Source organism: Lissotriton vulgaris, chromosome 5 (genome assembly GCF_964263255.1).
Source record: "Lissotriton vulgaris chromosome 5, aLisVul1.2, whole genome shotgun sequence".
NCBI lineage: Eukaryota > Metazoa > Chordata > Amphibia > Caudata > Salamandridae > Lissotriton > Lissotriton vulgaris.
The window spans coordinates 1,911,970,841-1,912,115,019 of NC_141693.1; the positions used below are offsets into that span (position 1 = coordinate 1,911,970,841).

Consider the following 144,179-nt stretch of genomic DNA (forward strand, 5'->3'; position numbering starts at 1 on the left):
CAGCAGGCAAACTACAATGCGAACTGTATACCAAACCAATGGCTAGAAACTCCCTTTTACTGTTTAACAGCCATCATCCTAGGTCCTAACGGGCCAACTTACCAGTGGGCCAGTTTCTTCGCCTTAGAAGAAACTGCTTATCTCTTGAGCTGTTTTCATAAGCATGCCACCAAATTATCCCATCAACTACAGGATAGACATTATCTTAAAGACTTGGTCAGGAAGGCATGGAAACGTGCTTCTAACAACAATCGTGAAGCACTATTGGACAAACGACCTGCAAAGCCGCCATTGGACAAACTTACTTTTGTTAGCACCTTCAGTTCACAGTCCAACAACTTGCAAAGAATAATACGAAAACACTGAAGTATTCCTAACATCACTAATCATAACATCCCTTTACCTCTTTTTTCTTTCAAAAGAGTGCCCAGATTGCGCGACAGTTTGATACACACGAGGCCAAGAACTCATGAGAAGGACGGACCAGCGACACTGTGGGTGCTCCCACCGGTACAGGGTCACTACCTATGTGGCTCATGTAGCGTTTGCCCACAAACGTCTAAAACTGACAAAGTGGACTTAGGAACTGGTAAGATATGGTTGCTAAAATAACACACAAATTGCAACACAGAAAAGGTCATTTATATGATAACATGCCTCTGCTCCCTAAGGTATATAGGGTACACGACCAGGAAAATCAAACTAAGGATTGGGGAACATAAAAGTACGATCCGTTGCCGAAAGCAATCCACGAGACTGACCGACCACTTCTTAACACAGAAACACTCTGCAGAAGATCTTAGGTGGGTCATCTTATAGCAACCTTTCATGACGTCCCATATTAGCGATGTATCCAGGTTTCTTTTTATTAAGGAACAGAAATTGATTTTTTCGCTCAAAAGTGACAGCAGGGGATTGAATGATGACATAGCATGTACATCTTTATGAAAAGCACTACAAAGGGGCATGGCAGGAGAGGTGCTAACGGTGACCCAAGAAATAGAGAGGGCAACAATGAGGGCTGCCAACCAGATTTGAACTGAATTATAAATAGGGCTCCCGGTTTTCCGTTTTTACGGATTTATACATGTAAATACAGACGGAAAACAATATTTCCTTTGTCTATATTTACATTTAAAAACGGCAAAATACTAGCAAATTTTGCCGTGCTCCAGTGCTCCAGTGCACAAGACCGTGTACATCACACATGACGCCATAAACTGAGCATGAGCGCAATGCTGCAATACCGGTCTTTCACAGAGCGCCGCTAGTGCCCAGCCCAGCAGCGCACCAGATCTCACACCAGCCTGTCAGAGAGCTACAGGCTCTGCGAACATTGACGCCGCAGCTGAGTGCTCTGCGCTGAAAGTAATAATAAAAGTAGATGTTGGACCGGCACCAAAGCTGCTCATCTGACTGGACCCAAAACGAGTTAATGCGGCAGACTAATGCGCTTGTCAATGAACACTCCAGTGAGGTCAGCACAGACGGACTCTGACTGCAATGTGAGGTTGCAGAATTCAGCTGTTAAACAGGGCACGCACAGGCAGCTGAAGATAAATGATCATCATGACCGCAGGACACTGAAAAAGCTATTTCTTTGAGAAGCAGTGAATACTTCACTCCAACAGGCACTTACTCTTTGCGAGACGAGTGGCAATTCGGTACAGACTGCCACGTGGCCTCAATCACCTGCGGCAATGCTTGGAGTGATTCTGAGGGCGGCTCAGCTGCAGAGTGGACCAGGGTGTGTTGTGGGCTGCTGAGTGAGGAACAACTTCGGCAGTCTGTGCACTCAGCTGCTGGCCCACAGTGGGGTTATGTGTCAGGTCCGGTCACATGATCATTTAAAATGATTACCAACCCACGGTGCGAGCAGGGCTGAGCTGCGCTGCCACTGCCAGCAGCCAAAACTAACTTTATTGAACTGCCGCCCGCTTGGCTAGTGCTGTGGGCGGCAGGAGATCCCAATAATTAAAGTGTGCATCACAAAAGTCAGCTCTTTACGTGTTAGTGATTAGGCCACTGAGCACAGGGAGGCCTGTAGACACTGCCCGTAGTCTGGTAAGAAGAGGGGAAAAAAACTAACAAATACTCGTCAACAAGTGAATGGCCTTTTTTAAAGACATGTTAAGTACTCGTCAGGTGCGGCTGGCAGCTCAAAAACTGTATGTGTGTTCCCAGGAAGGTGTCTCCGCCTGGGCTGACACACAGGACGGATGGAGGGGGAAGGGGGGGCTTTGAGCCCACTGGGTGTTGCGCGCCTGGTGGGAGAGATGGCCCCAGTGTGCAACCGGGGAACCTGTACAATCCAAGATATGATTTCTGATCACTTGGAAACTAGTCAGCCTAATTTGAGAGCTTGGCATGGATGTTTTCACTGGTTTGTGAAACAATGCAGGGGAGACCGCTACCTACAGAATCAAGCAATTGATTGAAATTCCTCAAAATGGATATCCTCATCCTTGCAAGCAGTACCCTCACATAACCAAGTGCATATGTGCATTGTCAATTAATATAATAAATGTGGAAAAATACTAGCTGTAGCTTCGTCTTTGGCTTGTGGCAAAAATAAATGTGGATAAATACAGAAAAAATGCCCAAAAAATAAATATGGATAAATACAGATGGAAATGGCAAAAAAATAAATACCATAAAACCGGGAGCCCTAATTATAAACTGGAAAGCGAAGGCAGCTATTTGGCTAAAGTCCAGAAGTCTTGAATATGAATCTCCCCCCAATGGTGAAAATTGCAAAAACAAGTTGATGGACAAAATGTAGAACAATGTCATACATTCACCCCAGCACAAGGATCTGGGCCTAAATCCATCGTTTTTTTGCACTCCACACCACCCTGGGTTAGACACTGCCCCCAATGGTGTAACAAATGCCCCCCGCAGCCCCCACGATGCGGGGCTCCCCAAGCTCCTGTGTGGACAGAGAGGGCCTCCTCCAGACGCAACGTAACTCCGCCTGATGAACCTCCGCGTTGCTGGGGGAAATCCTCATTGCTGTGACCAATCCGAGCGCGGCTTGGAAATGACGATCCCGGGCCGGTGGTGGTGAATACTGGCAGGGTGTTTTCAAGGCTCCTTCTCAGAGCGGGGAACACGGCCTCGGGCGCACAACGCAGCCCGAGGGGTGGCGGTGGAGTCAATGCCCACACAGCGCTCGGGGGCAAAGCAGGCACTACAAAGTTCCTCAGCGGTGCTTTAATCCGCACACACAGAGCGCGAGGGACTCGATCCTGGGGCAGATCATGTTTGAGGCAGAGCAGGCCTCATGACCTTACGCCCCAGCTGTGTGCCGATGAGCACACCGAGACAGATTTTCTCAGGGGGGCAGCGCTACAAAGGCACAGCCCAGAGACCCACACAGCAGCTGAAAGGGTGGGTGCTGGAGAACTTTTGTATCCCTGACTTCCCAGCTCTTCTTAGGCCCTTGGAGACAGGAAGGCTTCAGAGGGGCAAAGCACACAGCACAGCTCCTCTTCAAGTTAGGGAGACACAGCAGACAGTCCCTCCCTCAGCAATCACAGCCAGCAACTGTAGGTAAACATGTCACACAGCATTCCCCATGTTCTCCTATGGACAAAATAGCCTTTCAATAGTGAAAAAACGAAATTGGCATTATTTCACTATCCAGACATATTACCCACACTAGTAACACCAAACAAAAACCGGGACGTCTGCTCACCCTATCTTTGACCTTTGAGGCCCGAAAAGAGCCCCCTAGAGCCCCCTTTCGAGGCCCCACAAAAAAAACTGGGGCGGGCTCAGCCCCCACCCCCCACTTAAAGCCCTGGTCTTAGAGTATTTCCATTCGTATCCCTATGTAGAGATAACTCTAATCACTAGTATATGCAGTAGACCTTTGTACTCTCTACCATTCCTATGTGACTCTTAGAGTATATCCATTCGTATCCCTCCCTTAGGTATTTAGAGATTACTACTTGTACATTTGCAATTTTTCTTTCTGTTTGTTTCTCTTACTTGTGTGACTTTACATCTTGTACATTTGCAATTTTTTTCTGCTTGTACCTTTTATGTAACACATGTAATCCTAAATCCTTATGTTTCGCAACTGGTTCTTATGTAAAGCGCTCTGACACCTTCGGGTAAAGTTCGCGCTATATAAAATCGCATTAAATAAAATAAATTTTAAAAAAACACAGGACGGAGGGTGCTGATGCCCTTTGAGCCCAATGGGCGTTTCGCGCCTGCCCACAGTGCATATAGCCCAGGCCCCTCTGACAGCGAGGGGAACTCACGTAAAGCGCTCCAGTGCCCAATAGGCTAGAATGATCGATCTACATAAATCTCACGAATAAAGAGAAATTTCATCCGGTGCGTTCTGGGCTGGAACCCGTACGTAGATCACATATATTGTTATTATAATTACAGCATGATGAGCACTAGAATACAGATACAAAGAAACGGATGACTTCTAATCAGGACTCGAAATTACACCTCCTCCGGTTTTGAATTGCAGGGAAGTAGAAACTCCGCCCCTGTTCCCGGGGACATCAGCAAAACTCAAGAGCTGGAACTAACCACGGGGCGTGTCTCAGCCAAACCAGGCAGACACTAATTAACGAGAGGCCCAGCTCAACTAGGGCAACGCCCACTCACACCTAGGGCCACGCCCACTCACCTGGAGCCACGCCTTTGCAGCTGTACACACTCCCATTTACAGATGTTCACACGCCATACTGTCTTGCTGCAGGCTCGCCCAGTTACACATGTGGACACGCCCCTTTACAGAAACCACGCCCAGTTTGACTGCAGACACTCCCACCTCTGTTGGATCCAGCCCTGAGACGCCCGAAGAACAGGAAAAAGACGCGCCCATTTCACAGGCTGCGAGAAACGAAACTTACTTTTATATAGGAAAATGGCTGCAAACAAACAGGTGAAGGAGGAGGCCACCTGCTCCATATGCCTGGAATATTTCACAGACCCCGTGTCTGTGGAGTGTGGACATGTCTTCTGTCTGTCCTGTATCACTCGGTGCTGGGAGGGGCTGCAGACAGACTTCCCCTGCCCTCAGTGCAGAGAAACCTCTAAGAACAAAATATTACGGCCCATCAGACAGCTGGGAAACATAGTGGAGCTGCTGAAACATCTTCACACCCCGAGTGCAACCGCCCAGGGGGAGAATCTGTGCAGAGAACATGATGAGAAACTGAAACTGTTCTGTGAAGATGACCAGGAGCCCATCTGTCTGGTCTGTCGAGAGGCCGAGGATCACAAGCAGCACACGGTGCGCCCCATTCGAGAGGCTGCCCAGAAGTACAAGGTGAGTAAAATACAGGTGTGTGATATGGGTGGTGCACTCACCAAACTCATCGAATTGCAAAGTTTGCCCAGGATTACAGGGTGTGTATGCCACAGATTTGGCCTTGCATAGGTTCTGATTTTGAAGCCTTTTTATTTCATTTTTGCACTATATAGTCATGGGTTCCTAATATTCCTGATTTTTTTTCTTTGCATTCTGGGACTTGTAGTTTTATTTTTCAATTATAAAAGCAGTATCACACTTCCCAAAATGGTAAGGGAAAATCTGGACTCCCACCATGGTAGAAGCCTGTGCCTCTGTCGAAGCTCACTCTTCCGCTGAAAGACAGTTGCACAACCCTGTGATGTTTGTAAGTAGGTGAAAGTAAGCAGTAGCTTTATGTGGGTCAAAACTGAAGGAGGGGGTGGTATACGCAGCATCGTGTGGAGAGAGCCAGGGGGAGATTTCCACATATTTTTTTACACAACTCATTTCCGGACCGGCCGCCAACTTTGGGGGTTAGCGATCCAGTCTTTCTCTTACTCCCAGCCAATAAATGACTGGGAGGGACGCGCGCAGCGGCGTCGTGCCAAAGGCAAGCCCATCTGCGCCCGTCCACGCCTGGATAGCGCCAGGACCCCATCTCCTATGGCCAGATATTCAGGGAGAGAACTTATGGACTTCACCAGAATGGAAAAAAACAGCCACTGTCACGCTCATGACTGGTGCTTTAGCGCACACAGGTACAGGTGTTGAATGTGTAATTTTACCCCCAAGAAAGTCAGTTGTTTGGAGCCTGCTGTCTCTTCAACCTCCACCGGTGTGGGAACAAACAGGCAAATGGCCTTGAATGTGCACTCCTGTATGCTGCTCAAGTCACGGTCTCTTATTAAAAACAAATATGAATTTGCAGACCTTATGGCCCAATATGATCCAGACATTACTTTTCTCACTGAGACCTGGGCAGATAGTTCCTCTGACATTAAGATCGCCGTGCAGAACGACTTTCATATTGAAAGGCTAGATAGAACAGGCAAGAGAGTTGGGGGGTTAGCGATTGTCTATCGCAACTCAATTGAGGCCAGCTTTACACCATTATTTCATCTAGACTGTGAAGTGCTTGGCTTTAGTATTAAAATGAACAAATCATACACATTTCAAGGAATATTAATTTATCGTCCACCTGGCCCAAAAGCCAGTTTTATTCATACAATTCAATCCTTTATGGAATCTTGCACAAACTATTCGAGCTTTACGATTGTTGGAGACTTCAATTTTCATCTTGAGGTGTCTTCCAATGTGGCTACAGATCATCTAGTGGATACTCTTAAGTGTTTTAACCTACACCAACTAATTAAAGTACCCACTCATGTGGCTAATCATACGTTGGATGGAGTTTTTACAAACAATTCATATTTGGAAATAGATACAATCCTGCCACTTCCATGGTCAAATCACAAGGCAATCTTTTTCTCAATCACAACTCCCTGTAACAGAGCAGCACTGAATAGGACAGTTAGAACTATCAAATATAGGCCATGGAAAAACATTAATGTGGAGGTTCTGCAGGACACTTTCTAAATCAGTTCCCGCTCCCGACAATAATGTCAATAATGCAGCAATTAGCTACACTCGCTGGTTAGACGTGGCATGTCACGAAGTGGTACCGGAACAAACATTGAAGAGCTACAGGAAAAATCCATCAGTCCCATTGTTCTTGCAGGAACTAAAAGCTGCACAACTGAAGGGCAGACTTCAGGAGTGCAAGTGGAGGAAAGATTTTTATCCAGACGAAAAAATCTAATATAAAAAATTACTCTGAGTATAAAGAGTTAATCAAAGCAGAAAAGACTAAATATTTCTCTGGGAAAATTAGACTAGCTACAAACTCTACCAGGGAACTTTTTAAAACAGTCAAAGACCTGTCCAAATGGAATAACAACAGTACCTTTATTCCTGATGAATCCTTTTGCAATCAGCTGGCTGATTTTTTTCTAATTCAAAGTCAATTCTATTTTTCAAGCGTTCTCGTTGAATACAGCCAGTATTGATGCAACTTCAAATCAGGAAGAGGTCCTGAACTTCGGATCAGCCTCTGGGCCTTGCAAAACACCCATTTTCAAGAGGTTCTCAACTCTTACATGGAGGAAAAACAATCAGGGTCATTTGCTCTGTTAAATCCGGGCCCCCCTTGGTCCCTTGTCCATCACTGGTCCTCAATCTTGCAGCCAGCAAGTTGGTCAGTCCACTAGGGATCTATTAAATAAGACACTTCACTCTGGGCAATACTCAACCATTTGGAAAAAAGCTTCTATTCTCTCTTTAGTGAAAAAACCTTCCCTGGATCCTAGGCAGGTGGGAAGTTACATACCCATCTCCTGTCTTCAGTTTCCTGCCAAGATTTTAGAGAAGGCAATGAATGAAGAAATTCTAACCTTTCTGGACACCAATCAGTTGCTTGACTCTTCTCAATGCGGTTTTAGAGCAAACCATTGTACTGAATCAGCACTGATGGCTGCATCTGAGGAAAGAAAAGGAGTAGTGGACAAGGGCGTAAGAGCTGCATTAATCCTATTGGAACTCTCCTCCGCCTTTGATACGGTTCTTCACGTACTTCTTATTAAACAACTTCATTCACCTGGTTTTAGGAACACTGCATTAACATTGCTGATCTTGTTTGTTGATGGTAGACAGCAGTGGGTAGCACTGGGAGATGCAAGGTCTAGACCTTCCCTGTGTGGTACCCCGGGCCTCTGCGCTTAGCCCCACCCTATTCAATGTGTACATCACCCCTCTAGTCAATCTTATTCATAGTTTTGGCCTGTCCATATTCGCCTATGCCGATGACACACAGATAGTGGTATCTATTTTGTCACAGGTGGAAAAAGATGCAAACAATTTATTCCTGCAGATGCATGACCCAGGTTGCAGGCTGGAAGAAAAGACATTTTCTCTAGCTAAACTTGGACAAAACAGAGGTTCTGCTTTTTGGAAAGGAGACCTCCTTTTGGGATGCATCCTGGTGGCCCTCGGAGCTGGGCGCTCTATTAAAGTCAATGCAGAAGGCAAGAAACGTAAGTAATTTTCGACACCAAATTATTTTCTTTGCCCGAATTAATGCAGTGACCTCAGCAGATTTTTTTATACTGAGGGTTCTCAAATTCTTCCGTTCATTCAGTTTGAGGTACACAAAACAGTGATGATGGCGCTCATCTTCTCGAAGATGGACTACTGAAATGCCCTCTACTTAGGTACCTCCAAACACTTTATATAAACACTACATTCCCTGCAGAACGCTGTAGCAAGAACTCTACTGAAGGTCCCCAAGTTAAAAGCAATCTCTCATTTAATGTATGGCCTTCATTGGTTGTCGGTGAAGAAGAGGATCTCCTTAAAGGCTCTGTGTGTAATCCACAAAGCCCTATATAGAGAGGCGGTCCATTTTATTTCAGGATCGGTTCTCCTGGTACATTCCCAGCAGGAACCTCAGATCGAGCTCCGCACGAATGGTCATGGTCCCAAGAATTAGCAGAGCAAAATGTGGCGGAAGAACGCTCGTGTACTGTGGAGGGAAGCTATGGAATTCCCTGCCTCTTGCACTTAGCTCATAATTCATCTTGCAGCAATTAAAACTCCATCAAACAGTTGAACACCCGACTATTTTCACAAAAAGTCACTGAGCGATGCCAAAGGTATCCCCTTAGGTTGATGGCTGTCTTGGTTTTGATCCGTCTAGCGCTAAGATACCTCCGGGGATTGTACGCTCTATAAAATTATTTCATTCATTCATTCATGCTGGGGTAGGGGCTGGTAAAGGGGGAATGTGCCTGGCACAATATTTGTTCATAATTTGTCACTATTCATGGGCCATCTTCAGCTCCTCCTGTACCATCTGTATTCACCCTGGGTTTGTATTCAGGAACTGGGGACTTTGTGGTCGTAGGTGGCTTAATGTTCAGAGCATCTGACTTTGGAACTAGTGAACCACGCTCTCCTCAACCTCGTTCCACTCAATGTGGTACAGCAGGTCACACAACCAACACCCTCCAAACGTCAACACTCTTCTAAACCTCACCAACAATCTAGGACTATCCACTCATACCCCTGGATTGGCCCAATCACTTAGCCAACCCTATCCCCTTGCCCAGCATCCTACCACAAACCAAGGTCAAAGACTTCTCCTTAGACAACTTAATGATTTAACCCATCTTTCACCCCGTCAACTCCACATCTGACACCATATACCCTTCTAAACAGTTTTAACACATTTTTGGAAACTTGTAAAAATCCACACCCCAAATAAAACATGCAAGTGCAAGCCAAAGCCTTCAGCACCCTGGTACTCTAAAGTCCTTGCTGACAGTAAATGATACATCCACAGATAGGAAAGATAATGGAAGGAAAATAGAACTCCTGATGACCTCATGACACTGAAGACCCTCCACATCACACTTAAAACACCTCATCACATCAGTCAAAGCAAAGTATTTTACCAACACGACCAATAAACCCACTAACTGAAGCAGAACAATTTTCAAGACAGTGAAGCACTGCACCAACCTCCTGCTGAATCAGCCTATTCCTCACTCCAGGTAAAAGTGCAACCTTTTCTTCAGTGGAAAAATGCAAAAGATCCAAGCAACCATTAAAAAAACATGCTTGCTTCATCTCTGAAGCCCAGCCCTTCCTTTACAATCCTAAAATGGTTATCCTTCAAAGCTCATCTCTTTCAGATCTCACCAACATACTCAACTTGCATTAGTCTGTTCTCACGAAGAATATTCTTTACCCTGGCCCTTCACCAAAGCTCTCTAGGGACGTTTTCTCACCCCAACTCTCGATTGTCAATCCCTCCCTCATTCGAGGCATCTTCACAGAAGCTCCCAAGACCGGCCAGATCCTCCCACCCTTAATGAAGCTTATATTAGACCCTGATGACCACGCCAACTACTTGCCCATCATTCGCCTACCATTCATTGGTAACATCAATGTGAAAAAGTCAGGATCACATTAATGCTAATCATCTCCTGCATAAATCCCTTTCTGGCTTCAGGTGACACTGCAGCACGGACACCGCTACCTAGCACATCGTAGATGTTGCCCTCCTGACCATGGATGAAGGTGAGCCCACAGTTTAATATTGCTGGACCTTTCAGCTGCCTTCGACACAGTTGACCTTTCTATCCTCATGTGAACCCTGGACCTCCGAATCTGATGTACTGCCAGTGTCCTCCAATGGTTCTCCTCCCACCTTTCCAACACTTGTTTGTTCACATGGGCACCCCCAGGTCCGAAAAGATCATTGTCACATGCAGAGTACCCCATGGTTCCATGATGTCCCGTAATGTTCAACCTCTTCATGGAGCTGTTTGGTCCTTTATTCACAGATAACCGCATCACGATTCACCAATATGCTGATGATACACAGCTGTAGTTGAAAGACTCCTCTGCTTCAGACACCCAACTCCTCAGACACCGCCTGCCATTCATCCAGTTACAGATATCCAGTTCCTCCATGAAGCTCCCCTAGTCAAGACTGACTTCTTTTTGTTCACCAAAAACCACAAATAAGAAACATTACAAACCTTGCTTGATTCCTTGAACTACCTCTGAACCCCAACTTTCACTGTGACTATCAATGCCAACCTCACCCTCAAGAAAAACATTTTAAAAAACAAAGGAGGCCTGGTACCAGCTATCTCTTCTAAATAAAATTAGGCCATTTACTCCAGAAAACAACTTCAGAAGTGCTCTCCAAGCCTTTGTACTCGTGCGCCGGGATGTTAGTAATGCCCTACTCCATGACCTCACAGCCTTCACACTGGCACCAATTGAGGGCACCCTACACGCTGTAACACATGCTTGAAGTAACATGATCACATCACCCCCACTGTGATGAAATTCCATTGGCTCCTCTTACTGGCCCGCACGATCTTCAGAACCATTTGCAACAATTACAAAGCCTCCCTTCTCATCTTGCAGACAAGCTCACCATCTCCGGTGGTCCATTGCACTCTTGCAGCCAGGATACCATCAAACTAAGAAGTTTAAAAAAGGAAAAAAATACAAGGCCACAGGCCTTTATCATTTATGCTCTCAGTATTGGGAACTCTACCCCAATATCTATCACTACCTCTTCCATGTTGCTCCAATTCAGAAAAAATTTGAAACAACACTTCTTTAAAGGACACTACAAATTAGTGCATCAACCATCCACTACCCAGTTTCATCTCCTATCACTCGCTGACTTTATGCTTGTCTGTGATCCTGTAGAGCTCTCTGCTAGGTTTGTGCTATTGAAATATCACATACATACATACCTACACAGATATATACAGGCATGCATACATACCTGCAAACATACATAAGAAAATGGCATTGCACTACCCAGAAGCAAATGGAAGAGTGAACAATGTGGTAAAAGGATTTTAATTGGCAAAAGGCAATGGGACAAATTGGGTAGAGTTACAGAAGAGAATGGATGCAAATAGAGATCCTTGCATACTGTCCTGGGAAGAATACATTTTGGGCTATTCAAAGGGAGGAAACTAAACTCATTTGTGAGTCCAGAGTGGGTGAAGAAAAGAATGTTGAAAAATGCCACCAAAGTTGAAAAGTGGGTAAAGAGAAAGTAAGATTTGATAATGAAAGGAACATTTTTACTAGAAGAAATCAAAAGGGATTACAAAAAATAAGTGTGAGGGGTGTAATGAAGATATGCATTGGTGCAAAATGAGAAAAGGTCTAAGTTCTGTAACCCATTAAAGCGATAAAGTTGGTCTCTTAATGCAGTTACAATAAAGGATTCACATGTATACATTTTGAGTGGAGTTGTTAAAGCGAGTGACAAAGTTATGGAGAATCAGAGACTATGTAAAGAGATAGGTTAAGGAATAACAAAAGAACTGAGAAAGAGGACAGAGAGAAACCTAAGAAGCATGCAGGCCGTGTGATGAATTAAATGTACAAGGAAGACGCAGGAGACAAATGTTCATTGTTATCTGTAAATAGGAATGTTTTTGGCCTTCTAGAATATGTTTTGGAAAATAATAGGCTCCTATTTCGCTTCTTGGAAAAGTTTATACTTGCCCAAACCTGTAAAATCCTCAAAGATGGAAGTGTGTGGTATCCTTGAAGCTGTAATTAATGTAGCTGAACATTCCATAGGATGTGGAGATACAGGATAAGGTGCGTATCCAGAGAGTGAGTGAGCAGTTAAGGAGCAACCTGATGGATGAGTTTCGTACTGAAGTATACCGTGTGGGAATAAAGGCATGGCCTCCTTTATCAATCTATCTGTTAATTTTTTTAAATATAAATCCTCTTCAATTTAATTAATATTTTTGGTGAGTATGTTTCTTGAGTGCTTCTTGGTGTATCTGGTAGTTGTACAGCAGAAACAGAGCTAAAAGCACAATGTACAGTGTGAAAAGCGTAGATGCCTTCAACTTGATTGGAGCGGTAGCTGGTGTCTTGCTACTGCATCTGGGTGCAGAGTTAATGAAGGGTGGTTGCTTATTTATTTATTTTAGCATTTTCTTCATCTTCATTCTGATAATGTCATGACCGAGGTTGTGCTGAGAGTTGCTGAGCTTGCCAGCCAGATATGCAATGCCTAGTGATGTGGTCATATTTTTTCATGCCCTTCATAATATGTATTGTTGTATTTTGGATACCTTTAAGGTGGATCCAGTGTGGATCTGGAAGACCGTGTATTAGGACATTGTCACTGCCCAGATGAGCAAATGAGAGGGCTTGAAGAGCAGTTATGAAGTCCCTGTCTAGGAGGGATGGTTTCACTTTATTCAGTAGAGACATGGTATCAGACGGTCTTTTCGTGGTGATGTGTTCCTTGAGGATGCGATCAGTGCTAAGTGCGCATCTGAGTGGCTTGCCATTGGGTGAAATGTTTGGGTTCTAATCCTTGCAGGTCTGTGTCATTGAGCCGGGTTTGTACTGGTTCTTGCTTGCTGCTCTCGGCATATAACAGGATCTCTGTCTTGGTGGGGTTGAGCTTCTGGTAGCTGCTGGTCATCAGGTCTGGATGAGCTGCAGGCAGTGTTTGAGGCGTTGCATGTCTGCCGCAGATGAGACTTTTGTATGTATTGAGGAAGATTTCCAAGAAGGACAAACAGAAAAGAACTTGTGGAGAGGTAGGAGAATACGAAGTGTCTATGTGGCGTCACATTCATATAACGGCGATGTGCACCTTTGAAGCCTAAAGAAGTGTGTGTCTAAGCAGAAACTTGAAATAATGACCTACACGTACAGTGTGGACTGTATACTACAAAAGCAGTCTGTGGCATAATAGGGCAGCTGCAAAGATGAAATATTCATGCTTGCTTGGAGTAATTTAGCTAAATATTGATATGCAGAATAGATGTTGGATAAGATTAACACATGGACTGTTTTTCAGAAAACACTTCATGGCCACGTGGAACGACTGAAAAAGGAGCTGGAGAGCCTGCAGATCTGGGCAGCCGAAGAAAGCAGGACCGCATCCAAGGTGGAGGTGAGAGGTTTCCTGACTGTATTTGTAGATAGATGTGGGGGCTCTGATTTAAATGAAGCTGAGCGACAAGGCAGTACTTCTGACAGTCAGAATTGGAGATAAGAGATATGGTGGGAAATCATGACCGGCCTTGTGAAAGGAGAGAGAAGTGCTCACCAGACAGGGACAGAGAAAGACCTGAAAATATAGAAGGAGCAGGGAAACCTACCATTCCATTTGGATGGTAATCCAAGGCTGATGGTGTGGTGTAGTTCCCACTAATCTGTAGGATCTGCACGTTTGTGGACAACATAAACTTTGGGTGAGGTACCTAGACTGATTCCAGGCAGCCCGCAGTATAGGTTGGCATAGAGACCAGCTAGCTCACAGTGGCACCATAAGCCCCCCTAACCCAAACAGGGAGTGAATGGTTTCTCGCAACCACTGAACAGGACAACCCTGATCCTCCAGGTAACAGATCTAGAACCCTTTCGCTCAGGCGCTCGTGCTCTCTTGTTCTCAGAGAAATATACAAATAATACACAAGGGGACGTTCTTCTATATATTTATTGAACTAGCGTTATTCTTGTATAGAATACATGTGCTGCGATAACCCATAGACAGAAACATAGAAAGGTGATTACAGCACCAGAATAGTAAATAGCTGATATAGTTCCACCGTGGTGCTAAGAACAGTGTCTATATGCAGGCATATAAAACAAGGTAGTAATAAGGCGTACTCCTACTAAGCAATCTCTACTCTATGTATGTCTAGAGTGTATGTTAGTGTATAGCCAAGAATCCCCCCCCCACAGGATGATCAAACCCCATTAACAAGCGGGGAAGAATGAAGGACCCTGTCTTGGTCACAAACTGGAAACCCTTTACGGAGATGTTGGGCAGCTGCTTGGTGAAGCCTCAGCAGGCAGGGACCCCTCGATGTCAGCAGAAGTGTCTCCTCTGGCTAACCCCCGGAAATGGTACTTTATTTAGATTAAAAAACATCCTTTTGATGTATATGCAAATTAGCATTTATGTGGATATGCTGATAGTTCTGCCGCCCGTGGTTGAAGATGGAACACCATTTGTACAGCATGCATAAAGGCCTTGTGCTTACTGCTCAGGGCATCATGATAATGTTGTGTAAAGCCAGATGTATAAGAAAACAGTTTCAGAGGAACTAATACAACATTGTCACACAAGCAAATTTGTGCAAAAGGTTACTGTAACTGTTATTGTGCAGAGAGAAGACAATGTAAGAAACATTTGCGGTATTGCTACTTGGGCCTAACTTGAGCACTCAAACAATGGAAATGACCATTTCTGCTGCATGGAGAAGACCATCACTTTGTTGGTCAGTGCCACAATTCTACCAATCTGGTTTATGTAACTGACGTTCAACTAGTCAATTGCCTGGCAGTAAAACAAGTCTCATAGGGCAGCCACCAGAACCGCTAAGTCGGTCCAAGAGGAGGGACCACAGACTGTAGAAGTAAACAAGTATTTGCAAAACCAATCGATCGTATCTATATGAGAGCTATTGGCGTTGCCAATGTCTTTTAGCTTCTTTGTACAGATGTGTGACTGCTTTTCTGCATGGCTAAAAGTTAGTGGTGTGACATAGAGAAGAGTGGCATAGAGCAGAGTGAAGTAGAGTAGTGTGGCGTGGAATTGCGTAGAATGGAGAGGAGTTAATGGAGTGGCGTAGGATGGAGTGGTGGACGACAAAGTGTATTAGAGTTGAGTGGTGTAATTTGGGGTTGAGTGGCGTTGAGAAAAGTAGAGAGGCATAGAGTGTGGTAGCGTAGTGTGGAGTGGCATGAAGTAGAATGGCATAGAGTATAGCGGCATGGAGTGGATTGGGTGGAGAAGACTGGCATAGAGTAGAGTGATGTAGAGCAGAGTAGTCTAGATTAGAGGGGAGTACAGTGGCGTAGAGTAGTGTGGCACAGACAAGTGGGAATCTGAAATCAATCGCAACACTACAATGTAATGGCACCAGAGCACAGTGCTTATTGCCAGCACTTGCTTCTCATCCAGTTGTACAAGTGTTATTGTTCTTTTATGTGTCCCTCTTTGACCAGCTGCATGTTATATAAAGCCTTTGGTTGCAATTAACTGTGGTGACCAAAGCCAGAAACATTCAGCTCTAAGGTGTCTTTGTTGTCAAAGGGGCAATAACTGGGAAAGCAGAAACATTGGCCTGGGGAACAGGGAGGCCTTCCATTAAAGGCAATTGCTACAAATAAAACTGTACATGAGGAGTTTATATACAACAAAGAGCCACGAGTGGCAAGTTTCTCTAGTCTGATAATTCATAGCAACTTGACATCATTTTGTCATCCACATACCATCTTAACGGTCTGTAGTGTTCAACATTGCTGAGCACTGAAAGGCCCTGACTCAAAACTACTAAAAAGACAAGCGTACGAGTAAGCACCGAAGAGAAAAACAGGCATTGGTTTCGACAATGCAAAATGTATTGGCTTTGCCAATTGTTCTTTTTTTTGTTTGTATTTTTTGTTGTTGCCTGGTGCCTAGCAGCATGCTGCTGTGCAACAGGGCTTGCAGTTTTAAAGCAAACACAAGGAGATGATGGCCGGAGCGCTGAAACTTTTCAGACACTCACCCCCAGTCACAGCGCCTTTTTCCCGTTAAGAAAAGACCAGGATGCAGAATAAAAGTCGATACAGCAGACACAAGGCAAGCAGGAGGTGGAGATAAATGGCTAAATGGGTGTATGGAGGACACCAGTGGAATAATAAACAGAAAGCATGAGCATAAGCCAGATTGCAATGAAGCATATAATTAAAATAATTTGGGAAGACTTAGGGGTGGGGAAGGAAGGAGGCAGATTGCTGTTCAGTGTTGCAGAGGAAAAGAGTTGCAGCAAAACGGGAACAGAGGAAGTTATGCCTGATTTTTGGGGGTGAGGGCGAGTAAGAAAGAAACGTCCAATGGTTGTAGAGTAATCGGAGATGTGGAGAACGGATAGGTTAAGTGCATTAGAGAACAAGGAGAATGTTTAAACAAAGAGGCAGAATTACAAGCAAGAATATGGCAGAAATGTGGGGTGGAACATGCAGGATCATGGTGGAGAAATGGGGTCTAAAACATTTAAACCAAAGGGGGAGTAACACGAGATAGGGGGTCACAGAAAGGCAAAAGTCGAGGGATCAAATGTTACATCTAATGGTGGGACTTGAAGGACTGGGTTCTTTAAGACCCAGCGGTGCCAGGGGACAACACCTGAAACCTTTGTGGGTAACCTGCTCTGGCGTACGAATGACAGAGACACGGGACACTTCCTTCGGCGTCAAAGATTCAAGGTTTATTTACTGCAGGGAACACAGAAGTCACAACAAGTACAACACATGCAACTTGGGGAGACTGCTTCGAATTGGTTCTGTGGATCGCTCCTTTTATACACAATTCTCCCATAGGTTTACATGGTACACAAAGGTTTACGACTTGGTTCCCATCATTATCCCCGAGAGGGGTCGTTTTTGGTCACTTTGATACATTCAAGGTCCGGGGCATAAGTGCGGAAACATTTGGCGGTTCCCAACTGTAAAAACCCATCTTCCCACCATTAGTACATTCCAATCAGTAGTAAAACAGATCGAAGAAGGAACAAGAACAGGTGTAGAGGAAGATGGAGACAGTGGGGAGATTGGAAAGGGTGTAAAGGGGGAGGTATCGGGAAGCACGAGCTACAGGCATCAAAGGGACGTGCCTAATGAGATGCACGGCTGAGACAATAAACCAGCACGGCAAGATGAGCCTCGAGCGGGCCATCTGCCTTACAGTATCATCCCCCTCGTCATAAAGACACTTGCAAAGAACATGTGTCTTCCGCAAGAGTCTTGGGAATCCCAGGGTCGCGAAACGGACAACGTCCGTTCGCTGGCTACTTGAGGGCAAGAAACAAAATGGATGCCGTATCTAAGATGGAACCCGTGGGTACAGATGAAAAACCCACGTAACAAACGAACGGTTTAAGTTAGCACAGCGAAACTGCGCACACTTACTAAACTCGTCATTTGCGGTTCATAGATACCAGACTCGACCATATTCGTGCTAGTTGAAAACACCACTTACAATTGTCACGGAACCTCAGACTAAGCAGTAGTTGCCGAAAAGGGAGCATGGCCCCAAAAGCACTCTTTGGGCTGGGCGGGCAAATGGTTCACAGGCAAAATGGAAGGCAAAGTATGTCACTGAATAGTTAAGAGCCTCCTGTATGTGTGTGTAATTGTATAGACTTAAGTTTGCCTTTTCTAGCTTTCTATTTTGCAAATGTTTTATTTTTTAAGTAAATCCACTACTGATGGAATCAGTTCTAAACTTTGTGCTGGGAGGTGGATCAAATAATGAGTGATAGAGAGTTGAATTGTTTGCGAGTTGTTGCTCAAGTTTATTGTATATGTCTTTGACTGTGTTCTGCTTCACAAAGAAATGGTTAGGTATATAATTCTATGTGTATGTTTGTGGTAAGCACCCACCACTGTTTGCGTCAGATGCAGACAGTGTGATTACAGTTGGGTGTGGCATACAGATACAAAAATTATATGCTTTGTTTTGTTGTGTTTAATGAAGGGAAACTTCAAGGGCCAGGTGGAGGAGATCCGTAGTACATTTGAGCTTCTGAAAAAGTTTCTGGACAAGGAAGAGCAGCAACTTATGAGTAAACTGGAAAACGAGCATAAAGAAAATATGAAGAACATTCAAGAGAAGTTGTGTGAACTGGAGAAGCAGCAATCCACCCACCGGGACCTGATCACAGAGATAGAGGGGAAGTGTCAGCAGCAGGATGTGGAGCTACTGAAGGTGAGAGTTAAACATCTAAGGAAGTAGAAGAGTAGAGTTCTGTTGATAGAGAAGTGTCAGCAGAAGAACCTAAGCTGCTGAAGGTGAGAGTTAACTATCTATAGAACTAGAGGGAACTACTGAAATATTTTATTGAAACTTACATTTTGTTTTTTTGTGCATCACTCAGTATTGCTTGAGATTCACATAAAATTGTATCGGGAGGGGAAGAGTTACTCAAATTAAACAGAATGCAATTCACTACCCAGGAGCCTGTTTCTAGCAGTAGTGGACGAGTTGAGTGAAGTTATTCTATGTCAGGACCGGAGGCTTCAGATTATGCTATATCTTCCTTCGCTTTATTAACATAAAGAACCCACAGCAGCTTAGGAAAAGATATGATAAGAACAAAAAAATGCTTTAAACATAAAGCATTGACGTAATGTTCAACAAAAAATCAACAACAACTCCCAAGAGTCTCTTTGTTATAATCATAGTCCACAGTCCTTTGTCACTGTTCATCATCCCTATATAACCGGACTTCCCATCATCTTCCTCCTCTTTCTTCGCTGCTCCCGCAGCCAGATAAGTGCTTTTCTATTTGTCTTCTTGTATTGTGCTTGTGTCTTGCGGTCTTTGGGGACTCCTTGCATGGTTTATTTCCTTTCAGAGTCCCCTAGTTGCGGGAACGTTCTGCCGTTCCTACGCGACTTTTTTCCCACTTGTGTGCGGTGTGTACATAGACCGCAAGGGGGCGGCCTGTCGCCTCGCCGACCCTCCGGCGCGCCTCCGCGGTGCGAGGAGCCGCGCCGTGGGGTCTGCTTGCGCAGGGGCCGACCCTCGCGTACCCCTCTGACACCTGGTGCTCCGGGTCTGTACTTCACAAATTGACGCCCTTTGGGGTCTGTATGGCGGTTTGACCGCGTGAATCGCCTTCGGGCGTGATCTGTGCACCTCTTTATTCGTGTGTGGCCTAGCGCGCTTGAGGGGTACGTAGACCCGGTCCCGGCGAGGAGGGCCTGCGCGCTTGGGGGTTGGTGCAGCCCACCTGCCACGTCAGCTGGCCCAAAACGTGATCGCAGCCGCTGGGCCTGCCCACATTCGAGAACTTTCTCGGTTGCCGCCCTCTTGGGTGCCCCGCATTTGCCCTTGGTTCCGACATGGAGGGGGAGTATGATGAGGAGGCCTGCCCCTATCTGCAGGATGATGAGTTTTATCAGGCGGTGGACAGCTCCATCTATCGTTGTGTGACGGAGGTGGTAGGGCCCATGGAGGACCGCCTTTCGGCCCGCATCGTAGAGGAGTGTGCCAAGCTGGCAGCGGCGCAGGTGCCGCCGTCCCCCGAGCTCCCGGGGACGTCCGGCGGGTTGCCGCCCGCTCCGAAGAGACCCCGGGGTGAGGGGCCTTCATCGGAGGCCCAAGGCGTGGATAAGGGCGCCTTCGAGCGTCTTCGTGACGCCTTCCTGGCCAAGGCGACGGCGGTGCCTCCGACGCCCTTGGTGGACCCTGGCACTTCGGGCGGTCTGTCAACGGCGCCCGCTTCCCCGATCTACGACTCTCCGGACACGGATGACGACGGGGAGTCGACCCGGTCTTGGCTCCCGGCGCCTTCGGGAAAGGAGATGCCCCGAGATGAGTCGGGCATGCTGGACCCGGACGAGATCGTCCACCCCCGATCCGCGGCCTGGGCCCCGGGGGAGACGGTGGCGAAGTTTGTCGCGGGCCGGCTGCGCAAGCCCCTGGAGAAGGAGGCGAGGGGTTGCCTGCGCGGGGAATGCCCTCGGCCTACTTTGGAGGGGAAGGTGGCTATGACCCCAGAATTGGACCCCAAGATGGCCACCTTCCTGGCGAAATTCATGAAGGACCCCAGGAAGGGGATCGATCGGTCCTGGCGGGCCTGCCAGGACAAGCTGTTGGATGCGGTCGGGCCCGCCACGAAGATCCTCGATATGGCGGAGGAGGCTCGAGCGAATGGCACCGCCATTTCACCGGAGGTGCTCTCCAACTGGGCCCAGAGGGTGATCGTCTTCTTGGGCAACGCCAACTGTGCCCTGTCCACGGAGCGGCGGCGGTCGCTCCCTATTAAGCTGGACCCGAAGCTGGGGGACCTGGCCTCGTCGGAGGCAGGTGCAGTGGCCCAGGGCGGCCTCTTCGGTGAACCTTTCATCCACGAGCTTGGAAAGTTCGTGAACACGTTCACGTCGCTGGACAAGGCCCAGTCCAGCATCAAGAGGGTGTTTCACCAGCGTTTTTCTGGAGGGGCCGGTCGCGGCAGGGGCCGCGCGATCGGCCGTGGTCAGCAGACCAACAACCGTGGACAAGGCTCCGGAAGAGGTCAGTACCAGACCTCGGCCAACTACACCAATTTCTACCCCACGAGGGGACAACGCTATGGTGGAATAGGATTCCAAAAGAAGTCCGGACAAGGACATGCCCCCGGTAAGTGTACTTTGCTTGGATCAAGTTCCGATTGGGGGGCGGCTGGCAAGCTTTTACGGGGAGTGGGAGTTGCTCACTGCCGATGCTTGGGTTTTGCAAACTGTGAGAGGTTTCCATATAGAGTTTCACGACCAGCCAACTCAGGTGAGGCCCCCGCGCCCAATGGTTTTCTCAGATTCCGACGCGCGATTGATAGACGGGGAGGTCTCGGACTTGCTGCGCAAGGGAGCCATCCGCCTATCAACGCGCCACCCGCATGGGTTCCTCAGCAACGTCTTCTTGGTAGACAAGACGGATGGGGGCAAGAGGCCTGTGATCAATCTCAAGGAATTCAATGGGTGGTTGGTCTACCGTCACTTCAAGATGGAGGGGATCCACCTCCTTCGGGACGTGCTCCTCCCTCGGGATTGGATGGTACGACTGGATCTCAAGGATGCCTACTTGGTCGTTCCCATCCACCCCCCTCATCGTCGTTTCCTACAATTCCTGTGGGACGGCCAGGTGTTCGAATTCACCGCCCTGCCGTTCGGCCTTTCTTCGGCCCCGTGGTGCTTCACGAAGGTCCTTCACCCGGTAGTGGAGTTTCTCAGAAGCCAGGGGGTCCGTATGATAGTTTACTTAGACGACATCCTCCTCATGGGGCAGTGCCCGGAGGTGCTGGCAGGACAACTGCGTCAAGCGGTCGGCCTGCTTCAGAGACTGGGGTTCGTCGTCAACGGCTCCAAGTCGGTCTTGGTTCCCACTCAGCAGATCACCTTTTTAGGTTTCGTGGTGGACTCGGTGCAGGCGGTCTTGAGCCTTCCGAGCCGGAAGGTCGCAAAGATACGGCACCTGCTTCGGCAGACGATCGCGAGGGATCGGACGTCACTGCGCCATGTCGCCAAGGTGGTGGGTCTTCTGTCGTCCTCCATCCAGGCGATTTTCCCAGGGCCGCTGCACTACAGGGCTCTTCAGCGCCTGAAAGCGCAGCATTTGCGCCGTGGGATGTGTTACGATCAGTGGGTTCCCCTCACGGACGAAGTGAAGGAGGAGATGTCATGGTGGCTGTCTCACATGGAGGCATGGAATGGGCGAGCGATCTTCGGGTCGGCTCCGGACTTAATAATAGAGTCCGACGCCAGCAGGTCGGGCTGGGGCGCCCGGTGCGGGGATTTTTCCACCGGCGGCGCCTGGTCGTCAGAAGAACAACAATTGCATATCAATTGTTTGGAGCTCCTTGCGGGCTCCTTCGCGGTTCGCTGTTGGACCAAAGATTCGGTCAAGGCTTGTGTCCTGCTCCGGATGGACAATGTTTCGGCGGTCCGATATGTGAACCACCTGGGAGGTCCTCGGTCCCGCGCCTTGGCGGATTTAGCGAAGGACTTCTGGGATTATTGCCTGTCTCGTCACATTGCGGGGACGGCGGAGTATCTGCCAGGCCAGTCCAATCAGGTAGCGGATTGGCACTCTCGCCATCTCAGGGATGCCAGCCAGTGGAAACTGGATCCGGGAGTCTTCCGGTGGCTACACTCCCTTTGGGGCCCCTTCTCGGTGGACCTCTTCGCGTCCCGTCTCGACCACCAGCTGCCACGGTTTTACAGCTGGAGGCCGGACCCTCTGGCGGAGGCCACGGACGCGTTCTTGCAGGATTGGAGTCGGGAACAGCCGTTTGCGTTCCCCCCGTTCTCCATGATCATGCGAACGGCGGCTCAAATACGCCGTCAGGGTGCGGACCTGGTGTTGGTTACACCGCTGTGGAGGTCTCAAGTATGGTTTCCGGTTCTTCTGGAACTTTCCTGGGATTTTCCAATCCTACTCCCCCTGTTTCCTCTGCTCCTGACGAGCCCGGATCGGGAACCTCACCCTCTCGTCATGCAGAACACTCTCCGCCTCGTGGCGTGGAGGCTCTCAGGAGACGCTGGACGCTCCCGGGCCTTTCGGGGTCGGCAGAGCACTTGCTCTCCAAAGCATGGGCCGATAGTACGACGAAGCGTTACAGATCCGCTTGGCTTAAGTGGATGCGTTGGTGTTTACGAAGGGATTTGGATCCCATGGTCGCCGGCCTTGTTCCCGTGCTGATTTTCCTGGCTCATTTGGCCGACAAGGGTTTGGCGTATAGAACGATCAATGCTATCCGGTCGGCGATTTCTGCGGGCCATGATAACATCGATGGCCATCCGGTAGGGGAACCCCCTTTTGTGTGCCCATTCTGCGAGCGGTTCGCCTCGCGCTGCCGCCAGAGCCCAGGTACTCCGTCCTTTGGGACGTCAATTTGGTCCTGAACCTGTTCCTATCGTGGCCAGCGAATTCTTATCTGTCTCTGAGGGAGCTTTCGGCGAAATTAGCCATGTTGTTATGTCTGGTTTCTTGTAGGCGCGTCTCGGACGTGCGCGCGCTGGATGTTTCTGCACGCATTTTTTCCCCGGAGGGGGTTACTTTTACGGTGGGTCGACGCACTAAGACGTCGTCGCGTTCCATTTCTTATCCAGCCTTTACTGACACTCCTAAGTTGTGTGTCGTGCAATGCCTCAAAGCATATGAGGACCTGACCTTGGATCTACGCCCTCCGGGCGAGCGTCAGTTGTTGATTGCCCTGCGGAAGCCACACAAAGCTGTCTCCTCCCCCACTATCGCTAGGTGGGTGCGTTGGGTCATGCAAGAAGCGGGCATCAATACTTCTCTCTTTGGAGCACACTCCGCCAGGGGGGCCATGGCCTCTAAGGCATTCTCGGTGGGTGCTCGTCTGGAGGACCTTATGCGAGCGGCGGACTGGTCCTCGGATTCCACCTTCAAGAGGTTTTATTTTAAGCCGGTGGTGGATTTAGCTCAGTTGGTGGTAAGTAAGCTTTAAACTAGCATAATCTGAAGCCTCCGGTCCTGACATAGAATCGAAATTTGCCTAGCTTACGTAACGGTAAGTTTCAATTCTATTAAGGACACGGAGGCGAGGATTATCCCACCCGGACTACGGTGGTGTCTCTACCCGCCCGTATGGCAGTAAGTAAAGCGTTTTCCTTTACGTTGTCTGTACTGTGTTGTTCACTGAATGCTCCTCGCCTTGTTGTAACCTTTTCCTGGGCCACCTCGCTGATGCTGTTCCTTTTTTGGCAGGCAACGACGGTGCTAAACAGGACCAATGAGGCTTAGCGTGATCTGCGCGAAGAAAGAGGAGGAAGATGATGGGAAGTCCGGTTATATAGGGATGATGAACAGTGACAAAGGACTGTGGACTATGATTATAACAAAGAGACTCTTGGGAGTTGTTGTTGATTTTTTGTTGAACATTACGTCAATGCTTTATGTTTAAAGCATTTTTTTGTTCTTATCATATCTTTTCCTAAGCTGCTGTGGGTTCTTTATGTTAATAAAGCGAAGGAAGATATAGCATAATCCTCGCCTCCGTGTCCTTAATAGAATTGAAACTTACCGTTACGTAAGCTAGGCAAATTTCGATTCACCCGCAGAGATGAAAATCAAATGCCTAAAATCCTCTTTTGGGTGAAGAGGTAGGAGAGTTCCATAGAGAAGAAGTGAGAAGTCACCTGGAGCTCATTTGAATTTGTCTGCTGTGCGTCGCACTAAATAACCCAACTTACTGCATCAGTGTCCTTTTTCCTTATTTACATCAACTTATCAATGCATTTATTCAATAGCTATCATTGTATTACTTTTTTAAACTTGAACTCACCAGCACCATTCTGAAACGTTTACTGTTTTTATACATCATCACTTAATTTTACTGGAGTAATAAACATGTAACCGGGACAGCGCATAGATTATCTGTTACAGCGAAAAGAGAACCATCATCTATATAAGCTGATCCATGGTTTTGTTTCACATTTTAAAAAGTTGCTGTTGTTTCCCTACTTCAAAGAAACCTGCGTGTTCATTCTAGAAACACTTTCTAGACCAGAGCTAGCCGGAAGGTCGCTTTGAGCTGCTGTCTGTGAGCTGGCCCTTACAGTGCAACCGGTGTCTGTCTCGAGCTTGCTGTAAGCTGCTGTCTCTATGTCTGTCTTCAGGGTGGCTGCATTGCATAGGGTATGCGTGTCATGCTGCTGACACTGGCAAAGACTCTGTCGGGTCAAACAATTTCTTTGTGGTATTAAACATTTGAGTAAATATAACTAATGGACACACACAGAAAGAGAAACAATGTATATTATTCAAAAAGGTGATATTTTACTTAATATTATCAAATTATTCAGAAAAGGTCAAAAATTACCACAACAGACAAGGGAAGACTGTCTGATAATTAAAATGGTGAAGCGGCTAATGTGAGCGTGATTATAGTGACATTGTGAGTGTGGTGACAAAGTGACGACATTTGTGTATTAAACACGAGGACATAATACTGTACATCTATTTACAATAAAAACTCTATTGAAGAGGAGGAGCTTCGCGCGCAACCTTGATGTCCGCATGAGCACAGGGCTCCCGGACCTTCGCCACCTCCGGCACTTATCCTGACTATTATCCTGGTTATGACGACGGGTCATTGAAGACGAAACCCAGCTGATATAATAGCTGTTTCCAGAAATTGATTTGGATCCCGGGAACCGATTTTACGAAGCTCTGAACTTTTGTGGCCTGCTCCACGGAACTGCCCCGGGCTCGAGTCAATGGTCTGCCCGGGCAGTAATTGAACAACATCGGCCAGCCTGATCCTACTCTCTACCCAGGTCTTAGCTTTCGGTTTCGCTTTTGGCCTCGTACCCTCCCCAACATCGGTTTCGCTCCTGCTACCCAGGGTTTACTCAACTCCGCAACTTCGCTCTAGTGCCATGATTGAATGTCACTGTTCGTGCAAGACGAAATAACGTTCGTATTGTGGGTGTCCCTGAAAAAACAGAAAGCCCAACTGTTGACCTCCTCGTGGAGGACCTCATCGTAAACCATCTTGCACCTAAAGGCCTGAACAACTTCTTTGCGGTGGAACGGGCACAGAGGGTGCCGGAAGGTAAACCTAAGCAGGGTGCTACCCCGCGGCCCATAATCGCCAGGATTTTCAACTTTCGCGATAGAGACGCTATCCTGCAGGCGCCGCGCTTGGGTGGCCCCACGAAATTCGAAAATACCACGGTGAGCTTTTACCCAGACTAAACCCAGCTTGTGCAGAAACAAAGGATGGGGTTCCAGGGGGTGAAGAGACGATTGAGGGACAGGGACATGAAATACGCAATGCTCTTTCCAGCTCGGCTACGTGTGGAATATGGAGATCGGACGTTCTTTTTTTGATCATCCTGAGGCTGCAAGTGACTGGCTCGACACCCTGCCTAGGCAGTAGGAACACTCTGAACACTCTGGACGAGCTGAAGGTGGCCCGATGGAGCTGGAATGAGAAACGGACTTGGTTCTCTGGACTACATATAGACCTTCCAGCTCTGGTTTGATGATTCTTAAACTTGCTTTGATAGAGGTGGTTACCCAGGGGTGGTGGGGGGGTGGGTCTCTTCCTCCTCCGGGGTTTCTTTTCATAGATTAGTTATATGTTAGGGCGACAGGCACACTGCAAGTTGGGGTGGCTTTTGAGTCTAACGCAGGGGTGCAGGGTGGTGGGTCTGGTTTTGGGAGTTTGTTGGAGGGTGGAGGGGGGGGAAGTTGTTGATGTTTGGTTCATTTCAAGGCAATGTATTGATGGACTTCTGGACTTGGATGTCACGTTCGTTGTGGGGTGGATGCAGCGCTCATTCCTGGGATGGGGGTAGGGGATTGAAATTATTATGTTGGAATGTTAATGGGTTGAGGGACAGGATAAAACGTGCTGTGGTGTTACAACTATTAAGACGCCTCTCCCCTGATGTTGTGCTGCTGCAGGAGACACGCCTGATAGGAAAACCATGCCAGGCTAGGAATCGACGGGGCTACTGTCTTCTGGCGCACTCTGGATTCACTACCGGCTCTAGGGGGGTGGGTATCCTGGTCAGGGGTTCCCTCCCTCTGGAGGTCGATGATATCATCCTTGATGATAGGGGGCGATACGCCGCCATTATTAGAAGATGGGAGGGGAAGGTTATCACCCTGCTTTCTGTTTATGTCCCGCCTGGCCTCCAGACTACGACCTTTGCCGACTTGGGGAGAGTGATCCTGGGGTTCCCGGAAGGCATCCTGGTGGTGGGTGGTGATTTTAATTCGGTAGTATCCGGAAATAGCGACCTCTACCCCCCCAGGGAACTCGTGAAGTCTCGGTCCTGGCTGGGTGGCTTCCTGGATACTTTGAGATTAGTAGATTGTTGGAGACTGCTTCATCCGGGGCAGTTGCAATACACCTTTCACTCTGGTGCTCATGGTAGTCTCTCGAGACTCGATTACATACTGATGCCCGCGACACAGGCCTCCTCCGTCAGAGAGATTAGACATCTGGCCAGGGGTATTTCAGACCACTCTCCTTTATGGCTTGTCATGGAAACAAGGCTGGGAACTGAGGGCCGGGTAGCCCAGATTAACCCTTGGTATCTCCGCGACCCTAAGATCCGTGCAGAGTTGGTCAAATCACTGGATCAATACTTCCTGGAAAATGAGGGGTCTGTGTCATCTTCTGTCTCACTATGGGAAGCCTACAAGACTGTTATCCGTGGCCAGGCGCTATCATTAATCAATAGCTCTAAGAAACGTAAATATGAGGCAGTTGTCTGACTTGAGACTGAAATAACTGACTTAGAAAGGGAATTGGAATTTGGTGTTGCCCAGGACAAGCTCCACCTCCTCAGTCTCAAACAACTTGACTATAGAGCGCTGGTGACGGATGCCGCCAAAGTGATGAGCAGAGAGCAGCAAGGATGTCTGTATGATGTAGGTGATAAGGCGGGAAAGTTGATTGCTTGGCTAGACAAGAAGGAGAGGGCTAATCGTGTGGTTCCTTTGATTGAGAGAGTGGCTGGAGTGAGAGTAACTGACCCCACTGAGATTGTGGAGTGTTTTTCGGAATACTTTCGAACTGTATATTCCCCTGTATCAGACAGGCCGGAGCAGGACTCACATCTGCTTCTACGAGACATTGCACTGCCCCGCTTATCGGAATTAGACAGGGAACTGATGGATGCAACGCTTTCCATCGAGGAGGTGGCGACTGCTGTCCGCGGTCGGGAAAGGCCATGGGCCCTAATGGACTCCCCATTGAGCTCTACAAGCTGCGCCCGGATAAAATAGCACTGTATCTTCGATCGATGTTTTTAGGGTCGCTAGATGCGGGTTCCCTCACCCCTGATCAACGACTTGCGTCTATTGTCGTGATTCACAAGGAGGGGAAGCCGCGAGACCGTTGTGCATCGTACACATTACGCTCTTAAACGCTGAGCCTAAGATCCTCACAAAAGTACTTGCGAACCGCTTGATAACCGTCATTAGCGACCTCATCCATCCGGATCAATCCGGTTTCATTCCACACCGTAACACGGCATTGAACCTTCGGCGTTTGCATGGCGTCCTCGCGAGGGTGACGTCGTTACGTGAGCCGGCCATTTTGGCCTCTTTGGACGCCACAATGGCGTTCGATACGCTAGAATGGCCGTACCTCTGGGCAGCCCTTGCTAAGTTTAGTTTTGGCCCTGTTTTTATCGGCTTGGTGTAATTACTATATGAGGAACCATTGGCCCAGGTGGTCGTAAATGGGCGAGTTTCTGGCTTGTTTACCCTCGGAAGAGGTACGCGCCAGGGATGCCTGTTGTCTCCGCTTCTTTTTGCCCTCGCTTTGGAACCCTTGGCAGCCTGGCTGAGGTGGGAGCCATCGATGAAGGGTATTCGATGGACCCCGGACTTCGAGGACCTAGTGTCACTCTATGCTGACGATATCCTGCTGTATCTCACGTTGCCTCGGAAGTCGCTGATAGTGTTATTTGATGTGTTAGATTCTTTTGGTAAAAATTCCGTCCTCGTAATTAACTGGTCCAAGTCCTATGTATATGTCCTTTCGGGTGAGTCTCCTCTCTTGCCACGTGGGTGCCCCATACAGGTAGTGCAGGCGGGGTTTAAATACTTGGGGGTCTTTATTGCCCTGGATCCTGTGGTTCGCTATGAACGTAACTTGCTACCCCCGCTTCAACGCCTAAGGTCCAATGTTGAGGCATGGCGCAAGCTTCCGTTGTCCCCTCTCGGACGGGCGGCATTATTCAAGATGACAAGATACCCATCTCACATTTTATGAAAGGATGGTCTCTTTCCTATGTGACTGCCTTAAAAAGAGATTGGACCTGCCTTATAGGTCTCGCCTGCGCCAGTGTGCATGCCTCTCTACGAGGCTTTGTGTAAGGGCTTCCAACTGGGACCAAACGCTTGTGCGTGTGTTTTATTTGTTTGGTTCCCATGCTATTGGCCTTTGCGTGCGTCTTTCTAAGAAAGACAGCACACAATCGGCCAAAGGCGGGTGCATGTCCTGCCTTCGCTCTCCCCTGGCCTAGGGAGCTCGGGAGCGAGCAGCAGCCCTGCACTGTGCTAGCTGCATTCCTGGCGCCATCCGTTACCAATTATGAACACACTGTCGCGCTTGCAATCTGCACTTGTTTTTAGTGGGTATAACACAGTGACTCACCTTTCTGTGACCCGATGTCCCTCTTAAAGTGACAGAACAGTTCTGTGCGCTCAAAAACTTCATCTTCAGTTGGACGAGTAGCTTGGTGCAGAGCTAAGTGCGCACAAGAGCGGTGAGGTAGAGCTTGGCGCGGCTTCTTATGAGTTGGTTAAATCTGCCGCACCTTACCCAGAGGTGTGCTGCTGCTGGTCCAGAAGCATCTCTCGACGCAGCCCCCCTCACTCTCCGGAGACCCTCGGTCAGCACCAAACCCCAGGGCTGCACACCACGTCTGGATGTGGCGCGGCTAAAGCTGTGGGCAGAAGCAGGAGCAGTCAAAGCAGTTTAATCCCGCACAGCAATTGGTGCCAACACCGGTTGGCACCCATGCTGCCCTTTTCAAACCAGTCATCAGCGTGGGCTTTCTATTTTGGTTTGTGGCACCCAATCGAATTGTAACATTTTAATACACGTTAATAGAATACATGAATAATAATGATTTCCCCTTGAAAGCAAAACAAGCCAGCGTGACACCATGAACGAATTTAGCAAATACTTATTATTTTCATTTTCGTGGCACAAGTTTCTACATGACTCATTCAGTGACCCATTTCCAGTTAAGTTCTTTGTTGTATACTGCTCAAGTAGGCAAATGCACCAAGGCTTAAATGTTAAATGTACATGAGTTCACCACAAAAGATTCAATATATTTTCCTTGCCCTCTAGGGAACGTTCACATTTTTTTTAAACATTGTGGATATATGAAGTTTTGATTAGCAGGGGTTCCTCATCCCAAAAACGAGACCACGTTTCCTCACAGTAACGAATATTCGTGGCTAAACAGTTTCTGACAAAACAGAAATGCACTTCTGAATTGTATTACTGGCACCATACGGGGAAAATACTTTGATGAATATTCCAGCGGAAAACTCAGAAAATAGCTTCTGGTGGCATCAAAGAGTGATGGGCTTGTCGACATCTAGCAACGAACCGGAACTCACCAGGTAAACACCCAAGTGAAAGCTGTAGAAACTGATGGAAAAAAACCACATTAGATACCAGGATACTGGTGTAACTATAATCAAAGTAGGAATACACCAGTGTGTTTCACGCCCGGAAGAAAGCAATCCCCTGCGTGCAGAGCACCTGCAAAACTACAGTCAAGCTATTCAAAGCTTCAGTAAACGCCTCTCCCATAATGTTTTTATCGGCTCCCTCCCCCTGTACCTTCACAGGAGCACATGCACTTTCAGTGCAGCACGTTGTCTAAACAGCACTAGGCGCTACTCGTGTCCAAACAGCACTAGGCGCTACAGTGCCTCTTAACAATAATTTTCCATTGAAAGCTTTGCTGTGTCTTTACTCAGAGTGTATAAATTGTAACTTTGTAATGTGCACCTCACTGATGTAATAAACCATACTCTCCTTAACATTATCACGTTTCTAATGTTTTAACCCTTTAATAAAAGGTAGTACGTCCTCAGTGTAATGTAAAAAAGAAATGCTTCTACCCACTGGGCGTTTTTATGAATGCGTTAATGAACTCCGAATGTGTGTGGCCGCTGCAGATGTCGGTGTTATCTTTATTTTATTCTGACCTCCTTGAATGATTTCTCTGACTTTTTTTTAAGCTATGCTTAGTGTGCAATATTTATTGTTGTGATGGGCTCTGTGCCACCAGTTATGCACACTATCTGTCAGCATTCACAAAGTGACGCTTGTCCTGACCGGATCAGGTTAAACCTGGTGCTCTAAGTTGAATTGTAAAATGCAAACTCTATAATTTCTTTTCTGAATTGATTCCACAATCTGATACCTTTTTCTGCGAGGTTCTTGACGCTGACGAGGCGGGATGTCTTTGATGAACGCGGCTCTCCTCACATCTTCTCACTCACACAAAGCTCATTTGCGCCCACTCTCTGCCAAGGGCCTCTGTCCCTCCTGTGTGTTCTGGGCAGAGCCTGTCATTTCACTTCCCTTCCTCAATTGTGTCCCTCATCCCACGCACCTCGCTCAGAGATTGCACTGTTTTCCATAGTCCCCCAAAGTTGGCTTTTTTTGAGTGAGTGTTTGTGGGGGGGCATGTGTGATTTAAACCAGCTTCAAAAGTTATGACCCCCTTCCCCAGCCGCCTGGATGGAATAGTGTACCCTAACCCTGGAATGGACCACCTCCTTTCTCTCCGGCAGAGTGTCCGCCTCCCCATTCCGATCCGAAGCCTCCAAGATCATCTGCGGCGTACCCCAGGGATAATTCCTCAGCCCGACACTGTTCAACATCTACATGGCCACACTCGCACAAGTCACCCGACAGCACGACCTCAACATAATCTCCTACGCAGACGACACTCAACTGATCCTCTCCCTCACTAAGGACCTCCTCACTGCCAAATCCAACCTCCACAAAGGATTGAAGGCCGTCGCAGACTGGATGAAGATCAGCGGACTGAAGCTGAACGCGGACAAGACGGAGGTCCTCATCCTTGGCTCCAACCCTTTAGCCTGGGACGACTCCTAGTGGCCCACGGCACTGGGAGCAGCCCCCGACACCGACCACGCACGCAACCTGGGAGTCATCCTCAACTCAACACTCTCCATGACCAAGCAAGTCAACATAGTCTCCTCCTCCTGCTTCAACACCCTCCGCATGCTCCGCAAGATCTAAAGATGGATCCCGACAGATACAAGTAGAACAGACACCCAGGCCCTCGTCAGTAGCAGACTCGACTATGGAAACGCCCTCTATGCGGGAGCTACGGCCAAGCTCATCAAACGACTGCAGCGCATTCTCCCACCTCCCCGCCAAGACCTGGAACACCCTCCCACTGAGCCTACGACAGACCCAAGACCTGCTGACCTTCAGGAGTCTACTCAAGACCTGGCTGTTTAACCAGTAGCGCCCCCCCACTTTTTCCCCCCAGCGCCTTGAGACCCTCAAGGGTAAGTAGTGCGCTCTACAAATTCTTAATTGATTGATTGATTGAACACACACATACACTGGTTAATGTGCTGCTCATTAAGTAACAATAGATGTTGTAGCACCCAGGTTAATCTGCTGTATGGCTAAACACTTATATAGACCTAAAGGTGAGGCGTATTGGCTATGCCATTGCTTGTTAATCTTGGGGCAGTGGAGATGGACATTGTGGGTATATTCTCGGTGACCCAGTAGAGGCCTTTTGATCAGGAGGATACTTTATATGAATCTTGAGTTTGTAGACCTTTTGTAAACGTTGTCCTCCACCTCTTTTATGAAATAATGATCACAACAATTGTGTTCTTCTCGAGTGTAATTGATTACAACATTATTCCTTAAAAATGGTATCTTTCTTTTTTTAGTTTCAAACAATTTTATTGAGGAACTTCCAGATACATTCATACAAAGCTTTCCATAATATTATATCAAAATATTTCCATTTTAATTTTTAACTTGCAAATAACAAACTATTCATGTTATCCTTGTCATCCTCCCTTGCACACACAAGGATATGTTTTTTTATTTGCTTGTGCTTTTTTTATTCTCCCGCTCCTCGTGAAGGGCAGTCTTATCATGGTTGACAGGTTTTGGTTATGCTAATGTGTGGTCTTGTCCGGCCTGACTCAATCCCCAGAAGATGCTACACCAGGGGTTTTCAGATCTTACTTAATATTTCGTGCAGATCTGCAATGTCATACATTGTATTTTCCATAATTTGGTGTACCGCCTATTGAGTGAGAGGGGGTTGCTTTGGAGATGTGCGGGGTGGCTGTTCTTCCATATCTGCCACTTTGAGTTGTTTAGTGGCTGTAGTAAGTATTTTAAGTATTTTTCTACCTTTTCACATAGGTTAATAATGAAGTTATTACAAAAGGTCCTATGAATGTATTGGTTCTGTCTCTGAAAGGTGTTGCTGTAACCATTAAAAGCATCTGCCTTCATTAAGGCTCCAGGAAGTTAATTAAGACCTTGCTTTTTGCATCATTATACATTCTTTGTTGTGAATGTTGCGCCAAGATGATCCTGTGTACGTGTTTAATAACACAGCATAACAGTTCAATATGTGTTATATACTGTAATTGTTGATTCAGTCACAATCCACACCCTTGGCGGGTGGCTAGATACGGTACAAGTGTCTGTCCCATCTGTCTGAAAAACCTCTTGTCCCCCAGTAGCGGCTCAATGTCTCTTCGCAAACGATATCGATGCTCAGCATTGTGGAGGATGAATATTTATCTTCTTTTTTCTCTTTTCCTCCCTAGGATGTGCAGATCATCTTGAGCAGGTACGTTCTCTTCCTCTTATGTACATTTGAGACTTACCTTTGGCCCATGCTTGATTTTCAAATACCCTTTCATTATGGTATACGTTTTTGAAAAAGTCCCCTTTCACCAAAACGTGGTTTCTTGACACTTTTGGTGCATAGCATGAAGCTTGCACCTGAAAGTTACATTCCACATTTTTTTGTTTTGCAGAGTTTTATATAGCGCGCACTTGATCCGAATCGGGTATCAGAGCGCTTTACAAAGCACCAGTTACGTTACAAGAGGACCCACATTCATTTTTGTTAGGCACTGGGAGATTAAGTGATTGGCCCAGAATCACAGGATTTTCAGCGTCATTGCCGAGACTCGAACCCAGTTCCCCAGATTAGAGGTTGACCGCCCTAGCCGTTAGGCCAACTCCTTAAGAGGTTCACAGAGTGGAATAAGGTCTGAGCAAAGAAGAGCAATTGCTGCTCCAAATATAAGCAGGCATGGTACCTTCATATGGTTGTGCCTAGGCCATTAGCATAGGAAAATGTGGGCGAATCATGCATAGACCTGTAACTGTGTTAATCATTGTATACTTCTCCTCAAGCAGCGATCACAATTGTCAAGGTGCTGGAGAAATTTGTCTTTGCAGGAGTATTTGTTAAAAATAAGACATAGCAGCTTGGGTAGCCCAAGTCTGAAACAGCATTTAGCGCAACATAGCAGGGAACAAAGCGAAATATCAGTAGACAAATTTCATTACAACTAAGGGCCAGATTTCGATATTGGCGGACAGGGTTACTCTGGCACAAACGTGATGGATATCCTGCCCACCAAATAACAATTCCATTATATAATACACACCTGATCAGTGGCTATGCAAAGAATGTCCGCACATTCAGAGCTTGTACACATGTCTCCGGGAATTCAAAGTAAAATTCAAGCAATGCAGTAAGATTTGGTGCTACAATGGTAGGTGCACCCTGCCACCTGGGGTTCAAAACCAGACCAGGAAAAGTCCAGTTCGGTGTATAATTGTTCAAAACACACCAAGGTCCACATTAATATATGTCTGTTCAACGAAGTGGTGAGACAAAGTTGTGATTGACTTCCATGTGGTTTTTTTCTTTCACAATGTTGTTCATTATTTATGTCAATTATTGATACCCAAATGCAGAAAGGCATCCGACACGTGTTTAGTCAAAGAGATTTTCTCAAGGCTGGAATAGGAAGTACAATGAAGAGAATGATGATAGAGTGCGCCTCAATATGGTGCCTCACTCTTTTAAAAAAAAAAAAATCTTTTTATTGACAAAAATGAAAAAGAACCATAATACAAAAGAACTTAAACAAGCATCAGGTGAGCCACATTTTCTTATCGTGTTAGTCCGTGTATCACAAGTACAGAATTACTTACAATTATTTACATAATAGGGGATCATGGAGATTCCTGCGCCACCGATACCGCTCGTGGCGCTGGTGGTTCACAGATATCTCCCCGGTGGCTATTCTACGCCCCCCAGACCTTCCCTATTTCTCCGGGCACCCCCTGGCCACATACACAGATTTTTCCCTGACAATACACCAGTCCAAGTCTTCGGCCCATCTGGAAACCTGAGGCGGTTGACCCGCACCCCACAACTGAGCTATATTTCGTTTCGCCACCATGTATGGAAGTGTAGCCCATTGCCTCTGGCTCACATTCACATCAGTAGGTTCCCACCACAGACCACTCCGAGCCTCCGGACGCATGGCCACACCCAGCACCTCTTTCACCTCGTCATGAACTTTCATCCAGTATGCCTGAATCACCCCACAATCCCAAAGAATATGTATGAAGGTGGCAGGCTCTCTGCATTCCCTCCTACAATCTCCACTCTCCGCTCGCCCCATACGCACCAACCGGGGTCCTGTGATATATGATCTGTGCAAGATCTTTAGCTGCACCAAGCGAAGCCTTATCTGAATCGCAATTACTTTCGGGGAGGAGACCGCCGCCACCCAATCATCATCATCCAATTCCAGCCCCTCTGCATTCCACTGCTCTGTAATACGTCCCAACGGGTCCTACGTATTATTAACTAACTTCTTATATATTAAGGAGATAGTCTTCTCGGGAAGGTGTCCGTCAAGTATCCGATCTTCGAGGGGAAGCCTCCGGAATCGTGGCACTCCTAGGTACATGGGTCAGGAGAGCATGTCTCACCTGTCGGTATCGATAATGTTCATGCATACTGTACTGTTGCTTAAGAAAGTCAAACGTATGTATCTCCCCTCCTCCCCACATATCCTTTATCTGGGCAATCCCTACAAGTTCCCACTTGTCAATCCCCTTGGTCTTCCACAGGCTCCCAAGTTTCCCCGAACTAAACCGAGGGGTTGCCAAGGTCAATTTGCCCTCCCAGCCCAAACACCTATTAGCGGGGTGCCACACCTGTACCGCATGTGCCGTTAGACCTGTCAAATCAAATCGCCCTGACTTGACGTACAAAGCTCTGTTAATATCTCCACCCGGCGCCAGCCCACGATCCTTAGCGTATCCCGGGTCTCCAGGGGGACCACAGACCACATGGTTCACTGCTGCTAATTGCGACGCCCAATAATACTTCTGTAAATCCGGGAGTCCAATTCCCCCGTCATACCACGGGAGAGTTAATTTCACAAACGCTCTGCGGGGTCTGACGTCCCAAAGAAGTTGTCTCTGGAGCGCTTTAATCTCCTTGAAATAGGAGACCGGCACCGGGTCCATTGAGTTCTGTAATGCGTATAAAAATCTAGGCAAGACCATCATCTTGAACGTCGCCCTTCCAAGCAATGAAAGCGGAAGGGCTCTCCAGCGCTCCACATCTTTCATTAACCTACTCAAGGGCGAGACCAAATTTTTGGTATATCTAAGCTTCGGGTCAAGCGTTATATAGATACACAGATATTTAAACCCAGTCGACTCTATCTGTATAGGGAAGGACTGCGGAATCACCGGGGGTTTGCCCGCAAGGACAAAAAGCACCGACTTCGACCAGTTGATAGCAAACCCATAGTATCTGCCAAAAATGGCAAGAACATCCAGGAAACAAATCAAAGACGCTCTGGGGTTGGTAAGGTATAACAAGATATCATCGGCATATAGCGAGATTTTATCTTCCCAGCCTGGCTTCCACCTCAAGCCTCGTATCGTTCGATCCCATCTGACCCATGCCGCCAGCGGCTCCAGTGCCAGTGCAAAAAGCAGCGGGGATAGTGGGCATCCCTGTCTCGTGCCCCTCTCCAGTGAAAAATACCTTGATCTACAGTTATTAACTACCACTCTGGCCAGGGGATTAGAGTATAGCAGCTGCACCAACCCAATGAACTCTCCTCCAAAACCCAGCTTCGCCAGAACCGCAAAAAGATAGTTCCATTTAACCCGGTCAAACTCCATAGTGGCGTCCAAAGACACTAGGACCTCTGGCTCCAGTATTTTCGAAGCACCCCCAAGAATTCAATGCAACCTCCGCAGCAGGTTCAGTGCTGTGTTGCGGTGCGGCATAAAGCCGGATTGATCTGGGTGTATGAGGGTGGTGCCCACTTTGACCAATCTAGTAGCCAGCAGTTTTGCCAAAAGTTTGGGCTCTGCATTGAGGAGCGCGATCGGCCTATAATAAGAGCACTGCTTCTTGGGCCTACCCGGTTTATGAATAACCACTATATTTGCTACACGCTGGTCGTAAGGGAGCTGGCCCTTCTCTTTACTCTCCAAGAACATGGCACAGACGTATGGGGCGAGGTTCTGAGCATATAACTTATACAACTCTATTGGTATCCCGTTAGGGCCAGTCGCTTTACTGGATTTTATCCCCCTGATTGCCTGTGCCACTTCATCGTCTGTGAGGGGGGAGTCTAAATAGTCCTTATCCTCCGCTGATAACCCTGGCATGACAATATCTTTGATCATTTCACTGTTCTCAGCCTCTGTGAATCCAGTGCCGGCTTTATATACACCCCTATAATACTCTAAAAAGGTGTCGGGAACCGCTTGTGGGTCCGTCACTATTTCTGAATCGGTTCCCTCTATCTCTGGTACTAACCTAGATGCCCGCTCCTAGTGCTCAAGCCACGCAATCAACTTATCTGCTTTGTCTCCATGCTCATATATTCTGCTTTGTATAGCTACATTTTGAGCTATAGCTCTATCTCTGGCTAGGCTTCTGTATTCGCCCTGACGTAGCTTCATATGATGGATATCTTCCGGTGCTGACGTTCTAGCTACCCTCTCCTATAATCGCAACACTTCAGCTTCCATCCTAGCCACCTCAGCCTGACGTTTTCTTTTTTTCCCCGCTACCAAGGATAAGACCTCCCCTTAGCCACTACTTTTGTATGCTTCCCAAAGGGTTTGAGCCAATTCAACAGTACCCTTATTTTCCCGAAAATAGCGATCTGACTTCTGGATAACCTCCTTTTTGTTAGTCGGATCTTTTAGTTGCCATGCACTAATAGGGGCCACCCTACCCACCGCAGTCTGCCCAAACGCAAGACTTAACCATAGTGGAGTGTGATCGGATATAACTCTACCTAGGTACCGTACCTCCAGGATTGTGGCCGCCATAGCCGCCGGCAGCAATATGTAGTCTAGTGTAGAACAACTTTTGTGTGGCACTGATATGTGGGTGAAACGTGTCTGTGTCGGGTTACGTACACGCCAGCTATCCACCAAAGTCTCAAGGAAATTCGAAAGCCATCTTTGCGATGGTGGAAGTGGTCGCGGCGGATTCCTATCGCCCTCCATCTAGCACCGCATTAAAATCACTCCTCCCCCCCCCCACCTCTCCCTCCATCTAGCACCGCATTAAAATCACTCCTCCCTCCCCCAACCTCTTGTCCCCCCCCCCTTCTATCAAAAGGCCCTCGGGCAAGGAGAGGAACACTGTACTCAGGTCACGAAAGGTGTTGGACTGTCGACCAGGCGGCACATATATTGACAAACGGGTAACTGTCTTTCCCCATACTTGTCCCGACACACCAACATATCGACCCCTCTGATCCAGCCACGTTGACTGTACTGCCATAGGAAAGGAATTCTTGACCAAAACACCCACCCCTCGGGAGCCAGTTGTGAATCCAGCATGTGCCACTAACTTATAGCCTCCTTTATGGAGGGCCATGCAGCGATTACCCACAAGGTGTGTCTCTTGTAATAGTGCGACATCCGGGGCATGTCTTCTAATGAGCTGATTAACCATCCCTCGCTTAATCCTATCTCCCAGACCATTCACGTTCCAGCTTAGCACCTGTATCCCCAATTCCTGATTAACCTGTGTCATCGGCCCCAAACAACAAACCTCTGTTCACCTCATTCTCATCTGATGCAAAAGGAAAAAAAGGAAAAAAAACATACATACTATCCCTACTCCATCTCCTGACCAAAGGGAAAAAAGAAAAAAAAAAACTACTATGCAACAACTTTCCCTTCCCCCTTTCCCTCACCCTGCACCCCTGCCCGCGGCATTCGCCAACCCCCAATTTGCAGTGTGTCTGTTGCCCCATATTCCAACTAACCAACTATCTAAAAGTTTACCCGAGGAGGAAGTCGGCACCCCGCATCCCCGCACCCGCCCTTAGGATAATAGATCTTGCGCCTACTATGACTCTCAATCTCGAAGAGCATACCCGTAGAAATGTCTTGTAGTTACCCCCCCTCCCCCCACAAGACCATACTTCAGAAGCAACTGCAGTACTCATCATTCCTGTGAGCCATCTCCATCCTCGCCGCTCCCCCTCCGGGGCTCCCCCCGGGAGGAGAGGCGCTCCAACCAGTCCGAGGCAATTTCCGGATTGTCAAAGAACCAAACCTTTCCGTCAACCTCAACTTGCAGCTTAACAGGAAACATCATGGCGTATTTAAATCCTTTGTCACTGAGTCGCTTCTTAACACCGAGGAAACTTTGCTGCTGCCTCTGAACTGTCTGAGTAAAGTCTGGAAAAAAGTTAAGGGTGAAATACTCGTATATTTCAGAGGGCCCCCGGATCTGGAGGACTGCAGGATAGCGTCTCTGTCTCTAAAATTGAGCACCCTCGCAATCATTGGACGTGGTGGGGCCCCAGGACGTGGCCTTCCTCCCGGGACTGTGTGCCGATTCTAAAGTGAAAAAGTTCCCTAACCCTTTCGGTTTCAGATGATTAAGGATAATGTCTTCCACAAAAAGGTCAGTGGTCAAACCCTCGGCTTTCTCCGGGACACCAAATATGCGCGCGTTGTTTCTCCGGGCCCTTCCTTCGTATTCACCCAGCTTGCGGCTTACCAATTCACTAGGGGCTTTAAGGTTCCGAACCTCCTGTTGCAACTGTGATACGTCATCCGTCAGGCTTGCAGATTTGATATCGAACGACTTCACCTTCTCACTTGTTTTGGTGAGATCAGCTCGGATTGAGTTGACCTCTATGGTAACAGTGTCCAGCTTGTGGTTCATTGACTCCATCTACTGCCCAAGGGAGGTCTTAACCCCCTCTATGGCGGCCATCACGTCTTGCAGTGTGGTCTCCGATGTAGGACCCGAGGTCTCTCCACCCCCATACTGTGATCTTCCAGACCCAGGAGGCGAGCTTCTGGGCTGCGTATACCGTTCCAACTTATTCGTTTGAACGTAGCGAGACTCCCTAGTTGATCTGAACTGCTGTTTCTCGCCCTCAGGTTTAGTCGCCATCTTAAGTTTTCACACAAACAGTTCAAGCCTGCTGCCACTGCGACCACGACGATAATCCACCAGACCGCTATTGTAGCCCGGCCACCGCATGTCCAATCTGTTTGGTCTAGCTCCTCAAACTCCAGGCCATCCGTGTTCTTCTCAGGCATTCACACGCAGCTTCACCGCTGAGGGTCTCCCCACCACAGCTGACCCAGTCCCACCAGCTCGCCTTATCCTAGGCCTGCATTTGCCCGTCTGCCACTCTGCGTCTCGCTCACCCGTGCAGTCCAGTATCCATTTAAACCAATCTTCTGTATCTTCAATGGCCCCCTCTCAGTGCACCCACTTCAGAATCTGTGCACCTCTATGCTGACCGCATATCCGTAGGCGCTCTCTATCCGCTCTCTTTATTATATCCGCCACCACCTGTCCCTGTCATCTGCTGCACAAGCTCAATGGATGGGGGGGCTCAGCAACATCCGATGCAGCTCTAAACTGCGAGGCCAGGCCGTGAACCTCTTGCGTCCGACTCCGGGACCCTTAGCAATATATTTCACCCCCAGGAGCAACGGGCCATTGAGGCGGCTCACCAGGGCATAGCCTTTCCAAACTAGGACCAACCAGCGCGTAATGCATCAACCCCGTGTCCTTGCAGAACTGCTTCTCTTCTGGCTCCTGCATCTATCAATGCCACTGGTTGTAGTTCACTGCCTTGCAGGTGTGTAATAATAATAACAACACTTTACCCACTTCTGGCCAGAACTCCCAGCATGCATCTGCCATCCACCTTCAGGGCCAGGCCAGAAGGGGGGGAGGGGCCCTCAGGGGGGAAGTGCTCTCTCTGCGCCGCCTCCAATGCACCCCGCCATGCCCCCGCCCCCCCCCCCCCACCTGTACCAGAAGCGTTTTTGGACCCGGGCGCGACTGGCAATCTCGGGTCGCCGCCCCGGGTGTTGATCAACTCGCAGCCGGCCGCCGCCACCACGCGAGTCCCCGGCTCCAGCCGCCCCGGAGGCCCAAACTTCCGGGATGCACCGCTTTGGCTCCCGATGTCGTAGCGGGACTGGAGCGGCGTCGGTGAGCACAGTTTCACTTCTGATAGCCGGTCCCCTCCATGGCGCCTCAGGAGAGGTTCAGGATTTTGCGGGTCGGGCGCGGGTTCCACGGAGGCACCGGCCTACGCTGCCATCTTCAGTGCGCACGTATGGTGCCTCTCTCTTGTTACGTGATTTCACTTTTATGGTGCCCATATTCTTCTGACTTTTCTTGCTGCTTGCATACAGGCATTTTACTGCTCGCACACAGGCTTATCAAGGCCTGTTACAGCACGCTCCATACTTGGTTCTGTGAAATCACGTAAGTCAATTGCAACTTCGTCTCAGTACTTCATTGAACAGACATATAATACTGTTGACCTCTCTGAGTGCTTCAGTATTGTTATTGAACTATAATTCCATTATAACCTGTGAAAAGTTTGTGACAGAGTATCCCATCTGTCAAGATCATAACCAGGCTCTAAATTCTAAGTTGGACTAGTGTGCTTTACATATAATTCACTCCAGTCCATATACATTTTCTCTTAATACAAGTCAGTGTAGTAGGATCAATTGACAGCAGTTAGTTTGAGCAGAAACGTATCTGGTGTCCAGACCAAGGACTTGTAATGCTCCTACTTTAGAACAGTTCAAACAATGGCACAATAGACATGACCGTCAGAAACTACGCATTCTGCTACAAACAGGGATGGGGCATAATGTTTGATAAATGCTGTCAAAAGTGTTTAAATCAGTTGAAGACCGCTTGTCTCAGAGCACCAGAACTATAGGTATCAACACCAATGCACAGTGTCAGAGGAGTAGATCATACAAGGGAAAGCCAACTGTCTAGATAAACTCGCTCTGGAAACTGCAATTGAATCTCAAATAACTTGGTTAAGTCGAGTTGGAGACACTTTAGATTTAATCAAAAGAAAATTCTCTTGTTTAATCATGAACTCCTACAACTTGTTGGATGCTCACTAAATCAACAAAATAATCCTAATGAGATTTATGCTTTTTCAAATAAAGAAATTCTGATAAACTGGGTGCTTGGAATCTTTTACACACTCGCAATGCAGGCTTTGACTATAAACAGGAGTCCCTAGTCCACCTTTTATGCTGCTGCCTGATAGCACAGTACAAGCGATGCAGATTGTGCTCACAAATAAGTTGACAAGTTAAAGTGAGCCATTGGGACACTGCCTGAATACTAAAGGCATAGCTGAGATTTGTCACTGAGCAAAGGTTTTGCAATCTATTTTTTAAAACCTTTCGCAAACAATTTAAATTAATATTGGTATCTTTTAATTGTTTCTAAATCTTTGGTCTGTAATTGTTGAATCATTCTGCCATTCTATGTTATGAATACTTTATTAATGTTTTATCAGCTTGTGGAATGATTTTAATGAATGAATTACAATGATAACATTGCAAAAATACTCCACACAGGGTTAGAACAATAGATAATATTTTTGTGAGTAAGAAAAGACCAAAATGACAAACATCGAATTAGTAGAACACAAACTAGGATTTTTTAAAGATACAATGAAATTACAGTGCTTAATCATAAAGTTCCAACCAGGGACATCTGGTTGGTCTGGACCGGGTTAAATCCAAAGTTCAGGCTGACCACGATGGAGCGCAGGCTTTCTACAGGATTGACACCGGTCCCGTTGAAAAAGTACATTGAATGGAGGTAGTCGGCATTGACGACCTGATACGAGGAGCAGAGGAGGTGATCCATTTTCATTGATCCCGTGGATATAGGTCTTGCTTCGGTTCGGATCCGCACAGTCAGTGAAGCCTCATCGACAACGTTGTCGTCGAACCGGGCAGTCCGTCACCGTGATGTCATCGAGCAGCAACTGCGTCGCCATTAAAGGCGATACGCTGGTATCGATTGGCGCAAAGTCGTTGATGCATGGGTTCTGCTAGGTCAGCACAGAAAAGTCACATCCAAGGGCCCAGGACTGGGTTGGCACCGTTTGACAAGGCGCAACTCACAGATGGCAGAGTCCAGGTGCTGTTGCAGAGTTGAGGAAAGTCTTTGATGGACCTGAGACTTCAGAATAGGGGGCAAGCCAGAAATCCCTTGTAGTCACTCTAGGTTCAGGCGAGATGAGTCAAGTCCTTTTGCTCAGCAGGGCAGAGGGTAGCAGGCAACAGGAAGCACACCAGAGTAGAAAAACAGTTCTTAAAGGACAGCAGTTTAGCAGGGTGACAGTCCTTGTAGCAGCACATCAGTCCTTCTTCCTGACAGTTCTTCACAGGTCCAGTAGTGTACTGTCTTGGTAGGGTCAGAGACCCTGTACTTATACCCAGTTCTGCTTTTGAAGTGATAGTTACTTCAAAGAAGGTTATTTGAAGTGTACAGAGGTCTTTCTTCTCAGCCCTGGCTCCAGAGTACCAGTAGAGGGCAATCAGCCATTTGTGTGGGAGCAGGAAACAACCTATTCAGGTGTAAGTGTCAGCTCCCTCCCTCCCTTCCTGCCCAAGAAGAGCTGTCAGAATGCAGATGAGTAGTCAGACACACATACTCTACCTGTGTTTGTACTGCCTAGAGGGAATGCAAAAAAGTGTAGCTGTCATCTGCCCCATACGTGTTTTGGAGACAGGCTGCAGGCACACAGAGCAGTAAAAACAGATTAGGCATGTTATTACTAAAGACTCTACCTCTGCCATTAGGCCCACCATTTCCACCTGGCACATATTCTGCACCATTGACTTGTGCATTAACACTGTGCACACCAATAGCAGCACCACTAATGAACCAGATACCTGAAAAACGCCTTGGCCACCCTTTTGGAAACATTTGTCCGAGTCACCATCATTTTCTTCTTTGTCATTTTCTTAAATGAATTCAGAAACGTCTTTGTTTGTGAGGTTATACTATACTGTCTGTACATTTGCATCAATCTCTCATACTATGCATGCACCTGGATCTTGTGCTGCTCTCATGGTCTTTTCCCAATTTACTTTTTCTGTGGAACATTTGTTTTCAAATACTTGATAACCTGATCACAGTTCTCCATAATAATTGAAAATAAAGGATCGAAATCTATCCAAAGCACATTTGAAATTGGCACAATCCTTTTCCCCTCTGTGTACCACTTGTCGGCCACCACTCTGAGCTTTGAGAAATTCTTTATATAAATGTGTAAAGATCGCTTCTTGACCAAATGACATGCACAAATGCTCCTGCCTGTACGTCTTTCACTGGTAACCCTTTGTCAAGCCCACTTCACATTCAGAATCATTCATATTCATATTTTTCTTTGTCAACACCCCAGAATTATCAGGTGGTTTCATCCATTTTGTTTGATACCTCGTCACATTTTCTAAACATGTATTACATTTTTATGAGCATTTTTTTAATTCTGATTCATTCGTTCGTTTTCAGTCAACCCTATCTTATGGCTCACAAATTCTTTGTTTTTAATCTACTTTTAATATACCTGTCAGTTCTTGAACTTTCTCAAATGCACGATGAGCCCATATTCCTGCTTCAGCATTAAAAAATCGCTATTCATTTTTATTATACATTCAGAATTTGTCTATATAAATTCCTGTTTCTGCCTTTATACCCAAATCTCCTTTGAGTTTGAAAGTATCAATCTCCATCACATTCGTCTCAGTACGTGAAGATGTACTAGACACAGTCTCATCTCCCCTCGGCTATCCTCCTCCTATCTATTCCCCTTGCACTTAAGAACGAGCCTCATTACAAAGAGGTGGTCTCACTTCAGTTAACAGTCTGTCTATCTCATCATCCATATAATATATTCAAACAACAAGATCCACCTCGAACAGGTTTTCCTCTGAGCCAAGATATGACAGGCATACACAGTATTTGTTAAAATACCCCTCACACACCAAAAGGTCCCTTGGTGTCATGCTTCATTATCGGGGTCTTCCCGCCCCGCTGCGGGACGGGGCGTGCTACGACTAGCGACTACGCTGGAGCACTCAGATATTGTAAGTACTATGTGAGGTGTATTGTTGTGAGTGTAAGTAGGGTCAAAAAGTGATAGGAAAAGTGAGGTTAAAAGAATACCTGGCCTTTTGAAAACAAAAAAATTCTTTATTACTTATAGGCTGGTATTGTTAAAAATTGGTGTGGCGGAGAAAAACACAGCTTGTCAATGAGCTAGTTCTCCTGATGGTGTCAACATGTTTCTAAGCTACCTGCCTCTTCGTCAGGACGGGGTCAGATCCCTCTATCACTCACTAATGTTGCCATCAATGTGTGTCATGTGTATATACAGGTGAAACGGATATTCTAATACCTATGTGGTATGCAATTATTTTACAGTTTATAGAGCCCAAACAGTATTACTGATTCGTGGGCTTGCAAGATAAAAATGGAGCACGTAAATATTTCCTGCGCGCTTCCCAATGCGCGTTATATAAGTCACTTGTGGAGAGAAAAAGCCTGGTGACATATATGGTGACTTTGCGATATCTTGGCTCATAGGAAAACCTGTTAGAGGTGGATCTTGTTGTTTGAATATACCATTGATTGGAGGAGGGTGCATCCACCCCAGTGCTTTTTAAGCACTACCTCTTCACTCCCTATTTTGATTTTTGCTATCTCATCATCCACTCTTTCAAAATCACTCTCCTTCTTTTCCATCTAATTTTTGTTTATTTATTTATTTGAAAGGTTTTATATAGTGCAGACTAGACCTGGGGGTATCCGAGCATTTTACATGTGCGAAAAACAAGATTTCAGGAGTTGCACAGTATAAAACAACAACAAAAAACAAACATTCCAATGATGTCTAACAAGCAGAGACATAGCAAGAACATGTACATTTACATACATTTTTACATAGGATGGAGGAGATAGAACAGAGAGGGGAGAGGTGAGGGGAGGGAGGGAAGTAGAGGAGGAGAGGGTCGTCAGAGGTATGATTTAAGGACCCCAGTATTTGCAGAGGAGGTGCAGTTTAAGGTCTTTTTTGAAGGCAATGTAGGAGGGGTTGCAGCGTAATTCTTTAGGGAGGGAATTCCAGATGATCAGCGCATTTCCAGAGAAGGAGAGATGGAGTGTTTTTCTTTTTGAATAAGGGAAGGATGAAGAGGAAAGCGTTTGTGCTCCTTATCGCTCTGGAGCTGCCCGCTTTTAGGTCCCGACTATTCTATCCCGCAGGGATAAATAGACGAGAGTATAGTAGTTGAAACAAACTCTTTGACCAAGCGGGTTCCAAGCGGATTCCTCCCAATGCATGTTATCTATTGAAGTGTGACGCTTCGCCAGCGCGCGCTTGGCCTCACTCACACCCCCATATGCTCGTTCCCTCCCACTCGCTCGTTCCCTGCCCCCATCCGCGCGCGTGCACACAACTCCCAGTCGCGGCTGCACGTCTTTTGGCGATGTTGCAATGCTTGCTCTAATTCGTGTCTCTCACAATGTCCATCAGCCCTTCATTCATACGCGCCTCTCTTGCTTGGGCAGCCATTTCAGCTCTAAATTCGTGGCTCTCACAATGTCCATCAGCCCTTCATTCGTACGCGCCTCTCTTGCTCAGGCAGCCATTTCAGCTCCAAATTCGTGTCTCTCACAATGTTCATCAGCCCTTCATTCGTACGCGCCTCTCCTGCTCGGGCAGCCATTTCAGCTCCATGCCCCAATCGCCGCGCTCATTCTCCTCATCCTGTTGATGTTTACATGTCTTTTGACGATGTTGCAATGCTTGCTCTAATTCGTGTCTCTAACGATGTTCATCAGCCCTTCATTCGTACGCGCCTCTCTTGCTCAGGCAGCCATTTCAGCTCCAAATTCGTGTCTCTCATAATGTCCACCACCCCTTCATTAATAGGCGCCTCTCCTGCTCGGGCAGCCATTTCAGCTCCATGCCCCAATCGCCGCTCTCATTCTCCTCATCCTGTTGATGTTTTCATGTTTCCCCTTCTCTTCATGCTCTACTCCCTTTTTTTTTTTTTTAGCAGATTTATATAGCGCATACTCGACCCAAAGGTATTGAAGCGCTTTACGTGAGCACCGGTTACATTCCTAAGTCGATAACAATTGGGTTTGCCAATGCTTGCTCTAATTCGTGTCTCTCACAATGTCCATCAGCCCTTCATTCGTACGCGCCTCTCTTGCTCGGGCAGCCATTTCAGCTCCAAATTCGTGTCTCTCACAATGTCCATCAGCCCTTCATTCGTACGCGCCTCTCTTGCTCGGGCAGCCATTTCAGCTCCAAATTCGTGTCTCTCACAATGTCCATCAGCCCTTCATTCGTACGTGCCTCTCCTGCTCGGGCAGCCATTTCAGCTCCATGCCCCAATCGCCGCGCTCATTTTCCTCATCCTGTTGATGTTTACATGTTTCCCCTTCTTTTCATGCTCTACTCCCTTTTTTCTTTTAGCAGATTTATATAGCGCGAACTCGACCCAAAGGTATTTAAGCGCTTTACGTGAGCACTGGTTACGTTCCAAAGTCGATAACAATTGGGTTTGCCAATGCTTGCTCTAATTCGTGTCTTTCACAATGTCCATCAGCCCTTCATTCGTACGCGCCGCTCTTGCTTTGGCAGCCATGTCCGCTCCAAATTTGTGTCTCTCACAATGTCCATCAACCCTTCATTCGTACGCGCCTCTCCTGCTCGGGCAGCCATTTCAGCTCCATGCCCCTATGACTGCGCTCATTCTCCCCATCCTATTGATGTTTATATGTTTCCCCTTCTTTTAATGCTCTACTCCCTTTTTGTTTTAGCAGATTTATATAGCGCGAACTCGACCCAAAGGTATTGAAGCACTTTACGTGAGCACCGGTTACGTTCCAAAGTCGATAACAATTGGGTTTGCCAATGCTTGCTCTAATTCGTGTGTCTCACTCTCACTGACAGACAGTGGGGCATTCTGGCATAGGGCTTTATGTGTGATGCATGCTGTCTTGTAGGAGGATCTACTATCAACGGGCAGTCAGTTGAGAGCCTTCAGGGCAGGGGAGATGTGATCAAAGCGTTTGTAGCCAGTGATGAGCCTGGCTTCTAGGTAGAGCACAGATCTGAGTGGGGCTAGGTGGATTTAGGGGGTTCCTGTGAGGATAGCGTTCCCATAGTTGATCTTTGAGAGTACTAGGGATTGGACGACCCATTTGATGTCTTGCGGTGGAATGAAGGGTTTGATTTTCTTCAGGTTATGGAGAGTGAAGAGAGCTCCTTTGGCAGAGCTTTTTATGTGGTCGTTGAGGGTTGGATTTTTGTCAGAGCAAAGAACAAAAAGAGTGAGCAGTTGAGTGCATTCAGGTCAGAGATCCAGGTTTGGAGGGGGAGTCAGTTGTTTTTAGGGGAGAAGAGTATGGTTTCAGTTTTCTTGGGATTGAGTTTGAGTTGGTTGGAGTGGAACCAGTGTTGGATCTTGTTTAAGGTATGGGACCTAATCTTATAGTACAGCTGTGTGTCGTCGGCATAGAGGTGTTAGTTGATTCCTGCTTGTTTCAGGATGAGGGTAAGAGGTTCCATAAAGAGGTTAAAGCGTGAAGGGGAGAGAATCTGACCTTGGGGGACACCTAGGGAAACCGGAGAGGGGTTGGATAGACAGTCTTTCATTTTGACTTGTGAGTTCTGTGTTAGAGAAATGAGGTGAACCATTTAGGGACCTGACCGTTGAGGCCAAAACGAGACTTGAGTGAGTTGAGAAGGGAATTGTGGTTGACTGTATCAAAGGTAGCCGAGAGGTCAATAAGAATAAGTAGGCAGGATTCATTGTTGTCAAGGGAAGCATGAATGTCGTCAATCATATTTAGCATGGCGGTTTCCATGCTGCAGCCTTTTCTGAAGCCAGATTGCAAGGGGTCAAGATGGTTGTAGTTGATAATGTGTTTATCTAATTAAAGCAGAGCACATTTTCCCACGGCTTTGGAAAGAAAAGGTAGGATCGAGATGGGGTGGAGGTTGTTCAGGTCATTAGGGTCTGAGGTGGTATTTTTAGGGATTGGCGTGATGTGACCAAGTTGAGTCCGGGACACAACCTGTGAAGAAGGAGGTGTTGATAATGTTGGTCCTGTAAGGGGCAATGAGGTCTTTGGTGTGTGAGGATGGTTTAAGTTTGGTTATGATGTTAGACATTTCGAGTTCAGTCACAGGGTAGAAATTAGACCAAGATGCAAAGTTAGGTGTGACAAAGGGGAGCCGGATATCCCCTTATGTCCGGAGACACCTCAAGGATGTTTAAACCCATTCTCCCCTACTTTTATACAGCAATCGGAGAACTGGAAACTACCAGAGATAGACCGGGGTTTATCCGATACGGAACAGAAGGAGGAACACTGGTACTTTAACTGGGCAGAGCTAGAGCACCACCCCGCCCCCAGAAGTGATGTCATCCAGGAAGTAAATACCGGTAGCAAGATCATACCGGTGTGTTCATCACCCGGAGGCAGAGCAGGCATACGGAGAAGCGAGGGAGAATACGAGGACGAGAGCGAGGAAGGAAAGAGCAAGGAACGAGTGAAGCAAGAGGCTGCTGGTGAAGACCGGAGAGCGGAGGCGGTTTGTCACGCTGCTAAGCCGGAAGGCCAACGACAAGGTGCATCGCCCAGCCACACTTCAAGAGAACCGTGGCTCACCCAGGTTTGTTCCCGTATTGCAGGCTGGGCAGGTAGCAAGGGTTTTAAAACCCCCTAGTTCCTTCACTCGAACGTTCCCTTCACTTCCCTGATCCTTGCACTTCCGGCACTCTGTGTAGCCCGTCCTTAGAGCTAAAAACCTTGGGCATGTGTGACATCCTCACTCCCCCTCCGGTCACACTGTACCATAGAGCACCTGACTGAAGCAAGTCTACATTTCTTTTTCTCTTTATTGAAAATCTTCTGTGACTGCAACGACGGCCGAGTCAGAGACTACATCTCCCAGAAGCACTCTGGGCTAGAGAAGAACAGGACTGGAACACCGGAAAGATCGTCTCTCACCTATTGGGATTGATGTGGAGCCCCCTCTCCCTTACTATCGGAGTACCTTACGGCGACGAAGACTGTTAAAGCCAATAAAGCCGTCCTTACCTTCTGTCCCTGTCCCTGTGTCTGTGAGTCTGTTCACCCCGCAACAAGTGGTGGAGAATGCGGGCATTGATGTAACAATCTGGAACACGAAGATGGAAGAGTTATTGCAGCACCTGGTCAAGGGATAAGAACAATTGGGCTGGGCAGTGGAGCAGCAATTAAACTCTGCCCAAGCCGATCGAGAGAAATTCAAGAACACAATAGCAGCACAAATAGAGGGGTTACAGAAAGTGATAGCCGACCCCTCCAGCCCTGCGGTGAGAGACGCTAGGACCCCACACTCTACACCATCGGGTATCTCTCTCCAGAAATATATATCACTGGCGAAGACCCCGATGCTTTCTTAGTCAATTTTGAGAGAGGGCCTTTACCCTGTGGGTGGCCTCTTGAGAAATTGACCTTCTTTTGGAAGTGTGGAGAAGTGTGGCTCACTGGTTAGAGGAGGCAGACCTGGAAGCAGAGGTCAGCCCGGGACCAGGGTTCAATTCCCAGCTCGGCGAGGACTTGAGTCCTAAAAATGTCCATGGACTCCACAATTCTCGCTCCGGTGCCTGCTCGATTCACGGGTTCACACTCTGCGACTCTGGGCAATAGCTTGCTTAATCTCCACAACTGCCCCTCGCGGCGGGATGCCTGGCTTTCACCTTGCGGATACCCTGCCTGGGTTATCTCACAGGGGAATACCAGGACGGGTTCCCTAAGCAAGCGCTTAGAAACCGCTCGGTGATTTGTGCTATATAAATTCCTGCACATTTACATTCACATTTTTAGCGCCCCTACTCACAGGCGAAGCTCAAGCAGCCTACCAAGTCGCCAATGCGACCGGACAGGCCCCCCTATAACCAGATCAAAACAATCATTTTGGACCTCTTGGGTCTGGACGCAGAAGCATATAGGGTGCGTTTCCGAAAAGAGAGAGGAATGCAAGGCGAGAATCTAAAGACACTCTTCTTCAGATGGAAGATGGCCGCGGATAAGTGGTTAACCCCTAACATCAGTTCTAAGGAAGAAATAACTGATAAAATCTACTTGGAACAATACCTCGAAGCCTTGCCTTATGGGACACAGAAGTGGCTGAGGCAACATTCCAATATAACCCCATCCCAGGCAATGAAGATGGCCTCCACTTTTTCCAGAGCGCAACCCCGGTTACATCCTTGGGAGTCGGACAAAACTAATAAACCGCCTCCACGACTAGAAAGGAAACCCCGCCCGCTGATGGATGTTTCTGTGTCACGCCCCTTGAAAACAGAGATCGCGATGTTTAAAGGCCCTCAGTGTTTTGAGTGCGGCACATGGGGACATATAGCACGTTTGTGTCCCCAGAAAAGAAATACAGAGAACCCATGGAAGTTGGATACCTGCCCAAAGCAATTATGTATACTGCAGAACTTGGAGGAGCGTTTCACGTAAGTGCATGGGTGAATGGGGTACAAATTATAGCCCTCCTAGATTCAGGATGTAAGCAGTCGGTAGTGCAAGGCGTTTTGTGCAACCACACCAGGTGATGCCAAACACGGTAGTATACATTAAATGTGTTCATGGAGACATAAAGAAATATCCAGTTGCATACATACCCCTAGAACTAACAGAGGGGAGAACACTGGTGGTTAAAGTTGGGGTTCTAGAAACGCTACCTGAAGAAATAATCATAGGGATTGACAATCCACACTTTCTAGACTTATTAGACTTATTTTCCCAGACAATACAGCAACCAATGGCCAGGAAAGCCTCTCCCATCCCGGCTTTGACCTCCTCCGAGCCGTGGACGACCGACAGAAGTTTCAGGTTTGAACAGTCCAATGATGCTACCTTGTTCAATTCATGGGAACAGGCACACTATAACCTGAATAACCCAGACCCCAGGTACCCACGATTTGTGATTAAAGACGAACTCCTATACCGACAGGTAAATGCAGAGGAACCCCTCCAGTTACTAGTCCCCTCCTCATTCAGGGAACAAATAATGTTCTATTCCCATACCCATCTCTTGGCCGGTCATACTGGGAATGTGAAAACCACTCAGAACGTCCTACGTTATTTTTACAGGCCTGGGGTAAACAAAGATATCAAAATACATTGTCAGGCCTGTGAGGTATGCCAAAGGAAAAATACTCATAGACCACCCGCCGTTCCCCTGCAACCCCTTCCAATAATAGGCTCCCCTTTTGAAAGGGTAGCCATGGACCTAATAGGTTCCCTTCCAAAAAGCCGGCGAGGAAATCAATATGCTTTGGTCATTGTAGACTACGCCATGAGATTCCCCGAGGCCTTCCCACTACGAGCCCCAACGTCCAAGGCTATAGCAGAAAAATGTGTGGAGTTATTCTCAAGAGTTGGGTTTCCAAAAGAGGTCTTAACAGACCAAGGCACCTCCTTCATGTCTAGGTTGATGAGGGAAGTGTCAACTCCTGAACCTGCACCAGATCCGGACCTCTGTTTATCATCCTCAAACAGACGGACTGGTGGAGCGTTATAATGGCACACTAAAATCAACCCTGAAGGTAATGCTGTCCGTAAACGGAAATTAATGGGATCATCTCCTCCCTTTGGCCCCATACGTAATCAGAGGACAGAAGCAGAGCAGCCTGGGGTGCTCCTCTTTTGAAATGCTATATGGACGTCAATCCAGAAGTCTGTTGGAGATGACCAAAGAAGTGTGGGAGTTGGAACAACAGGGAGAAACAAAAACTCTTCTGGAATATAATCAAAACCTGAAAAACAAATTCGGTAAAATAAGAGACTTTGCCTACTCGCACCTTGAAACTAGCCAAAGAAGACAAAGGGCGTGTTATGATAAAGGGAAGAAGTGGAGACGCCTCGAGTTGAACGACTGGGCTCTCGTGTTGTTGCCGTCTTCGTCAAAGAAATTTCAAAACGAATGACAAGGGCCCTTAAAAGTAATTGATACCATAGGGAAAACGACCTACAAACTGTCTTCCAGAAAAACCCAGATCTTCCACATCAACATGCTAAAAAAAATTGATCGGATCCCCCCTACCACCCAACACCTTACCATACCTACAGGACTCCACCCCGAATCTACTGTAGAGGAACTCATTGTTAACGAAGACTTACAAAAAAACGATCATGAGGGTTTACAGAAAGTCCTCCTTCCTTTCTCCCAGGTATTTTCAAATCTGCCGGGGAAAACCACCCTCATTGAATATAGAATAGAAACTCAGAAGGGGGCCATAATCAAGCAACGTCCTTACCGAATACCCGCAGCTAAGAGACCTGCCATACAAAAGGAAGTCCAGAAAATGTTACGATTGGGGGTGATCCGCCCATCACGGAATGGTCTTCTCCAATCGTGATGGTGCCCAAGCCCGATGGGAGTACAAGATTTTGTATGGACTTCTGCGCCCTGAATTCGGTGTCTTCCTTCGACGCATATCCGATTCCACGAAGCGACTAATTGATTGAGAAATTGGGGGAAGCTCAATACATCAGCACACTAGACCTGACCAATGGCTATTGGCAGGTACCCCTAAGGGAGGAAAACGGGAAAAAAACGGCCTTCGATACTTCGGATGGCCTTTACGAGTTTAACGTCCTCCCCTTTGGGTTGCATGGGGCTCCTGCAACCTTCCAAAGAATAATGAATGAGATCCTGAAGGAACACCGGGCCTTCAGTTCAGCATACCTGGACGATATTATAATTTTCAGTCCTTCATTGGAAAAACATCTATTACATATACAAACCATTCTAACACAACTAAGGGAGGCCGGATAGTAAAAGTAAATTGATACTTGTATAAAGCACTACTCACCCGCAAGGGTCTCAAGGCGTTTGTACGAATACCGCTGTGGAACCCTTCCTGGCTTTCCCTGGGAAGCGTCCACTCCTGGGCACCCCCAAGGTGGAGGGCAGGCATCCTTAGCGTTGTGGGGGCCGTTGTGGAGATTAAGTAAGCTATTGCCCAGAGTTGCAGAGTGGGACTCCATGATTGGAATAGGCACCGAGGCGAGAATTATCAGGTCCATGGAATTTTGAGCCCGAGACCCGCCGAGGTGGGGAATTGAACCCTGGTCCCGGGCTAGACTTCTGCATCAGGGTCTGCCGCTCTAACCATTGAGCCGCACTTCTCCACTTCTGCATGTGAATGCCAAGAAATCCTGTATAGGCTACCAAAAGGTGAAATTTTTAGGGTACCTGTTGGGACATGGGATAATAGAACCCGAAATAGAGAAGATCAGAGCCATTGCGGATACCGCCTTCCCCAGAAACAAAAAAGAAATGAGGCCATTTCTGGGATTAATAGGTTATTACTGCCCCTTTATTCCATCCTTCTCCGAAACAGCAGCCACCCTCACAGACACTCTCAAAAAGAACTATCAACTCCAAGGCTATCAGAAACCAGCCCCAGAGATGTGGCGGGCGTTTAACACCCTCAAAAAGGTCATCACCACTAGTCCGGTCCTATCATCCCCGGACTTCTCTCGACCATTCATTCTTCACACAGACGCTTCTGACTATAGGATTGGGGCGGTCTTATCACAAAAGACCGCTGACGAAATAGAGCACCCGGTCCTCTACATTACGCGAAAACCTTTCCCTAGTCTCGGAATCAAACAACTTGTTGACACCCCCACCCATGTAGCCGGACATACGCTCGACCCAATCTTCACCTCCAGCAAGCACATCTCCTTCGATCACACCACAGCTCTCCATTGGACGGACCACAGCTGTGTTCACTTCAGCTACAAAACTACCTCGACCCACAACCCCCCACAACCTATTCCGCGAAGAAACTGGAACAAAATCACCACCGACCAACTCCTCACATCGCTCAAACAAAACCCTCCCGCCCTCTCATCGCACCCAAACCAAGCTGCCACCAAACCCAAACAATGGATCACTTACAGCGTTGACGAATTAGCACCCTTGAAAAACCACCAAACCAAACCGGGTAGCAAAAAGGCCCCCTGGTTCAACGATGACCTTAAACAATCCAAGAAACTATGCCGTACTCTCGAGAAAACATGGAGAAAAAACCCAACCACTGACAACCTGACCACCTTCAAGACAGCCACCCGCAAACACCACCAATTGATCCGATCCACCAAGAAATCGGCATTCAAGGATCGACTCGACAACAACGCCCATCACAGCAAGGAACTATTCAACATAGTCAAAGAATTTACCAACCCCACCGCAGCCTCAAACGACATTACTCCCTCCCAAGACCTTTGCGATTCGTTATCCTCTTTCTTCTACAACAAAATAGCCGACAGCTTTGAGAACATTTCCAATGAACAGTCCACTCCACCCACCTCCGAACCTAAAACGCCCTCTAACAACCTTAGCGCCTGGAACCCAATCACCACTGAAGACACCATCCGCCTAATGAACTCCATCCATTCAGGTTCGCCAACCGACCCCTGTCCCCACCACATCTACAACAAAGCAGACTCCATCATCGCACCCCATCTCCGTGATGTCATCAACTGTTCCTTCAACTCCGCTACCTTCCCAGAAAGCTGGAAACACGCCGAACTCAGCGCCCTCCTGAAGAAACCCACAGTAGACCCCTCTGAACTTAAGAACTACCGCCCCATCTCCCTCCTCCCATTCCCTGCCAAAGTCATTGAGAAAGCCGTCAATAACCAGCTCGCCACCTTCCTTGAATCCAACAACTCCCTCGACACCTCACAGTCCGGCTTCCGAGCCAAACACAGCACCGAAACCGCCCTCATTGCAGCGACAGATGAACGCTTCTGGACAACGGAGAAACAGTTGCCCTCATTCGACTCGACCTCTCCGCCGCCTTCGACACAGTTTGCCATAGCACCCTCATACAACGCCTCAGCAACATCGGCATACAAGGAAAAGCCCTGGACTGGATCATCTCGTTCCTCGCCGGGAGAATCCAGAGAGTCCGACTCCCCCCATTCAAATCAGAGGCCACCGAAGTCATCTGCGGAGTACCACAAGGATCTTCACTCAGTCCCACCCTCTACAACGTTTACATGAGTCCCCTCGCATCCATCGCAAGACAACACAACCTCAACATCATCTCTTACGCTGACGACACCCAGCTGATCCTCTCCCTCACCAAGGCCCCAACACCGCCAAAACCAATCTTCATGAAGGCATGAAAGAAGTAGCCGAATGGATGAAAAACAGCCGCCTAAAACTTAACTCAGGCAAAACGGAAGGCCTCATCCTAGGATCATCCCCCTCTGCCTGGGACGACTCTTGGTGGCCATCGGCCCTGGGCACGGCACCCATACCCACAGACCACGCACGTAACCTAGGGTTCATCCTAGACTCCTCCCTCTCGATGACCAGACAAGTCAACGCCGTCTCTTCCTCTTGCTTCAACGTACTTCGTATGCTTAAGAAAATCTTTAGTTGGATCCCCACCGAAACAAGAAAGACGGTCACCCACGCACTGGTCACTAGCCGACTGGACTATGGAAACACCCTCTACGCCGGAACCACAGCCAAACTACAGAAAAAACTCCAACACATCCAAAACGCATCAGCCAGACTCATATTGGACATCCCTCGCCAAGCTCACATTACCGGTCACCTGAAAGACCTCCACTGGCTTCCCGTCAACAAGAGAATAACGTTCCGTCTCCTCACCCACGCACACAAGGCCCTTTACAAACTAGGACCCGAATGCCTCAACACACGACTGTCCTTCTACACACCCACCGCCAACTAAGATCCTCCAATCAAGCCCTCACCGCAGTTCCGCGCTTCCACAGATCCACCATGGGAGGAAGATCCTTCTCCTACTTGGCTGCCAAGACCTGGAATTCTCTCCCCACTCACCTCCGCCTTACACAGAACCACATTTCCTTCAGAAAGGAACTTAAAACCTGGCTATTCGATAAATAATACTCCCCCTCCCCCAAGCTCCTTGAGACCCTCTGGGTGAGTAGTGCGCTATACAAATTCTTGAACTTGAACTAAAATACCCTACTATAGAAAAAGAGTGCCTTGCAATCAAATGGGCAGTAGAAAAGTTGCGGGACTATCTAGAGGGGCACCCATTCACCCTATACACCGACCATGCTCCCCTACAATGGATGAGCCGTAACATCTCCAATAACCCCAGGGTGTTACAGTGGTTTTTAACGCTCTAACCGTTCTCTTTTCAAGTCTGTCATCGAAAGGGCACGGAGGATGGGAGAGCTGACTACCTTTCTCGCTTTCCTCTCCCCGATCGGGAGATTCCAGAGGTGGTGGTGTATGACAAAGGGGAGCCTGATATCCCCCTATGTCCGGAGACACCTCAAGGACGTTTAAACGCATTCTCCCCTTCTTTTATACAGCAATCGGAGTCAGTCAGTCAATTTCCTTTATTTTCGATAAATTAATATCATATAAAGACAAAAACACAGTCATGTAAACATACAAACAATTACAACAAATTTGGATTAAAAATATACAGTCAATTACAGTACGTATGAATTAGATTAAAAATTTCATAAAAATAGAGCAATGTTTTTCTTAAAATTCATTTCATATCATGTAAAAAAGGAAAGTATACATGAACATGGGATCAATTTATCACAGATATTCAAGAGCGGTGGAAGTGTGACATTCCTTCTCCTTATTCGATTAGCCGCAATTAAAAAACTGGCAACATGGAACATTATTTTAGGTGAGCCAAGTTGTTTTAGGTACACTAGTGCCGGTCTAACTTGTACGAATCCTGCCTCTCTGAGGATTGCCAATAAATATTTTCTCCTGCACTCATTAAAGTGTTCACAAAACATCAAGAAATGTAAGCTGTTTTGAGATGAGAAATTGTCACAAGAGCAAGGGGCTGCTTGTTCTGGGGAGCACCATTTATGATATACACCCAGTGTATAGTGAATTAAGTTGAGCCGAAATCTGGTCAAAAGGAACCGATGATAGGGTTTATTTACTGTGACCAGGTATGGTTCCGGTCCTATGCAGGTGACCAATGCATAATTTTCTCTTACCCTGGGTTTTCCCATCTCTATTTCCTCCCGCTCTAAGGAAAAAAGATCCAAGAGGGCTTTTTTTGTTAAGATAATATCTTTATTGGTTATTGTTTCAGGAGAGGTAAATAAACCAATACGCCCTATTCTCTGAAACCCAGCTCTTATGTATGCCAGCCAGGGAATTTTATGTGCTTTATCCAGTATCTGGCAATCCTTGATTATTGAATGGTTTAGGGGAATCTCATCATTCACCCATATTTTTAGCCAATAAATCAAGGGTGCAATTTTGATCCGATCAGAAATATACCCAAGTCCCAGTTCTGTATGGGTTGAGAAAGTAGGGGTTGATTGAGGGACTGAGAGTACACCTCTTAAAAACTTGTTCTCTACTAATTGTAGTTTCTCTTCGCTAGTATAACCCCATATTTCGCACCCATAGGTTGCAACCGACAGGCACTTAGATTCATATACTTTCAATCGGAGAACTGGAAACTTCCAGTGACAGACAGGGGTTTTTCTGATACAGAACAGAAGGAGGAACACTGTTACTTTAACTGGGCAGAGCTAGAGCACCACCCCGCCCCCAGAAGTGATGTCATCCAGGAAGTAAATACCGGTAGCCAGATCATACCGGTGTGTTCATCACCCCGAGACAGAGCAGGCGTATGGAGAAGCGAGGGAGAATACGAGGACGAGAGCAAAGAAGGATAGAGCAAAGACGAGTGGAGCAAGAGGCAGCTGGTGAAGACCGGAGAGCGGAGGCGGTTTCGTCACGCTGCTAAGCCGGGAGGCCAACAACAAGGTGCATCGCCCAGCCACACTTCAAGCGAAGCGTGGCTCACCCAGGTACGTTCCCGTATAGCGGGCTAGGCAGGCAGCAAGGGTTTTAAAAACCCCTAGTTCCTTCACTCGAACGTTCCCTTCACTTCCCTGATCCTCGCACTACCGGCACTCTGTGTAGCCCGTCCTTGGAGCTAAAAACCTTGGGCACGTATGACATCCTCAATCCCCCTCCCGTCACACTGTACCATAGAGCACCCGACTGAAGCAAGTCTACCTTTTCTTTTTCTCTTTATTGAAAATCTTCTGTGACGGCAACGATGGCCGAGTCAGAGACTACATCTCCCAGAAGCACTCTGGGCTGGAGAAGAACAGGACTGGAACACCGGAAAGAGCGTCTCTCACCTATTGGGATTGATGTGGAGCCCCCTCTCCCTTACTATCGGAGTACCTTACTGCGACGAAGACTATTAAAGCCAATAAAGCCATCCTTACCTTCTATCCCTGTCCCTGTTCACCCCGCAACATTAGGTCTCGCCTACGCAGCGTGCATGTGCTGCATATGAAAGGACCTCTTGAGATCACTTCTGATCCCTCCGCTGCTGCGCGAGGCTCGCGCTTGTTAATAAGCGCAACCGGAATCCGTGCATCACTCCCTCTGACAACCGGAAGACAAAACTGTTCCGACTCAGACCTGAAAGTTGCCTGGGCGGACCAACACCCTCCTCTCCAAAACCGCAGACAGAAACACTTGCCCGCTACTAAATGAGGGTGGCACACTTCGACTAGCGGAAGGACTGTTTGGACGGAAACACATACAGACTTGACAGCCAAACAACACTTTGGATTTAAGTCCATTCAATAGGCGTGGCTGTAGCCGGCGCTCCAATCCTAGGTCCCCTTAGACATAACTCCTTCCAAGCAACTACCAGAGTATGTTCAGTATGAGGATTGGCTATGATACAACCTGGAAGATTTTAAATTTAGCCCAAGTGACATTAGTTGAAATAGCAGCAATTGACAGCGGGCTATGAGCTGAATTCAACGGCGGTGCTGTAAGTATTTGTCAGGTTTATCCTAGGCAGGAAGTGGGAGCTACGGTACGCCTCCATACTACAAGGAATCAGACGAGGGGATACTTCCTGGCTCTTTGCAGGCAGAAACACAATCTTACGCACTCATCTTTTAACAGTTCCTTTATTTCCAAATTTATACAGCTTTACAAGACTCGGCAGCGTAGTATGAGAGCCTAAAAACAAGAAGCTACTAGTTAAGAAGGGATTGGGAATCTGCATAGTTTGATAAAAAGGTAGAAGAAATGTTGTTATTAAAACAACAAAGGTATACGGAGATTTAGAGAAAAAGCTGCAATTGGAAGGTAATCCTAAATGGGTGGGTCAGCAGATGTTTCTTGAAGGTAGCAAAGACAGGAATTAACGTAAGGGCAAAACATTCCGTAGTTATACTTCCTTGGATCACTGCAATTTGTTGCCAGTTTTCGTGCGTTGGGCGTGACGGGCGTGAGTATTTCTGGTTTTCTTTACAATGTAATGAAATAGGTACATCGGTCCTCATGGCATGGTGTACCCCACATAATATAGACTTGCTATCTCATCCTGGCTTCTATTCTTATCTCATCAAAAGCACTGCCCAATCAAACAAATACCGCCACACGTTTAACAGTCTAATGCATATTTACCAGCTCAGAGGTGGAAATGGCATTGCGCTGCCAATGGGAAGGATGCTGGAGATTGTGGCCAGGTCATTATTGGATATGATGGCATCAAGAGTAGAGCCTTTGGTGTGGTTGGGCGAGTGACAACGTTGAACAAGGCCATTGATTTCTAGAAGATTGAAGAGATGGGTGACTGTGGGGTCAGCAGTATTGTTCCAGTGGATGTTAAAGTCTCCAAGGAAGATGTATTTCGAGTTGGAGAGAGAGGATTGTGAAAGAAGGTCGGATAGTTCCTCAGCGAAGGGAAGTGGATCACCCAGAGGGTGGTAGGTGTTATATAGGCGGATTGGGGGGGAACCCTGAATAATGAGATTAGCGCCAAGGTATTCAAAGGTTGAGTGTTCAGCAAGTTTAACCCTGGAGAGTTACATTTCATTTTTGTAAACAATAGCTAGGCCACCATTAATTCTGTCTGTTCTGTCTTTCCTAATGATGGAGTTGCCCGGGAGCGTAAGTGGGTCAAGGATGGCCAATGAGTGGTCATTAAGCCAGGTTTCTGTAAGGAAGGCAATGTCAATGGATTCACTAAGGAGGGTGTAGTGTCCTGATGTTGTGGATTGCCTCTCCCATGATTCCCTGTCCCTGGCTTCTCAGCCTGTGTGAGTGTTCTGAATGGAATGCTTAGTGTGTGGACTATGAGTGGAATGCTTGGGTGACTGAATGAGAGATGACAGTTGATGGATGGGGCTGAGCAGCTAGCAGGCTGCTACCGGTGGGGTCTGCTTTGACTTCTACCTGGACTTGTTTACCTTTTTACCTGATACCTGAATAAACCTACGTTGACATCATCACTCCAGTGTGGCCTCCTGATTACTACACTTATTTTTGGCGACGAGGATGGGATCCGAACCCACACGTTCATAGCCCAATGGATGTGGTCTCCTGATTACTACAGGGGGTTTCGGATATTTCAGTTGCGTGTCGTACAGCTGAGCGGTAGCATGCAGGATAGGGGCTTAGGGTTGGCTTTGGCGGTAGTACATGAGTGTATGGTTGTAAGTTGGGTAGGAGGTCTGGGCAAGATGGAAGAGGAGGGGGATCTGCTCATTCCTAAGATCACTGGGTTGCTGGAGAAATGGGGAGTGCGTTCAGGGATCAGGGGTTTGGGAAGGTAAGAGTTGCATAGGTCCATAGTGGCAGAGGGGGAGAGACTGTACCTAGCACGATGCAGCCTAGAAGATCTGTTGTAGAGGGGAATAGTTTTCCAGAGGTTATGTTGGGAGGGGTGAGTGAGGCAAGGGCGGGGGGGAATCCAAATTGCAGAGGGCCTTGTTGTTCAGAAGCATGAAGTCTTCTCTGAGTCTCATGAGTTCCGTCTGAACGGTTGAAAGGTTCAGTTGGATATTAGAGAATGTCAGAGCGATAAGGTTGAGTGTTTGGGGATTTGGTGTTGGCCGGAGACGAGAGCCGGATCGATGGCGGGGGGAGATGCATTGTGGGGGGGTCAGAGGGGAGCTATTGAGGTGGGACGTTGAGGAGGGGGGTCACTCATGCAGTAGGTTGTGAGGCCGGCGGAGGGGATATGTTGGAGAGAGGAGAGGTGATGTCATGATGATGGGAGGAGTGATATTCGGTGGTAGAGGTATAGGTGTAGTGGGGGGAGTGGTGGTAAGCAGTGGGAGAAGGAGCCGGGACTTAAGTATCTCCATGTGCGTGTGGGGAGTGTAGTTTGTAGCAGGTGTTTTGGGAGGCGGGAGGGTTGACGTTCAGGGGGAGGGATTCGGGAGATGTAGAGAGGTCATCGGTAGCGAGGTGGATTAGGGGATGTCGGTCGTTAGATAAGGAGGGGATTTGGGTGGAGGGATGCTCAATTAGGGTGTCTAGGGCTCAGTGCTGGTGGGAGGGAAATGTGGGTGACTGACATTTGGAAGGGAGAGGGTTTAGGGGCAAGTTTTGATAGGTCTGTCAGGGAACTGTAGAGGTGGTTGAAGGTGTTGAAGTGGTGTTCGGGTGCTTGAATGAGAATGTTGCCGGTTTTATAAATGGAGATGTCAATTTCTCTGTTAAAAGCTAGGGATGGGAAGGTAGATAGTTTGAAACCATATGGGATATTGCCGGATTTGGTGATTGTGAGATAGTTCAGGAGGATGCTTTTCCATTTGAAGCGACGTTTGGAGAAGAAAATAAGGTTTGTTTTTATAGGCGAGGTGACGCCATGGTAGGAGTCCACTATGAGCGTTTTGGGGTGATGAGTCAGTAATTTATGCTTAAAGTTTTTCTTGGCATGGTTGGATAGATTGGATGGGTATACGATGTTCCAGGAATTGGGACCATGTCTAGAGACGGCGGGAACTTGGGTAGTGGGGACGGGAGATTGGGGGGGGGGGATGTGCCATCAGGGGTGAAGTTGAGAGGAAAGAGGAGAGGAGGGTGGGTCAAAAGAGGTGAGAGGTAGGTGGCGTTTGAGAATGGAGGTCGGTTGGGGAGGGAGGGACATCGGAGGGGGACTTGTGACGATTAGAGGGGAAGGAGGTGTGACATAAAGAAGTGAGAGGTAGGAGGGGTTTGAGATTGTTGTTCTCATTTTTATTATCTTCTGTTTTCTTTTTGTCTTATTCATCAGTAATCGCAGGGCGAGTAGCTTTAGTTTCTAGCACTTCCTTTCTCAGTGTTTCTTCCGATCCTTACCAATTTGCGCTTTCAGCATTTTCTTGTGCGCTTTCTCATTGGTCGCGTAGTCCCACTCATTCAAGCTTTCAAACTGTGCCAGTCAGAGCTGCGTTTCATCCCAATCATGGCACGCCTCAAATTCCCAATCTTTTTCACATCAAATTTACCATACACAATAAACGGAAACTTTTTATTGCCAGCAGTAATTGTATTCCATTTTCTAAGCCACAAGCATGTATGAAATCCATGATCCAAGAACATCTTTGTCTTTGTATTCCTTTACTTTGGGAAGATTTGCCATAAAATATATCATAAAAATATACATACAGGTTAAAACATATCAGTTAGTTGTATTTACAGTCAGACATTTAGGAGCAAGGAAGTAAGATGGCAATGTCCCGTAAACAACACAGTATAGATATTAGACAGTTTATAAATGTAAGAATTTCTCATAACTAGTATATTCGGGTAACAAAATCCCTACAGGTGATAATAAAAGCAAATGATTTTTCATTCAAATTGTATTAAAATCCTTCGCTTAGGCCACATGGCTTCTAAAAATTTGGCAACAGCAAAGACAGTCACACTTGCTAAATCTGTTTTAAAAATTCTGTACGCCTGCATACAATTTTTAAAACCCAAATTTTTACAGTATGGAACAATCCAGTGTCTTCTAGATTTGAAGTAAGCTGGACAGAAAAACAGTATGTGCAAATCGTTTTCCACGACACTATCACAGCCAGGACAATTTTTCGTATTAGAACAACTCCATTTGCTTGTAAAACTCCTGGTTGGAAGTGTTCCATACCTCCACTGCAAAAACTGTTTCCCAGTAGCACTGGGATACATGTCATCTAAAACGCGCTCATAGGCGGGGTACCAAATGAGGGTGGAGACTCTCCTCCATTAGCCAGAATCGCAGATTTATTCAAAAGTGCACCCATGGAAATCTCAACCGAGCTCACAATGCCCACAACACCAATACAACCAATCACAATACAATTACAAAATGAGAATTGAAACACAATGCAGGAACCAAAACAAATACACCTTTGTCTGCCCATTGAGGTACAGAACTGAAAAATAAAACTCACCACAGAAAGGAAAAAATACCTTAAGTGCTTTCATTCACACCAATATAGGTTCTTTATGAGCAGTAGCCTACCTTTAGAGTCAGCGTGTACTCATGCACAAAAGGATAAACAACACTACCCAGATGAGTTCATAGACAACCAGACTATGAAGGGTTTCACACGACTTTAACCTATAACTTGACCTGACTCCACATTTCTTTTCAGCAAACAACCTTATAAAATTATCTTGAGAACTTGGATTTCTATAAATCTGTAAACCTTATATTGAGATCCAAAAACCTTTTCACGTAGGGCACATAAAATCAGAAAATGTAAACCGCTTCAGCAATTTACCCAAAACATTACAATGCAATGCAGTTTTCAACACATGCACAAGGACGCGTAGGTTTTGTTGTTGTTGGTATCCTGCAATTAAAGCTTGGATACCATTGCGTGAATGTGTTCTTGAAATGCTCCTAATTGTACACCTAATGGCAGTCCTCATAGTCCATATTGTGTGATGCTCGGTTGTCGTCCCCCATCGGGGGTAGCCGCGCGCTTTATAAGCTCCTTAAATAAATAAATAAATAAATGGTGTGGGTTTCTTTATGAATCTTTATTTGTGCCCTGTTTTAGATTAGAAGAATCATGTGTCCTTTTTTGGTTGTGTTTTGCGTTACCATGGCATTACCCTCACCTACTTTGTTATTTTAAAAGTTGAGACATGAAACTTTCTTACTGTGTTTAATGATGGCACTTAAAATATAGGGGTTTAGGTATGTAACACTATGGTTCCTCCTTTTGTGAATCTGCACTGCAAATGAATTTGTATGAGCATGTCTTTATGTGCTGTTATACCATAAAACATTTGGGCTTTTGTAAATTGTCAGTGATCTGGTCTGAACCCCACTGGGTTGTGCCTCATTGCACCTGCTGAGAAACTGAAACAAAGGCTGTTGTATCTTAGCAGCAACATCTTGTCTAGCACCTTTTACTTGTGTAACTGGGGACTGGGAACAAAGTCAGAGAGAAAGAACTGAGAACCAAACATTTCCTGTAACCACTGACTGATCCAGGACCCAGAGTAAAGGCTGTTGAGAGTGCAGTGAGAGCCATAATAGAAAGCCACGTGGGATGTAGCAATGCGATTCTGCAGAGTGTGCTGCACCTTGGTGTAGATGAAAAGATGCAGTGAGAGTGATCAGAGTATGCTTCTGAGGACCATTTACTGCATCACTCTGTAACCCACAGGTGTAATAACGCGAAGGCCCAGAAACCTCCAGAAGATGCGATCGTGGAGCGGAACCTGAAGAGCATTGGCGAACATTCCTCCTTGCAGGACAAACTCTTGGAATTAAAAGGTAAACTGACATAAGATGGAAAGGGAAAGCCCAAGGAAGAACTGTTCATGACAAATGCATCCCACGAAGAAGACTTTACACACATGCAAAGGTTACACAAGTGCTGTTCTGTGACGTTAGGTTGGAGGGTCGTGTGAACAAATAAAGGATTGTTTTCAGAAGTGAAAGAAAGTAAAGAGCGAATGAAAAGAAAATGATGAGTATAGCAAGAATGGAGGAGTTGTAACTGGTGCTAATGAAAGTCTGGCTGGACAGGCAGCACTGTGAGCCTGTAATGCTGTAACCCAAAGGAGGCCTGTGTCCGCTCACTGCATTTGAACTGAAGATCTGTGTGGTGTGCGGGCATCTATGTTCGGTTGCATGGATGTCAATGAATGTGTTCTGCAGTCTGTATTTTGGGAATCTCTAGATCAGGACGAGTGTTGCAGAGACGTCTTTGAGAGAATGCTTCACATCTTTCTTTCAAATAGAATGTGGTCAGCAAACTTTAGTGCATTTCCCAAATTAATTGAGGCCTGTGACCCAGGAAGGAATCGTTGCTTCCATGTAGGTATAAATACCTGAATCGTGTAACAAAGTGGATTATTAATTGGCGTGGATGGTAGTCCACCACAAGAAATACAGTCATTAACTTGTCCAGGCAAAGGTTTCGGAAATGTAAACCTCCGCTTAACCCGTGATAGCTATGACACACAGCAGACAGGCTTAGCAGAAATGTGTAAAGCATTTAGAAGTACCAAAGCAGTCAGAACATGTCAAAAATGCAACTAAAACAACAAAAATCTAAACAGGGGAACTGCAGATAAGAATATTTTAAGTTTAATAGGAATAAAAGCTAACAGAAAGTAAATCATTATTCCCTGTTTGAGAGTGCGCAGGTCAGGTACGCCCAGCAGGTTCAGCATAGTCAAATCTTTTACTTGAGGACTTAATCCCGGAAATGGAAGTCAAAATACTACAGTGGGGCAAGGTTGCAGACTGTATCCAAGAAAGTTAAAATTTGCCACCCAGTAAAGTTCATACTTGAGAAGATTTATGAAAAAGTCACGCAACGCAACACAGCCCCCCATGAGGCTGCGCTGTGTGACAGGGAGGGAGCAGGAGATATGGCTATCTCCTCCCCTTTCCCTTGCGCTGATTACTGCTGCTGTGCGCCATGCACACACCTTAGCGCCACAGCACTAGGATGTGTGCTGAGTCCAGCATAGGTTTGGTACAGGAAGGGTACCCTTCCTGTACAAAATACTATCTTCGACACAAGGTAAAGCTTTTCCCACTTTAATGATTGCTGCACAGTTGCGCCTAATTAAACAGGGTGCAGTTTTCTCACGCTAAACCTAATCTACTGTTTTTAGTAAATTGCGTTTAGCGTGAGAAACCTTGGGTGGTTGCATGGGAACGCCCATGCACCACCCTGGTAGGCCCCCAAGGGTCAAAGTAACGCGAAGCAGCGTAATGCGCTTCTTCGCATTACTTTTATGTTATTAACAACACTAAACAAGTTTAGCGCTGGAAAGTAAATAAAAAAAAGAAAGATGTTGCATCACTTTTGTGATGCAAACGCGGCACAAAAGCTTAGTAATTCTCCCCCTTTTCTTTTGCAGCTCAGAATCCTCCAGCAGGCAAGGGCTGTGGGCTGGATCCAGGACGTTCACATTTAATTTGGGTAGGCTTGCCACATAGATCCGCTCAAAAGGCCATTTGAGCGGCCAAAACCTCAGAGCGTCATCAACTTGATTTTCTTGTCCAGTGAAGTTGCGCTTTGGGTAGATTGACTCTTGTCAGTCCTGGTCCTCCAGTGGTTTGGCTAGCTACAGACAAGAGCCCCAGGTCCCATGGACATCATTTAGGGGTCCGAACTTATTCCAGCAGAGCCAATTAGCAGGATCCAGTCCTCTTCCAGTTGCAACTGCTCTTTCTAGGAAAAAGACCCTGTGCAGCTTGTTGTATCCCAGCAAACGCACAGGAGGGCCAGCTGATCCTGGCGTCCACTTCTTTATCCTGGGTACAAGTGGGAGTAGATCTAGCCCTTCAGGTCTCCTCACCACATGTCTCACTTGTCTCAAACAGCAGATGATCTGTCACGGGTCCAATGTTTTGGAGAGGGTTCCTTTGAGTGCTGCATTTATTGTTGGCACTAGCTAGTCAGGTAAAGGTTCCCAGGTGCAACTCTAGCCACTTTGTTTAGGAGTTCCTGTTTGCCCTACTACAAACAATCCCACAATTGCACTTTATTCCTTAAATCCAAGATGTGGAAACGCTTTGTCCCTTGTGCAGAGTCTGTGTTCCTGCTCAGCGGTGCGCTCAGGGAAATGAGTACCCCCTCCTTTGTGGTCACTCATAACTGGAATTGGAGCTAGCTAGCTTTTTTCCCCACTGGATTTATAGCCAGCCCAGGTGCCTTCCTAAGGACTTACCTTTTACTTGTGAAAAGACAGGCCCTTTATTAGTTAATGAAGTTCCTGGGTCTATCCAAGATGGTCTTCCTGTAGGGAAGGCAAACAGCTCTCCACAACCAGCCATTGTTTCTGCTCTAGAGGCAGCTTTTACACCTCATTACATCAAGCAATGGCTGGCCTGCTGCTGTCAGGTTAATGGAAATTAGACCCCAGGAGCATCAAGGAAGGAAAACCTTTCTAAAGTTGCTGTTCTTAAACATAGATCTTGAATCGTAGAATTTAAGAATGGAAAAGAAACTAAGCTAGAACTGTACTTAGATGTGGAAATGTATTAGCTTGATCTCACAATATAAAAGAGAATACAGAGCTCTGCTAAACTAAATGAGATGTCTTATGAGTGGCACTTAGTAGTAACCGAGTAGATAGTACAGAGAGAGGTCTTAAGAACCATTACCCCCTCCTAAAGCTGCAGTGGGTCTATGCTCCTATCCTCTGCGACATGGCCAACAAGATCTTGCTGATGGCCCCTGAAGACATCACTAGCTCAATCTATTCAGAATGGGCAAGACGCTGCCAAATACATGATTCTTGCTGGGCTTGATACTATTGCTTTTCTGTGAAGGGCAGTTGGCACTGGTCGGGTGGCTCGCCGCAAAGCGTGGATGCGCTTCACAGGGTCTTTTGGAAACATACAAGCCTCTCTCATGGATATGCCTTTTGATGCATCGTGCTTTTTTTTTTTTAAGACTTTATTGATGTCTGTTCATTTTACACAGCATTCGCCTACAACCAGGAGGCCGGCTGCTATATTTATAACCATTTGTGTATAGCATGGCACATCAGTCCTCCGGAGTAGTAATACATCAGCATAAACATATTACCATTTATTAAATAACATATCAGCCTGCACCAAAAGTTTCAGTGTACGTCTTACTTTTATGATTTTTATAAACTTAACTCAACGTGTGACTCGATAGCTTAATTATGCAGTTCATACCATTGAATTGTACATCTCTAGGTTCATATGAGTAAGTTCTGACTGTAATTTCTCTTCACCTTTCCGCCCGGAGTTCTCTCTGCCCACCACCCTTCCCCCGATCTCCTTGTCCTTACCCTCACCGATTGTTGTCCCCTGCTCCGAGTTCAATCTATATCTTCCTCATCCTCTGAATCGTCCGTCTCTTCCTCTGATAAAGGTTCACATATATCCCCACGATAGCTGTTCCACGGAAGCCATAGTTTGTTCCATTTCTTAGGGTTAGCCCTTTGCTTGTACACTGATCGTTTAATCACCATGAGCATATCTACATTCCTACACCACTGTGCTCGGGTTGGGGCCTCTATTGCCCCCCATTTCTGCGCTATATCACGCTTGGCCACCATCAGTCCTATAATAGCTCATTGTTGTCCCTGGCGCGTCAGATCATTAGGCCCCCATACATTAAGCAGACACATGAGTTGATCTGGCGTAAGTAAGACCTCAAGAGTTTGTGAAATCGTACGCAATACTTGCCTCCAGTATTCCGCAATCAGTGGACATTCCCAGAGTGTGTGGAATAGTGTCCCTTCCTCACCACAGAAAGGGTAAAGTTGCCTCCAAAGGAGTTTGTTTTCTAGATTAGATTGAATTAATTATGGAACTGAGTTAAGTGCAGGTAACTTAATTGTCCTGAGTGAAATTAATTCCAGTGGGTTAAAAAACATTCATATACTTATGACTGATTAGACATAACAATACTTAACAACAAGACAAAAACAAATACAAATAGACATGTGTATAGGCAAAAAAGTGAATTTTATCAAAATTAGGTCATAAAGGGAAATATACAATGCAAAAGAAAATATGCAAAACAGGAATACAGGATAAGTATCTGAAAACAAATCAAGATCTCTGTAAAGCCTGTAAGCCGCCTATCCAAAATAAAGTTAGCAGAAGTTTCTTTTGGATAAAGCTGAGAGTCTCAGCTTTATCCAAAAGAAACTTCTGCTAACTTTATTTTGGATAGGCGGCTTACAGGCTATCCACAGTATTGTGTCTCCACGGGTCCGTTAACAGCTCCTTCCTGGCATTGAGCAGCGTTGCTGCCGCCGTCGGTTACCACTGTAGTTGCCGGTGAGACACGTCTGTGTGACTCGGGACGGGTCGTCCTGCGCCAAGATGGCGGCTTCACCTTCTCCGCCGTCGTCGCCTTCGCCGGAGTTAGCCCGCTGCCCGACACGGCCTGTTGCCCGTATCCTCAGTGTTCTTTGCAGAGTCTGTGTCGGGGACGCTCCCATGCGCAGCCCCGCCGAAGTTCGCTCACTGCTTCCGCGTACCATTGGGTCGGGCGCTTCCGATGTGTTGCGCCCCGCTCCGCTGCACTTCCGGTCGGCTTTAGCCACAGGCGAGTCCCCGGTCTGCAGTCACTGGTTAGGCCAATCTTGTCGCCGGGGATAACTTTACTTAGCCGCTTCTGTTACCGCCCAGCGGTAGCGTTTCAGGCGCCGCCCGGTCCCGGGCATCGGGTCCCCCAAATAGAGACCTATTCTTGGCCGGATAAGTGGTCGGATGGTTGGAGAGGCAGCTCTATCCCCGGAGCTCGCCTTTTAGGCAGCCGCCATGCTCAGCCGCTAGCCACGCCCCCGCATCGTGCCTTTTTAAGAGAATAAGCCATTTCTGCTATGGAAGAACTGCCAAATTGTTTCCTGCACAAATGTTGGACATCCCAGGCTTTCCCAGGGTGCTGGCATATAGGCACCGCCAGTCACCCCAGCCCCTGTGGCAGTCACCTAAGTCCATTAGAGGTCTGATCGTGGATTTTGAAGGCAGCACTCAGGTCATCAATGGTATCTGTTCTCCCAGTCTACTTCCCCTGCTGCCACAGCCATGAAACCTCTTTAGCTTACCATCAGTAGCACACAACTTCCCCTAGAGGTGAGATCCAGCACTTTCTCCCAGGGTTGTGAGCCATCACGCTTGACAAATGAGCCCTCCAAATCTTTCAGCAGCTTTGCCCTGATGTTTCTTTCTGCCAGGTGCACCTTCCTCTCACATTGAAGAAGCTCTCAGACGAGCCCCTATCCATTCTAATCCAAGGAGCCATCAATAGCGTTCTTGACTCTGAAATAGGAAAGAGTTGTTACTCCTGCTATATCTTTGTTTCAAAGATGGATGGAGGCCTTTGATCTATCTTAAGTCTCTGTCCGCTGAATGCCTTCTTGCGGAAGGACAGATTCCAAATGCTCAGGCAGACCCAGATTTCTACTATTATTGTAGATAGATATAAAACACATGGATATCTTAATAGAATCTCAGCCAACCAAAGCAAAATCTGCCCTTTAAAACCGCCAAGTCTTCAGATGTTTGCAGAATAATGCCTCTGTCATACTGAGGCGGAGGGAGCTACATAGTTTTTGTGCCAAATATCTAACGGAATGCACTCACCTGTCTGTGGTACTTGAGCCAGACTAAGATTAGCAGAGTGCAAGGATCTAGAAAGACAGTAAGTAGTCACAAAGTGCCTCAGATAAGGAGGTCTCGATTGTGAAAGCACACTACAGACAAATCAAAGTGCTATTAATTGGATGCGCTTCACCAGAGGCAGCCAGTGGAGGTTCCGGAGCTGAGTCGAGACAGTTCTGTACCTAAATATGTGACCATGGAGACGTACGGTTGCATTCTGGGTTATTTGGAGTCTTTTGTTTGAGACCTTTGAAGCTCTAAGATACAGATCATTTCCATACTCTATTTGTGATATGATCAGTGCCTGGACAATGGCCCTTTAGGTGGATGCAGGCAGGAGCCAGAAATCTTCCTCAGGCACCTCACCATACCAAAGCAGCAGCCAATCACAGTATTAGTCTGACCGTATAATCTCAATTCCTTTTCCAACCATATTCCCAAATTCTTCACCACCTTTATAACTTCCTGCAAGTCACTTCCTGCAAGACATCCTAATATGTGCAGTCACCAAGGTGAATACCACAGGCTCAGTTGGTTCCCAACTATCAAAATCTCAGTTTTGCTGACATTGAGTCCCGAGTCGAGGAGAATACTATCTGAGTATCATCCATATTAGAGATTATGGAAAAGCAAAAAGGTTCCATTAAAGGGTGGACATAGACATCAACCCCTTCGCTGCTAGGCCTTTTCCCCTCCTGTGCTAAGACTTTTTTTGGCTATTTGGGGTAGTGCGCACTTAGGCCCCTGTAAAATTTGACCACATAAGGTATCCATGCCAATTTTGCGTCCTTCTCTTCCAACATCATGGGGATACTAAAGGTATTCAGGGTTTGTGGATTCCCTTGGAGGGGTCCCAGAAATTATCCAAAATACAGTAACATTTTTGTTTTTGTTCAGAAAAATTGGAAAGATGGGCTACAAATGAAAGCCTCTGGGGTTTTCCCTGCAAATGTTATTAAAAAAGGGTTTGTGGGGCTGAAATCACCATTTTCCCAGCTTTTAGGGAATGACAGTCTTTTGTCAGAGAACCAACATTTTTTTACACAGTTTTGGGATTTTTCTGGGACATAGCCTATTTTTGCTATTTTTATTGCTTTCAACCTCCTTCTAGTTAATAGTAAAAATGAGTATGAAAGCAATAATGGATCCTGGAAAGCTATACATTTTAGAAAAGTAGACAAAATTCTGAATTCAGAAAGGGGTCATTTGTGTAGATCCATCAAGAATTCTTTATAGAAACTAACAGTTAAATATTGGAAACATTGAAAATTAGTTGAAAAAAACAGCCTTTTGTGTCAACGTTTTCACCTGTAACTTCTTGCAATTATGACAGCTCTTTGAAAGCAATATACTGTTACATTTGCTGGACCGTCCTGGTTGTGGGGATATATAGGACTTGTAGGTTCACCAAGAACCAGACGAACCCAGAGTGAAAAAGTGAGTAGCAATTTGTAATGGCTTTGTATTATGTACCAGGTATATAGCAATTATTGTGTGAAAATGTATACATGGAAAAATCGGTATGAAAGACACCTATGTATTTCTGAAATGGGAACAAATTATAGAGTTCAGAAACAGTACATATTCGCACATTTTTAAAATTGGGAATACTCATACTAGCATGAGAGTTATTGGTCATTTTTCAAAATGACTTCGTTTTTACACAATGTCTTTCGTTTGGAAGGCAGAAATGCATCATAAATCAATAGGTAATAACAGTTGCTTTACAAATCTGAATTACCCTAAGTCTCCCGATAAAAATGGTGCCTCACTTGTGTGGGTAGGAATGGTGTCTACGACTGGAAAGGGCTCAAAACCCAACGTGAACACACCACATTTACACAATGAAAATGTACCCTTTTTTTACTAAATGTGTAGCTGTCGTTTTTGAACCCTAGCTCTGCCGCCACCTGGGGAAACCTAGCAAACCTATACATTTTTTAAAACAAGACACCCACACCTTTTCGACAATTTTGGCTCGAACAGCGTTATGTGATATTGGCCGGTAATTGCAGGGGGTCCGATGGACTGAGATCCTTTCCAGGCTTTAGGGTAATAACCTTGGTTAAAGATTTTCACCAGATGGCTAGTATTACTTTTGGAGCCAATTGAGTTATCTTAGGGTGTCAGGGGCCTAAAGCGGAGGCCAAATTTGTAGATAGAAGCAAGTCCAACACCTAATCAGCCATCAGTGCTGAAAAGCATGAAAGAATGTATAGATTAGTATACAGGATGATTATTTTCTTATGACTCTGGGACGATGCTTCTGGTTCAGCCTCCAGTGAGAGCTCCCTTTGAGGTGGAGAGGCCTGCTGAGTATTTGCCATGAAGGTATTGTAAATATATTCTACCTTCACCTGAAAGAAGGAGGCTAGAGTATTGCACAGGGATTGGTTGTTGTTGGTCAGATCAAATAGGTCAGACCCACGTCATCTTAGTCGCTTTGGATTGGGCCAGGAGAGGGTGGTACCCTGAACATCTGGGCATGAACATCTGCCCTCTCTTCATGCTACCACTTCGGGATGATCTTGTGTCACAGGAGCAGGGTAGGGTCAGTTTCCCCAGATCCGGAGCAATGTACACCTCCATGCATCAGTTTCTCGAAGTTGTGGAGGTCATCCTGGCTGTCAGACATCCTTCCACACAAGGTGATGGGACACATTTGTGGCCTGGGCAGGAGCCCGCAGGCCAAACTGGTGATTTTGTATTGTTTGTTTTGCCTTTGACCCAGCAAGGCAGTGGTCACTATTCAAGTTTGACGGTCCTTTCGGACTTATTGTGTTTTCTGTACCAACTGTCCTTGTTTACACCTCCTGTTGTGATTAGGTTTATTAACCTCTTGCTTGCTGATGACGGCCGGGAGCCGTCATGGCACAAAGTGCTTGTGTGCTGATGACGGCTCCCGGCTGTCCTGACCGCACCCGCGATCGGAATGTGCCGCACAGGCGCAGAATCGATGCAGCATGCAAGGGGTTAAAGTTTTGACACACTTGTTCCCTTCCAAATGTTTTGCAATGTCACATGAGAACCTAACTTGGTCTTGACGGTTCTCATGTGTACATCCTTTTAGCTGATGCACTGTGCTTGTTTCACAATCTGACTCCAAAAACTGTGCTCTTCATTGCAATCATATTCTGACTCCAAAAACTGTATGCCTCATTGCAATCACTTCAGCTCATTAGCTGAGTGAGCTGCAGACACTGTTGATGCAACTTCCCTACAACAGCCTGTCTGCAGACAAACTGGTGCTCAGGACTTGGTGGCCTTCTTGGCAAAAGTCAAGACTTCTTTCCACGTAGGGCAATCCATCACTCTCCATCAGTTGGACCTTAAAAGAGCTTTCAAACTTGTTTGTACCAAGGGCTAGTGGGTGGATACTCAGCTTATTGTTGATTTCAGTGGGGCAAACAAAGGAAAGGCTGTTCAGAAAAGACCTCTATCAGGGTGAATTGCTCTTTGCCTTAAGATCTGCTGCACACTGGCTACAAAGCAGTCTCTGCTGGAAATGAAGGCCCATCCATCAAGGCTAAGAATGCTCCAGCTACATTGGCATGTGTCCTTGACCTCAGCAAGGCTGTGACGTGGTCATCGGTGCACATGTTCACAAAGCAATACTGCCTTGACAACCAGTACTGTGAGGACGGGCTTTTTGCCTGTCCAGTCATGCATGAAAGTCTGATTTGAATCCACCCCACAGACTCTCTGCTTTCGGGAGGTACTGCTTTGGTATCAATTCCAACGGTGAGACATCTGTGAATAGAAGTATTCATCAGAAGAGCAAATTTAGAGTAATTTATAGCACTGTTCGAGAATTGCGAAGACATATGCTTCCTGATCCAGGCTGGGGGCATGGGCAAGATTAGAAAGGTAAAGAATCTGTGGTTAGATAGAGTTTCCACCAGAAAGAGCATTACCTTGTTCAGTTGCATCACTTCTGGGAAAATGAAAAGAATGAGCATCTTCTAAACACTTAAACTATAATAAACCTTACCTCAAAAGGTATAAGACATATTAAAAAGCTATATGATAAGTTGGGATCTAATCTAGCGTTTTCTGTCTTTTGTTTTTATACAGAAATGTTTCCTGCAGAATTGGGTAAGTTTAATACATGAAATGTTTTAATCTATCCTATTTACTCTTTGTTGTCTAATTTCACATACCCTCTTTTCTTTTCTTAATTTTAGAGAGCAGATACATCAAACCTGGTGAATGTGAGTAATTTCCATATACTTGGAGATGTAGCACTTGCGAAGCCGCAAGTTACAGGGCTATAGAGGTTCCTCTTGGGGGTTCAAAGGAGTAATGTGCTGGTATTACCTAAACCTATTGAGCACCTATGACCTTGTGCTTTAGGACTCTTTTGTTTTTTCCAAGAGTTGTTCAGTTTGGGATTAATAAAGTGATGTGCTTGCTGGCAGAATTGTTTAGTTATCTGGCCTAACGTTTGGTGTTTTCTCTTCAATAGTTTTTGAAATTTGGATCTCTTTGTCAATGAGCTACCAAAGACAATGCACAGTTTTTGTTTTTAAAATCTAACTTTTTATGTTACATATCGGGGAATTCATAAAATTATAATAATGGAAAATAATTGAAACCTGGTATGACAAATGGATAACTTTGTCAATAAATCCGAGCTACATCAGATATTAGATTAAATCAATAGCAGACTAGTATGAGAAAAGATAAAAGAGTAGAGATTGGTTTGAGGACCTCTTAAAACCAGACAGAGCTGTCATATTGATTACTTAATTAAAGGAACATGGTTTGGGATTATAGGATTGGCAGATCAGTCAGCAGTCTCCAGCCCTGGGTTAATTTTTATTATGAACCTCAGGCAATAGTGTAACGAAAATACATCTAATAAATGAATATTGTTTTAACAATGACCAATGCCATAAAAAGATGTTTAGAAAAAAAAAACTATTACTACAGCCAACATTATGAAGAAGAGCTTTGACTCTTGGTGAGGGTAATCCTCCACCATGTGGTAAAAGCACACCATGCCCTTCACACTCTGTCTTGACCATGCTTAGACAGCCTTCACGGAGGCAGTTGTGTCTGCAGAGGCCACAAGTCCGTGACAGAGACTGATGTGGTAAGGATGGGATCAAGACGCATCCTGAGAGAAGGTTTCAGAAAAGTTTCCAATGTTTTATTTAAAAGCAAGAAAGCCAGAAAAATATCTAAAAGCTATCCCATTCTCCCTCATTTAGAGTTGGGAGTCATAAGTGTCACTGACCAAGCTAATGGAAGGTAGTGGTGGATGAAGAGTCGCACATCAAGAACAATTTGTGTGGGTAATGAGGTATTGATATAATTCAAAAAATAAGAAAAACTAATCTCAGTGCCACTCATAGTAAAAGAACACCCAACTACCTTGGGTGTAAATATCCGATTTAGTAACAAATGCTCCTTGTGTTTTAACGTTCAAACCTGATATACCCCGGTACTCCCAGCATTTAATGATTTATTATTGATCTAGTTTAATCAAGAATCCTGAAACAATTATGGGAACTCTAGACACAGGAAACACAGGCGTTCACTGATTTGTGTCTTTCATTGCTTTTTCTTTTCAATATTTTCAATTATAAAACATGATGTACAAAGACTTCAACACTTCATCGAAGTGGTGTTTCCAAAATCCTAAACAATAAATATGTTTACAGTAAAGTAACAGTTCAATCTTTGACGAAGAAAAAATACAGCAGCCAACGTGTTTCGTCACATCTGTCACTTTTCAAGGATTGGAAAAGGGAGTATGGCAAGTCCCAAACGAATGGAAACAAGTCAATAATTCAGGCGAACAGTCGTTTAGGGTAGTTCTGTAGATATCAGATAGACATGGCTTCCAGTGTGCTTCAACAAAGTTGGGTATCAAACGCTTATCATATCATATTGAAGATCAGTATAATAATAGTAAGAATACCATCAATTTAGTGGCAATCTGTTGGGTCAATATTCCTTGTAAGAAGTAGGGAGGCAAAGCAGTTGATAGCAGTAAATAAGTTAAACTGGCTTCGGATGGATTGTGACATGTCCCTTTCTGTTCCCTAAGGCTAGCGCTTCTGTGGTCTGTATCGCCAATTATTAAATCATTGATTTGATTTGATTTGATTTAAAATTATTTCTATAGCGCACGTATACCAGCGGTTTCTTGGCGCTGACTCTAACTGGATCCAAAGCTAGTAGGCAAAGAGGGGTGGGGGAAGATTAATCAAAAGACTTTTTGAACAGGTAAGTCTTGAGGTGCCTACGGAATTGAGGGTACTGAGTAATGGAGCGAAGTTCAAGGGGAAGGGAGTTCCAAAGGGTCGGGGCAAGGGTGGCGAATTTAGATCCTCCCCACTTCTTTCTCCGGAAACGGGGAACAGTGAGGAGGGATTGAGAAGACGAGCGTAGTTCCCGAATAGGGATGTATGGAGTGATCTCGGACGAGATAAAGGCCGGAGCCAAGCCAAGTCGGGCCAGGAAGGTCATGGTTGCGAGCTTGAATTGGACCCTGGCACCCACAGGGAGCCAGTGTAAAGATTTCAAGAGGGGGGTAGAGTGGTGGAATTTAGGGAGCTTGAAGACCAGGCGGGCCGCCTGGTTCTGAATCTGTTGTAGACGCCGCAAGCTGTAGGTGGGGATGCCGGCGTATAAAGCATTGCCGTAATCCAGGCGGGACACCACCATGGCCAGGATTATAAGTTTAAGGGCAGAAAAGGTGAAGAAGCGGGACACTCTGCGAATAGTTCGCAGGGAAAGAAAGGAGGAAGATACCACAGAGCTAACCTGGGAGTGGAGGGTGAGTTGTGAATTGATTTTTATACCTAGGGTTTTAACAGAGGAGGAGGGAGCAGGGGAAGTGCCAAGAGAGGGGGGCCAGAAGAGAGAGGACCAGGGGCTGGATGAACCACCCGTCAACACCAACTCGGTCTTGTCAGGGTTGAGTTTAAGATGGTTGTGGTTCATCCAGTCCCTTATATGGAGCATGACAAGAACAGAAGAGGGAGAAGAGGATAGATTGAAAACAAGCTGGAGGTCATCCGCATAGTTAAATACGGCGACCTCCATCTGTTGGAGGGAAGAGATAAGAGGGGCGAGATAGAGATTGAATAAGAGGGGGGAAAGGGAGGAGCCCTGGGGAACCCCGCACTGTACTCCCCGGACGTCCGCCGTGAAATCACCCAGACGGACAGCCTGGGTGCGGTCCCTCAGGAAGGAGGACAACCAGACCAGGGCGGTCCCCCCGATCCCCGCCGCCTCGACACGGGACAACAAGATGGTATGGTTGTGGAAAATAGAAAAATTGATGTACATAAGCAGCGTTCATTTCCCTTTTTCCCACTCCTCTCCCTGTATGCACCATGAATACCATAAAATATTGACCGTATCACTCCGCCAGTAAAAGCCCGTGCCCATATGTACATGACAGCCATTTTAGGCACCTTGGCCTCTTGCCCACTCATTAGAATCACTGGCTTCCCTCCTGCGCGCATTTGAGCACCCCCCTCCCACTCTCACATGCATAGACCATGAAACCCAGCACTCTGCGCGACCCTGCTATGAAAGGCAACCCTCCTGCTTGACCCAGGCACCCCCCCCCCCATTTCCCTCTTGAAGAAGCATCCTTCGCCTCAGCTGACATAGCCCCCAGCTGTATCTGACTGCCCCTGTTCTCTCATGTACGGGTCATAAGACCTCTCTCTCTCTCTGTGCGACTCTGACCCTGCGCGCACCCTGACCCCCCTCCTTCTCCCTCACATGGACAAGTCATAACCCTTCCTCCTCTGCAAGACCCTGTCCTTGGGAGTCACGGCCGCGCCTGACCAACACCTCCTTCCCTTCCATGAATGCCCCTCTGTTGACAAGCCTTCCCTCCGCGCTCGATTGTCCACGCGGCATGAATACCACTCCTTTGATGACCCCTTCCCCCGAGTCCGGCTGACCACACATGTCCGAGGCCATCGCCTGAGCCGGGAGATACCATTTACTACCCTTATTGTATGAAGTCACTCCTCTTCAAAGGACCCACTATTGATCCTGGTCTCCCCACCCCCTGGGCTACGATCAGGCGCACACATCCTAATAATCAGCGGAACATTCAGCTGCGTCATTGCCCCCTCTCTTATCAGCAGGTCAAGGGTCCTTATTGTGAACACATGTGGGGTAGGATTGACACGAGGGTTATGGGGATGTCTTTTCTTTGTCACACAACATCGTGATTGTAATACCAAGTGTTTTGTAAAGTATAAAAGCCAGAGTCTCAGCTCACTTGTTAGAGCACCTCCTGATGGCACCTTGTTTCGTGTCTGAAATGACAGGCTCTCCTCATGAGAATTAAACTCTGTTCTTGATTCCTGCTTCCAAGCGCCCGTCTCTTTATTTGGTAACTATTCAGAATGGGAACTAAGAGGCGTCTTGCGCCAGCAGCCTGGGCATCGATGGTAATATGGGCTCCTGTTCCACAATTGGCGTCCCAACGCGGGGTCCATCAGTGACATGAGGTCCAGTAAGAGAGATCCAGACGATGAGGTGAACATCTAAATGATCGGAGTATACCTGCCTTGAGAGGGCCCTCGTCCGGCTGCCGATTGAATGAACTTCACCTATTCTGAACGGACCTCTCTTGAGTGACCTACTGTCCTGACTGGAATCCCACAGGACTGCTGCGGTAAAATCATGGAGTAAGAGAACGATCGGGCGCTGGAAGGAGGAAGGCGAAGAACTGCCCACACGGTCCGGTCCGGGTAAGGTCGCGTAAATGCGACAAATTGTGAAATGATTGTTTGTTGGATAATACTAGTATTACGCTTTGTTGAAACCTCTGGAGATTCACTGTCTGCAAACGGGGAAAAACAAACAGGCTCTCTCTTTGCAAGCAGTGAAGGATAGGTAACGCAGACTTTTGTCCCCATTGTAATCCGTCGTGCCTATCTTCCTCCCCCACTGTTTCCCGAACTGTCGTTCGTGGATTATTGTCTGGAGATTCTTTGTCTGCAAACAGGGAAGAACAAGGTCTCGCTTTGCAGGTAGAGAAAGAGTGGGTAACGATAACTTTTCGTGCCCACTTATTCTCCCCACTGAATTGTTTGATTGAACGAACATTGATTGTTCGGAATTTGGTTCGTTTGAGGTATTCACCGCCGCCAAACAACGGAGAATAGAAATATTCTGCCTAGTCTTTGCCCGCAGTGATAAGATAGGTAATGCAGACTTTTGTCCCCGTTGTAATCCGTCATGCCTATCTTCTCCCCACTGGTTGGTAGCCTGTTTAGCCCGGACCGCTTATTAGAGATGAACCATCCAGCTCCACTGGAGGGCACACCTAATAAGGACATGTTCATTAAGTGTGGATTAGTCGCTATAGCTTATAATAGGTTATGGCATAAAAATACAAGAAAAAGAGTTGAGCGAAATCAGTAGGCCACTGATGAGTTATCAACTTCGCTAAAAATAAAATAAGAAACGTTAGAAATAACTCGCAATAAGAAACATAAAAAATGGCGAGGGAACACAAGCTTGACACCAAGGCAGCCACGAGGTAGCTAGGTTCCGTTGCCTATTTCTGCCCAAAACATGTCTGCCTCATTGCCCACCACGCCCAAATAACGGTCACATGAAATAGAAACAATTCAATAGGTACCTACCCCCATTCCGGAAGCTCCCGAAATGCAACAGGTCCGCGGTCACGCCCATCCGGAAGGCGAGGCCTCGAAGCACGAGGGGCTCGCCTGGCCACGGTCAGGGGGAGATGATGTTGGGCAGGCGGTCCAAAGAATGACAAGGACCTCTCCATCTCTTCTCTTCTGCCGCCCTGCGGGCCGCGGGGTGAGAGGGGGCTGTCTTGCCTCGGCCACCGACCACCTCTCTCTCCCACCCGATCCGGCTTTCGCCGAAGGCCGAAGCCAAGGCGAGGATGACGGCATTTCTTTCAGCTATAATGGCTGCAACTACACCCAACGCCTGACAGTTGCAAGTAGTCCCGCCACATGCCATCGCCTGCATAGTGACAAGTAGTCCCGCCACATGTCCACTTCTGGACAGTTCCAGGTAGTCCCGCCACATGTCAAGAGAAAAGGGGGGGCTGTCTTGCCTCAGCCGCCGACCACCCCCCCCCCCATCTTCAATAGCCAGCACGGCCAATATCGAAGCGACGGAGCCGAGGAACGGCGCGGGGTCGCTGGAAAGGGGAGGCGGCGCGAACGAGCCTCCCCCACCTCCCTCCAGGTGGAGGCTTCCAGCGACACCCCAAATGCTCTTTGCTTAAAGAGGGTCAACATCAAAAAGCGGTCTTCTGCCCAGGACGGGCACGCACCCCATGCCTTCTCTCCTCAACCTTGAAGATTCTATGAGAGCCGGGGGGCACCCCGATCCCTCCGCATGGGCGCCCCCGCCCCCTTCACTGGGAACGACGGCATCGGTGCAACTCCTGCCGGCGCCAGCCTCGGATGGGAAATGGCTAAAGTGCAGCCACGGCACAGACTTGTTCAGTTCCGGTGGAACACCAGAATGACCCGGTAGGAAAATTGTTGCCGCCCTCCCCACTCTTTGACTCATGGCCCATATTTGTTAGACTGTTAACCACATAGCACAAAACTTTTTGAACTCCCAACGGAAGGTTCTGGTCCAACCACGAGTCATTGGAGATATTCTGACTGTGCTGGAACTCGCCTGACCCCACCCAAAATGGCGCCGACACAAAATGAGACTTTTGAATAAACTTTATTGCACCCTGACCACGCAGCTTTTTGCCCCGAGATATGTATGTAGTTTTCTTGGATAATGAAAGTAGATACGAAGGAGATTGAGTATGTGCTTGGACAATGAACTGACTTAGGGTGGGTACTGATTATGATTTGGAAAATGAACTGGTGTAATTTAGGTAATGAATGAACATTGGATAATGAATTTATGAATTTATTAAAGATGAATTACCGACATGCATCATGCTTGCTCTGTAGGGAAGTTTGATATGATTTTATTGCACTGCTGCACTTTATGCAATGAACTGCCACCAACTTCGTTCTTCTTATACACAGTTTCAATCTGCTTCGTAGCCGGCCCACTAAGTTGTAGGCCTGTATTCATAAGTCAAAACTTTTTATTAAAAGTATTTTGAAAAAGAAAGCATGGTTGTAGCGGTTGCATTAATGAGTTTTGGATATCTTACTACTGTGAGCAAAGAATAAGTATGATGAAGGATGTAGATCAAAAAGGATCAGATATTTAGCAGCTACATTATGCGTGACAAGCAGCCAGAAAAGTGTTTTAGAGACCTTTAAAACGACACCACAGAAATGCCACCTGACCGTCACCCTTGCACCCGATAAAGAGGGTTACGACCAAGTAACTCATGTAGATATGCAGATCGTCAATGATTATCTATCTGACATTACTGGTCCCTCTGGGCTTAAACGCCGAGATGGTAAAGAAATGCAGTACGTGGAGATAGGTCGAGTATGTGGTAGGTAAAAGCATTTTCGGACTGCTGCATGCTGATGTACTTTGAATGCTGCCCCCCACCCCTTCTTTTCCCTCCCTTCTGCAGGTCACGTCAGAACGTCGGCTGAAGTGTGGGAGAGCGATGGTCGGATCACCGACGAAAAGGGAAAGAGGGAATATGTGTGTAGTCGTTATAACGATAAATTTTTAAAAGACGTAGACTTAACATGACTGTTCCTCCTTAGAACATAGCGACTGGGAGGATGGACTGACATAGAAACTGGACAGGTACTGAATGACGAAAAATTGACTAGAAAGGACGGGTTAAATAATGTAACTGGACGTTTGACTAGGTAGGGAAAGGACAAAAGAAAAATATACGGGTAAGGGTTACCACGGCACCACCCGTCTGGGAAGTTAGAAATGTTGCTGATGCTCAAAATGCACTGCCCCCTTTCTCACACTCTTATAGATGTAGCCAAGCTGTCCGACTGTTCTCCCGATCAAATACTTGCCGTTGCCTCAGCCTGGAGAACTTCCCACCAAAGGAAGGAACTGAAAAATGGTTTAAGATCCAACCATGGGTAACTAGCACGACCAGGTTAACTTTTGATCGACCAACTGAGGTGTGAGTATTGGCAATTGGGAACGCTCGCAGACGTGACAAGCGAGAAGAAAAAGGAGGGAAGGGTAGAAAGAGCTAAGCACATAGATAAATAGGATAGTAAAGATACGTAGGATATAATATGGATTCTGTTGGCCACCTGTTGTTTTCTGTTTTGTTGTGAATGTCTTATATATGTGTAGTACATGTGCTGTCTTCCCTGTCTGAGTGTGTGTGTATGTAATGAACGGACTTATGTCTTCCCTCTGTCTGTATCTGCGTGTTACCTGACCTTTGCTGTTCTGTGTTGTGAGCGCACTAAATGACCTATTACCGTACACGTCTTTCTCTCTCTCTCCCCTCGATCTCTCTCTCTCCCTCTATCTGTCTCTCTCTCTCTCTCTCTCTCTCTCTCTCTCTCTCTCTCTCTCTCTCTCTCTACATGTCATATGTGTACTGAATAGCTCGTTTAGATTGCGGACGACTCTCACTCTCTGAGAGTCTCCCTATTTCCTCTTCCTTTTTATGGTAAAACCGTGCCTCGCTGGCACCAGTCTGATTGGATACTTATTGAACGCGAAGGTGTTCAGCGAAATTGACCGAAACTAAAATGATTGTATCTCGCCATATTACTACCTCTCCTTTCTGCAAAAATGAATGAACTCGAATTGGCTGAGAAGGAAAGGACAGGTAAGACGACTAAGGTCCCCCAATTTGGCCTTTTATAGGGGAACTGTATGTCAATGGCACCTTATTTTTCTGTTCATCAGAGACGAACACCAACGTCTAGATTGACCCCCAATGCCCAGATTGCCCCACCCTTTTTCACCCAAGCGCAAATGCCCGAAGCGTCCCCGCCCCACTTGATTGACCCCGGCTACTGTCCCCGATATATATATATGATGACCATGAGTAACTGCCGCCCTTCGAGAAAAACCTGTTTGACCCTGTCTTTCAATGATTGCACCCCGCTCTGTTTGAAAGAGTTAGCCAGCTCTAAAGGGAAATGTAAGACTGTTCAGGCTCGGGTTAGAAGGACGAGTCTCCCCTGAATGTTGTCAATCTTGGGGTTTTTGATGAAATACGCAAGTGACAGGAGTCTGACCTCTGTCCATATATGTCATGAACGAACGCCGATTGGACTTGGTGCGAACGCAGTAGAAATACCCACCTACTTACTTCATGGTAATAGACTTCTGACTATGACCAATGAGCATAACGCCAGGTGCTAGGATTGCGATTGGAATTCAAATGTAAAAATCTCTTCTCCTGCCAGTTCTCTAAAACTTGTTTTTACCCATTTAAAGATACTCAATCACCGGAGGAGAAGGGCCGGACGTGACGCACAGCCTGGCTGCAGATCATGAGACACATGCGACCTCGACCAAAGGTGGAGCCGCAGCACAACAAGAAACGGGACGAGGCAGCACTCTCAAAGGCGGTAAAGGAAAGGATGAAGGGCTGTCCTGAAGCTCTCTGTCCGCCAACCCACGTGTGCCTGGAGCCTCCGTCCCCCTTTTCAAGCCCGATTGATGGGCCCGCTTGCTTGTTATCCATTGCTCCCTTGGTCCCTTTGGTGTGTCCCAGGAAATCTGCCCCCACTCCGCCCTCTCACTCCCATCGACTATTTGAACAACACACCCTCTTTTCCATGTGACTTCTTGCCAAAAAGGAAGAACAGCCTTCAGGTGGGAATAGGGTGTTGCCACGGAAATATAGGTGCCGAGCATAAGGCACCACTAAAAGGATTGGTTAGGGAACAGGACTGTGGTCTAACAGCAGAGGACTGACCGCACCCTGCAACGTGTAAGGATGGATCTGAGCTGGGCCTATAGCTCCACCGCCGGTGCTCAACAGCGCCAACGAAAGGACACGGACTAGAGCCTACCAGTGATGGCTCACTGCTAAAAAAAAGACACTGTGACGAAGAGATCTTATTGGACTGAATTCCTCCCTCAACTACTTGGTCAAAATGTTCATTGGTCACATTCGTTTTCGAAAGTCAGAAGAATTTATGCTATGTACTACGTTTACAAATGCAATTTCCTATGTACTGCATTTTGCCAATCGCACCAACTGTTCATGATTTTTATGCAATATGTTAGTATTGACAAATGCTATTTCATCAACCACATGTTTATATGTACGCCCCTTAACTAGGAAGGATAGGAAAATGAACTTCGTTGTTTATATGTACGCCCCTTAACTAGGAAGGATAGGAAAATGAACTTCGTTGTTTATACGTACCCCCATCAACTACAAAAATGAACTCTGTTATGTAAAAAGGGGCGACTGTGGAAAATAGAAAAATTGATGTACATAAGCAGCGTTCATTTCCCTTTTTCCCACTCCTCTCCCTGTATGCACCATGAATACCATAAAATATTGACCGTATCACTCCGCCAGTAAAAGCCCGTGCCCATATGTACATGACAGCCATTTTAGGCACCTTGGCCTCTTGCCCACTCATTAGAATCACTGGCTTCCCTCCTGCGCGCATTTGAGCACCCCCCACCCACTCTCACATGCATAGACCATGAAACCCAGCACTCTGCACGACCCTGCTATGAAAGGCAACCCTCCTGCTTGACCCAGGCACCCCCCCCCCCCCATTTCCCTCTTGAAGAAGCATTCTTCGCCTCAGCTGACATAGCCCCCAGCTGTATCTGACTGCCCCTGTTCTCTCATGTACGGGTCATAAGACCTCTCTCTCTCTCTGTGCGACTCTGACCCTGCGCGCACCCTGACCCCCCTCCTTCTCCCTCACATGGAAAAGTCATAACCCTTCCTCCTCTGCAAGACCCTGTCCTTGGGAGTCACGGCCGCGCCTGACCAACACCTCCTTCCCTTCCATGAATGCCCCTCTGTTGACAAGCCTTCCCTCCGCGCTCGATTGTCCTCGCGGCATGAATACCACTCCTTTGATGACCCCTTCCCCCGAGTCCGGCTGACCACACATGTCCGAGGCCATCGCCTGAGCCGGGAGATACCATTTACTACCCTTATTGTATGAAGTCACTCCTCTTCAAAGGACCCACTATTGATCCTGGTCTCCCCACCCCCTGGGCTACGATCAGGCGCACACATCCTAATAATCAGCGGAACATTCAGCTGCGTCATTGCCCCCTCTCTTATCAGCAGGTCAAGGGTCCTTATTGTGAACACATGTGGGGTAGGATTGACACGAGGGTTATGGGGATGTCTTTTCTTTGTCACACAACATCGTGATTGTAATACCAAGTGTTTTGTAAAGTATAAAAGCCAGAGTCTCAGCTCACTTGTTAGAGCACCTCCTGATGGCACCTTGTTTCGTGTCTGAAATGACAGGCTCTCCTCATGAGACTTAAACTCTGTTCTTGATTCCTGCTTCCAAGCGCCCGTCTCTTTATTTGGTAACTATTCAGAATGGGAACTAAGAGGCGTCTTGCGCCAGCAGCCTGGGCATCGATGGTAATATGGGCTCCTGTTCCACAATTGGTTCCCTGACCGGGAATCGAACCCGGGCCGCAGCGGTGAGAGCGCCGAATCCTAACCACTAGAGAACAGGAGCCCATATTACCATCAATGCCCAGGCTGCTGGCGCAAGACGCCTCTTAGTTCCCATTCTGAATAGTTACCAAATAAAGAGACGGGCGCTTGGAAGCAGGAATCAAGAACAGAGTTTAATTCTCATGAGGAGAGCCTGTCATTTCAGACACGAAACAAGGTGCCATCAGGAGGTGCTCTAACAAGTGAGCTGAGACTCTGGCTTTTATACTTTACAAAACACTTGGTATTACAATCACGATGTTGTGTGACAAAGAAAAGACATCCCCATAACCCTCGTGTCAATCCTACCCCACATGTGTTCACAATAAGGACCCTTGACCTGCTGATAAGAGAGGGGGCAATGACGCAGCTGAATGTTCCGCTGATTATTAGGATGTGTGCGCCTGATCGTAGCCCAGGGGGTGGGGAGACCAGGATCAATAGTGGGTCCTTTGAAGAGGAGTGACTTCATACAATAAGGGTAGTAAATGGTATCTCCCGGCTCAGGCGATGGCCTCGGACATGTGTGGTCAGCCGGACTCGGGGGAAGGGGTCATCAAAGGAGTGGTATTCATGCCGCGTGGACAATCGAGCGCGGAGGGAAGGCTTGTCAACAGAGGGGCATTCATGGAAGGGAAGGAGGTGTTGGTCAGGCGCGGCCGTGACTCCCAAGGACAGGGTCTTGCAGAGGAGGAAGGGTTATGACTTGTCCATGTGAGGGAGAAGGAGGGGGGTCAGGGTGCGCGCAGGGTCAGAGTCGCACAGAGAGAGAGAGAGGTCTTATGACCCGTACATGAGAGAACAGGGGCAGTCAGATACAGCTGGGGGCTATGTCAGCTGAGGCGAAGGATGCTTCTTCAAGAGGGAAATGGGGGGGGGGTGCCTGGGTCAAGCAGGAGGGTTGCCTTTCATAGCAGGGTCGCGCAGAGTGCTGGGTTTCATGGTCTATGCATGTGAGAGTGGGAGGGGGGTGCTCAAATGCGCGCAGGAGGGAAGCCAGTGATTCTAATGAGTGGGCAAGAGGCCAAGGTGCCTAAAATGGCTGTCATGTACATATGGGCACGGGCTTTTACTGGCGGAGTGATACGGTCAATATTTTATGGTATTCATGGTGCATACAGGGAGAGGAGTGGGAAAAAGGGAAATGAACGCTGCTTATGTACATCAATTTTTCTATTTTCCACATGGTCAACCGTGTCAAAGGCGGCTGAAAGATCGAGGAGGACAAGGGCCTGGTGCTCATTGAATGCTGGGAGTGCCGGGATATATCAGCTTTGAACATAAGTGCCAATGACTCTGCCGTTGGGAAAGCCTTCCTCAGGAGCACACACTGTTGGAGATGGCATCCGAAAATCACCGGAGGCCTTCAAAGCCATATCAGCTCTCTGGGTTCTCATATGAACCATTATGGTCCCGAACAAGAATTACGCCTCCCTGGTCATTAGTTTTTTATTTTAGTGAAAAAGACTTCTGGTAAGGAAATGCCTCTTTTTGTATGTCGCCCCATGTTTTTTGACTGATGCTGTTGGTTTTTTGACTCTTAGAGTGCACTGAGGCCTGCTAACCAGATCTCAGTGCCAGTGCCCTGGCCCTAAAGTGTATGTCGTATTGGCTGTACCCATTCGCAAATGGCTAACTTACCTACAGGTTCCTGGTAAATGGCTCCCTGGTACTCTGGGCAGGTAAGTTAGAGGGGTAACCCCAGGCTTGCACTGTTTGTGCCACCCTGGAGTTCCTCCAAGTAAGACACGTCTCCCAGTCCGCCACTGCAGACTAAGAGAGCAGTCCTGCACTGCTAGCCCAACGTTGCCATTGAAAGCAATATCAAAGCCGGCACTTCTCTTGTACATGTGTGTTAGGCACCCAGCAGGCAGGCCTACCAAGTCCTAAAGGCAGGGTGCAATATATGACACAGGCAGAACATGTATCTTACATGTTCTGACGGTAAAGCCCACAAAACTACAGTTTTTAGTGTGGAAAGACTTGGTCGCCCAATTGGCAAGTACAGAGTACATGGGCATACGAAGGTATCAAACAACTCATTACATTAAGCCTGACTTGTATTGTAGTGTAGTTCCTATATCCCCGATAGGCTCTGCGCATTTGAATATTATACACTATAGTTTTGACATAGGACTAAGGTCAGTATGTCTCTATCGAGTACATTAAACGTAATTACTTGTGTGTGCCAGCTAACTCGGAGGTCACTAGAAACTTTCTCGAATGAACAAGAAGGCATTAGTTTCTGACAACCGCATAAACATGACAGCTTTGTTTCCCTTAGAGTCGGAACAATCTTAGAGTCGTGGAAACAATAGATAACCTTTTCACTTAGTCAATCGTGCATGCTTCGTTCTACAGAGTTGCACAGAAATAGAGAAACTGGCGTTTCAATAAAAAGGGTTTATTGAACAGTCTTATTTCTCATGCAAGAGATATGAACTGCTACAATCGTAAGACAGAATGCGTAGTATAATACGTACAGCATTTGTAGTAAGATAAAATAATACTGTAATAGCATGGTTTGTAGCTATTACATATATTCATAAAAATACATACATAAATAACACAGGCTAAAATATTCATCTGGTGCTTCTAAAATAATCCTACCCCAGTATACCTAACCTAAGTGTAGTACCAGGGAAGAAGTAGATGCTGTTTAGTTATAGGCTAGTTTAGCTATAGTTGCCAAGAGTCCCTCTAGGCTCTAGTCTGCTCCATGAAAAGGGAGGTTCCCAGAATAGAGACGAATAAAGGTTTTTAAACTCTACAGGAAAAGCCCAAAAGGAACCAGTAGAATCATATCCATTGTACTCAAGGAGAACTATTTTGAATTTGACAAGATCACATATAAACAAGTACTGGGCATCAGCATGGGCGCTGCGTGTGCCCCCAATGTAGCTAATGCTTACATGGGGGTATTTGAAGAAAAGTTTATTTATAACGAGGTCGCCCCGTTCTCTGAGAACATTACCAACTATAATCGCTTCATTGATGACATCTTTTTTATTTGGCGAGGCCCACAGGAACAACTTAGAGAATTTATCCTTTGGATCAATTTATGTGACCCCCATCTTAAATTCAGTGCCAACACCAGTTCATCGCAGATCGAATTTCTTGATGTGTGGATTCAAGTTGTCAACAATTGCATTGAGGTTTCTCTTTATACAAAACCTACAGCCCGGAATACCCTTCTGTTGTATGACAGTTTTCATCCGCGTAGCCAGAGAAACAGAATCCCTTTCAGCAAGTTTCTCCGATTGCGCCGTAATTGCACAGATATGAGAAACTTCGAACTCCATGCTACACAAATGAAAAAGAAATTCCTGAATAGGGGTTACCCTAATAGACTTATTAGGGACTCCTATAAAAGAGCCAAGTACTTCGATCGAGAGGCTCTACTGAGTCCAAAGGAAAAGAATGAGGATAAGAAACTAGTCATTGTGACCACCCATTCAAATTTTAATGAGAAATTGCGATATATCATCAACTCGCAATGGCATCTCCTCAACATGGACAAAACTGCTGAAAAACTGGACAAACCTATATATGCGTTCCGTCGCAATAAAAACCTTAGGAATGCTCTAGTAAGGGCTTCACTGCCGGATAGCCCTACTGTTAGTCAGAGAAGTATTACTGGTACTAATCCCATCACCGGCAGCCACAAATGTGGCGGATGTCATGCCTGTAAGAGTGTTCACTCTATCTCGGAACTTAATTGGGGCAAAAAGAGAATTCCACTAAAAGAGATGACGAACTGTAGATCGAGTAATATCATCTATCTTCTCCTCTGCCCATGCTCTAAGGCAGAGTTCTTCAATCTGTGGTTCGCGCCCCCCTGGGGGGGCGCGACACCATCCCAGGGGGGGCGCGCACTCCACACCAATTTTATCTTTGTTTCCTACGTCCGTCCGTCGCAAGCCTTCTTAGAGCCGGTATAGTTGGAGGGGGAAGGGAGGGGAAATCGACCTGTTCTTTTGTCTTGATAACTCTCCCAGGAGGGGGTTAATTCTTCGCTGACATGCTCGAGCTGCAGTGGGAGGCAAGGAGTCTCTACTGCTAAAACCGAAAGAAAAGAAACAGACACGCCAGTTTTAGCAGAGGAGACCCCTTGCCTCCCACTGCAGCATTTCAGCTGTATGAATTAACCCCCTCCTGGGAAAGTTATCTTCCCAGAAAGCAAACAAAGTTTCCGTAGAAGTTTTGGGAGGGGTTGGGAAAGAAGAGTGTTAGGCAGGAAGTGTGTGTGGGCCAAGAATGTGGGAGAGTAAGTTTGACAAGTCAAAGGATGAGTTTTGGGGCAGAAAAACAATAGGGATATGAAGCAGGAGTGAAAGTGAGAAGGCTGTTAGTGCAAGTAGTGATCTATTAGGGCTTGTATGAGAAGTAGGAGGTGTGAGCAAAGGTGTGTGGGGGAAAGTGAATAGGTGGGATCTGCGAAGGCCATGTGTGAAAGGGAATTGTTGACATAGTTCACAGGAGTATTTACCGGTGTTCTGCATCAGCTTTGGCAGCGAGTGAGTGATCTGGCAAGAGGACAGTGGGAGTGAGTGTGAAGGATCTGGTATGAAAATGAGGGTGACAAAAGTGTCTTGTGATGGGACTCTGAATTATCTGTTAAGAGAACATTGAGTGAGCGATCTGATAAAACAGCAGTAGCAATCTGATAACCGGGCTGTGAGAGTAAGTTTGAGGGTCCCAGTTAGAGGAAAGCGAGTTTGAGGGATTTTTATAAAACAGTGGGGAGAGTGAGTCGTCTGGTGAGACAGGGAGCGTGAGGAATCTGGCGAGTGGCTGGGAAGATGCGAGGGATCTGGTAAGAGGACAGTGAGAGCTACTGCAAGGGGTCTGTTATGAGGGCAGTGAATTCGAGTGATCTGCTATCTGGACATTTAAAGTTCGAGTTCTGGTGAGTGTACACGAGTGCTTATTGTGATGTCAAACTACTGTGATAAAGAGGGATCTGATTAGAGTACACTGGGTGAGAGATGCCAGAGTGAGAGATATGGGAGTTGTGACAAGAGACTAAGGGTATGTGTGTAACCTGCTCACCACAATTCTTGAAGCCTATACTCAATTTCCTATTTGGCAAATTGGTGCAGACCTGCTCCCTGAATAACCCCTGTCAGGTTTCTAAAGTAACTGCACTTACAGACACAACTGTGTCTCATGCAGGAATTCACTGTTCAAACTTGCTCAGGTGCAACACATTTTGTAACTTTCATTCAAATCATGTATCAAAAAATGAATCAAAAGAAGTGTATACATATACAAATAAATCCTCATAAATTACACTTTCTCCAATGTCATTATAATAACAAGACCGCAACTAAACACACTGTGAAATTCATTGTTTACTATGCTTTATAAGAGTACATGATTATTCGGGTCTTGCATATTTCAAACTTATTAGCAATTAATTCTCATTGCAAATATGGTTCAAATGTTCCTGACGAATATCTAGTTAATACGAAGACAAAACAGCGATTTCATCTGTGCTTGCGTTGATTCCCAATGCATTTCGATGCATCTGCATCTTCGTCAGGGGAATTACTGTGTGAATAAATAATAATGGTTTTAAAAATGGTAACCATTTATCCTGATGTAATCACATTCGAACATTTTTGTCATGAAACATAAAAACACATTGTTCCTCTAAGGATAAAATACTCTACTGTATCCAAACATACCAGCTGTCCAAGCAGTAATGTAACTATTCCTACTGTGGTATTCCCTATACATGCCATTAAGTTCAAACTAGTGTAATCAACGTATATATTATGTGAGTACTAGAGTTACTGAACTGCAAAAATAATGAAAGGGACATACCCTCAAATCGGGCACAAATGCTTATATCCAATGTCGTGAACTGAACGGCCTGTCCTGCAAACCAAAATCGAAACTAACATGAATACAAAATACCTTCAGCCATCTACCGTCATCATGTTTACATTAGCGCTTCACTTACTTCTAGCTTTCCTGGTGTTTGACTCGAGCCTCCTGTTTACACTGTTCTGATTACTGAAAACGAAAACGGAAACCCGCTTTACTACATAGGTGAGCGTGTGTCTATTGCTCTCCAAAACATTGCCATCTATTCTCAGCAATCCGGTATGTTCTAACAATTACCTTCTAAGTTCCTTCCGCTCCGCAAACCCTGGTATCCTCGCTCGCTCCAACAACAACAGAAGCGCCGCGTTGCCGCGCATCATGCCGGGATATACTTAAACCCGTCATCAACAATGGACCGGTGTCCCCTGCCTGCCCGTCTGTAACTTGCTTCGCAAACCCGCTACAGTGATTCATTTTACAATACTCTCATTGAATGCTATGAGCAAAAATGTAATGTGACGAAAGGTAAACATTTATTTCAGAGAACAGCGTTATGTGGGTAAACACGACGCCCATCAATAGTCCTAGAAAGAGGACTTTCCTGTTAACTACTCCAACTCAATGCGGACCGCTATGGTTTCAGATCTCCCTCGGCCAATCAAATATGTCCTGCGTCTCCTAAAGTATACCCCTAGTGTATATTGTGTGTAATGCCTTATAGACTGAAAAGAGTCTTATGGATTTTTAAACACTGCATAACAAATGAATGTAAAATAAAATAAAATATGAAATAAAAGGTGATAATGCAACTGCAAATTGCTTTGTACTCAAACGTTGATGGCACTTAGTCAGAACCCAATCCTGTATTCACAACTCACTTATTACCACAGAAATTATTACAGAGCTTATTATGTTATTATAAATAACACGCAAATTCAATTTTGTCATTGAGCCCACCTGGTTTCACGGTATTTAAATATCTCATCCAAAATGTCTCTCTCTGAGCTATTCTTATGTTGGGATCCACATGGGGTTCGACCAACACCTGCTCTAGTACAGTAAATCTTAGCTGGGGAATGGTGTGTTGTCTCTCTTTCCAATGTTGTGCCAAACTTGACTTCTCCTGACCTAACCTTATATTGGATTTATGTTCCGTAATCCTTATCTTAATCTTTCTTGTAGTGCGGCCTACGTAGACTAGGCCACACGGACATTTGATGGCGTATATTACCGAGCTGGTATTACAATCGGAGGTATGTCTAAGTTTTATATGTTTTCCTGTATGTGGATGTGCGAAAGTATCTCCCATCTGTACGTTTCCACAATGACCACAATTGAAACATTTGCGCATTCCTTTAGCCTTCTCTTGTGGAGCCTTCATATCTTTTTGTTTCAGCAATTCCTTTAAGTTTTTGGATCTTGACAGTGCAAATATGGGTTTATCAACAAATACTGTTCTGAAGTCTTCCTCCTGCTCAATTAACTCCCACCTCCTCAAAATGCATTTCTTGATCTTAGGTGTGAGCGTCGATTGCTTCAACACACAATCTTCTCTCCTAGTAGGTGCTTTCTGAACCTTCTGCAATCCCTTTCATTATTTTTGCAGTTCAGTAACTCTAGTACTCACATAATATATACGTTGATTACACTAGTTTGAACTTAATGGCATGTATAGGGAATACCACAGTAGGAATAGTTACATTATTGCTTGGACAGCTGGTATGTTTGGATACAGTAGAGTATTTTATCCTTAGAGGAACAATGTGTTTGTATGTTTCATGACAAAAATGTTCGAATGTGATTACATCAGGATAAATGGTTACCATTTTTTAAACCATTATTATTTATTCACACAGTAATTCCCCTGACGAAGATGCAGATGCATCGAAATGCATTGGGAATCAACGCAAGCACAGATGAAATTGCTGTTTTGTCTTCGTATTAACTAGATATTCGTCAGGAACATTTGAACCATATTTGCAATGAGAATTAATTGCTAATAAGTTTGAAATATGCAAGACCCGAATAATCATGTACTCTTATAAATCATAGTAAACAATGAATTTCACAGTGTGTTTAGTTGCGGTCTTGTTATTGTAATGACATTGGAGAAAGTGTAATTTATGAGGATTTATTTGTATATGTATACACTTTTGATTCATTTTTTGATACATGATTTGAATGAAAGTTACAAAATGTGTTGCACCTGAGCAAGTTTGAACAGTGCATTCCTGCATGAGACACAGTTGTGTCTGTAATTGCAGTTAGTTGTGACAAGAGAACATTGAGATATTTGGCAAAGACAGACAGTGCTGGATTAAAACAAAAACTTAGGGCCCAAAGTTTTTCTGGGGTGCTCCCAGTCGCTCTCCACCACTGCTGGTAAAACCAGGTGGTGTCAAATAGAAAGCCTGCTTAGTCTTTCTTTATTTCACCTTAGGGGACGGTCTTTCTTCTACCTACTAAAACAGCCGGTGCCCATCACCTGCAACCACCGGCACAAATTAAGCACTATTACGTGGACAGTCAGAGTTAGGAATCTGGGAGGACAGTGTGGGGCAGGCCGGTGTAAGCTCTCCACATTACAGGAGTGCGCGAGTCGCTTCAAAAGATGGGCCCCAGGGAAGGGGTGGGCTGTGAGTCAGGGAGTCGAAGCACTATGGGAGAATTAAGGGAGGAATGGGGATGATCTTCGCCGCGCAACACTGCAGCCTCAGTGCCCCACCTTGAGGACTGCGATCGGCCGCGAGGAGTGTCGACTCCAGTGGCTGCCATCATGAAGACAGGCTGCGGCAGAGTGAATACATCGTGGCTCGGCAATGAGTGCAGTAAGTGACCAGTAGGGTCGTCACTATACTAAGTGAAAGTCCACGCCGCCGGTGTTACTATAGTTACATGGCACGTGCTGAAGCATGCTTGCAAAAATATTTGGTACAGGTAGCACTCCCCTTTAAGTATAAGTGGCAACTAAAGTAAATAATGTGGAAACGAAAGTACGTTGTATTAAAACTTTTAGGTAGCACTGACTCAAGATGGTGTTGTATGTATGTAGGTTAGGTAGCAAAATCCAGACTATAGCAATTATGAGCAAGGTTGGCGGTCACAGATGGTTAAACCTCACTCTAAAACAGCACGTTCCTATAGACAAACTGGAAGCAAGTGATGCTGCAGTAAAAAACTAGAGTAAGATGTCTAAACAACATGATCTTATCAATTTCTGTTCACGGCCAGCCTTCTTGCATAATTCGTTAGTGTCCTTCCATTTGTGTCTCTCTGCAACAGTTTCAAGAAGTTCTTGGAGTTTCTTGTTCCTCAAATGGCTGTAATTACTGATATTTAGAAGTTTCACTCGTCTTAATTGCATGATTTTTGCTCGCAAGAAAGTGTCACTCATAGTCATTGGAATGTCACTCATAATTTAACAATTTTTTTTAAAATGTCACACATGGCAATCTGAAACCTTGGGAGCTATGACTTTAAGGCAGCCCAGGGCCCCAGCCTGTAAAAGGGGGTGAGGGGGAGAGGGGGTGGTGGGGGCGGCGTTGAAGCAGCCAGCTCTGTTCTACAGTCTTGCCCTCATTACCTTGAATAATTTTCAAACACAATGTTGTAAATAGCATTTTACTATTATTCATTTTTAACATGTAAGAGTCTATTACAGACATTTTGCAGACAAAATGTGTTTATGTGTCATGCAACATCCATTAAAAAAGTTTATTTTAGCTCTATACAGGACCTCACATATGAGAAATGGGAGGGTGTGACAGAGATTATTTGCAGTAATATTAGTGAACTGCTGTTGTGTTTCCTACTGAAAACACACATCACTATCCCTGAATATTAGATGTACACACATTTAGTATTTGACCAAAGAAGGCATGAAAGAGCAGAGACTGGATCTTTAAATCAAAGCTGGTCTGAACAGGGGCCCCCAAAATAAATTTGGCCCAGAGCCCCCAAAATCCCTATAACGTCCCTGAAAGTTTCTTTTAAAATTAAATTGGCAGGCGCTCAAAATGCCAGCCTGCCATGTGTTGTTTAAACAGCCTGCAAATTGCTAAATATGGTTATAAATAAGAAGCATGTATTCATTTTTAATGTTACTTTTCTGTCTTTATTCCCTTTTATTATCAGTCATGGATCATGTAGGCAGCTCTAGAAATCAATTAAAAGTTATTTCTATTTATATTTGCTGTTCAAAGTATGCTCAGACAAGTGCTGAAAATACAGCTTTAGGTGACTGCTTATTTTTTTACCATCTGTGACATCAAAATAATGAGCTGGCAACCCTAATCATAAGACTGGAAGTTTGTTGAGGGATCAGCACATTATTTCCTCCACCCTGATCCCTGGTTACTGCCATAATAAGCCTCTGTCATTTCACCACACTCACTCACAAACCTGCAGTTTACTAAACACTCTTATTGTATTGAACATTATTTGCTGCATATGCCCGGAATGTGCGTGTGGCGGTCGATTCCAGAAATTTGTCAGGTGGTGGGGGGGCCCAACATCTAAAAAAAATCAGCTGGGGGGGTTCAACCTACAAAAGTTTGAAGACCTCTGCTCTAAGGGCTATGTAGGAGAGACTGGTAGGGAGTTCAGGACTAGATTTTCTGAACACAAATCCTGTATCAGAAACCAACGGATGGGGGCCCCCTTAGTTTCTCATTGGAAAGCCTCCAACCATTCCCTGAACGATCTGAGATGGCTTATATTAGAACGAGTTCATTGCCCGAAAGATGGTAACATTGATGCCCTGAGAGGAAAAAGGGAAGTCTTCTGGATTTTTTATCTGGAGACGGCTGTCTCTGGATTAAATGAGCAGATCCCGTGGGAAAATGCCATTCTCTAAGGTATCTTTGTGGTTCAGTAATTTTCCCCGGGTTCCCTCTAGACGGAACCTCTGTAATTCCAACAGTATCGGTCTTCCTTCCCTTTTCTTCAGTTTTTTTATTTACTCACTTCTGTTTCTCTAACGTAATTGTTAATTGCATAGTTCTGTTTTTTGTGCGTAGTCCTGTTAAATTAGCATATTCTCTTTTATTGTGAGTATTTTGTCTCTTTCCAATATTTTTTCCCGAAAAATATTTTTCCTTTTTTCCCCCTTAACACTTTTACTTCATTCATGCACTCGTTGATTACTTCTGTTTTGAGGTTTAGCTTCACCGGCTGTGGTTCCCTCTCAGCTCGATTCAGAAACCTCTTGTGTACGGACGCCATTTTTCCTTCATAGAGCGTACGAGTTGACGCTTTAGTCTCCCGGCTGATCTCTATAGCCAGGTGTGCCCTCTTACAACTTTACCATTTTGGTATTTAAACCTCTCTCCAAACCAGGCTTTTACCACATCCGGTCTTTGAAGCCGAGAGGTCCCGCCGCCGTTTTCAACCTCCGGGGAGAACCATAGCCTTTTTTCAAGCAAGTACCTACTCAGAGGGTCGGCTCTATCACGTGACTTTTCTTGTTAATTCTACAGCTTCATTTACATGTTTGTCCTTATTTTAGGCTGTCTATCTTGCCATGCCGCCGTGAGCATTTGTTCTCGAGCATCTTGCCATCCCCTTCATTGCCTTTGCCACCAAATTACCGTTCTGAGGTAAAAACATTTAAATATATTTCCTGGAAATTAGTGCATCACCTTTCATTTTAGTCGTAGGTGGTTGCCTCTTTTTGGAACCCCCTTCATCTAGTCCGTTCATGCTATTTTTTCGTTGTTGTTGTTGGCATTCTGTTAAGATTTCCCCTTACAAATCGGCCCCCTTTTCGATACTATTTAGTATTTGTCTCCATTTAGGGCTTACTCTATCGCCAGCTTGAGGTGCTACACTATTCCTTAGCCCATAGACTTCATTTGGAAGCTGCTATTCTCTGAACCGCGACTAAATGTTGATAATCCGGGAGACCTTCGAAACAGATTTCTGGACTATTTCTTGAGGTACATTCTGTATATTCATCTTTCTCCATTGCCCCGCAGATTAGACAACTAGAGGCATGTATGGGGTTGCTGCCCCACTCCATACTTTATTTAAGATTGTTGCCTTTTGCGTTTTATGCCCTCTTAGAACTTAGGTTTGGCTTTCTGATTGGTAATTTTTATTATTCCTTCCACCAGCGCTTTTACATTTTCATCAGTTTCATTTTCGTCTTACTTGAATCGGGGCCTTGACAGAACCTTGAGCGTTTTCTAGAGGGCTTAAACCAGTTGCCACTTGCCACCCATATCTCCATAGAGGGCTCTTCCGCAGACAGACTATAGGGTGCGCGTAAAGATGGTATTCTGTTGAGATTGTGGTGACATGCATCCGCTTGTACTCTCTTTGAGAAAGCTCTGTGATCTTCAAAAGCACTTTATCTTTTCACTCTGTTCTTTCTTTTATCTTTTAGGGGATCACGTTTTTTGAGCACGTTGGATTGTATGTTTTATATGTGGGATATAAGGTGCCTGTCCCATTCACACACACCTTTTTCAATAATCTAGGTGGCCTTCCTTTGGGATTGGTTTGTGGAATTGTACTCTGCTCTAACTCGTACGTTGCCCTGTTTTTAGGTTAATGTACTATATATTGTCTTATTTTATATTTCTTCTGCCCACAGATAAGTTTTGCCAGCCATGATTATAACTAGGACTCCTTCCCAGGATTGGGTTGTTGGATCTTGAGAGACCACGTTTATCCATATTACCTATATCTCGCACCCTGATGAAGGAAGCTTGTACTGGCACTCTTCCGAAACACGATTCGGCGCTTTTCTTGAATGTTTTTGTTTGAATGTGTATGTGTGTATTGGTATGGGTATGAATTCTTGGTCTGATTGGACGAGTGAGTGAATTGTGTGACAACATTTTTTATGCTCTTTTGTGTCCTGTGGCTGCTTAAATGTGTTTTTTACGATACTTTCAAACAAAATTATGATAAAGAAATGTATTGTGTATTAATGTATTTACTTGAACTGATATATTTTTCTACGTCAATAAAAAGAAATATTTGATATGATTCTACTGGTTCCTTTTGGGCTTTTCCTGTAGAGTTTAAAAATCTTTATTCCTCTCTATTCTGGGAACCCCCCTTTTCATGTTCTTATAATTATCTCGCCCTGGCGGGTTGTTCCCCTCTTAGTACGTTTAGTTTTCAGGGCCCCTCTTATGTCTTTTCATTCTAGTCTGCTCCATACCTTAGAATGAGAGCAGTTGGAATCTCTTTCCCGGGTCTCGATCTCTAAAATCCCGCAAGGGCAGTCAGAAACACTGGAGCTGGATTCCCTGCGAGGAGGATTGCCGCGTCTGGTCATTGCGTCAGTTGGGGACTTGACTTCCTTCGGGACTTGCTGTGGCGAGCCGCATTGTGCAAGTAGGTAGCCGAACCGCACCGTGCCTTGCCATATCAAGTGAAGGTATATTTATACTTTGAAGGTGTTTAGTAATGTCAGTATTGACGTTTAAGTCTGGCATGGGGAGAGGAGTTCGCCTAACGGCTAGGGCGCTCGACCTCTGACCTGGGGAACTGGGTTCGAGTCTCGGTAATGACGCTAAAACATCCTGTGATTCTGGGCAAATCACTTAATCTCGCCATGCCTAACAAAATGAATGTGTGTCCTCATGTAACGTAACTGGTGCTATGTAAAGTGCTCTGATACCCGATTCGGGTCAAGTTCAAGCTTTATAAAACTCTGCAAAAAAAAAAAAACCTGGGAAAGCCAAATGCCGCACTCTACAAGATGTAGTCACCAAGTGGGAGGGAACCTAGTAGCATATTGGCTAACAACTGCATTCAACCATGAGGACACTTTCTCAGCATAAAGGGGGCACCCTTGGCACACAGACCTAACATCTCAACAAATTTGGAAGTAGGACTGCCCTGCTGCACTGAAGAACCAACAAAGAGAGGTTGCACTGTCAAAGATTGCACCTGGTGTCTAGCGTAGTGAGGCACTGTGCCTGCTGTGTCTTGCTCAAGGAGAAGTTGTCAAGCCAAGAGAAATCAATGGGCCAGCTGACTGGCCTCCTGTTTACAGCACAGGGATACAACAGCTGAAGAAGCCTGCTGGTGCCAGTTGGTAGCCCAACGTCTTGAAGTTGCTACCACCACCACAGCGCCCACGAAGACTAAGACCTGACGCAGAGTTGCACCCGAGTTCACTGAGCCCGGGAGTGCTGTCTGAGAGTTGCTAGGACCCACAGAAGGCGAGTTATCGACCCAGGAAAGATTGGCCTGAGACCGTGACACCAGGCGACTGGTATTGCAGTGGCGACAAGACTTCGACCAGACCAAAGAGGACCTTGTGGAACATCAAACCTGCTACCAGAACCCCTTCACCATTTTTGTGGACTTAGGGAATCAATGGGGTTGCGTCCACTGCCTCATTAGAGCATCGTCAGCATCCTTCATCCCTTGCATCAGGACTACTCCCTAGGAATCCATTGCAATGCGAATAAAGTGTCTGGAACTGCTCCAGGACTGCCTCTTCTGTGAAAGTAATTGTTTTTAAGGACCTTGCTGGTCCCCTGACTAGCTCATTGCAAGAGTTGGTTGCCCCAGGTGCTTCTACCCGACCGCTAAGACACCTAACCAAGTTTTCTTGGAAAACGTTGCTAAGTGTCAAATTCATCAAATTTGCCAAGGCTTGTTTGCAGTTGAGTGAAATTATTTGATTTATTATTTCTTGTAAAATCCATATCTCCAGAACCCTCCTATCGGTCTTTTTTTTTGCTAGTGTCTAAATTCTTATAAAAATACAGTCTCTTTGTATAAATTGTTGTTGGATTTATTAAGTGTTGTGTTGATTTCTTCTTCAATTGTTTTGGTGCTGTACAAATTCTATACACTTATTCCTCTGTGTAAGCCTGACTGCTCAGTGCCACTGCTACCCAGGGTTGAGCTGAGGGTTTAACAAATGTAACTTTAAATTCTGAAAGGGTATGGTAAGTGCATTACATGGTGAGGCTGCACAACCACACCATATAATACACCCCATTCCCTCACACCCCCTCTTTGGGATTTATTTGTAGAGGGTAAGAGTGCCCACTTGCCAAGGCTGCATGGCTGTTCTGCAATCACTTCCATGCTTCCCTGCTTAGCTGAAGATTTACTGCTTTTGGTTTAGTTCTTATGTTCCCTTTTCACATTCCAAGGAGGCGATGTGGAACAGTTTTGTGGGGCGTTAGAAAATATGTGGAGGAAAAGGACAAAGAGGAGCTTGAATTATAGTGCAATAGGAGAGGGGACAATCTACCTGGAAATCAGACAAAGAAGCTGGTCAGAAAAAACTCAAGTGAGAAAGAGGCCTCCATTTTAGATAATTTGTCTTCTTAAAGTGTAGAAATGATTCTGACCTGTTAGATTCATGAGACGAAACGTCTGTCACAGTTATCTGATCAGTAACAAGTGGTGTGAAACTGATAGCCTAACATGGAATATCATCTCATAACAAGAGCCAGTTGGATTAGTCATCACAAGAGAAAATATGGAAATCACATAATTTACAAACGAATAGCATAAGTGGATATTAACCTGTCTGCCCCACAAATACAGTATTGAGTTCCAGAATATTGTATCTGATTCTTGTTGTACCTACTTCTCACCCTGTACTGTGAAGTTTGGAGTTGCAATAACGTCCGGGATGCGTCTTACCCCTGGAAATCATCTGGTACATCACCCCTGGATGCTCACTGCTCAGGTAGTGGGTTGATGGGGTGGAAAGAACAAAGAAACGAGGAATGAGGGGTACATAGAATACTAGGATGAGTGATAACAGGTGGAGGGAAGGGTGGGATTAGGTGGGGGTAGAAGATTGTTTCAATTAATACGAAGACAACTAAGAATGGACTGATATGATTTGAGATCTAATGTATGAATTTTTTTTTTTTTTTTAACAGCCACTTTTCCTACAGAGCGGGGTAAGTTTAATAAATGGTTTAGGGTAACCTACTTCTTGGTGTTCGATTTGATTTTACATTTCCTCCATTTTCTTCTTACTTTCAGAGTGGATATACATTACAACCTGGGCAAGTGAGTAAAAATCGTTTACATTGACAGTCACAAACTCTTAACCCTGAATGGAGACTTTGAGGAATTGAGAGCCGAAGGAAGGGCTGTGACAATGTAGACAATGCACATGCAGCCATGATAGAGCGTCTGTACAAGCTTTCTGCGCACCCAGGGGACTTTGGTATTACAGAAGCGATCGCTGATGCCTTTGCGGAAATTTCTATAATACAAATAGCACCGCCACATATATGGAACCTGCAATATCCTATGTGCCATGCCTATATTTGCATGGGGGTGTGGCCCCATGCAAATGAAGGAAATACGTTTCCTCTATCTATGCACCAGATTATGAATGCTTGAATAGAGGTCGTTAGAAGGTGAACTGACTGTGCACCACCTCTTTGTGGCACGCAGTCAGTGCGCCCACCCCCCTCCGAAAACTAACAATACATGTGGTAGAGGCTTCTCATGAACCCCTCCAGACATCCCCCTGTAGGTGTGTGCAATCACTAACTGCAACAGCCAGAAAAGAGACCTCTGGCCCGCCTTTGAAATGTAGGCCCAGAGCTGCAATGGCCCCTCTAAGAGCCTCACTCAACGCTACAGCAAGACTTTCATCATAAAATCTTTATTTCGGTTGATATACCATAAAAGATACAAACACATACATCTTTGTCAGTGGTTTTCGAAATAAAAGTAAAAGAAATATTCCTTGCATCGTCTCCAAGGATCAAGCAGCAAGACTTATCACAGGCTCCAAAAGAAGCTCACACATATCTCCTGACCTAAAATCTCTTAATTGGCTACGTTTTGAAGCTAGAATACATCTGCAAATAGCATGTATGACGCATAAAGCCATTCACCATAAGGCACCTAGCTATTTGGTACAGAAATTAGCGCCCTCATGTTGGGTTAGAGCCTCAAGAAGTGCTAAAACCCTTCCACTGAAAATTCAACAAGAGGAAAACATATACCCTAACCTTTTCAGGGATGGCACCCAGAATATGGAATGTGCTACCCCCAGAAACCAGACTTAATCCTTATATGTCATCTTTCAAAAAAGAAGTGAAATTGCTTCTCATGGCTAAATTCACTTGAGCATGGACTACGGTTATATTGCTACATAACATTTCTTCTTCACAGATCCTTTTAATCTATTTTGGCCAGTCAGGTCTTCTGGATACTGTAACTATATTTTGCTTGTTATGCACCTAATACTCATGTATCTATCTATGATAGTAGGTTTTTTAACATCAAGGACCAGCATTGAACCCTATGGTATTTTCTTTGTATGAAAGTAACAATATCACCTACCCTGTAAAGCGCTCTGATACCTGCAAGGGTCTGGTTTTGCGCTATATAAAAGTTTAAAAATAAAATAAAAATAAATAGACCGCATGCCACCCACAAAGTGAATCATATAGCCGGTCCACGTTTCACAAATGTTTGATGTTTGATGTTTGTGTGTTTTTATATAGCGCACGCACACTCCATGGAGCATCTTGGCGCTGTGACTTCATTACTAATAGATTGTCGGAAAGTTATTAACTGAGCTTTAAGATGTTATTTAAACAAGGGTTTTGCACCTTGATTCGGACAGTCCATAGATCCAGGTTTTTAGTGATTTTTTAAAGATTTTTTCTGATGAAGATGCTCTGAGGTGAGCCAGAAGTATATTCCAGGCTTTAGCGCCTAAGACTGCCAGTGATTTTCCTCCTTTGGTGGCCAATCTGAACTTAGGAATGGACATTAGGTTGGCCGTAGCTGACCTGAGTTCTCTGTTCGGATGGTATCTGTGAAATTTATTAGACAGATATTTTGGGCCGCGCTTATGGAAGCCTCCGAAAGTAATCAGGAGGATCTTGTATAAAATACGTTTCTGGATGGGGAGCCAGTGCAACAAGTCCAAGGCGGCTGATGCTGATGACCTTCTAGGCCATCTCAAAACCAGCCGGGCCGCCGCATTTTGAACCTTCTGCAATTTATGCAGGGTAGATTTTGACACCCCTGCATACAGACTGTTGCAGTAGTCAATTCTCGATGTAATGAGAGCAATTGCTACTGTGCGACGGGCAGGCAAGGGCAGGTAGTCAAAGAATTTGCGAAGGCCTTCGATGATGTTAAAGCAGACGGCGGCAACTTCCTTAGTTTGTTGTTTAAAGGATAGCATGTCGTCAAATTTTATTCCTAGGTTTCGTGTTGCACTGATGGTGTTTGGGGGAGCTTCCGCATCCGAAGGCCAACAGGTGTGTGGAGAGAAGATATTGTTTTTTCCGAAAGGAAGGATCTCTGTTTTAGCAGAGTTGCATTTAAGATGGTTGTTATGCATCCATTTGAAGGTCGCAGTCAGACACTCTATCAGGACCTGTTCGGCCCTATCTGTATCCTCGTCCAGAACTAGGACCAGTTGGGTGTCGTCTGCGTATGCGACTGTGCTTACATTATGAGAGGCAATTAGATTGGTCAGGGGTGCCATGTACAGATTGAAAAGGGTAGGGCTCAGACTGGAGCCCTGAGGCACCCCTGAACTGATCTCCTTCTCCTCTGAGTAGAATTGGCCCAATCTGATTATCTGTTTTCTGTGTAGTAGAAAGCTTTTGAACCAATTCAACACGGTGCCCCCTATGCCAGCTTCAACCAAGCGATGTAATAGAATGGCATGGGACACCGTGTCGAAAGCTGCAGATAAATTAAGGAGAATTAGGACTGCCTTTTTCCCCTGATCTAGTGCTGCTCTTATGATTTCACTTGTTGACAAAAGTGCTGATTCAGTAGAGCGGTTAGCTCTAAAACCTGCCTGGTTTGGATGTAAGATGTTATTTTCCTCTAAGAATGTTGAGAGTTGCTTGTTTACCAGGGTTTCCGCACATTTGCACAGAACAGGGAGTTGTGATATGGGTCTTAGATTGGTTAGAACAGATGGATCAAGTAGGTGCTTTTTCTGCAATGGTTTTACAATTGCCGTCTTCCAATTATTGGGAATTTCACCAGATTGGAGAGATGCGTTAACAATGGCGTTGATCATGGGATTCACCTCATCTTTAATTGCATGGACCAGTATTGGGGGACATGGGTCAAGTGGCGAGCCAGATTTAATTTTTGACATTGTCTGTGTGGTGTCGGTCAGATCAACAGTGGTAAAAGTATGCCATCTGGTTGTCTCGGGATTATTTTCTGGGATTATTTTTTCATTATTTGAGAGGATGTCTGGGAAATTTCTCGTAATGTTAACAATTTTTTGTTCAAAATAATCTGCAATCTCATTGCAGAAAGTTTGTGATGGAGGTATTTCCTGAGACAGAAACTTTGGTTCTCGAAAGCTCTTAACCACACGAAATATCTCCTTGTGATTATTCTGAGATGCTTCTATCTTATTTGTAAAATAGTTTATCTTAGTGCGTTTGATTTGTGCATGATAGTTTCGTCTAGCTGCTTTAAAACTGTCCTGGTCATCCTTGTTGTAATGCTTACGCCATTTACGTTCCATTTTGCGTACTGTACATAATAGGTCTTTTAATTCATTGGTGTACCATGGGGCTGAAATTTTCCCTTGTTTGGGTTTAGATTTTTTGGCTCCTCCAGAGGTCATTTTCTCCCCTATGGATCTTATCCATTTTTCGTAATTAAGGTTGTCACTAATCACATTACCAGTTATCATTGGTTTATTCTCCAGTGGCGGCTGGTGACATTTGAAAGTGGTAGGGCGTAAAATTGGTGGTTGAGCACACCGCGTGGATTGAGCGTCTTAAGGCGGGTTCGGGGGGGATTGTCCCCCCGAGAAAATTTTGAAAAATTAGTGGGCAAATAGTGCATTTTCAAGCAAATTTATCTAGACCAATGCTCACCTCCTTTTTGACTATGACTAGTAAAGTGCATGTGGTTATGTAGATGCACAGAGAGGTAAAAGTTACTAATCTTAACTCCACACCTACGTACTTTGAAGATGCAACACATACATTGACACAGAAAATCCACAAGTTAGTATATGAGCTGCAAACAGTGCATCTTAGAAACCTGAAGAAGCAGCCCTTGCTCAGTGTTTCCTAGTAGGTACTGCAAATAGCATAATTTGAGCAGAAACCAGTGCCTGGGCAGTTCTGAGCCTAAATTTAGTTAGAACATGTTCTTGATACAGGCTCTGGATCACCAAGTTCAACATTCACTGTTACTTTGCCCAGTCAAATATTTACTGTAAAAATGAAGTATGGAATTGATGGGGCCGAAATAAATCCTGATACTTGGCAAATAACCTGCACATACAACAATAACTTTATTTATTGAAAATAAAATGAGCTGAGCTTATTCTTCCCCTAATAGAGAAAATATGCATATTTAGTCCCCTCCATATCACCCTCCATCTGTGTCCCTATCTTGGTGTTCTTTATCTTCCATATTTCTTCCTTCTGTACATGCTTTCACTCTGCTCGTAACATCTGCCCCTCTTTGTTCTCTCCCCTAAATCCTTTCTGTTTCTTTATGTGCTTCTTAGCCATCGCCTCACCTTGCCTGTTTTCTCTTCTCCTGTCCCGTATCTGTGCCTGATCTCTACTTTCTTGCCTGTCTCCTCGTATCATTCATTCGTTTCCTGTATCTCCGTCTTATCTTTCTTCTTTAAAATGTATTGTGTATCAGAGACCCAGATGCAAGCGACATCTCTCCTTTTCCTAGTTTTCACTGCTCGGCAATGTTTGCATTTGTTCCTATGTTTTCACTCTCCCCTTTCAACGCCCCAACATGTAGCTCTTCATTCTGTGTCCCTTTACATGAATGTCCTCCTCGTCACTGCCCTATGCCTCCTCTCCCCTCTTTTATCCACCCCTTGCCTGCCTCTCTTCATCTCTTCCCATCTCTCTCCTCCTTTTGCTTTTCTCCTTCACATGTCTTTCCTTTATCCCCACCTCTTCTACTCATGTCTCCCTTTGTCTCACCCATCTCTGTCCGTTTAATTCCCTCTTCCACCACAATGTGCCCCCTTGTCAGCTACTTTCTTGATGCTCATCTCCTGCCCCATTTCCCTCCCTTTTCTAATTCTCTGAGTTTCTGTGTCTCTTCCCGTATTCCGGTGCCCTTTATCTGCCCCCTCGCCCCCCCCACCTTGTATCTACACTTCTTTCTCCTGCTCGCCCCGTCAGCCTCATGCTTCTCCGCTGCCATATCTTAATCTTTTCCCAGCTCTCTCTCTCTCTCTTTCTCGGTATGTCCAGCCATGTCTCCCCTATCGTTCCCCCCCATCTTCTTCATAGGCATTACCTACCTACTCCCCTTCTACTCCCAAAGAGCTCTTACTCCTTCCTTTTGCTTGGCGGTACCTGCACTAGTTCTTATCTTTAGCAGAAACGCACCCTGCCTTCAGACAGCATGCATCGCCTCGAGGCCCAAACAATGGCAGAGTAGCGCTGTATAAAATCAAGGAATTGTGGCTTCATACTTCCCGATAATCTTCACCCCCATTGCACCCGTCCCTAACCTGTCACAGGGGGGCAGACTTTGAAACCAGAAGACTCTTTGGAGGCTCGGAGCCCCGTGAACCAAACTTCGTCTGACCCCAAAAGAAAGAACCATTATGTAACAGAGAAGGGTATAAAAAAAAAAAAAGTATAACTTTAAACTTACCGCCGGTACCGCGTTGCATCACGTCTTCTAGTCCGAGTCCTCCTCTCACCGTGACGTCACGTTAGCAAATCAAAAGACTGGATGTGACTGAGGGTGGCTACATGGCTAGATCCTGCCATTTGACAGGGCATCGGGCGAAAGTACGTCACCGCCCGACAGGATCCTATCTTTAAACTCCTGCATTACACTAGGCATGCACAGCATACCTAGTGTAATGTCAAAGGAGTGGCCGAGCAGAAATTAAACCGCCCTCAGCTCACACTGGCACAGTCGGAGTCTGCTGGACTCCTGCTGCTCTCGCCGTCGCCTGCATGCCTGCGCGGTGCGCACGCACTGTTGTGAAGCACAGGCCAGAAATGTAAATAGACGAATTGCGTCTGCTTACATTTCTTGCTGCCCGTGATTCTGTTGCTGATTCTGCCTATTGGGGCACCGCCCCGGCGCCCCTATGGACCAGCCGCCACTGTTATTCTCTTTGACCCACTTTGGTAGGTCCGGGTGCTCGATAATTTTTGTCCAACAGGGATTTAGTTTATTCATTCTGGGCCCATTAGGTTTTACCTTGTTAGTTTCTTCCATTATGAGATGAAATGGTATAAAGTTATGGTCGGTCCAAGTCTGAGGCAAGGGAGTGGATACTTTGATGGTATTAAGATTGGAACATACACAGTCTAGTATATGGCCTGCTATATGTGTGGGGTCCTTTGTAAGAATGGTGAGCCCTAGCACCTGCATAATGTCTTTAAAACATTGTACAATTGAGTCAGTCATGTTGTCGAGGTGAAGATTTATATCTCCCAGTAATGTAAAGTTTGCTGCTTTGAGCGTTAGTGTGGTGATTACTTCCCCCATACTATCTAAGAAATGTTTCATTTGGCCTGGTGGGCGATAGATCAATGCTCCCGAGAACGTAAAGGAGTCATGGGCCTGTAGGTAAAATGCGATGCTTTCGGCTCCTTTAACCTCATCGCTGCTAGGCATATTCCCCTCCGGTGCTAGAGTATAATGATTTGGGTGTGGTCATGACGGAACGGTTCCGTCATCAGCACAGCTCCACTGTGCCTCATGACGGAACCGTTCCATCATGAGCATCGAAGGGGTTACTGTCAGGAAGTTCAGAGATACTACATGTGAGGGTCTCACGATGTATAACAGCAATCCCCCCTCCTCTCTGTAAGGGTCTATCAAGTCTTTGTATCCTATAGCCGGAAGGTAGTGCACAGATAATATCTGGGTTGGACCATTCTCTCAGCCATGTTTCTGTTACCATGAGGCAATCCAAGTTGTTCTCTGAGATCAAATCATATATGTGTAGTGCATTTTTGCACATAGAGCGTGCATTAATTAGACCCCCTTTGATGATGTTATAAACAATTTTAGGGGTGTCCTTGACATGAGGTTGTAGTGTGTGTTTACACGTCACGCACGTAATAGGTCCTAGCCATTTATCCACTTCTATGGCATGATTACAAATCATAGGGTTAGTATTCAGAGACAATAATTTTTCTCTAGACATCTGACCTGGTAGCATTTTTGACGTGTGATGCAGCCCCCAGCCCGTCCAAATGTGCTACCCTAAGTCTGCCACGAGTTTGTGTGTGTCCTAGGGGTAGCATATTATATGTAACCGGCGTACTATCCCTGTTTGCCCTCAGCGCATCTTGTTTAATAATGCATCAAGGCCCAAGCAGGGACAGTGTGACCTTTACATAATGCTGTCTTCGTGGTCTCTATAAAACTAGAGAGGGAATAACAGGAATTGTAGGATTGTTTCATGTGCTCCTTAAATAAACCTGAATATACAAAAGTGGAACAATCCTGGATTGCAGTATTTATAGTGCCGATATCAAAAGTATTTGCCTGTCAGTGGAATCACACAGGACGATGAACCCTCAGAGTAATGTGAGATATACATACCGTCAACTAGGCGGCCCTACCATACATAATTACTGATGTGGCGGAACTAATGGAAAACAAAAACTGAGAAACTGCATTGGTGGAAACTAAATCATGGAAAACGAATTAGGAAATCCAAAATTATGTTCATTAGGTTGGAGTTTATGACTACTGTGGGATTTTGGGTTTCAGTGATTGGAATGCTTAGGGTGATGAGGGGCTTTAGAGGTCAGCAATACTTGAAGTTTGGGCATAGGGTTCAGGGATTGATTGAGTGTTGGGGTGATGAGGGATTTTTAGGGTTCACCGATGAGTGGTATTTAGGTATGTGAGGTGTTGTTAGGTAATGAAGGGTTTTAGGGCTCATGGATGGGAGGAGGGTCGATTATGGGTAGCGGCTGAGGTGGTGAAGAGTTCTTGGGGTTTGGATGGGGTGGAGTTTGGGCTAGTGAGGGACTTAAGGATGATGATATTTATAATAATAGGAAGTACTTTATTTCTATAATTTCATATATTGTTGTCTGGAGCACACCATATAAATTCAATGCCACATAAAATTGCAATGATATTCAGACTTATTACAATACATCTTACAAATCTTCCACATTAATTATACATACACAGCACAATTTTTAAATACAACAAAGACATTTTATTTCTTCAATACATGGCAAGAATGGAGTTGGACAATGTGCCGATATATTAGATGCAGCTCAAATATAAGAAATACATAGAACTTATGAAAGTATTTAATATATGTGCAATTGATTAGAAAATCATCATTGAAATATGAACAAACAGGTTGTTTTATGTCCAGTCTGAGCAAACAGCCAACACATATTTTATCTACTAGACTTCCTCAGGGCTTTTCAAATATAAAGTAAAGAAACCATCCAAAGGCTGGAATTGGAGCGACAGGAATATGGTGTAAGAACAAATTGACATTGTGTAGTTGTTCCTTGTTCACTGTAATAACATAGCACAAGAAACAACCATTTACAATTTTAAATTCCACATGGCCAACCAAAGATGCTATTTCAGTCGCAAGAACCAAAGGGGCTAATGTTGTTGCAGATGTCAGAATCCACATCCGAACACTCCGTATTGCAAGTATTGGTTTCCCTCGGTCTTGTCCCCTCACCCATTAGGGAGACTAGCAGGCCTTGGCCCCCTAGTCTTGGTCACAGACAAAGTCTTGCAGAGCTTCCCCTCCTCTTGCAGCCCATCTGGCTACGTGACAGATGACCGGTTTTGGGGTCTCAAATCCCCATTATAATCTATTTCCAGACACCAATTGCGATTTAGGGTCTGGGTCTCTGACGTTTATGCTTCTTTTGGCGTGTACACTTTTATCTCTCTTATTCCTCTTAAAAGGCTGCTTATAACAACAGGAGAGGCCCTGAAGCTGATAGTCACACTACACAGGCCATGGGAGTTCCTAGAGTTCACACCTGGATGTCAGTCACAGGGATAGGTGCATCAAAAGGTTAATCCTGGGCTCCTAGCCCTCCTCTTTATGGTTCCCTTATCAGCCCCATTTCCTCCCTGAGATATGTCCAGGCCCTTTACTTGTGATCTATCACTGAGTCAAATAGCACCCTTTAAAATGTATAGGAGGGAGTGTATCTCTTCCTTCCCCAGTTTGCCCCACCCAGCTCACAAGAATGCAGCAATAAACAAATCTATTTGGGGGTATTCCTCTACTCCTTATGTCTACACCTGGCAGGCTAGAGCCTCCCAATATGAAACCCAGGATCCTACATGTAATGTAAAATTACCGGCACACTTGCACTCAGTGTATACGCATATCATATACACTATTAACACCTTGGCTGCTAGGTGTTTTCCCCTCCTGTGCTGACTTTTGATTATTTCCATTCTTTCATGACGAGCTCAGCTCGTCACCAGCACAGCTCAACCGTGCATCATGACGAGCTGAGCTCGTCATGAGCATGGAAAGGGTTAAGTACTGTTACCTTCATGCATTGTGCCATCACAGACACACTCACATTCAACCCACACCTTCATTCTGTGTGCACTGCTTAGTACTGTAGCCTTTCTGTGTTGTGCGATGGTGTGTTACAAACACACTGACAGGACCCACATTCTCCATGCATGCACTGCACTACACTTCACCCTTCATGTATTTTATTTCTCGCAAGCACACATACACCCAGCACATGCTTTCACTGCACACACACTGCACAGCACTACATCTCATGTAAATTCCTCTCCAGCATACATTCACCCAGTACACACACTCACCATGCATTCACTTAACTGCACTGCTCTATACTTGTACTGTACCCTTCCTAGGTACACATATATCCAGCTCAGCGACACCACGCATGTGCTGTGCAGCTTTCTACAGCTACCTAATGTAGGCCAGTGGAACCTTAAAAGAGGTGAGTGAGGCTGTAAGCCTCACTCAAGTGACACAGGGTAATAAGAACCTGTTCACTCCTACTGATCACTAGAGGGTATGCTGCCACCACCAAGCCCGTACTGCTAACTACTGGTGAAAGCAGTACCATTCCATCACTACGAATGTAGTGCTTTGGGCACCCCTCCCGGTTCAACAAGACCACAGTCCTTGAGACAGGTCTATGTCATGGTGCACACGTATGATCCATGTTTGCCTATGACAACAAAATTCAGCATTATGGATCCAGACAACAGTACTCAGGCCAGGGGTACAGGTCCATTACCATGCAGAGGACTTTTCAGTCCTAACACATGGGGTCAGTATTTTATCTTTCTCAAGATCCTTTGGCTTGCATGCGGCTTTGTAATTATTCATAATAGTTTGTAACTAGTTTGTTCTGACATTTTTGGATGACAGTTGGTCAGAGCAGGCTGAACTGATTTGGAATACTGGGTTAGTGCACACAGCCTTACCAGCGTACGACACTTAATATTTCTGTTTTGATTAGCTAAAATTGTATTATTTTTCTCATCTGCACATTCAATGTAGTCCTATGGGAAGGATTCCTATGTAAACCCTTAAATTTGTGGGTGAGTCTGAATCTTTCGGGTTCTACTTGGGAGGTTGCCCATTTCTTTTCTGTCCTGATAGGCTTTGTGGCAATGATCTCATGCACCTACATTTTAATTATCCTCTTCATGTTTGTAATAAACCCTCTGAATTCTTCATTCTGCCCTTGAACTCACTTATTGAGTCTGTTCTCCCCTAATTGACTGTTTTTTTTAGATGCTGATTGGTCCCTTCTCTTGGGACACATTGCTTCATGAAATTGAGGTTTAACACCATCCCAATCCTCCAACCCATGGTCGTACTGCTGAGGTATTTTTTAGGGTGTAGAATTTTTGGGGTACCATGCACCCACACAATCTTCATCACAATAACGTGGTTCTCCCCCACATTCTCACTGTCCTTATCTCAGGCTAAAGCATACACTGTGTGGACCGTGCACATAAGAAGAAAGGAGGCCTTTCTGTCATCACAACTCCTCCTGGTCCTGCACTGTAGGTAAACAAGTAATACTTAACTCCATGAAGCTGATGACGTGCATGATGACATGCTATTTCCATTTTCCTGACATGACACTTCCTTCTCTTTGCAACAACAAAAAGGTGATGGATGGAATACTTGAATTAATCTCAGCTACTTGAAATCGCTCAGGCCGCATCCCAATCCATCGTTTTTCACCCACCATGCTACCTCCTTGTGGACCAAGCCATATGCAAATCAGTCTTGACCCTGCTCCAATGGGAACAGTACAGCCCTAAGTGCCAAGCCAGGTCCTCCCTGAGGTGGAATACAAGTAACCTAGAACCGGTTTCGTCCTGATAAGGGATCATCAGCCATGTATAGCTTGATTCCAGTTGCACAGTGAGTGCGGAATCCACGTCTGGGCATACCCATCACACTTAAAGCTTCATCTGCAACAACAACAAGGTGATGGATGGAATGCTTGAATTAATCCAGCCACTGCCAGTCGCTAGGGGTGTAGTAGATACGTACGTAGATGTAGAGGTATGGGCTTGCTTCGGGCTGCAGACCTTGAGTATCCGGACTGGTTTAAAGACATATCGAAATGAAGCTGAAAAATCTTGTTTCATTCTATGGTGTTGCTTATGGTGCAAGGCACATCTAAAGAACAGCTCAGATCTTATCAGGGCGAAACCGGTCTTAGGTTACTTGCATTCCTGTTCACAGATCGTATTGGTGATCTCACGTGACCCCGCTCAAGGTGTATGATGTATTGGTTACACCACTAGTCATGATATGTATGAATGATGAATTAATAGCTGTGTTATTCTTTTTAGGTTCTTGTATTATGGTGTAAAAAATGTAATGGACTGTTCTTTATGGCACAGTTTTTTAAATCAAATTTTGTAAAAGAAGATATACATTCATTAACTTTGCACTCTTTTGAGAGAATGTTTTAGCCCCTCTTTAAGAAAAAAGACTAAAAGGATAGTTTCTTCTCTGTCTACTGATTGAAGAAAGAAAAACACTTGGTGCTACTGAAAGGATAGGGAAACAACACCCATCAGAGTTTACACTGCGAAAAATATGTTAGAATAAACAACGAAAATGCACAGTAGACCTTTAAGGGTCGCACTTGTGTATAGTTTTCTCTTTTATACTACAGTGCAATCTCTTGCGCTTAACTCTTCGTGACTGCACTGCTTAGAAGCCCTAACCGACGAAATCAAAAAACAATAATGCAAAATGAGCGCAGACAATCTCAGAATGCTGATATACTTTGAGTAGAGAAAATTAAATTAAACATGAAATGTGATTGGGTTCCTATTCATGGAATGTTCTCCAAATATCACCAATAACACCCACCATTGTATGAAGGAGTTGTGTATTCTTTTCTAAGTCCAATCTTATTGATTTCCATTAAAGATACATGTCAGCCCAGCCAACTGAGGCTTAGAAGAATTTCCCACGTTTTGGATCAGAGTCATAAATAGTGAAGGTCCCACTGAGGGTGAGATACATAAATCATCAAATAGTGATTGTTTATCGACCAGTCCTGTTAAAAGAAGCATGAAGACGCTTGCCTTGTGGAAATACCTATCCTCATGAAGCCCTTTTGGACTAAACTCATTGGCCGGGCTGACATACAAATTTAATGGAAATCAATAAAACTGAGATTAATTTTCTCTACTCAAAGGATGTGACCATTCTGAGATTGACTGCGCTCCTTTTGCATTGTTGGGGTAGAACCAACATCATCTCAAATTCAAACCATCAGCTGATCCCTTTTGAGAGATACTTGTAAAAGACGTAAGTAAACATCTGGACTCTCCCTGAACCGTTCCAGACTGAAGCTCAATTGTAAAATCATTCTGTAGACACAGAGTATCTAAATAATTGTGTCCAGTGTAGTGACTTCAATTGATACTGAAGCCCGGGAAGGTTGCATGGCCACCCTACAAAGTTATTTCTTATTTGGAATGAACCTGCTGGATGAGTTACCCTCTGACTTCTGACCCGATCACAGTAATGAAACTCCTGCTGCATCAAGATGATGATGCTTTCCGTATATTTCAATGGTCGCTTGTGTATATTGGTCCTCTTAGATTTAGCTGCGCCTTTGGTATGGTCATTCATAAGGCTTTTTTTGGACATTAAAGATTCTAAATGTCTAGATAGTACTGTCTTGAGTTTTCTGCTATTTTTGGATAAATGCCTCACAGCACATAAGGCGGGAGCCTCTTTTCTGGTCCATGTTTCTCTCACAAAGGGTTTCATTGTTTACATTGCCTTGCATATCATACCATTAATTATATTTAAAGATCTTCTCACTCTCTTGAGCATTTCAGAAAATAAGCTGCGGATGGCTCTTAATCATCTCAAACTAAACCTACAAATAAATGTATACTTGTGCGTCTCTTACTCGAATCACCTCGTTCAGCGAAGCTCCCTTTCCAAACATGCCTTGGCTACCTCTCCAACTTGGATTGTAAACTCCACATCTTTTAATGTATAAGTACCTTGGCGCATTCCTGCAAAATATAATGGTCACTATGTCTGGATGAGCGATAATGGGACATCTACCAAACACTGTTGGACAGCCTTTCACACTCCCTGCATCATTAACAGGGCAAGAGATGGTTTTCCTGACGACCGAGCCACCACCTGCTCTATCACTGGGAATCCTCTGGTGGACATGCCAGAGGTATTACCTGGAGCTTTCACACACTTCTTCCCTAATAGGCAAATAAAGGTGATCAGCACATTTTTGTGCTTCCTGTGTATGGAAGGCTCTTGGCTGTGTGCCTGTGTGTAAGATACTGATAACGTGTGACACATGGTGTCACTATGTAAGTTGGTAGATATGGAGTTAATGACGTCAGTGGGAGGGCTGTCCTTACATGCACACGTAAAGTGGCATCTGACAGCAAAAAAAAATATTTGGATGAAATGAGGACTACAGAGCTCTTCAGGGGTTCATGTGATATTTGACAGACGGTTTTCTGATTACATTTTTAAACATTTGGTGAAAGCCAGTAACTCAGTGCTCCTGTTCACAAACCTCCTCAGCTCAAGGGGCTGCTCTTTCCTCCCCCTCTTGATTCAGTTGTAAACTATAACAACCTATGATTTATAATAACCTGCTACTTACAGACTGCAATACAAACACTGCACATGAAGGGTCTTCTGATGATTATTATGCACCATTATGATTACTGCGATGAAACGGGGATGCCATCAGCCGAGGGTGGGGCATCAGGATAGAAGGAAGCTCTCTTGCGGCTGCTGACACCGGCTGAGTATGATTGATGTGTTTATTGTGGACGAGTGACCTCTGACCTCTGCTTCTCTCTCCTGCAGCTGCGGTGACCCTGGATCCGGACACCGCTCATCCCTGGCTCATCCTGTCCGAGGACGGAAGGAGCGTGAGGCTGGGAGACCGAGCACAGGATCTACCCGACACACCCCAGAGATTCACTAAATACCCCATTGTCCTGGGGAGAGAGAGGCTGAGCTCCGGGAGGCATTACTGGGAGGTGGAGGTGGGGGACAAGACCTGCTGGGACCTGGGGGTGTGTGACGAGGCTGTGAGCAGGAAGGGAGAGCTTGCACTAGCACCTAAGAATGGATTCTGGACAGTGATACTCAGAGATGGTGAATACAAAGCTCTCACCTCCCCCTCCACCCTCCTGACCCCCCGTGCGCACCCCATGGCTGTGGGTCTCTTCCTGGACTATGAGGCGGGCAGGCTCTCGGTCTACAATGTGGATGACCGGTCTCTGCTCTTCACCTTCTCCGGGGCCTCCTTCCCCCCCACCCTGCGGCCCTACTTCAGTTCAGGAGTCAACGAGGGAGGGGGGAATGCGGGGGCGCTGCGGGTCCTGCCGGTGACACAAGAGTGAGAGCAGCTCTCAGCAGCAGCGGTGGGTGAAAATGTATTCGGGCCCTCACTGCAGCTCACCGCGTGCAGTCAGCGCACTTGTAGCCAGTGCCCCAATCACCCCTCCCCCACAGACTGTTTCTCTGCATCCTTTTAAACTGGTGACAAGTCTAATTAGAACAGCAGTGCAGTTTCTGTATCCGCCTCTGCACTCCAAGCATCCACCAAAGGGGAAACCGGCAAAGGAATTTTTTCAGATCTGTGCGATGCTGGACCGGTGTTGCCCCTTTGTAATTGAGCGTTTTGCTGAGCACTGGCCAGTAAGTGCGGAATATTGCTTCCTGATGTCACCCCCAGTGCCCACCCCCTCCCTCCGGATACAGCTCTCTGCCCAGTCAGGGACACTGCTGGGAGTGAGGATGCAGCCCACATTTTTCAGGGCCTTGTTCAATGAAGCCTGCCCTCCATATTCCACTCCAGTATTAGGAAGTGCTCAAAAATAAACTTTTAACCCTATCATGTCAGTCTTTCTGATTTGAAAATTGTCTTGATACTGACCTGAACATCTCAATAGAATAGAACCAGTTCTGCCTTTGTTTCCTTTATCAGTTTTAATTAAAAAACAGCAGTTCTTCCATAAAAATCTGTGTCAGTTGCTTTTTAAATCATTCATTGAGCAGTTCCGTATTGAAATATTTTTAAAAGTACCATCTTTTATCTGTTCAATCGTACTTTACCACCTTCTGCTCAAGTGAGGATCATAGTCAGGAGTATATTTTTGGGGTGCTGGAGCATGCCCCACCCCTAGAAATTGCGTACAAGGATTATATTTTGTCGCTCGCTGACTCTGTCTCCCTTCCTATACATCTCACCGTCATTCATCTTCCTTTACTTTCTTTGACTGTGTTTCCTTTTTCCTCTCACCTGTGGTTGCCTTTACTTAACCTTTCTCCTCTCATTTCACCCGGTGGTACTCCTTTCTACCTCACCACTCCAGCCCTGGTATTCTCGCCCCACTTCCCCTATTCTGTCCCTCACCCCCTCCCTAGTTGTCCTAGACTTGACTCTACTAAAGCACTCACATTCATTTATTTGCAGCTAGGTTAACATTATATAGTGTTGTTTTAACTATCAAGGTCACAAATATCAGCCTTTGTATATATTCACTTCACAATACCCAACATACAGTCCAGAGAGGCATCCATAGGCACTTGCAGGTTTACTACTCCTATCTCCACATCTGCTGCTTTGATGATATGTTGGTAGTTCATAAAGTGGAGCTGACATAAGTGCGGATGGATATTTAATCTTTAATATTATGGTAGGACACTAATATATAAGGCAGACGTGTGCATAGGTACATACTGCTGATTACCCTGTAACTGCACTACTCAAACTTGCATAGGTTCCAGTGTCGCAATGCAGAAGGATGGGGCCCCCTGCAGAATATGATGAGGTGCCCAGGTCTCACAGATATACATTGACATTAGGCTGAATAGGGGCTCCCTGTAGGGTTAGGGGCCCCTTGAAGACATTTCTGCACCCTGGCTTTGCGGCCACTACAGGGGCCTGCATTACTGCTGTCATTGGTTGTAAAACTACTTAATGAAGCCCTGGTCCATGACCCATGATGTCCAACAAACGATGTCCTTCCCAACTGCACTCCTGTTCATGCGGTCAGCAGAGTGCGTCTGGCACTGAACTCTAGTCTTACTCGCATTGTCTCTTGTTCTCTTGTATTCTCTGCTTCATGGCAGCTGTTGATGAATTTCCATGTGATGAGCCTTGTCTCACCTGTGGTTGGCTTTTCCTGCTCTCACACTTTCCTTGGTTTGTGTTCTTCCATCCAGACCTGTGCTTATATAAACTGCTCAGAGGGGTGTGGCTAAAGTTCATTGGTTGTTCTGGTCCAATAATACTTCACTGCTCTTGAGGAAGAGGCCATTGAAGGTGGGGCTGTGAAAGTGACGGAGTTGGCTGCCACAGCCAATCAGAGTGTATATTCCTCTGAGGTCCAGGAAGTGCTCTGAGTCTGCCTATGTCGGATGCCCCTGGGCAGAGAACATGCAGTGTGCAGAGGTGGGAGGGGAATATGGAGAGAAGGTGAATACAGATATATGAATGAAATCCTGCACATTCCTTGGCACCTTGTTTAGCTGAGGTAAGTTACTTTTGTTACGAATACAAGTTGGCACCAGTTGATGAGTATTCTGCAGACTGAAGGACACAAAAGGACTAAATGTGAATGAAGAGCTTATGGGAGAGCCCAGTGCAAAAACGGACACTTTTGTTTAAAAAAAAACACTTTACTGAACACTTTCTATGATTGGGTGGGGCGTATTTAAGGGGTGCAAGCACTCCTAGGCATGCGCTGCTGGCTCTAGTATGTCTTGTGCTCCCCACACGGAGATGGTGGGGGCGGGTGGGGGGTGGATTCCTGCTCCCAGATTGTTCCCTAGTGATGCACACACAGCGTCTTCCCCGGTTTCGCAGGGCAGTCCTGGTTTAATCCTCAATGCTTTCTGCTGAGATATGGGTCACGGCTCACATTTCTCAGGTGACGGCAGATCTTCGCAACCACTTGGATATTAGCAGCCCCTCCTGGCGTAATATTACTGGTCAAGACGTCAGCCTTAAGAACATGATAGTCTGTACCAAAGTGATCTGGCATGTGAGGTCACTGCAGCAGGTACTGCACAGCTTCTCTCCTCCCACACTACTTTCATGGCAGCCACCTCCTGACTTACGAGGATCACTGAATGGAATTTGCACACGCAACACCCCGACCGGTGCAACAGCTGTCTCCTTGCATCGGGAGTCAAACATGCTGTGCTTCCAACCGAAAATCGCTCCCTCCAATGATCTCCTCTTTCTCACAGGCACACTGGTCCTGGCAAGCAGGCAGGTGCTGGTGCTCCAGGCTCCAGAACAAGTGGTCTTGGTTTCCCTGGGTGATATCCCCTCACCTAGCAGGGAGTCTAGCAATCCATTCCTGGTCACAGGCAGAAGTCTTGCAGAGCTTCTCCTCCTCACAAGGCCTGTTTGGCTGCTTGACAGATGACCAATTTTCGGGTCTCAGCTGCTGCTTATAGTCAATTTCCAGACACCAAATGTGATTCAGGGCCTTGGTCTTTGAAGCTTTGTGCTGGGGTTCTGCTTCACAAAAATTGTACACTTTTATCTCTCTTCTTCCTTTTAAAAGACTGCCTGTAGCAGCAGGAGAGATTCTGAAGCTGATAGTCCCGCAGCATATGTCTGAACTGGGGTGGCAGAGTGAGCTAAAGAATGGTGATGGATTAAACCCAGATCAGTTGACTTGGGGTGAGTTTTTGATTTGCTCAAACGCTCCGTCCATCACCCCCTTTTGTATCGCTTTGTTCACCATAAGTTGGCAGGGTATGCTCACACGCGAGTCCCTTGCTCACTTTGACGTAAATAATTAATTTACTCTCTTAATTTCTATGCAGGTAAGTACTTAATCAATGATAACTCAATTAGAAGGAAAGAAAACAGAGTCCGTGGTGTTAGAGTTTCTAAGGGTTTTATTCCTCATAAAGGAATCAGGATATCATGTTCTGACCACCACAGGGGTGTCAGAAGGGATAGATGAGCGCGCTCTCGTTTATTGACATTACATAGCTTATATACTTGATTTACATCATAAGTTTCAATGTGAGAGGCGTAACAGCTGAGAGAAGACAAGATAACAGTATACACGTGGTACCAATACATCATCAAGAGGCGTAAACTAGGCGTGAACTAGAGGTGTGTGCTAGAAACGTCACTGATAGGTGACGCAAGTGGGTGGCACCAAGGGGTGGTGCTAACAGAATGTTGCAATGTCAGCAGAAATCGGAAGCTTGGATGCGCGCGCAGCTGCATGACGTGTGACTGACGGGGTGCAGGGGTCTTGACATTTACACTGACGGAAAGAGACAGAAGTCTGGCATGTCAGATCAACTTGTACTTCTATCATATCTGATATCTGATGTTTAGGAACTATACTATCTGGGCGGAAAGGTCTCTAGGGCAGAAGCTATTCTATGCTAACTGTGGATGCGTGTATAAGCGCCTGAGTGTCTACATGTGAAGCGTGGGGGCACGGGGCCTTCCATGGAAGCATGGCAACGGAGGCTATGAATTACTTGCATTAAGACAGATCGGCCTTTTGGCTCTGCAGCTGGAGAGGATGTTTACAGGATCTAGTAGGCAGGAATGTATTCTCGGGGAGCGGAACAGATAACTCGAAGGTTATAGTCAGTCTTGGCAGAAAGCAGGCTTGAGCTGAGCGCGAGGGGCCGCGCTGAATGTAGGACATAGTTCATGAGTACAGAGGTAGCCTGGGCAGAGCCAGGAGCCACAAAAGAGGTTCAGATGGCAGGAATTCAGGGCCTACTCTGGCTAGAGCAGGAAAAAGAGAAAAAGTGTACTACAAAAAGACGTTGGCATAGCATACTTAGGAACGGACTATATAATCCATTCATGGTGCGTCTGAAAGAGGACAAGTTGACGATGGACGCAAATGTATTTGCGTCTTCATAACTGGCACAGGAGGGAAGTTACATGCACTTTAAGCTGGTACATGGAGTCGGTGGGGTACGCGCTAGGGAACACAACATGGCCAAAATTTAATTTTCCTCATTCCCTCCTTGTTCCCTACGGACCCTTCATGAAATATCGATCCTCATGAATCGATCAGTCTGTTCTTGTAACATCATTTGTTCTTCTTTCTTTCGGTTACGTTTTGAGTGAAAACTGGAATGTTCAATGCAAGAAGTGGCACACAGTCCACAGATCGCTGGCCCACACTGTAGGCACAGGCAGCAACTGAATACTAGGACTAGGCCAATGCCTAGGAAGGATAGGATTTTCCATCCCCAAGCTGTTAACGTTGTCCAGAACCAACCGGACCAAGTCCAGGTGCCTGGATTCTGATGTATCTGATTTGCAATTTTATGAAAACGGGTGATAGCTTGATATACAGATGGTGCATTCTGTGGAATGAAAACACAGCAGCTTGACCCGATGACCTTACAGGCTCCACCTCTATCTGCCAAGATGACGTCAATTACAAGACGATTCTGAAGGACAACAACCCGCATAGCGGACTGCTCCTCTGTTAAGTTTCCTAAGGCGGAGGTAGTCTCATTTACTACAGCTTCAAGTGTTCTAGTTAATCTGCGTATTAATTTACTATTTTGGACAGGGCCTAAGAAGAAAAAGAATCCTTTATTAAAGTCAGTGTACTGTTCCCATGCCGTTTCTGTGTAGTCGACAAGGGGGGCATCTCTTCTGGGTCTATTCTTTACTAGGTTGCTATTTCTATGGTAATCAGAAGGAGCTAGAAAAACGGGGGGCAGAAGGAATGCAATGTAACAGGTACCATCCCAATCTGGAGGTAGACGAATGTATGTGGCATGACCACACACAAAGTAAGAATGACTGATAGCTTTGAAGGATGACTTTCCATCATCACTGAATTCGACCACAGTAGTGCATTTACTATGACCTAAGTGTACTGAACCTTTCTTCTTGATACATAATTCACCAGTGACTGGCAGTACTGACATAATAGGTAGAACTGGTGCGGCTTCGGATTCGACAGTAAGAATCATAAGGCTAATTGTGTAATTACCTAATCCATATACTTCATTTTCTAGATCAGTTCCTATTCTAATGGGGAGTCCCTCCTTATCCGGGTAACAGACGTCTAGTAGGACCAAGTTCAAGTTTCCCCAAACCCAACCCCCATCGAAAACAGCAATGTCGGGATCTAAACAATTAATTATCTTAAACCATGCTCCGCAGGAGCCATTGTGAGTGAACGGATACGGAAAGAGAGGCAGGGCTCCCTTGTAGTTCTGGTAGGGAGGGAGTCGGCCACATATCCAGCAATTTGTAGCATTGTTAGTTTGATGAGAATGATGTAACATACTAATGAATGTATTGTTGCGCAGCGCAAGTCTGTAGGAAAGCTCATGAGGAGGTAACTTCACTAAAAGTGTGTTCAGCAGAGACATTGTAAGCAGATTGTTCACGCTTGAAGATAGGATAGTATATAGGTAACAAGATACTAGCAATGATTATTAATATACTGACAATAAACATAATTATTAGTGTCACTATGCAGTGACTACGAAGTGATTTGCAATATGTTCTTTTCTTTTCCTCTCTCTCTCTAACTCGATCTAGGGGATACATGTCAGAAACTATTTAACCGATTCACCTAGGGGAGGACTTAAACAATTAAACTGTCTGACTTGCTAGATCGTAACTTCATACGATATTGTTCTTGAGGAGTTTTTTCTCGTTTGCATTCGGAAAAGTCTTTGTTATCAGAGTCTTTGGTGGGGGTGGGTGTGTCTTGTTCCGGTTTCAGTCCTGGGAATGTTTTGATATGGCTTAGGTGGACCCACCCCTTTCTTCCTTCCAATTTGACTGCGGTCTTTGTTGTTAGAAGAACGGTCTTCGGAGATTTCCAGCGGGGCTCCAGCGGACTTTTCCTGTCGAAGTTTCGGACTAAAACAACGTCACCGGGGCGGACGTCATGCTCCTTCACATCGGTGTTGTCAGGGAAGGCAGCGGCAACCTGTGAACGACATGATTGGAGTGCAGACATCAAGGAGGCAAGGTAATCCGTCAACATATTAGAATCAACATCGGTTATTTTTTTAGGAATGGGCGTCCCCCACATATTCGGTGGTCTTCCAAAGACCACTTCGTACGGAGATAGCCCTGATCTCGAATGGGCGACCATTCTCATATAGAATAGTGCCACCGGCAGGGCGACTATCCAGTCGACCCCTTTGTCCTGACATATTTTGGCAAGGCGAATCTTTAATGTCTGATTATGCCTTTCTACAAGGCCTGCTGCTTCTGGATGTCGGACACAATGGAACTTCCACTGGTATCCCAATAACAAGGAAACTTCTTTCATTAGGGCAGACGAGAATGGCTGACCGTTATCTGAGTACACGACACGAGGCAAGCCGTACCGTGGGAAAAATTCACGAACCAACTGTTTGGCAGTGGTCGGAGCAGTGTAATCTGGGACTGGGTATGCTTCGGTCCAGCGGGACAGAGCACAGACAACTACGAGAACATATTTAAATCCTCGACAACGGTCCATCTGGATATAATCCATCTGGAGTACTTCAAAAGGGTGATCGGGAGGATGAAATCCACCTTGCTCTACAGGGACGCTTTTACCTGGATTGAACTGACAACAGATCATGCAAGTACGCACTTTCTGTTTTGCGGCTGCTCGTAAGTGTTTATTGTTCCAGATATTTTGCAAACTGTCTAGCATTGCTTTCTCTCCTAAATGGGCAGGACTATGTGCTGTATTTATCATGACTTGAACCATAGAGTCAGGGAGAAACCATGTAGATTTTCCCTTCGTCATCCAACCCTGATCTGTCTGGATCCCTCCTAGTTCGATCCATTTCTTTATTTCGTCTGTAGTAGCGTGTGTCTGAATGTCAATAACATCTAGTGTGGGATCTCTGACTGTCATGCAGTTTGTCGGATCTGTTATCTTTGTCGTGTCAGTTGTCTGAGTGTGAGTCAGTGCTGTATGTTTTGCTGTCTTATCTGCCAGGTCGTTACCCTGGGAAACAGAATCTGTGGCTTTAGTATGTGCTTTACACTTCATAACTGATATGGCTGAAGGCAGATGTATTGCTTCTAACAGTGCTTGAATGAGAGGACCGTGCTGGATCTTGGTACCATGAGAGGTCAGGAAACCTCGTTCCTGCCAGAGCATACCAAAGTCGTGTACGACTCCGAACGCATAACGGGAATCTGTGTATATGTTAACATTTCTGTTCTTCGCTAGAATACAGGCTTGGGTCAGAGCGATGAGCTCTGCTGCTTGAGCAGACAGTGTATCAATACGATGTGTTTCTTTCACTTCAGTTTCAGTGGTCACGGCATATGCGGCCACTAACTCTCCTGTACTTGTTCTCATGCATGAACCATCCACATAAAGTGTCAAGTCTGGATTTGTCAATGGAACATCTGTTAAATCTCGTCTGGGCTTTGTTACTGCATTAATAATCTCTATACAATCATGTGGAGCTGTATCTGTCATAACTGTAGGTAACAATGTTGCTGGATTCAAGATACTGCAGCGTCTGATTTCTATGTGTGGCTGGAATAATGTCAATTCGTAACCTGTCAGTCGTGCTATGGTCAAGTGTTGAGTCTGGGTTCTGTTTAACAGGACCTCTACAGAATGTGGAACTTGTACTGTTAACTGATGACCTAAAACAATTGAATCGCTTTGTCTGATTGCTAATGCTGTTGCTGCTACTGACTTTAAGCATGCAGGGAGTGCCTGTGCTACTGAATCCAATGTACTTGAAAAATAAGCGCAAGGCTTATGTGAACCTGCTTGATCTTGAGTGAGGACAGACAATGCTGTACCATCACGTTCTGTAACAAAAAGTGTAAACGGTTTACTGTAGCATGGTGTCGCTAAAACTGGTGCTTGGCATAAAGCTTTCTTTAATTCCTCAAAGGCTTGTGTATGTTCCTGAGTCCAAGGAAGGACAGTCGAAGTCGCTGCCTCCTGTGTCGTTAACTGGATGAGTGGTTTAGCTAGAAATGCATATTGAGGAATCCATTGTCTGCAGTACGAGGTGAGGCCTATGAAGGCCCGCACTTCTTTTAGTGACTGGGGTCGGGGCATGTTTACTATTAACTGAATGCGATCGGGAGTGAGCTGTCTCCCCACTTTGGACAGCAAGTGACCCAAGTACACAACTTGCTGAACACAGAATTGTAGCTTCGAAGGAGACACCTTGTGTCCCTTGTCGGCCAGAAAATGCAAAACTATCAGAGATGCTTGTTCACATTCGGGCTCACTTCGTGCGGTAATCAGCAGATCATCGACGTACTGTAGTAAAGCTGTATTAACTGGCATTTGGATACAATCTAGTTGTCTTTTCAGTGCTTGACTATAGATGCTGGGGCTTTCTGTAAATCCTTGAGGTGCGCGGGAAAATTTGAAACTTCGTCCATTTAAACTGAATCCGAAGAGATATTGGCTCTCCGGGTCAATGGGTACACTGAAGAAGGCGTTCTTGAGATCGATTACAGTAAAGAACGTTGCTTCTGAATCAATAGCAGTTAACAGGGTGGAGATATCGGGGACCACAGGATACTGTGGTACAATGCATTTGTTCAGTTCTCGAAGATCAATCACCAGCCGGTATACTGGCGGTGCATTGCGGTCTGTACGTTTAAGAATTGGAATGATGGGGGAATTACAGATATTGGAGTCGGTCTCTACGACCACTCCTTGGGCAATAAGCTCTTCAATGATTTTCAGTAAGGCCACTACAGCATCGGGTGGTAACTTGTATTGTCTGATTCTGGGTAGAACAACATCTGTCTTGAGTGTAACACGGTATGGTGTGATATGCATACAACCTACATCAGCTGGGCCTTTTGCCCATAAGTGATCTGGTACATTTTTCAATCTGACATCAAAGTCACGTAGAACATAATGGCCCTTGAAATCCCGTAGAAAGAGTCTGACTCCCTCCGGGGAACAGCAAATTATAGCTCCTAAAGCCTTCAATGTTTTAATTCCTAACAGATTTTCGGGACATGATTTCGTAAGTAACAAATCTGTAACTCGAGATAATGGACCCACAGCTAGTGGTACTGGTTCTGATACTTCATTTACAATAGGCTGTCCAGAAAAACCAAGGGAAACATTCTGTGAGCCTGAGAGGGGTGCCCCTGGAACCTCATTATGACTTATAGTAGTGCGACTTGCCCCTGTGTCAATTAAAAACTTTCTGTCTTTTCCTAATACGTGACTATGTACATAAGGACCTTCTTGATCTACAGGAATTTCAATAAGAGGCAAATCACTTTCCCTCCCTAGGCTGTTTCATGTATAACGCTGATAATCTGGATATGCCGACTGGGCATACTGGTACATTTGTTGTGAGACTTCTCTAGTTGCAGCAGCGGGCTGTGTCTGAGCATGCTGTGGCTGTGGTACTGCTACGGTCTGTACTGTATGGGACTGATCACGCATAGGCTGTGTATTCTGCATTGGCTGTTCGTTCTGTGAGGTCTGTTGATGACCCTGTTCATGTCTAGGCGGACGCGGTCTTTCTTTAGTTTTACCCGTCTCGATGTTATGTTTCAGGACTGGACATTCATGTACGTAGTGACCTGGCTGCTTGCAATAATTACATGTCCCTTTAACAGGAGCGGCAGAATGATTTGTCTGGGCCCCGCCTTTTCTATGACCCTCGGCTGGAATTGTCTGAGCTACTAACATTTTCATTTTCGTGTCTTTCATACGTTTCTGTTCCTGCTCTTGTTCTTCCCTAATTCTATTCTGGTGATATTGTAACATTTGTAACATCTGTGATGGCGTATTTGCCTGCCAAGTACTTTCAACCTTGTACACTCTATTTTTAACCAGTGGTAGGGCGTTCTCTACTAATTTCGTTACAAAAAGGTGTGGATATGACTCGCTACTTGTTTTTAGGCCACTATTGATAATGAAACATTTCTCGAATCTCGAATAAAAGTCACTAGTATCTTCATCTTGTTTCTGTTTGCAGGACGAGATTGCGTCCCAATCTTCCTTTCTAGTTGTCAATAATCTTGGCAGAACCTGTACTATTAAACCTGGTAATGCTTTAGTCAGATCCCCAAGGCCTAACCCTGGGACTCGTTTCTTTTCTTCGTCTTCTATCTCTGCCCATGCTATCTTTGACTCTCCCACTTCCCAATCCTTCTCCTTTAATTTCTCGTAAATGCCCGTGGGCAACAGTACTTTTAACATTTTCATAATATCATCATACGTGTAATCTCCCATCAGTAACATGTCTTTAAGCTCTCTGTGAAAACCTGCCGGGTCTTTATCATGGCACGGAACTAACTTCTTCATTTCTAATAGTTCTAACTTAGTCAGTGGTGTGTGAACATACACACGTTTCAGGTTATTATCGGCACCCATAACTGGATGTACTTCTCGTAAGGGATTCTGACTTTCAATGCCGCCACCGCATTGCATGTGGTACATTTTTCTTTCTGGAGGCGGGGCGGGAACATATTCAGAGCTCAGGAAAGTGTTATACTTACGTCGTTGTTCTAGAATTATTTGTATTAATTTGGTACTAAAACCTCTCCATCTATCCATGAGTAGTGCTTCTAATGTTTCGTGTAAGGGACCGGGATCAGAATGATGGTTTCTGAACTTGATAAGGAGGTGCTGAATCATGTATACACCTGCTATTTTCTGCTCTTCCGGGGAAAGGTTCAAGAATGTCTGCACTAAAGTGTCATCATTATATATGTCTGCGTTTTCGGCCCACAACACGGCCGACCGGGCTAGTTCCTGTTCATCCATAGAATTTAGTATATGATACCCTACTCGATCTCGAAGCCTTTTATCAGTTTCCTGGAACTGATGTTCAGAAGAATTCGGATTTGTTAAAGCGGAGAAAAGAACTCTCTTGCTCTCCGGACGGACACCTTTCCTAAGGTAGTTTCCCCTACCTACATACGCTATGATATCTGTAGACTTTTCTGATGTTTCATCTTCATCCTCCTCCCCGGAGGAAGTTTTATCAGTTTCTTCCTGATGTGCAGTTAATACTGCCTTTCTAATTTTCTGGGACATAGTGGCTATACAAGTTCCCTTGTCATGTTTCGCGTCTGCTATATTTTGGCCCCACTTGTTTAATGCGTCTAACTCACTTTGATCTGTCCCGGGCCTGTCTCGTTCTCTTATCACACAATTAATGAAGAATCGTAATATCTGTTTCTGAACGTCAACTTTCTGTTTATACATGGCAGCTTTGACACTGTCGGGGTCTTTCCCCGTCTGTATGAATTTGTATAGTCTGTCGAGAGCTTCCTGCATTCCTACATAGCATAGCAAGTTATCGGTGGCAGATCTTAAGCGCAGTGATGCTAATACCATCAGATCGTCTGTTCCGGGTACTGGATCATATCTGCAGAATGACATCCTATCTTTGAATGCGTCAAGCCGGGCTGAATAGGGAGACTGGAAAGGATTCTGTGTGTCCTTTAAATGCAATCTGTGTGTCGGTGGCGGGGTCCGTAGACCCGCTGTCACACCCCCTGAGGCGGATGCTTGGGCATTATCTCTCCGCGGAGTCTGTATCTGGACTTGAATCTGTCTTTTAGTAAGATCGGGTAGTACTGGTTTCGGTAGATCCGTTTTAAGAACGGGGGGTGGCGGAGCTGGCGGAGCAGGAGGGGTCTGTTGCGGTACCGGTGGAGCTGGATCTGGGGGCGCAATGCCACCCCCATCCCTGTCAGTAGGCAGGGCACGAACAGGCATGTTGGTATAAGCTGGTGCTACATCCTCTAGATATGAATTCAGGAATATGTCTTTAGTAGTTTTATGCATTACTTTAGTTGGAACTAATGGTGTCGGTAAGTTTTTCGGTATCTCTGATTCAGTTTCGGATGGGCCATCTGCTACGAGATACGTACCGTTTACAAGATTATTTCGGGCACGGTCTATTTGTTCGGTTTTTACTCGGATCCCTTCAGTAACTAATTCGTTTTCTCGCTCTTTATCTGATTCTTTAAGTCTGTCTTCTCTACGGAGTGCTTTGTCCGCACGCTTACGTGATTCCTTACGCCAAAATTCTATGGCGTCCTTCTGAGATTGTCTAGCTTTCTTTTTCCATAATGCTTCTTCTACCCTCATGATGCACTCGGCATCCCACGTTCCGGTAACAGGCCATCTGTGTCTCTCGTCTAGGTGTTTGGTGTATTCGGCCCATAAATCTAGATATAATATAGCATCTATGCCGTGTTTTTGATACATAAAATTGCCTGGAGTGTCCCTAGGGGGGATAGGAATTTCTTCCTCTAGTAACCCTTTCCTAGTTCCGATCTGTTTTAACTTACTGAGAAACGGCATCCTGTTTACTTATTTACTGAACGCTAGATCTTTATTCCTTAATACTTTTTGACAGCTATATTATAGGGAAAAAACCCACAATAATACACGTTTAAACAGTCACATTCATACCACGACATTAATCACATGAAAACATTGAAGACATAGCTAACTACCCCCTACACTGAATGTACCGCTCAACGGTACGGATACACTGCTGTAACAGTGCAGAAATTCGGAATCCTAGATATACTGCTAAACAGTACAGATACACTGCCTAAAAACAGTGCAGACCGGACTTGCGTACCCAAACCCGTCTAGATACGACCCAGCAATGGTACTCACCGGGAAGCACGGAAACAGAAGGCCTCGGAAAACTCGACTGGACTCAACTCGGAACTTCGGAAAACTTCGGAAAACTTCGGAAAACTTCGGAAAACTTCGGAAAACTGGTGGGCCTCTTCACACCTCGGACCTTGCTTCTTTCGGCTGGGCTCTGGTCGGGATCCTCCGCACTCCTCACCGCCTCGTCTGGGTACTGATCGCAGTCTTCGTCACCTCCGTGTGTCAGAGGGGGATGCAGGAAATCCTGCCAGTACACGTGTGGTCCGTCTAACTGATGGCAGGGGACACGGATTGCAACGCACCTTCCGGCGCGTGAGGTGGGGGAGGGGTCCCTATTCGGGCGCCAAAATGACGTAAATAATTAATTTACTCTCTTAATTTCTATGCAGGTAAGTACTTAATCAATGATAACTCAATTAGAAGGAAAGAAAACAGAGTCCGTGGTGTTAGAGTTTCTAAGGGTTTTATTCCTCATAAAGGAATCAGGATATCATGTTCTGACCACCACAGGGGTGTCAGAAGGGATAGATGAGCGCGCTCTCGTTTATTGACATTACATAGCTTATATACTTGATTTACATCATAAGTTTCAATGTGAGAGGCGTAACAGCTGAGAGAAGACAAGATAACAGTATACACGTGGTACCAATACATCATCAAGAGGCGTAAACTAGGCGTGAACTAGAGGTGTGTGCTAGAAACGTCACTGATAGGTGACGCAAGTGGGTGGCACCAAGGGGTGGTGCTAACAGAATGTTGCAATGTCAGCAGAAATCGGAAGCTTGGATGCGCGCGCAGCTGCATGACGTGTGACTGACGGGGTGCAGGGGTCTTGACATTTACACTGACGGAAAGAGACAGAAGTCTGGCATGTCAGATCAACTTGTACTTCTATCATATCTGATATCTGATGTTTAGGAACTATACTATCTGGGCGGAAAGGTCTCTAGGGCAGAAGCTATTCTATGCTAACTGTGGATGCGTGTATAAGCGCCTGAGTGTCTACATGTGAAGCGTGGGGGCACGGGGCCTTCCATGGAAGCATGGCAACGGAGGCTATGAATTACTTGCATTAAGACAGATCGGCCTTTTGGCTCTGCAGCTGGAGAGGATGTTTACAGGATCTAGTAGGCAGGAATGTATTCTCGGGGAGCGGAACAGATAACTCGAAGGTTATAGTCAGTCTTGGCAGAAAGCAGGCTTGAGCTGAGCGCGAGGGGCCGCGCTGAATGTAGGACATAGTTCATGAGTACAGAGGTAGCCTGGGCAGAGCCAGGAGCCACAAAAGAGGTTCAGATGGCAGGAATTCAGGGCCTACTCTGGCTAGAGCAGGAAAAAGAGAAAAAGTGTACTACAAAAAGACGTTGGCATAGCATACTTAGGAACGGACTATATAATCCATTCATGGTGCGTCTGAAAGAGGACAAGTTGACGATGGACGCAAATGTATTTGCGTCTTCATAACTGGCACAGGAGGGAAGTTACATGCACTTTAAGCTGGTACATGGAGTCGGTGGGGTACGCGCTAGGGAACACAACATGGCCAAAATTTAATTTTCCTCAACTTTGCCACTGGATTCAAGATAGCCTGGCTGATGAGGATTATGAATCCGAAACCGGTCCCAGGATGCTTGTTTCCGGTCCAGGGAAGACATGGCTTGGCAGTTCTGGCTGGACTGTTCCCATGAGGCACAGGGTCAGACTGATTTGCATATGGCCATGTCTGAACTGGAGTGGCAGAGTGAGCTAAAGAATGGTGATGGATTAAACCCAGATCAGTTGACTGGGGGTGAATGTTTGATTTGCTCAAACGCTCCGTCCATCATCCCCTTTTGTATCACTTTGTTCGCCCTAAGTTGGCAGGGTATGCTCAGACGTGAGTCCCTTGCTCACTTTGCCACTGGATTCAAGATAGCCTGGCTGATGAGGATTATGAATCCGAAACCGGTCCCAGGATGCTTGTTTCCGGTCCAGGGAAGACATGGCTTGGCAGTTCTGGCTGGACTGTTCCCGTGAGGCACAGGGTCAGACTGATTTGCATATGGCCATGTCTGAACTGGGGTGGCCAAGTGAGCTAAAGAACGGTGATGGATTAAACCCAGATCAGTTGACTGGGGGTGAGTGTTTGATTTGCTCAAACGCTCCGTCCATCATCCCCTTTTGTATCGCTTAGTCCCGCAGCACAGACCATGGGAGTGACTAGATTACACACCTGGATGTCGGCCACAGGGATAGGTGCATGAAAAGGTTAATCCTGGGATCCCAGCCCTTCTCTTTCTGATTACCTTATCAACACCATTCTTCCTGAGATGTGTCCAGGTCCTTTACTTGTGATCTTTCACTGAATCAAAGAGCACCCTTTGAAGTGTACGTGGGGAGCCTAGCTCTTTCTTCCCCATTACTGTAAGCTTTGTGTGTTTTGCCATCTTACAAACACACACACTGACAGTAACTGTACAGACCTAACCATTCAACTAAGACCACCCTATAGGTGTCACAGAGTACATCAAATTGTCAATAACAAGGCAGTGCTGCTTGTTTTGCTGGATTTGACAGCCGCCTTTGAAATGGTGTCTCACCAGAAGCTAATTCATAGACTAAGAGAACAGGCGTTAACATGGCTTGCAAACTTTCTGGGCCAGGGCACTCAAACTGTGAACCTGGGTCCCTTTATTCTCGCACCCTGAAGCTCACCGAAGGGGGTACTCAAGGGCTCCTGACTTAGCCCACCCTGTTTAGTGTGTATGTGGCCCCCCTTGCAAAAATAATCAGAGACCATGGGTTCACGCCCCATTCCTATGTAGATGATACACAACTACTTTTGATAATGATAAAGACTCAACCAAACATCTCCGCTGAGGGCATGTTAGCAATAGCTGGGTGGATGACTGATAATTTTCTCCAGCTGAAAGCTGTCAAATCTGAGATTCTGCTATTTGGCGCTGCTCAGAAGATCTGGTCCCCAGACTGGGGGCCCGCCGTGCTGGGCTCAGCCCCCACCCCAAAGCTTATGGCTAAAAACCTGGGGGTCCGACTGGATCACTCTCTATCTATGAGAGACCAAGTTATGGCTACCTCAGGCACTGGCTACCACACGCTTAATCTTCTGCGCAGAGTGTTCCAGATGCTTCATTAATCAGTCAGCAGAACCCTGATTCCGGCTTTGGTTATAGCCATCTTGATTACTGCAATACTCTTCTTGCTACAGCCAATGAATCCCTTCTGAATAGAATACAGGTGATTTGGAATACAGCAGCTCGCCACGCCATCAACATACTTCCCAGAACATCTTCTAGGCCATTGCTGAAGCAGCTGCATTGAGTTCCCATCCACCAGAGAATTAAATTCAAAATCTAATGTTTAGCCCACAAGACACTTCATGGCGGCAGCCCAAGCTATCTGGCGGAAAAACGTAAACTCTACCATCCTGGCAGATCTCTGTGTTCAGAGGGCAAAGGGCTGCTTTTTGTCCCCCGCTTTCGAAAAGAATTGGGGGCAATACTTTTGCCTACTTCGCTCCGAAATACTGGAACTCTTTGCCTGTTGAGCTACGTACGTGCACCAATCTTCTTTTCTTGAGGAAACTCCTAAAGACAGACCTGTTTCATTACTAGTGGCATTGACTTAGCATACTCTTCTTCTGCGGCGCAGAGATACCCCTTCGGGGGTGATTCCAGTGCTTTGCAATCCTATACAAATACAGTACCCACATGCTCTGTGAATGCACTGCACACTTCACCCTTCAGGTATAGTACTTCTTGCAAGCACACATAAACCCAGCACATGCTTTCACTGGGTATGCACTGCACAGCACTACATCACTAGTGTAATGTATTCCTCTACGGCATACATCCACCCAGTGCACACACACATCCTGCATGTACTGAACAGCACTGCTGTATCCATGTGCTGTACCCTTTCCAGGTACACATACATCCAGGGCAGTGTCACCACTCCTGCCTCGTGCAGCATTCTACATCTACCTGATGTAGGCCAGCGGAACTTTAAAACAGGCGAGTGAGCCAGGAGGCTCACTCCAGTGCCACAGGGTAATAAGAACCTGTTCACTCCTACTGATAAGTAGACGGTATGCTGACACACCACCGCACATGTGCTGCTTAACTTCTGGTGAAGGCAGTACCTTAGCACCACCACAGTTGTAGTGCTTTGGGCGCCTTTCCCTGGTCCTACAAGACCACAGTCCATGGGGCAGGCCTATGTCATGGCGCACACACAGGATACAGGTTTGCCTATGACAACAAATATCAGCATTAAGAATCCAGACAGTCCGGTCGGGCACTCATGGCAAGGTTACAGGTCCATTACCACCCAGAGGACTTTACCTTCTTACCTCTCAAAACAAGGGGTCAGTATTGAATCTTTCTCATTGTCCTTTTGTTTGCATGCGGTATTGTATTTATTCATAATAGTGCAATGTTGTTTTTGCAATTAGTTTGTTCTGATATCTTTGGATGACAGTAGGTAAGAGGAGGCTGAACTAATATTGAATAGTGGGTTCGTACTTACAGCCTTACCACTGTATGACACTTAATATTGTTGTGTTTTGATTTGCTGAAGTATTCTTTTGCTCACACCATGATGAATATGATGAACCTGCACTTTCAATGTATTCCTATGAGAAGATTTCCTATGTAAACTCTCAAATCTTTTGGGTCTGCTGGTGATGCTCTCCATTTCCTTATTGATTTTGCTGCACATTTAGGACTTGGGACTTAGGGTGGTCTGATGGCCTTAATGGCAATGATCTTATGCACCTGCATTCTAATTGGCCTTTATTGTACCCTTTCAATTTAAATTATCTAAATTCTTCACTCTGCCCTAGAGCTCACTTATTGACTGTATGTATGTGATGCTGATTGGTAGCTTATCCTGGGACACATTGCTGCATGAAATTGAGGTTTAACACCATCCCAATCCACCAACCCTTGTGCGTGCTCTTGAAGTATTTTTGTGGTGAAGAATTTAAGGGGTATCCCGCGCCCACACAGTCTTCATCACATCTGGTTCACCTCCTCATTCTCAGTGACCTTCCCTCAGGCTATAGAATCCACTGTGTGGACCATGCATAATAAGAAGATTCTTCATCCATAATTCATGGTCCTGCATCATAGGAAAACAAGTAACACTCAACTCCATGGAACTGATGACCAGCTCTTTCCAATTCTCTCTGACATATCACTTCCTTCCCTTTGAAACAGCAACAAGGTGATCCATGGAATACTTGAATTAATCTCAGCTCCTGGCAATATCTCGGTTGTGGTGGATACATACACAGATGTAGCGGTATTGGCTGGATTGGGGCCCAGTCCTTGAGTACTCAAACTGGTTGAAAGTAAGGTTGGGCAATAAACTCTGCTCCGCCAATGGAGTTTGAGGAGTTTTGCCCACTCTACTCTCCGCTTGAAGTGCGGAGTTCAGCAAAATTTCCGCCAGTCGAGTCTACTGCCCACCCCCTGTTATCACATAGGCTGCTGTAAAGTGAGTCCACATGCAATGTCATGTGAACATATAAAAGATCCGCAGTCCATTGCTGGTCACGTGGGCGTTCAGAATGCTGGGATTGTGAGTAGCCTAACAGGTCACACCTTAAGCTTTTGTGATGCACGTGCAAAGTGTGCCTGTTCATGGCGGTCTTCTCACGCTCAGCTCCGAGTACTGCTTCGATAGACCTCCCTCATCTGCAGAGTGGACTGCATGGGCCGCAGCAGGTGAGCAACTGCTCATCCTGGCTGTGGTGGCGCTCAGATAGCTGCTGTACACCAGGGATTGTTACATCAGGTGTTAATGATCATTGCTCATAGTAGGCTGTTCGCAAGAGTCACCGCAACTTTTTGGTGGTAGGAGTGCACTGGTGAGGGCGTGTCTAGTGGGCTTACCTCTAACCTCTCGCCCTTTTTCTAGTCAAGTGTTGTTACAGGTACAGTGGTGACTCTCCACACCACCTTACAGCAATGCCTGGCCCTGTGCCAGTGAATACCTCTCACAGTTAGCAGTGTCCACTGTGAGAGTGGTTATCTCTCTCGTTCAATACTGCAACCCAGTGTCAAAGGTTAACTGGGTTCCCTTGACCCGGCGGGCAAGTGTTCTGAGTTCCACAGGCCTACTTGTCAGTGCCCCCTCTTTTGTCTACGACTTGTCTTGTACAATTTTACTATTAAAAATTGTTTCACCTTTTATAATGTGGTCTGAGCTGTTCTAATGACCGCCTTTATTGGGTGCTGCTGACATGGGGGTGAAGTCAGCCAAGCGTTTTCCATCAGGATTGAATGAGGCTCTCTTGCTGCTGCTGGGACCGGCTGAGTATGAGTGATGGGTTCATTGTGGACAAGTGATTTCTGAGCTCTGATCTCTGCTTCGCTCTCCGGCAGCTGCGGTGACCCTGGATCCGGACACTGCTCATCGGAGCCTCATCCTGTCCGAGGCCGGAAGGAGCGTGAGGATAGGAGACAGAGACCAGTCACTGCCCCATTGTCCTGGGGAGAGAGAGGCTGAGCTTCTGGAGGCATTACTGGGAGGTGGAGGTGAGGAACAAGATGGCCTGTGACAAGGCTGTGAGCAGGAAGGGAAATATCTATCACCTGAGAATGGATTCTGGAGAGTGCGGTTCAGTCATTGTGAATACAAAGCTCTCGTCTCCTCTCCCATCCTTCTGACCGTCCCCTCCATGTGCCCCCCAGGGCTGTGGATCTCTTCCTGGACTATGAGGCGGGCAGGCTCTTGGTGTACAATGTGGATGACCGGTCTCTGCTCTCCATCTTCTCCGGTGTCTCCTTTCCCGCTACCCTCCGGACCTTCTTCAGTCTGGGACGCATTGATGGAGGGGGGGTGCGAGGGGGGAGGATACGGGGCGCTGCAGATCCTGCCGGTGACACAAGAGTGAGAGCAGCTCAGCAGGCCTGGGTAAAAATGTATTGTGGCGCTCACTACAGTTGTGACTTATGAGCAGCCACGATGCTATGATCTTGATTGTAACACTTTCTTCTTGGCCTCCCCTGGCAGAAAGGGGCTCTAACTGTTGTACTCTCCTCAACTACATCTGTAACATTCGTCAAGCAGACATACTGCATTTATATTGCATTACACTGCTCATGAAGATGAATACGGCACTTCTGCAATTTATATGCAAAATTTAATATAAACAGATAAAAAACATGAAAGGTTATATTTTGTCTCTCTACCTGTACATCTTGCCGTAATATATCATCCTATAGTATGTGTTTCCTTTTCTTCTCCCACCCGTGGTTGCCTTTACTCCAACTCTCTCCTCTCATTTCACCCCGTGGTACTCCTACCTACCTCACCACGTCTCCCCCACAGCTCCAGGCCCTGGGTATTCTCTCACCACGTCCCCTCTTCTGTCCCTCACCCCCTACCTAGGTGCACTAGTCTTGACTCTTGTGAAGCCCTCACATTTCTTTTCAGCTTGGCTTCAGTTTGTAGTGTTGTTGGTCAAGTGTCAAGGTCACGATTGTCAGCCTGCGTATATATGGACTTCACAGTAACCAACGTACAGTCCAGGGAGACATCTGAAAGGGCCGGGCCTATTCTTTCTGAAACTTTTCAAGAGTCACACTCCAGTGGTTCTGTAAAGCAGCATCGAAGTGTGAAGAGGAGGAAAATCGTGGCAGCAACATTTTAGTTCAAAGTAGCTCTTTCCGATACAAAATTACCAAAATAAAGTGGAGTGGACATTAGAGCAGATCGATAGGTAATCTTTAATATTACGGTAAGACACACTGTATAATGCAGGTGCATGCATAGATGCATACTGCTGATTATCCGGTTACTGCACTACTTAAACAGGTTGCAGAGGCCTAATGCAGAATGATTGACACCCTTGCGGAATGTGAAGAGGGGCCCATATCTCACAGATATACATTGACATTAGGCTAAATAGAGATTCCCTGTGGGCTTAGGAGCCCCTTGAAGACTTTGTTGCACCCTGACTTTGCGGCCACCACAGGGGTCTGTGTTACAGCTGTTATAGGTTGTAAAGCTGCTTAATGAAGCCCTGGTCCATGACCTATGGTGTCCCTTCCACCTGCACTCTGACTTATGTGGTCAGCGGACTGCGTATGGCAGTAAACTCTAGTCCTCCTTACATTATCTCTTGTTCTGCTTTTGTATTCTCTGCTTCGTGACAGCTGCTGTTGAATGTCTGTGTGATTTGCCTTGTTTCACCCTTGGTTAAATATTCCTGCAGTTTTCTTGGTTTGTTGTAGAGTCCTGGTGCCCCAGTGCCAGAGCTGTGGTTTTCACTCCAGACATGTTGTTGTATAAAAAGCTCAGAGAGGGGTGTTGCTCTGAGGCTCAGTGTCTGGTGTTCTGGGCTAATATTACTTTTCTCTGACCTGCAGATCTAGTCTTCTGATGGAGAAGGGCCAGAGGCTTCCTGCTGCAGCAAACTTCACTGCTCTTGAGGAGGAGGTCATGGAAGGTAGACCTTGGTAGTGATGGAGTTGGCTGCCACAGCCAATCAGCGTGTATATTCCGCAGATGTCCAGGAAGTGCTCTAAGTCTACCCATGGCTGTTGCCCTGAGCAGAGAACATGCAGTGTGAGAGGTGGGAGGGGAAGATGGAGAGAATGTGAACACAGATATATCAATAGAATCCTGTACATTCATCCACGTCTTGTTTATCTGAACTAAGTTATTGGTGTTACTGATGCAAGCAGGCAGCAGACCCTGAGTACTCTGTAGACCGAAGGACACAACAGGACTAAATATGGAAGAGTAGCTTAAGGGAGGGCCCAGTGCAGAAGCAGCCATTTTGTTCTCTAAAACAGGACCTTGCTGAACAGTTCCTGTCATTGGGTGTTGCGGTGTTTGTATGTCTTCAAGTAAAGCTGCACCGTGGGGCACATTTAACAAAGTGCTTGGGTTAGTAAGAGATATATGCAGAGAGAGCAGTAGAAAAGAGGGAGAAAGATTGTACACAAAAGACTCAGCAATAGTGAAGGCCACTGTGACATCTGTTTCCATGGATGCTTCTTTTACATGTATATATGAACAACCACCGCCCATCATCTGTCAGTTATATGCAGATTGCAACCAAAATGTTTCTAGTGCAATCTCATCAAATGTTATAAAATTGCTATGCCAACCTCTCCGTCCTAGAAAATACCCCATTGGGTCAGTGTGCCCCCAGCGCGAATGATGCCAGCCGCTGCGCCCTGCCTCAACGAACACGTACTTTGACAAAAGATACTGTGACACTGAACTCTGACATAAGGCGGAGAGCAGAGAGAAACTACCCATTGTACCCCAGAGATTCCTCACCTCCAGGGTATTGGGCCAAAGTACAGTTACCATAGTAACCTGTCCTTATACCTATGGTAGGTACTGTAACCATTAGTGTCCGTCAGATATATCCACTGTAAATTACCCCTGTGTATTTGCATTGATCACGTGAGCACATGTAAAGTATGTTCTTTGACTGGACAGTGATTTGTTAACTTCTGTTTGATGCTCCTGAGAGGGAAGTGCCGAAAGGATGTTCTTGCTGATCAGTGTTGGGTCCAATAGTGAGGCTAAGTCGTTATACTCAAGTGATTCAGGGTGGAACTGCACTTGCAGTTCTGGGGCAAATCCAGGATTATTGAATGAGGAGGTTCTGATAAGAAACAGTTTTGTTGGGAGCAAACTTTAAAGGGATTCTCCGATGTCCAGAAAGGTTTCAATCAATGGTCGAATATAGGTACACCCAACTTCAAGGTTCAGACCTTACGAAGACGAATTAGGCCATAGAGCCCAATGGAATGTGGATTTAAACCAAAAATCCAATTGAAAGGTGAAACCTTGTAGGCGAGGGCATCACACAGCAGAGCTACCCCTCAGGTTTACTACAACTTACCAGCTCACCTCTCAAACAGCAGACCTAGTTCACGATTCACAGTTTACTTGGATTAAGTTGCTTATGTTTATTAGTTTCACTTTTACATCAATTCTGCGCCTTGCATATTGCCCGGGCCACTGGAATTATGCATCATGAGATGACCAGGTTATGCGGTGGAGTTGAATAAATAATGCACCAGGATAGGCAAATTATGCAGCATAATGTTGCACATTTTGTGTTCGCACTAGATCGTTATTTTGAAATTTGTACACGTTAACTCTTTCAGGGCAACTTGTCACCCTCTTAGTACCACTTTAACACCCAAATACAGAAATAAGTGGTAGAAAATTGACCAGTCAACCTTTGCGAAGGGCCTCTGTCTGCATAGTATCGAGTGTTGCAGAATGTTTTGTAACTTTTGATCCATTTGAGCAAGAAACATGTGTTTCGGATAAATTTGCAGTTTATCTAACATGATGGATTGTGTGGCAAATTCTACAAATCCACAATACAAAGCGTGTAACTGCAAAAATCACATTATTTCAGTGGCCATGCATATTGCTTATGGGGCCAACGGAACTATCTGACAGTGGAGGACTGTGGGAACTTCTGCAACCGTCTCAGGGCTGGCAAGTGTCACTGAGCTCAGTTTGTGTGAGTAAAAGCAGTTTTCCACTGATGTCCCAAGACATCTATCATTCAGACAGAGGCTGACGTTCTTGACTTGTGCCTTCCTGCATGATGTCAAAACGAATGTATTAACAGTGGTCCTACTTCCTTCTTGCCCAACCTCTGAGGCCTAAAGTGCCTTCTAGTGAGGCTTTTATTGATCCTGTTCTGGCAGCCTGGGAGAAACCTTCTTCTGCCTAACCAATAAATCAAATGGTGGCCAGACGTTTCCGCCCTGTCTGGGAGGCCCTACTTTTTCGTCAACTAACCCCTCACCAGAGAGTCTGGTGTTTCAAGTTTCCTGCTCTTACAGTCAGCTTCAAATGACATTCCCTTCTAGTTCAAGTTCAAGTTCAAAAAATGCTTTATTCGGTGTGTATTAATACAACCATATAGCAACAATCAAAATAAAATTACAATACATCATTGATTTACATCGACTCTGATTTACCAAATGCCATCAATACTATATGCAATATACATTTAGCAGCACATGTGCAAATGGGCAATCTTAAAGTGCTTGTTAATACGTTCGCCTGATGGTACATGTGCAAACTAGCAATATAAAGTGCAATAAGTGCTAAAAGTACTCATTTTCTGGCACATGTGCAAATTAGCAATATTAGAGTGCATATTAGTACATACGAACAATAATACGTGTAGAAACTGGCAGTAATAAAGTGCATATAAGTGAGGGTCATGTATTGAATTCATACAATGATTGATTTCCGTGCAAAAATACATTTTAAAATATAAGTAGCCACATGAAAACATATGTCTGGACTCTCTAGATTGAACATCAGTTGCATCGCTTTCTTTGTACTGCGCATGTTATATTTTAAAAAGATGGGTTTCAAATAAAATTTTCTATAAGAAATATAAAATTTACAAAACAGCATAAAATGACAGCCACTCTGCTTGGATGCACCATCACATGGGCATAGACAAGTTCCGGGTTTCTTAATTGTTGGGAATGCCACTAGGTGGTGCACTATCCCCCAAACGTAAGCGAGATAGTACAAAGCGGTGGGAACTTGTGCTAACAACATTGAGGTATGATTGTAAACCTTTGTTAATATTATATTAATAGGAATTAAACGTGCTTTGTTTTGCGTATTTATTCATCCTGGTTCTACCTGTATGTTTCAGGAAAGTGACTTTAAGCTCCTTCTTTGACAACCCTGTCCCCATTGTTTGTTCTTCAAAAATGTCGCAGCCATAAAGTGTCTTATACCAAGAATGGATGTGACATAACCAAAGAATGTTTGAACAGTGGTCGAGCTTTAGACAATCGGTAATCACATCCTGAGTAAATTTTGTCTCTTCTTTTGACCAGATTGATCGCCATAGGGACAGAGAGCGTAGGGCAATTAAGTCGTTCACATGATTTAAGCCCACTTCCCTATGTATTAGCTCATTTGAGGCCGCAGCGGGGGCACAAAGCAATCTTTTCAGGAAGGAACTCTCCTCATGCTGAATTAGGTTAGTACTCTGGGAATGATATCCCCATATCCCAGCCCCATACAGGGCTGATGTTATACACCTAGAATTATATATTGACACCATCTCATGGATTCTACGACCCCCTAGTTTCGCTGCAAATCTAAAAACACAACTTGTGTTCCTTGCCATTTTGAAACGGACACTGTCTTGTTCATTAGCCCACCTCCCATCTCCTGAGAATGTGATGCCCAGGTAACAAAAATTCCTTACAGATTCTAATTTCTCCCCATCTAAATAAAAGGACCTGCTTTTTCTTACTTTCCTGCCACAAGACACTGTAAAGGTCTTTCCTTTGTTTTTTCAACTTTCTACACTCAGTGAAAGTGTGAAACTTGTTGATCAAACATTGCAAGCCATTTTGGATCTGGGAGAGAAGAACAGCGTTGTCCGCGTATAAAAGAATTGGAATTGGGTTACCATTAATAATAGGTGCATCTACTTGAATTCTTCTTAAAATGTGATCTATCTGGTTTATAAAAAGAGAAAATAGAAGTGGGGCAAGCACACATCCTTGTTGGATACCTCTATTAATTCTAAAAAAGGGTGTGCATTCTCCATCAGATCCGAATCTAACTTTACTAGACAGGTTTTCATACAATCTGGCCAGAAAATGTATGATTTCAGTTGGGGCACCCATTTCCAACAGAACTGGCCATAGGAGCGAGTGTTCCACCAGATCGAATGCTGAACTCGAGTCAGCAAAGCACAAAAATAAATTGCCCTCTTTGGCTTTTGTGTACTTGCTGACTATAAGTTCCAGGTTCACACACTGCTCCATTGTTCCCAACCCCTTTCTGAACCCGTACTGCACTGGGGATAAGATGTTATTTTCCTCTACCCAGGCTTCCAGTCTCTCTAGTAGTACTCAACTGAGGATTTTGATTGACGAGTCCAGGAGTTAGATGG

General features: G+C 45.8%; 1 protein-coding gene across 1 annotated transcript; it reads left to right on the forward strand.

Annotated features, from left to right (window-relative positions):
- The first annotated feature begins 4,823 nt into the window (after positions 1-4,823).
- LOC147717703 (E3 ubiquitin-protein ligase TRIM39-like) lies at positions 4,824-118,630 on the forward strand. The gene is made up of 10 exons (XM_086924490.1): positions 4,824-5,299; positions 13,695-13,790; positions 18,369-18,599; positions 33,741-33,763; positions 65,819-65,928; positions 75,844-75,864; positions 75,954-75,980; positions 103,033-103,053; positions 103,139-103,165; positions 117,468-118,630. The coding sequence occupies exons 1-10, from the start codon at positions 4,895-4,897 to the stop codon at positions 118,007-118,009; spliced, it is 1,503 nt and encodes a 500-aa protein (XP_086780616.1). The 5' UTR covers positions 4,824-4,894; the 3' UTR covers positions 118,010-118,630.
- The last annotated feature ends 25,549 nt before the right edge of the window (positions 118,631-144,179 follow it).

Excerpts from the sequence above, each read along its gene's own strand:
- LOC147717703 (XM_086924490.1), top strand. The coding sequence starts at position 4,895 with ATGGCTGCAAACAAACAGGTGAAGGAGGAGGCCACCTGCTCCATATGC. Across the intron at positions 75,981-103,032 it reads ATACATCAAACCTGGTGAAT|CCACTTTTCCTACAGAGCGG; the intron begins GTGAGTAATTTC and ends TTTTTTTAACAG. Across the intron at positions 103,166-117,467 it reads ATACATTACAACCTGGGCAA|CTGCGGTGACCCTGGATCCG; the intron begins GTGAGTAAAAAT and ends TCTCTCCTGCAG.